Source organism: Mastigoproctus giganteus, chromosome 5 (genome assembly GCF_048544385.1).
Source record: "Mastigoproctus giganteus isolate SK-2022 chromosome 5, ASM4854438v1, whole genome shotgun sequence".
NCBI classification, from domain to species: domain Eukaryota; kingdom Metazoa; phylum Arthropoda; class Arachnida; order Uropygi; family Thelyphonidae; genus Mastigoproctus; species Mastigoproctus giganteus.
Genome location: NC_143579.1, coordinates 81,222,474 through 81,366,652, shown reverse-complemented (window position 1 = coordinate 81,366,652; position 144,179 = coordinate 81,222,474). Strand labels below are relative to the sequence as shown.

General features: G+C 38.2%; 1 protein-coding gene across 2 annotated transcripts; it reads left to right on the top strand.

Annotated features, from left to right (window-relative positions):
* Positions 1-34,342: 34,342 nt before the first annotated feature.
* LOC150085524 (arfaptin-2-like) lies at positions 34,343-133,452 on the top strand. 2 transcript variants are annotated; one of them, XM_090373314.1, is made up of 6 exons: positions 34,343-34,393; positions 51,858-52,072; positions 80,910-81,067; positions 104,355-104,698; positions 112,762-112,930; positions 132,681-133,452. In XM_090373314.1, the coding sequence occupies exons 2-6, from the start codon at positions 51,859-51,861 to the stop codon at positions 132,813-132,815; spliced, it is 1,020 nt and encodes a 339-aa protein (XP_090229440.1). In that variant the 5' UTR covers positions 34,343-34,393; position 51,858; the 3' UTR covers positions 132,816-133,452. The 2 variants fall into 2 exon arrangements, with proteins under 2 accessions (XP_090229440.1, XP_090229439.1); XM_090373313.1 differs by lacking the exon at positions 34,343-34,393 and adding an exon at positions 34,414-34,602.
* The last annotated feature ends 10,727 nt before the right edge of the window (positions 133,453-144,179 follow it).

Sequence of the window (144,179 nt, the reverse complement as noted above, 5' to 3'; positions counted from 1 at the left end):
AAAAAAATAATAATAAAAGAAATAAGTCAGTTAAAAAAAGAAAGAAAGTAAAATAAAATAAAATAAGATAAAAATTTATAGATAAGAGTACAAAAAAATAAAAAATAAATAAAACAGTATTTAAAGAAAAAGTGAAATAAGATAAAATAATAAAATATATATATATATATATAGGTACAAAGTTTAAAAAAATTAAATAATGATAATAATAAATAAATAAATAAAATGAAAGTAAAATAAAAAAATTATACATAAAATTAAGAAAAAAATAATAATAAAAAAAATAAATAATGATGGTAAATATAAAATAAAATGAAAAGGAAAATAAAATAAGGTAAAAAAGTCCAGTTTCCCAGACTTTCTTCTAAAGAAAATAGAAGAGAAAAAAAATAAATAAATGGAATAAAAATAAAATAAAAAATATATAAATAATCATCAGCATATAATTTAAAAATAATAATAATAATAATAAAAAGTATAAATATATACATATATAAATAAATTTAAAAAATAATATATAAATTAAAAAAATAAAAGTGAATTGTCTAAGATTGTACAAACCCACTGGAGCCAGTGCAATACCAGTAGGTGCCAGCAATCCTCACGGTGCCCAAGCCTGAGGGGATAGAAAAGAAAAAAAAAAAACTGGATCAATGTGATCTTCTAAATAATTCAAGGTCAATATTTTATCTTTGCAAGACACCGCTCACTGTTGAGACTGACGACATTATTAAAGGTGCTGGAGGTACCGTAGGAGGTGAAGCTAAAGTGGGATTGGCCAACGGAAGTTTTCTTCTTCTAGCAAATAAATCAGAAGCAAATTGTTGTAGGATTCCAAGGTGTGAGGCAAATTTTACTAGATGTTTTTCGTTGCTAAGTGAGAAGGTTTTTAGTAGTAGTAGGGATTTTTTAGTGGTAGTAGGGATTTCAGTCTTGTAGGAATTCCCATAGGTCAGCATAACGAGGGCAGTGATAGAGCAGGTGGTCGAAGTCTTCCAGTTGGAGACAAAGGCAAGAATCAGTATTGCTTATTCTGAACTGAAAGAGTTTGGAGTTAAAAGAGCCGTGACCGGTTATGATAAATTTGGTGAGTATGGGCTTAGCACCCAGGGTCCTGAGCTGGATATCATCATTCTTCTCTCTCTCTCTCTCTCTCTCTCTCTCTCTCTCTCTCTCTCTCTCTCTCTCTCTCTCTCTCTCTCTCTCTCTCTCTCTCTCTCTCAGGGTAATTAAAAAAAAATTTTGGCTGGTACAGCATAAGCCTCAGGCTTCCTTGCACCATATGGTTAATAATAATAATAATAATCATGTGTAGAGGTTTGGAGAGAATCATAGGGAATTTTTCTTGTTGGCAGTAAAGGAGACATCTGGTATAAATTTATATTTAGTTCTGCCTTTAGGGATTGTATCCCAACGATACTGCCAAATTTATATTAAAGCAGACCAAATCGGGTTTTTTCAGCTTTGGTGGCTGCAAGGACATCATTCTGTCTTCCATAGAATTCCATGGAGGTCTGATGTTTTTGAAAGTAGCAGAAGGCACGAGGTAAAATGTGCAAGTCCAGAGGTAATACTCCATCTATGACCTGCAGGGCAATAGTTGAGACAGTCCTGCAGGCACGGAGCATTGTAAAAATCACCGATCTTTGCAAGGAGAGTAGTTTTGATTTCAGTTTGTCGTTCTTAATTCTGTCATACCAAACCGGAGCATCATAGGTTGCAATGGGTATGAATACTGCCCTGTAATATAAGAGAAAAACTCTGCATCCAAGCCCCCAGTCAGTTCTTGCAATCCGAACAATAGCCATGGTAAATTTCTTGATTGTATCTATTAGGTGGTTTCTGTGGAGAGTAAAATTGAGTCTGTCATCAATGATCACACCAAGATGTTTTAAGTGCTTGACATATGGTATTTGCTTGTTAGCTATTTTAAAGATAGGAGGGCGATGGATATTTAGTTGACCTTTAAAGATCATGAGCCGGGTTTTGAATGGGGATATTTTAAGTTTGTTGGCAGTTGCCCATTTAATGAGATCCTTTAAGATTTGGGAAGCTCTTTCTTGAATTTGTTGCCTGGAGTTGCCTGAGAAAACAATAACAAGGTCATCAGCATATGCAAATGGATTAACAAAATCAAAATGTTTGGTTAGCCATGTATTTAGTGTAATGTTCCAGAAGAGCGGCCCCAGAACAGAGCCATGAGGACATCTTCTATTGACAGCTCGTGTTATGCTGCAGGTTTTTGAAGTAACCTATAGATCTATGATCAAAGCAGGCTCGGTTAGCTTGCTGCAACTGAGAGGAACATGAAATATTCCGAAGACTTGCGAGGGCGCTCCCCCAACAGAGGAAGTCAAAAGCACCCTCGAAGTCTATGAAGATGGCCATTTCATATTTTGATGTGGAATTCTGGATGTAAGTTTTTAACGCAAGAAGTGTATCTTCACATGACTTGCCCTTAACGAATCAATACTAGTGAAGTGAAAAGATGTCTTGAGCTTGGAAAACATCATACATTCTTGGGGCAAGTAGTCGTTCGAAGAGTTTCCCCAAATTCGGTAGGAGAGAAATGGGACAGAAGGCGCCGGGGTCTCATGGGGGCATGTTGGGTTTTCTTAGTAGTTCGACTAGTGCATTCTTCCAGAGACTGGGAAAAGTACCACAGAGCAGACATTTGTTGAAGAGATTTAACAGGATGTTAGGATAAGGTTCTCCGAACTTCTTAATGTCAGTATTCTCCAGCAAGTCAGGTCCTGGACATTGATTTTATTTAAAGTTGTTTGAAGCCCTTGTTCAGTAAACAGGTCAGTATCCATGCTGGAGGAGTATTGAAGATTCTTGTTATTCTTGTTAACAAGATTCTTGTTATGGATTGAGTGGGAGAGTCTGTTGACTGATCATCCTGAGGGAAATGTTTATCCAGAATCATTGTGACAGTAAATTTCCAGGTCGTGATTTTAGAGTCATTAGTCAGTATAGAGTGGTAAATATGATTGGTTGGCACTTTATCTCTGCTAAGGTTATAGAGTAGTCCCTAAGGGTTCGAGTTCTTAGTAGACGAAAGACTGCCGGTTAGCGATTTTTTGCTTTGAGATTTCAAGATTATACTGATGTTTTATGGTTCTATATTCATTTCTGAGTTTTTGTACTTCATTGGGAAGCGAAGAGCGTAGTCTTTGATAGTTTCCTTGCCCTCTGAACACGTCTTCTTAAAACCGTTAACTGCAGGTTCCACCAGGAAACAGATGATTTCTTTGGAGCTAATCTCTTAGTCGGGCATACAGTTGCTCGTAGTAAGGCAGGTTTGATACAGAGGGCTTGTTCTTTGGCATTAAGCTGATTAAATGAATCTAAAATTTCATCACCGGAGTCATGTTTAACTGATTCCAAGAACAGTGGCCATTTTATCCGCTTTATAGAAATCTTCTCAAGTCGTGAGGAGGTAACCTCCGATTTTCCAAATTTGTGGTTAGTTTAAATGGTCACTACATGCAAGATCTTCAATCAGAGCACAGTTTGATATTTTGTTAGCGACGCTTGCAGTTGTGAGAGTCAGGTCAATGTTAGATTCACCATTTATTGTGAAGAAGGTACTGGGTTGGTTGGATTTATTTAGGATGTTTAGGTTATGTGTCAATATGAAGTTCTCCAGTTGTCACCCTCTGTGGTCAGTGGAGGTACTAAACCATAATGGAGACTTGACATTGGAGTCTGTAGCTATTATGATTGGTGATGGGCATAGTTTTTCAAAGAGAGAATCTAGATAGTTCAGGGAGATTTGGATATCTTCAGTAGAGTGATACCAAATAGAAAGTACATGTATGAGAAAGTGGCAAAATTTGTACACATGTAACATTTGGTATACACTGGGAAGAAATAGGTGTTAGAAGTGAGGTATTAAATGCCACTATTGCAGATTTTGGACGTTCTGCAGCATGTATGATCCGGGCAGAGATTGGGAAACCCATTAATTTTGAGTTGTGTCCCTGGAGACTTCTGAAAAAATAGGGTTCTTGTAAGCAGAGTAAGTCATAGGAATTCTCAGCGAGGGCAACTTGGACTTCGTCTGTGACGATCCTGGAGTGATGAGCATTCAGTTGCAGTATGGCAATATCCTCATAGTTAAGGAAAGTTGCATTAAGGGCGGAGGTCTGGTCGATGTTACTCATTAATGGTTCTTGTTTTAGCCTGTTCCAGTGCTCTAATGTATTCTGGACACAAAGTGTCCTTTACAGAGTAATCGCAACCTTTATGACGCCTCTTGCAGTTGACGCATTTCGGTTTATCGTTTTTGAGGTCAGTCTGCATATACATGTCCTCCCATGGCACAATGACCACACGATAGTAATTTTTGATTACAGTTGTGGGATGAATTACCAAAAGCCAGACATCTAAACCATTTGCTCACTATTGTAAACCCACGATACTTATGGGCTTGATACCCAAGATTAAATCTGTCCTGTTCAAATATGCATTTTGGAAATTTTGCAGGGAAGCCAATGACCCAATTTGTTGAGCTGGTTTTAGATCCTGTGTTAAACCTGAGATTGATGGATCCTTTGACTTCGTCAAATTTAAAGCCAAAGTACGTGGGATCATTCACCTTCGGCTTGGCTGTAATGAGACCTTGTTTGATAATTGTCTCAAAAGATGCAATCTTGTCTAGATCATCAGAGCTAGTGGTTTCCAGAACAATGCCTTTATTCTTAATTGTACGTAAAGATCTTATTTTAACATTTCTGTCCTCTTCTCTTAGTATTTTTGCGACTGTATTTTTGATTTCATTACTTGATTCCATTTTGCAATTATTTGTGGCACGTATTATAGATACGTTTTGTTTTGGAATTGTCTGGGAAGTTTAATACTGTTCATATGATCTGGGTTGTCTTAGAATATAGTTTTCTTCTGCAGGTTGTGGTTAACCAACAGAGTTAGAGTAACTTTTGCACTTCCAAGTGTTCAATCCCTGTTGCAAAGTGGTGGCATATGGCTTCTTAGAGGAGCCCGACAGGACTTGAAAATGCATCCTTGGTAGAGAATTTATTTTCTGAGTTCTTCTGCTCTTACTTTTAATTTCTCATTTTCTGTGATGAGAGTTGTTGTTATGGCTTCCATTTCAGTCCATTTATTCATAATAAAGTATACGGCAGACATTGTTATGTTATTTGCCTCATGGATGACATAGGCCAACATGTCACGTTTGAGCTGTGATGTGGCTTCATTTATAGATCTTAGGGAGTCAGTTGTATCCTCTTTATTAATGTAAGCGTTATTTTTGTTTATTGTATCTTCTGCTTTGGTACTGCAGGTGTGCACCTGGCTGGAGTCATCATGAGCACACAGATGCTGCTCTGGCAGTTGGGATCATTCTTGTGTTTCATTTGCTGGTGGGGGATGGTTTGCCTCTCTTTCTTGATCAATAATTTCCCTCAGCTCTTCTAGTTCTGGGAATTCCTAATGGTCCAACCTGTCAAACTGCACCATCAGTCTTCCCTTATCTGACGTCGCACGGAGTGTGGGCCTATTGCAAGGAGCCCTGAACTTTGGGTGATCAACCTGCATGTGTGTAGACATGTAGACATGTAGCATTAGCATTAGCATTAGTAGAGGCATTTGATGCAAGAAAGCAAGCTTATGCAGCATCAGCCAAAAAAAAAAAAAAAAAAAAAAAAAAAAAAGTAACATAAATAAATAAAAATAACCACTTCCACTTCACCCCTCTGTTCGTTCGAAATACCTGTCCAGCTGAGCCTTAAACTTATTTAGGCTATCAACTTCCACGACAAGGGATGGAAGTCTGTTCCACCCACCAACCACCCGCTGGCTAAAGGCAAATTTCCGCACATCTATCCTACATCTGTCTTTCCTCAATTTGAATTTATGCCCTCTCAGGTGATTTTTCTGAGCTAGAGGAAGAATCCCATCAGCATTGAGCATGCTCAAACCATTCAAGGCTTTGTACACCTCTATCAGATCACCCCGCTGGTGCCTGGTTTCCAGACACTGTAATTTGCATAGTATATATAGTATAATGTATATTATACTATATATATAGTATATATATATAGTATAATATAGTATAATAGTAATAAGTATATATATAAATAGTAAATATATAGTAAATAAATAATAAATAGTATATATACATAGTATATATAGTATAATAGTAATAATGTATAGTATCTTATGTAGGACGGCACCTGAACGAAAGTTCAACTCCGTCTTTGTACACTGTGATGGTTACAGAGCACTGTAACAGGCCAGAAATGTGTGTAACGTTATGTTCGTGCAGTGTGTGTGTTGTTTAGTTGTTTCTGGCCGTTTTGTCACCAGGCAGGCGATCACCTGGAAAGCCTGCCCAGTGTCCGTCTACACCACGGGGAGGTAGGCCACAACTGCGCAAGAACCATGGCCAACCTCAACAGTCACGTACTGAATGTCCAAAGAGGGTTTGGAGCCATTCAAAAGAACCCCGGGCCAGCAAGCCGGCAACAGTGCACACACACACACACACATACATTCCCAGGAGACAGGACAGCAGAAGACGAAGAAATAAGGATGAGAATAGCATAAAGTAAAAAAAAAATAATAATAAATAAATAAATAAAAAAAAAAATAATAATAATAATAATAATAATAAAAAAAAAATATATATATATATATATAGATATATATAGAAAATATATGTATTAAAAAAAAAAAAAGTAAAATAAAATCTTTATCCATTTCTTGCCCACATCTTTATGCAGTGCTGCCCAAAGTGGTCCACAAAGAGAAAAGGTGTATTGTCAAACAGAAGTAGTAATGTCATTCAATCTTGATCGGCAGGAACAAATTCTAGATATAATTCTGAATTCTGTTAAACTGGAGTGGTGTCAGAAGTCTCTAGTAGATGACGGTATCACTGAGCAGAGGTTTAGTTGAAGAGAGTCTTGATAAAGGATGAGTCAGAGAAGTGCAGCATCTGTTAAAATCTTTGCGTGGTCTTGAAAGCCACAACAATTTTGTATATGACGTCATCAGGACGACAAGGCGGCACACAGTTGTATTATGATTTATGATACATTTTCAGTTTAATTTCTTGAATTAACATTGAGGTTGAGAGACTTCCTGCGATTAAAAGCAGCATTGCAGAAGGTTTGAAGGGCCTGGAAATTGTTGACAGAAATGAGTATCTTCTCACCTCCGGGACACAAGTTTGGTACTGTTGCCTTAAGAGCCGATCTTAGATCCTCGTAAATGGAGCATTCAAAAAGTACGTGAGAAGAGTCTTCCGGTAGCCCACATCTACAGGGGACTGTATTGGAAAGTCTGAATTGGTAGAGTTTTGCGTTAAGCGAACCATGCCCAGTTAGTATGTAGGAGGTAAACAGTGAGGGTGAAAACCATTTTCTGGTGGATGATGAGAGTAGTGCAGTTACGTCGGGAACGAAGTTTTTGGTGATAGCTCCTTTTTCGGTATAATTCCATCTATTCTGCCAGGTGTTCACTAACAAATTCCAGCAACTGGTTCGCTCAGTTTTGGGATCAGTCTGAGGGTTAACAATGATTCCCTGAAATTCCGCAGAAATGCCTTTGCGGATGTAAAAGCAAAGCCCTCTAAACACAACATGCAAGTCAAGTGGTATGGTGCCTGCAAGAGTCTGTAAAGCTGGAGTTGATACTGTTCGGCAAAGGTGAAGTAGGCTGAGGAGAAAGCAACGTTGAATAGTGGATAACTTGGTTTGTACTGTTTTGAGTGCAGTACGTCTAAACCAAAGGCTGGCAGCGTAGGTTGTAATTGGGATTATGGCAGCATTATAAAATAGATGTAGGGTTTTAGTGTTCAGTCCCCAGTCTTGTCTGGTAATTTGGAGCAGCATTGCGGTAAAACTCTTAACTTTGACGGACAGATGTTGAATATGCTCAGTAAAGGAAAAGCGGTCGTCGATGATGACTCCTAAAAATTTGATGCTTCGGACAAGTGGAAGTGATTTCTTGTCAAGTTTTACAACTGGTGGTCTGCGATAGTCTAATTTGTGTTTAAAAATCATGATCTTCGATTTTGTTGGGATAATTTTAATTTGTTCTTAGAGGACCAGGACGATAGTTCAAAGAGTACTTTATTGGCATAGAGTTCTAATTCAGATCTTGAGTTTCCATTCACTAAAATGATAATGTCATCTGCATACGCAAGTTGTTGCACATTTTGAAATTCAGTCGTCCTAAGCAGCCAATCATCGAGAACTAGGTTCCAAATCAAGGGACCCAAAATTGATCCTTGGGGGCAACCACGGGAGACAGATCTGTTAATCTTCGTGCTTTTAGTGATGACGGTGACGGTGCAATCAGCAAATCTGCATGGCTTGGATGGGAATTGATTTCTCAGAAGATGAAAATCGCAGGCATATCAACCTGACTGCATAACACCGACTGTAAAGTTCCCCGCAGACCAGATGGTCTGGGAATACACAACAAGCAAAGGGGTGGGGCGAATTAAGTTTATTAACGGAACAGTGAATGCAGAAACCTACAAACTATTAAACTATTATTTTTAGGCCACACGAATAATTAAATTCATCTCCCGTGCTGTGTGTCTTATGTCTGTTAATTTCGTGTGTTCTATGATGGGGTTGTCTGTTTTGCTGGACCAAAAACCCCAGATTCTGGGTGAAAAACCTTGCTATCTACGCCTGAAAATGACTAAATCGCCAGGGAATGAAAAAATTAAAGAAACCTACACTGCTATATTGGAGGAGTGCCTGAAACCCGTTATTAGGGATCACCGCACACACACGCCCAAAACTGCATTTTTCAACAACACTCAGGACCTTGCCACAGAGCAAAATTGGTATGTTTAATGCTATTTAGATTTAATAATGAGTTTGTCTTCTTGTCTCACAAGGCTTAAAACACACACATCAATGTTTTCCTTCGTTTTTCTCCTTTAAGGTGCAGTCATACCTCAGAAATGCTGGCATTACAGTGTTGGACTGGCCCGGCAACAGTACAGATTTGAACCCTATTGAAAATTGCTGGTACCTAATTTCGTCTAAGGTTGCTCAGAAGACGCCAATAAGTAAGATTGAGCTGCAGGAGAGCATTGTAAGGGTGTGGTACTACGAAATTGGGCAATCGTATATCCAGAAGTTGATTAACTCTATGCCAGATTGTTGCAAGACTAATTGGAACTCGGGGAGGAACAACAAAATATTGAGGACTTGTTTTGCTCATTTACAGAACTTAATATTACTACGTTAACTTGTCATCTCAGTGTGTACACTTAAATGGATTATTAAATGTGTTTGGTTGTCAGGATTGTCATTTGCATGATTTCTCATATTTCCATTAATTACGCATTTTACCCTTTGGGAAGATATTTATGGTGATTAGGTACATCAGGTCGGAAAAAAATTATGATGTTAGGGTTCCCTCTAGATGATTACATCTACCCATATATTTACTTTGTCTGTAAATTGCTTGTGTTCTCTGGTCGACTTTCCTGTTTGCTGGACGAAAAAAAAAACCTTGCCATCTAAGCCTGAGACCCATAACCTCATCCACGGAGTGAAAAATTCCAACTAGAGTTACAGGCGCCATCGACAGGATTCGAACGCTGGCCTCTTTCAAGCATTGTGGGAGGATGGTGATGATACCACTGGGCTACCCACGCAGATGGTATATCAAATGGAGTTCAGTTCTGTGTTCAGTGTCTTGAGGGTCAAATGGTACCAGGGTTTTCTCCCGTCACTGCGAGTGTACATTGTCGTGTGATACAGTACATTGTAAATGCCAGAGATTTAAAAGTGTATGGATATTGTACACTGTAGTGTTGTGTACCGTTGTTCATCTGGTCATTTAGCCGCTGAGCTCCTAATGGGACCCAAAGTTATGGAGTCTTGTTATTTGATTTCATTTACAGAGTTATATATATCCCATCTAACAAGTGCATTTCGTACATTTCTGCAATCCATAATGCTGCACCAAACACATTATTTGCAAAAATTACAAGTTATGCAGTTTTTTTGTCCGCCACTATAAGCTCATGCGGTTTCTTTCTTTTGTCATATGTCTCCTTTACTACTACTACATTATTTCCACCGGAGACAAAGAAGAATATGTGGTACCATCCCTTCAAAATCAAAGAATACAACACGTGCAGGGAGAGGAAGTGTTCTCATCTGGTCTGAACAATGATCAATGGCCGCACCCCACTTCATATTTTAATAAGGATACGGTAACTGCACAGAGGGACAGACAAAAGATGTTTGAAACCTATATGCAAATTTTTAGGGGTGCAGAGTGTAGGGTGTGTTTAGTGTCAAACGGCACCAGGGGTTCCCCCGATCTCCGCGTAGTATACATTGTGGGTGTGAAGCAGATCACTGTCAATGCCAGAGGTTTAAAGGTATATTATTTTTGTATAAGTGTAGTGTCATGTACCGATCATCCTCTGGTCATTTAGCCACTAGGTCCCTAATTGGTCCAACACTGCCCACACTCCGCCCCGTGGAGGCAGGTAGACCAGGTAGACCAGTATTATAGTTATTTACTCTGGCAGGTCCTACCACATAATTTCGGGAGATTTCAGTGGCTAGGACCTAAAAAAAAAAAAAAAACGCTATAAATAGGGGTCAAATTGTGATATTTAACTGACCCGAATAATTAAATTCATCTGCCATGCTGTGTCAAATGTCTGTTAATTGCGTGTGTTCTATGGTCAATTTGTCTGTTTGCTGGACGAAAACCCTCAGTTTTCTGGAGAAAAAACCTAGCTATCTACGCCTGAGACTGACTAACTAAACCACGGAGTGAAAAATGCCCATTAAATTACCTCGCGTGATCGATGGGATTCGAACCCGGGCCTTTTCCACCCGATGTGGAGAGGACGGTGACGATACCACTGTGCTACGTGCGCAGACATAAATAGGGGTTAGCCAAAATGAGTACTGGTTAAGCGATTTGACGTTGTTATTAAGTTTTTGGGTGTAGAGCTCAAGCAATTTAGAGATGATTCGGATGCTGGTTGTAGGTTAGAGAAGGGGAGGGAGATTGAAGGCTGGGGGGAAAGACAGAGATAAGGGATCCATGCAGAAGATAACCCCAGAATAGTGGAGCAAGCCCATGCCCCACCAGAGGGAAAAGAGGAGCGGCGATAGGAAGGAGACCGGGGATAACCTCCCCTCTAGGGATGGGGGAAAGAGGACCACACAAGGGAGCGTCGCAAGGAAAGATTAATGGCAGCAGATGAGCTGAGCTGGTAGAGTGTCATACCTGGGATGAAGGTCCCACCTGTCTTCTTTTTCAGAGTCTGGCGGGTCTGATATGTCAGTTCTTTTGGTCACAATTGGGTTTGTACATCATGTGCCCCATCCATGTATACTGGTCACTATGATTTCGGACCTTTCAGTTCTAGTCGTTAGGTGTGTGGTTATTACTGGACTCCGTCACTAGTAGGGGTCTCTCCTGGGATGTTTTCCCGTTCTGTAAACCAAAATTAAAGATGTTCGTTCGCTGTAGTCTGACTTGAGAGCGGTTTCTGGGCTCCTGCTCATTTAATTACTGGGTCAGCAGATCTGCATAATATCAGAGTTAGTGAAGAGTAAATCAGGAAATCCAAAACAGTTTTAAGTCATTCATGGGACAGAGGCCCATCCAAATATTGATGGTAGTCAGGTTGACCGTCTTGCATAAATTTAGGAAAAGACGAGTTAGTCAAGTGTATGTTGACGTTCCAGTGGTAAGGATCTTCTTGTTGTGAATAGATCCTGGCAGTATTGCGAGAAGACTCTGTGCACTCTGTTGCTGTCCGACAAGTAATGCTCATGGTGTTTTGGATTGAAGTTAATTCTAGTAATCAGAATGCAGCGAGGTCCTCATAAAAAGGCAGTACATTAGGTGACTTCAACTGTCCAGTGGCAGAGGGATCATCAATAATTCCAAGATCTGAGAGCTTGGCTCTGAAGAATCCGAGACCTGTTACCAGGAAATTTCCGTGCACGCCGCGGGAGAACCATGAAGGAGACTAGGCATATATCTTGTTCACATGTGGAATAAATTTCCTAGTGTATCCCTTTGTTGGAGTTAACCCATCTATCTTGCAGGTTTATTGTAAATGGAGGCTAAGGCACTTCTTTTCAGCCTTCAAGTTGCTAGTGGGATCAATGCGATGGTCCATTGAGGTCACTGATGTGCCTTTTGATATTTGGTAGAGTGTAGATTGTGTTTAGTGTCAAACGTCACCAGGGGTTTCCCCCATCTCCACGTAGTATACATTGTGGGTGTGGAACAGAACACTGTCAATGCCAGAGGTTTAAAAGTGTATGGGTTTTGTATATGTGTAGGGTCGTGTGCCGTTGTTCCTCTGGTCATTTAGCCACTGGGCCCCTAATGGGTTCCAACATTGTCCACACTCTGCCCCGTAGAGGCAGACCAGGTACACCAGTATTATAGTTATTTACTCTGGCAGGTCCTGCCACCTAATTTCCTGAGATTTCAGTGGCTAGGACCCGAAAAAAAAAAAAACGCTACAGATAGGGGTCAAACAAAAGGAATAATGATTATGCAACTGATGTTGTTATTAAGTTTCTAGGTGTACGGCTCAGGCAATTTAGAGATGGTTCAGACACTGGTTATAAGTTAGAGAAGGGGGAGGGAGACTGAAGGCTGGGAGGAAAAGACAGAGATAAGGGGTCCATAGAGAAGATGACCTCCAAATCAGTGGAGCAGGCCCATGCCCCACCAGAGGGGAAAAGAGGGATGGCGAGGGGGCAGGAGACTAGGGGTGACCTCTCCACTGCCTGGGTGGTGGAGAAAAAGAACAATGCAACGGAGCGTGGCAAAGAAAGCTTAATGGCAGCAGCTGAGCTGTTCTTGGAGTGTCATAGCTGGGACGATGGTCCCGTCCCATCTTGTCTTCTTTTCCCGAGTCTGGCAAGGCTGTCACACTTGGGACTGTACTTAATGTGTCCCACCCGATATATACTTGTCACTACGAGTTCGGAGCTTTCAGGTCTGGTCATCAGGTGTGTGGTCATCACTAGACTGTGTCACTAGTACGGGTCTCACAGCGGATTTGTCCCTTTTGTTAAGTCAAAATTAGAGATGTATGTTCACTGCAGTTTGACTTTGGGGCGGTTCCAGGGCTTCTGTCCATTTGGTCACTGGGTCAGCAGAGCTACATAATATCACAGTTTGTAAAGAGTCTAAATCAGGAAGGTCCAAAACAGTGTTGTCATTCATGGAACAGAGGTCCCATTTTAATTTGTAAAGAGTCTAAATCAGGAAGGTCCAAAACAGAGTTGTCATTCATGGAACAGAGGTCCCATCCCATTAACGATGGTAGTCATTGACATTCCAGCTTGAATTTGGGCAAGACGAGTTAATCAGGTGTACGTTCGTTCCAGCGGTAGGGATCTTCTTGTGAAGAGCTCTTGCCTGTATTGCGAAAAGGCTTTGTACTCTCTGTCGCTGTCCAATAAGTAATGCTCCAGAAGTTTTGGATTGAAGTTAATTCTGGTAATCAGAATGCAGCGAAGGTCCTAATACAAAAGGCAGTCATACATTAGGTGAGACCAACTCTCCAGCTCTCCACAATGGCAGAGGGGATCATCAATAATTCCAAGACTTGAGAGTTTGGCTGTGATGGATCCGTGACCTGTTAGCATGAAATTTGTGTACAGGCCGGGAGAGAACCATGAAGGAGACTTGGGATATACTTTGTTGATATGCGGGATAAATTTCCTAGTGCTATCTCCTTTAGTAGAATTAGCCCATCTGTCTTGCCATATCTGCTGTAAATAGAGGCTAAGTGCTTCCTTTCAGCAATCAAGTTATTAGTGGGATCAATGGTAAGTGTAAGTGTGTGTGTTGTTCTCTTACGGCACCAGGGGTTTCCCCCATCTCCGCGTTGCTTTCATTGTGGTGAACCAGTTCACTGGGAAATGCCAGAGATTTAAAAGTGTGTGGGAATTGTTCATGTGTTGTGTTCTGTACCGTTGTTCATCTGGTCATTTAGCCGTTGGACCCCTATTGAGGCCCAACGTTGTCCCACTTACGCCCCGTGGAGGCAGACCAGGAACCCAGCAGCTGTAGATTCACTCTGGCAGGTCCTGCCGCTTAATGTCCTGGAATTTCGGCGGCTAGGACCTTAAAAAAATAAAATAAATAAAATAAAATAAAATAAAATAAAAAAATATAAGTAAATAAAAAATCTGCGCTGGGGTAATGTCGCTTTGGTTTGCTAGGCCGAGTTTTGGGCGTAAGGTAATTTTATCATATTAAGTTTTTGATGTGTGGGGCTTTCGCTATGATGAAGGTAGAGAGGGGAGGGAGACCGAAGATTGGGGGAAAAAGACAGAAATATGGGGCCAATAGAGTAGATAGCCCCAGTTTTCAGTGGGGCATGCCCATGCCCCACCAGAGTAGAAGTTTGGGGGTGGAGGAGAAGGAACAAAAAATGTCCCCTCCCCCCAAGGAAGTGGGAATAATAGGTGAAGAGGGCGAGGGTGTCCTCTTCAGATCGCCATCAAGCTGTTTGCAACTGTGCTGCGTTTAGTCTGTTCTCTACTGTCTGTGCTGCATTCCCCCGTCCTTGCTTTTCTCTTCCGTGTGATCAGCACTCTTCTTGTCCAAGTACTGGTCCTCTGCAAGGTTTCAGTTTTTTTGTCACATTTGGCGCCGATTTTTGTCAATCTCTGTGTACGTTGCTGTAGATAGCTATTAGTGTTTTTCTCCTGGTGAATAAGTCTTGCGCATACTGGGAGAGTGCCCTATATTCATCCTCAGTGTCCAGGAAGTGGTGCTCCAGTCCTTTTGGGAAGTATCTTAACGTTGTTATTAGTAGCCCTCTGAGGTCTTCATAGTGTTGACAATCATAGACTATGTGGCTCCAGCTTTCACTTTCTCCACATATGCAGTTGGGGTCCTCAACGAGTCGGAAGCCAAACAGCTTCTCCTTGTAGGGTCCGTGTCCGGTTAATAGTGTTGTCATATGGTGCCCTGGGAAGTACCACGGTGGCTGCTTTGGGTATATTTTCTGGAGGTCTGGTAGAAATCTTTTTGTTACTTCGCCTTTTGTAGTCTCTATCCATCTTCTCTGCCAAAGATCTAGGAGGTGGGTCTGTAGCCTATTTTTTTCGGGATCAATGGTGTGGTCCATGAACATCACCGATGTGCCTTTTGATAGTTAGTAGAGGAGCCCGCAATGTATCATCTCCAGGTCCAAAGGAAGGGCGCCTGCCACCTGTAGGGCATGGGTGCTGACAGTACGCCAGGCCCTGGTAATGGTGAGGAGGAGGATAAATCTTTGAATAGTTTCGAGCTCCTTTCTGTTTACTGCTATTTTTGCTCACGGATACCATATCCCTGCAGCGTATGTAATTGCCGGTAGAAATACTGCTTTGTAGAACAGCGAGAGAGTGCGGCAGTTGAGGCCCCAGTCCCGCCAATGTGTAACTCTGGTGACCAAGGCAAAATAGTCCTTAACTTTGTCTACAGGTGTTTCAAATGTGGGAGGAATGTAAGTCCTGAGTCCAGGATTATTCCTAGATATTTCAGTGCGGTCAGGAATTTTGTGCGGTCAGCACAGACAGTACAGTAGACCTAGGCCCAGCTCCATGTTCATAAGGACGAGCATCAGATAGCAGTTATCCTAGGTGATGATTGCTCTCTGGCGACTAGATATCCTGTATAAGGATAATAAAATCAAATATATTAGTTGGATTTGGACAAATGTCTAGGGGCCATCAAAGACAATAATAATATAATAAAATAATAGATATTTCAGTTCAGTAGTGAAACATATTGGTCTCGTTTATCTTGATTTGTGGACATCTTCTGAGGGACCCTTTCAATAAGATGGAATTAGTTTTCATTAAAGAGATTTGAAGATTATGATCCCTTGCCCAGTTTTGTGATATCAAGAGAGCCTGATTTGCAGAATTTTCTGGCTGCGCTATGCAGTCTGCAGACACGGCCAGGTTCAGATCATCTGCATAGGCCTGGGAGATAACTTCATTCAGGTTAGTGTTGAGGAAGTCTTCAAGTACAACATTCCAAAGGAGCGGCCCCAGCACTGGGCCCTGGGGACAACTCCTGTAAACCTGGCGTTTGACTCTGCAGTATGGTGCATTGACAATTATTTCTCTGGTTGTGAGGTAACTTCTTATGGTGTTATAAAGGTTTCCGGGAAGACAGGCACGTCTTAGTCGGCTGAGGACGCTCGGCCACCAGAGTGAGTCGAACACCCCACCAAAGTCTATGGCAATAATCAGGAAATATTTTCTATTGGAGTTTGTAGCAGTTGTAAGGATATTCTGGAGTGCGTCCACTGTAGAGCATCCTTGTTTGAAACCATATTGGCTTATAGAGGATAAATTTGCTGCATTATAATGTACTGAAATTCAACTGTATAGTAGGTATATGAGAACCCCGCATCGTATCACTTCCAGCTCCAAAGGGAGGGCAACTGCCAGCACCTGAAGGGCATGGGTGCTAACAGTATGGCAGGCCCTGGTAATCGTAAGGAGGATAAATTCTTGAATAGTTTCGAGCTCCTTTCTGTTTACTGCTATTTTTGCTGTCGGATACCATATCCTTGTAGCGTATTGTGGTCTTGTCTATCTTAATTTGTGGACGTCTTCTGAAGAAGCCTTTCAGTAAGATGGAATTAGTCTTCATTAATACCATTGTGCTCCAATTTGTACAGTATTCTTACATGTACAACAGTGTCAAAAGCTTTTCATAAATCCAAGTGTATGATATTAAAATTATTTTTTGTATCCAGTTCCTCTGTAACCACATCACACATTGGTGTGCAAAACTTAAGGACCAGTCAGGTTTTCACCAATAGCTTTTCATAGAAGTGGCATGCATATGGGAAAAACATTCCAAAGGAAACTCGTGACGTACAGAAATGATGAAGGAAACAACACCGACCCAACAACGGAAACAGAACAGCACAAAGGGAACTTATTCAAAAATGGTGTGAAAAATATTTTCATTTTTTAGCCCTTTCGCTTGCTTTCAAGAAGTAGTTTTGCTTATACTGAGTGATACTTTTTTCCACGGTTTTGTTTAGGTCTGTGGAGACCAAGTTGTCGGATCAACCAGGGTAGGATTGTTGGATGTTAAAATTTACATAAAATTATCGTTGTTTGTTACTAGATGAATCAGTAGATTTTGGAAAGTATTGTATAAAAAACATTATTTTCTTTTTATCATAGTTATAGTTAAGAGTAATTCAATTTTGAAAAAGGAGACATGTCTGTGACTACATTTTTCCCACTGTAAGATTTCATGTTACTCGTATGTTTCAAAGAAACTTGAGAAATTTTGAGCTTGTGAAAATCTTTTTTCTCTGTGCTCAGGAATTTCTGCCCATAGGAGGGAAGAATGTGAAAAATATTTTCATTTTTTAGCCCTTTCGCTTGCTTTCAAGAAGTATTTTTGCTCATAGTGCCTGATACTTTTTTCCACGATCTGTACAACAAAGAAATAGCGTCACTTCGACTGAGCTTCCACTTTAACTTTCGTTTCCAATTGCCCCAGGGGTGCAGTCGCCGTAATACTACACTACAGTGACGTCACGCTGTTCTCCTGTGAGCGGACAAGAGCGTTGATCACGCAAGGTCCAAAGGAAGGTGACGATGGTTATAAGAGTAGAATTAGAGAACAAGACACAGCAAGTCTTGAGTAATCAGAACTCTATAACCACATTAATATAACATATCATTTTTAGGTGACAAATAGCACGAGTTGGCAGTCACGAGTGTAATGTTTTCCACACATTGTTGACGCTTGAGATCAGTAAAAGGTCATGAGAAATTTCAGTTAGGGGAAAGCAGAGATATGTATATATATTTAGGAAGGAGTAAGAGAAGACACATTAACTTTGGGTGAGGCATGACAGGAAGATGAGAGTCTTGGCCGATTTTTGTCATTGTGTGAAGAAGAAGTAAAATAATAATTACTAGAAAAATATGAGAAAAGAACCATAATGACGTCTGATACAGAACGTCTTCCCCCCACCGAGGCGGTGCAGAGTTTTTTCGGGTAAGTCAACCCTTATTGTTTATTAGCAAATTGTACTAAATTGCCCAAAGCCGAACCTACCATCTGCACACGTTTTAATGCATTTATAAGACATCTTTCCTCATATATATGTATACCCAGACAATTGTTGTGCCATTTTCTTACTACTTAGTTTTAACAGATAATGTGCCTTATCACCTAGTTGTCAAAAATACTAATTACACTATTAAGTTAATATAGTTCCCTATTCTAGTATTGAACAATTGTATGTTATGACAAACACCAATCATTTCGTACTTGCTGGAGAATTAGTGGAAAAGCCACATGAAGAACATTACAAAACTATAATATTGCTAACAGCAAGATAGTGCTTGATTCCGTTAATTTACCTAACAATCACATACCAATTAATCTAAACTATGTACCAGTTCTATTGTACTCATTTGTATACTTATATATTTAATAAACCTTGTTTTGCTTGTTTACTATTTTACGTCCTGACCATTCCATCTAGTTACAAACAATTCACTGAACAATTTTTTTTAAGGAACCATTATTTGCGGGGCTCAAAAGTCAACTTAACGAACCTTTGAGTTTAATCACAACGCCATCTTGATGCTGCGGACTCACTCTTATTTAAGTCCGAGTGGGCTTGAGGGTGCAAGATGTATTGTCTTAATTTAACTGCTAGAAGGTCATATTGAAACCCGGGTTTTTCTGGATACACATAGTGTCGTGCGGTCTTGATGGATGCTGAGTGATCCACGAGTACGTGGATAGGCAAGTGCAGAATACGACGGAAAACCCCTGTGGAACAATGGCAACATAGCACTGGCTGCCATGGTACAGATGCATCACTGCCAAAAATGGAACAAGGGAATAGGTGGTCCTCAGTAGAAGATATGGCCACCCCTAATGTCGATGCAGGCTTTGCACCACCTGTCCATACTTAGAACAATGTTTTTGATAAGTTCTTGCGATAACTTCGTCCATTCCTCTCTCAGCGGCATCTTCAGCTGTGAAAATTTAGCATTAGCATTAGCATTAGTAGAGGCATTTTATGCAAGAAAGCAAGTTTATGCAGCATCAGCCAAAAAAAAAAAAAAAAAAAACCCACTTCCACTTCACCCCTCTGTTCGTTCAAAATACCTGTCCAGCTGAGCCTTAAACTTATTTAGGCTATCAACCTCCACCACAAGGGATGGAAGTCTGTTCCACCAACCAACCACCCGCTGGCTAAAGGCAAATTTCCGCACGTCTATCCTACATCTGTCTTTCCTCAATTTGAATTTATGCCCTCTCAGGTGATTTTTCTGAGCTAGAGGAAGAATCCCATCAGCATTGAGCATGCTTAAACCATTCAAGGCTTTATACACCTCTATCAGATCACCTCGCTGGTGCCTAGTCTCCAGACACTGTAATTTGCAAAACTTAAGCCTTTCTTTGTAAGAGCACCCCTTTGTTCCATTCACTAATCTTGTTGCCCTTCTCTGTACTCGTTCCAGCAGCTCTACATCCTTCTTGAAATGAGGCCTCCAGACCTGTATACAGTACTCTAGGTGTGGCCTGACCATCGCCTTATACAATGGAATAATCACCTCCTTATCCCTGCTGGAAAAATTCCTGTATATCATTGACAATACTCCATGAGCTACTCTTGCAGCCCGTCTGCACTGCTCAGAGAACTTCATATCTGCCTGCACAACCACCCCCAAGTCCCTTTCATTCTCTACCACTGTCAGTGTTGTACCACAGAGTTGATACGTTGCTCTGGGGTTGCTGTTTCCCATGTGTAGTACTTTACATTTGTCAATGTTAAACTTCATTTGCCACCTCTCAGCCCATCTGCTCAACCTTTCCAGATCCTGTTGCAGCAGCATAGTGTCAGTAGTGTCCTTGACAACCCTGCCAACCTTTGTATCGTCTGCAAACTTGGACATTAAGCCCGATATACCATCATCAATATCATTTATAAATACAGAAAACAATAATGGACCCAACACTGAGCCCTGAGGGACTCCACTAATAACATTAGTCCACGATGAGCAGTGTCCATTGATTACCACTCTCTGTCTTCTCCCCCCTCAACCACCGCTTTATCCATAGCAGCAATTTGCCTCCAATGTCACACTGCTCCAATTTGTGTAGCAGTCTTCCATGTGCAACAGTATCAAAAGCCTTTCTAAGATCCAAGTATATGATATCAAAGTTATTCCCTGCATCCAGTTGTTTTGTGACTGCATCATAGTATCCAATCAAGTTGGTCAGGCAAGACTTCCCCTTAACAACACCATGCTGTGTCTGAGCTATAACTGAAGTCTTGTCTAAATCATCCTGCAGTGCTTCTTTAACCAGTGCCTCCATTAATTTTCCTGGAACAGAAGTTAAGCTCACAGGTCTATAATTACTTGTGTCAGCCTTTGATCCTCTTTGTGAATTGGGGTCACATTTGCACATCTCCAGTCTATGGGTACCTCCCCTGAGTCCAAGGAAGCTCTCATAATTATGGCTAAGGGTTTGCTTACTTCCTTTGCTGCCTCCTTTAATATAACTGGATCGATCCCATCGACCCCGGGTGCCTTTCTTGTGTTTATCTTCAACAGTTTCTCCTCCACTTTACTCTCAGTTATTTCAAGATTCTGTAGCTTACTGCTAGAGTTGAATACACCTCTGGCATTCCCCTCGCTGAATAACTCCTCATGTGTGAATGTCGATGCAAAATATTCATTTAGTTTGTTAGCTACCTGAGCAGGATCATCAACAGTTGACCCGTCGATATCAAGTGGACCAATCTGATTCATCCCTCTCCTTCTAGAGTTTACATAAGTAAAGAACTCTTTGCTGTTTTTCTTTGCATCCCTTGCCAAGGATTTCTCGTAATCTGCCTTCGCCTGCCTAACCTCCTTTGTAACTTGGTTGCATATCAACTTGTATCTATCATAGGCTTCTGTGTCATGTGTTAATTTGTATGTATCCCATGCATTTTTCTTCTCTGCCATATGCCTCATTAGTTCATCTGACATCCATTTTGGCCTAAACCTTGAACAATATTTCTTAGTTGTTATGTAAAGCCTAGTAGCTTCCAAGATAAGTTCTTTGAATGCTTCCCATTTTGAATTTGCTGTTGGTAACATCATCAGTTGGTCCCACTGTACAGAATTTAAATACTGTCTCAGTCCATCGTAGTCGCCTTTACGGAAGCAATAACCCTTCCCTTTACCCCTAATGGTAGTTACCTCTTTGAGTAAATCCCACTTCAGCACACTGTGATCACTGCCACCTAGTGTTTCATTTATCTGCAGATTCTTAATGCATGAAGAATCACTACTGATAATCAAATCAAGAGTATTACTCCCTCTAGTTGCCTCCCGAACATGCTGATGTAGAAAACAATCATCCAATAAATCCACAAAAGCCTTGCTACTGTGTGAGTGACCAGCCCCCAAATTCCAGTCAATATCTGGGAAATTAAAATCTCCCATTATAAGACACCTGATTTACTGGCCCACTCTATTTCCCTGTACAGTTCCTTATTATACTCATCAGAGTCATTAGGCCTATAGCACACTCCTACTCTCAATTTTGATCTCCCAATGTTTATGTCACACCAAACTGACTCCACACTGCACTTTCCAGCGATGTCGACTGGTTTCACTTCCTTGGTTTTTATGTGTTTCTTAACTAATAGCATAACTCCTCCCCCCTTCCTATCCTGTCTATCCTTTCTGTAGACGTTGTACTCCCCAACTTGCAGTTCTGAATCCCTTATATCTGTGTGACACCACGTCTCTGATATCCCAACAATATCTGCCTTCGATGTTTTGAGCAATACCTCAAATTCATCAAATTTATTTACTAAACTCCTAGCATTGGTGTACACTCAAGTATACCTGCACCTGTTTCTATTCTTAGCTGCCCTAACACAACCCATGTGTTTACTTGTACCGCAATGGCTACCAGCATTCTCTGAAATACCATGAATCTTGTTTTTCAGGCTTCTGCTCATTCTAATAGAAGCAGTGCAAGAATCTCTTTCACCTCTGCCAGTGGCTACTGTCAATCTATTGGTCTTTGTCTCCCCCCAAGCTAGCAGTTTTCCGACCCACCTAACACTGCCTTGATAGCATCAGCAAATATTCTTGCACCCTTTCTATTTAAGTGTATCCCATCCCTGTAGAAGCAATCTCTCCTGTTAACTAGTACAGTCCAGGCTGAAAAAAATTCTACCCCTTGAGCCTTGCACAATCTTTCCAGGGCCGAATTGATCGACAAGGCTCTCATCATATACTCCCTCCTATCGTGTCTGGGCAGAATTGCAGACACTTTCTAATTCAACCCTAATTCACGGCTTTTGTTCAACAGTGACCTGTACTTGTTAAGTAATTCTGCCGGTCTCCTACTCTTAATATTATTAGGGCCAACGTCTACAACTATATCACCTTTTGTGCCCTTAAAAGATGATATTCGCTCTACAACATCATCAACCTTTGCCCCTGGCAGACATACCCTGGTCCTGTTCCACCTATCTTTTTTACAAAGCATGTTCCCCGTTTCCCTGACAATAGAGTCACCAACAACTACTAGTTCCTTCGGGACCAGCGCATTCTGCCTTGGGGGTTGTCTCTGTGTCACGCGATGCCCATGTGCAAGCTCTGGCGTTGATGTGGGCAGCTGAGAGCTTGATGGGCCCCTCAATTTAGTTTCTTCGAGGGCATCCACCCTGTCCTTCAAGCTCTCATATAGGCCCAAAAGAACGCCGAGTTGTTGCCTGATATCGATACACTCCTTGCATCGCGCACACACAAAGACATCCCCCTTGGCAGTATCATGTCCCGTACCCGATTGCTCTGCAAACATCAAGCAAACAGTGCATTTTATAAGGCTGTGAGTCAGAGGACAACTTCCCCCCTCAGTTCTGCTCTGAGCCACAGCACTTCCATTAGCTTGAGCCTTTTGCTTTGCTGCTATGGTCTGAGTCATGATTCTATTAATTAATTAATTACTTATGTTATGTTATTAATTATATTACGTTTGTAATCCAAGTCGTTATATGTATTTATTTAAACGTACAATTTAACTGCTAACGAAGTTCAACTAACGCTATCTAGTACGGTATATAACCTACGGTATATCTAGTACGGTATCACAATGGCGGGAAAGTTACTAACGGTAGCGGTAGTTACGAACACGTGGAAACCCTTACCGATACTTTTACAAGGCCGAGTAAAGAATAAATACACCAATTTTCTGGTGGGTGTGGACGTGCTGTTAGACGTCTCCCTGGAGGGTCCCATATGTGTTCGATGGGATTTAGATCTAAAAAGAAACTGGCAGGTCAACCAATATGAACAATGTCCTCACTTTCCAAAAGCATATCAACAGCTACAGTGCCATGGGGTGTAACGTTATCACGAACTCGGGCCAATGGCAGCACCTCAGAACAGAGCACATGGGGAAGGATTACCTAAGGACACTGTAGCGTGCACCGGTCAAAGTACCGCCTTCCAGTATCTGGAGCTGTGTACGTCCATCCAAGATAACGCCTCGCCTGGCGAGAACACCTCGACCGCCATATTGATTTCTTTCAGTGATTTTGTGGGGTGATACAGAGTGCCAACCTCTCGCCAGATTTGCTGACGTCCAGAATCGCTGCTGAAACTGAATCTACACTCATAAATAAAGGGTACCTAACCCCATTGCGCTGCTATCCAGTCTTGTGTTCGATGCACCACTGTAAACATTGTCTCCGATGAGCAGGTGTTAAACGGACACAGCATTTTGGCCGTCGGGGAAAGAGTCCACCTTTGTGAATTCGCCTGGCCACAGAAAACTGCGATATCCTGCCTCCTGTACTCCTGTACATCTGGTATGCATTGGATCCTACTATCTGGTGTCGATCCATTTGGCCTGTAGGAGTATATAGCGATCATCACTGGGCGTTGTAACTGGATGCAAAAAATAATTTTGATATCATATATTTGGATTTCAGGAAAGCTTTTGACACTGTTGCGCATGAAAGACTATTGTACAAATTGGAGCTGAATGGTATTAAGGGTAAGTTGCTACAATTGATAAAAGGATGGTTAAGTGGTAGAAGACAGAGAGTGGTAATCAATGGGTGGTGCTCTTTGTGTATTAATGTTATTAGTGGAGTCCCACAGGGTTTGGTGTTGGGTCCACTGTTGTATTGTATATTTACCAATGATATTGATGAAGGTATATCAGGCTTAATGTCGAAGTTTGCAGATGATACAAAGGTTGGTAGAGTTGTTAATGACAGTAATGGCAGGGTGCTACTGCAACAGGATCTAGATAATTTGGGCAGATGGGCTGAGAACTGGCAACTGAAGTTTAACCTTGACAAATGAAAAGTGCTGCATATGGGTAGAAGTAACCCCAGAGAAACTTACCAACTGTGTGGTACTACACTTAAGGTGGTAGAAAATGAAAAAGACCTGGGAGTAATTGTGCAGTCAGATATGAAGTTTTCTGAGCAATGCAGACAGGCGGCCAGGGCAGGTCATGGGGTTTTGTCAATGATTTATAGGAATTTTGCTAGCAGGGAAAAGGAGGTGATTATCCCTCTGTATAAGGCAATGGTCAGGCCACGCCTTCAGTACTGCGTACAGGTCTGGAGGTCTCATTTTAGGAAAGATGTATATTTACTTGAGCGTGTACAGAGAAGGGCAACAAGATTGGTGAGGGGAATGAAGGGATCCTCTTACCAAGAGAGGCTTAAGTTCTGCAAATTGCAGTGGCTGTAGACTAGGCACCTGGGCGGTGATCTAATTGAGGAGTATAAGGCCTTGAATGGGTTGAGCATGTTGAATTCTGATGGGATCCTTCCACTTGTTCAGATTACGAACCTAAGGAGGCATAAATTCAAATTAAGAAAGGACAGATGTAGAATAGATGTGTGGAAATTTGCCTTTAGCCAGCGGGTGGTTAATTGCTGGAACAAATTTCCATCTGTCGTTGTGGGAGTTGATAATTTGAATAAATTTAAGAAGGAACTGGACAGGCATTTGAAGGGTATGGTGTGATTTTTAGCATTAGCATTAGCATTAGCATTAGCATTAGTAGAGGCATTTGATGCAAGAAAGCAAGCTTATGCAGCATCAGCCAAAAAAAAAAAAAAAAGTAACATAAATAAATAAAAATAACCACTTCCACTTCACCCCTCTGTTCGTTCGAAATACCTGTCCAGCTGAGCCTTAAACTTATTTAGGCTATCAACTTCCACGACAAGGGATGGAAGTCTGTTCCACCCACCAACCACCCGCTGGCTAAAGGCAAATTTCCGCACATCTATCCTACATCTGTCTTTCCTCAATTTGAATTTATGCCCTCTCAGGTGATTTTTCTGAGCTAGAGGAAGAATCCCATCAGCATTGAGCATGCTCAAACCATTCAAGGCTTTGTACACCTCTATCAGATCACCCCGCTGGTGCCTAGTTTCCAGACACTGTAATTTGCAAAACTTAAGCCTTTCTTCGTAAGAGAACCCCTTTGTCCCATTCACCAATCTAGTTGCCCTTCTCTGTACTCGTTCCAGCAGCTCTACATCCTTCCTGAAATGAGGCCTCCAGGCCTGTATACAGTACTCTAGGTGTGGCCTGACCATTGCCTTATACAAGGGAATAATCACCTCCTTATCCCTGCTAGAAAAATTTCTATATATCATTGACAATACACCATGAGCTACTCTTGCAGCTCGTCTGCACTGCTCAGAGAACTTCATATCTGCCTGCACCACCACCCCCAGGTCCCTTTCATTCTCTACCACTGTCAGTGTAGTACCACAGAGTTGATACGTTGCTCTGGGGTTGCTGTTTCCCATATGTAGTACTTTACATTTGTCAATGTTAAACTTCATTTGCCACCTCGAAGCCCATCTGCTCAACCTTTCCAAATCCTGTTGCAGCAGCATAGTGTCAGTAGTGTCCTTGACAACCCTGCCAACCTTTGTATCGTCTGCAAACTTGGACATTAAGCCTGATATACCATCATCAATATCATTTATAAATACAGAAAACAATAAAGGCCCCAATACTGAACCCTGAGGGACTCCACTAATAACATTAGTCCACGATGAGCAGTGTCCATTGATTACCACTCTCTGTCTTCTCCCCCTCAACCACCCCTTTATCCATAGCAGCAACTTGCCTCCAATGCCACACTGCTCCAATTTGTGCAGCAGTCTTCCATGTGCAACAGTATCAAAAGCCTTTCTAAGATCCAAGTATATAATATCAAAGTTATTCCCTGCATCCAGTTCTTTTGTGACTGCATCATAGTATCCAATCAAATTGGTCAGGCAAGACTTCCCCTTAACAAAACCATGCTGTGTCCTAGCTATAACTGAAGTCTTGTCTAGATGATCCTGCAGTGCTTCTTTCACCAGTGCCTCCATTAATTTTCCGGGAACAGAAGTTAAACTCACAGGTCTATAATTACTTGTGTCAGCCTTTGATCCCCCTTTGTGAATTGGGGTCACATTTGCACATCTCCAGTCAATGGGTACCTCCCCTGAGTCCAAGGAAGCTCTCATAATTATGGCTAAGGGTTTGCTTACCTCCTTTGCTGCCTCCTTTAATATAACTGGATAGATCCCATCCACCCCAGGTGCCTTTCTTGTGTTTATCTTCAACAATTTCTCCTCCACTTTGCTCTCAGTTATTACAAGATTCTCTAGCTTACTGCTAGAGTTGAATACACCTCTGGCATTCCCCTCGCTGAATAACTCCTCATGTGTGAATGTCGATGCAAAATATTCATTTAGTTTGTTAGCTACCCGAGCAGGGTCATCAACAGTTGACCCATCGATCTCAAGTGGACCAATCTGATTCATCCCCTTCCTTCTAGAGTTTACATAAGTAAAGAACTCTTTGCTGTTTTTCTTCGCATCCCTTGCCAAGGATCTCTCGTAATCTGCCTTCGCCTGCCTAACCTCCTTTGTAACTTGGTTACAGATCAACTTGTATCTATCATAGGCATCCGTGTCACGTGTTAATTTGTATGTATCCCATGCATTTTTCTTCTCTGCCATATGCCTCATTAGTTCATCTGACAACCATTTAGGCCTAAACCTTGAACAATATTTCTTAGTTGGTATGTAAAGCCTAGTAGCTTCCACGATAAGTTCTTTGAATGCTTCCCATTTTGAATTTGCTGTTGGCAATATCATCAGTTGATCCCACTGTATAGAATTTAAATACTGTCTCAGTCCATTGTAGTCGCCTTTACGAAAGCAATACCCCTTCCCTTTACCCCTAATGGTAGTTACCTCTTTAGTAGTTACTATTTTTTTTTTTTTTTTTTTTGGCTGATGCTGCATAAGCTCATACACATGCTTTCTTGCATCACATGCCACTACGACTACTACTACTACTACTACTACAATTTCTTGGACGACCACTAATGGTCTTTCGAACAGCTTTACCTGTTGTTCTGAAGGCCGACCACGCGCGGGAGACGATGGTATGAGCGATATCGAACTCTGCAGCCACACTCCTCGCATTTCAACCTTCCCCCATCTTTCCAATTATTCGACCCCGGGTAAAGTCATCCAGATGTTGTCTACTGGCCATTTCATTGTCTGTAGCACTGTATGAAACCAATCGAACGTCTCTAAGAATGGTGCTCACCATTCAGTAATTTGCACGTAACGGCTGAACTGCTCCATTGATTTGTTCATGTGAGCCCATTCATCACGATTCAAATTTTTGCATGTGCACCAGCTTTCTACTGAACGGCCACAGTTATGTAAATCGCTACAGGCTGTGTAGTTTGATTTTGTGGTTGTAACCTTTTGAAATAGTGTTGGTCCTTAAGTTTTGCACACCAGTGTAGTGTCCAATCATATTTTTCAGACAAGACTTACCCTTAACAAACTCATGTTCTGTCTGAAATATTGCTGCAACCTTGTCTAGATGAACTTGCAACGAATCTGTATCTAGTGACTGCATTATTTTACCCGGAACAGAAGTTAAACTAATTGGTCTGTAATTACTCGTGTCTCCTTCGATTCCTCATTGTGAATTGGGTATACAATTACACATTTCCAGACCGCGGGGACTTCCCCTAAGTCCAAGGATGCTCTCAAAATTATTATTATTAGCCTTAGCTATATGGTGCAAGGAAACCTGAGACTTATGCTCGAAAAGCCAAAAAAAATTCCCGAGTTACCCTGAAAGAGAGAGAGAGAGAGAGAGAGAGAGAGAGAGAGAGAGAGAGTCAAAAGTAGAAGGAAATCACCAAGAAAGAGAAGAATGGTGATATCCAGCTCAGGACCTGGGTGTGCCAAGCACAAGCACATACTCACCAGATGTGAACCCCTGGGGTTAAATATGGCTAAGGGTTTGCTTAGTACTTATGCCACCTCCTTTAATATAACTGGATAGATCAGATCCACCCCAGAAGCCTTTCTTATGTTTAACTTTAACAATTTCCCCTCCACTTTGCTCTCAGTAATTATCAAATCATTAAGCAGCCTGCTACAGTTTGTAAACTTCTGAGATTTTGCTCCCTGATTAACTCTGCATGTGCGAATGTAGATTGAAAATACTCATTCAGTTCGTTAGCGATCTGTGCAGGATTAACAAAAGTCGAACCGTCGAATGTCAAGTAGACCAATCTTATTCATCCCATTCTTTTTAGAGTTTATATAAGTAAAGAAGGCCTTGCTGTTTTTTTTAGCAAACTTTACCAAATATTTCTCGTAAATTGCCTTCACTTGCCTGATCTCCTTTGCGACTTGATTATTACAGACTAGCTTATATCTACCATAAGCGTCTGTGTCACCTGATAATTTATATGCATCCCATGCATTTTTAACTTCTCTGCCAAATGTCTCTTTAGTTCATTTGACAATCATTTAGGCCTAAAACTTGGACAATATTTCTTCATCGATATGAAAAGCCTAGTAGCTTCCACGATTAATTCCTTGAATGCTTCCCACTCAGAATTTGCTGCTGGTGACATTGTTGCCAAGGCAACCAGTCACCCCCCCCCTCCCAATCTCTTTCGTTCCAATATGTAGTTACTACAGCAGCTGTCTATTCATAAGCGCCATTATTTCTAAATTGTAAAGATATTCCCAAACTGTCAATGACTAAACAGATCCCACAAGAAGGGTCCCACCAGAGGTTGTTGATGTTATCTCCAGGCCATAATCCTTATTAGACGACAAGGTCGCCCCAGGAATTTAGTGTCCAATAGGAAGCTTCTTTATGTTGGCAAGGTCATGTAAAAAGGGAAGGCGCGAAACAGAAGGGAGAGAAGAATCCAGGTCATAAATGTTGACCAAAAGTGATCGTCTGAGGAACGGGAAACAGTACCCCCGTAGTTGTGCTATTGCGCCCTTCATACAGAGAACGGCACACCTCGAGCAACGAGGAAATACTTGAAAACACCTTGGAAAGTAACGAGGAATTACTTGAAAAAAGGAATTTCCAAAGATGACCTCCTTGAGGAAATATATGACAGGAACCTTGCTGATCATATCACTAGACATGAAATTGAAAGTGAATTGAAAGTCAAGTACTCCACCAAATCCAGTTAGGGTACTTGTTGCAACTGGGGAGTCGAACTCTTCCCGAAGATATGGAAAATATTATCCCAACAACAACGAATATTTATTGGCTGGAGCTCTTGCCTGATCAAGGAGCACATACCTACCATCAAGTGCTTTAAATGCCTCCGATTCGGACACACATCCCATATCTGTGTCCGACAAGACTTCACATGTGGCCACTGTGCCAAAGGCGGACACACCTACATCAATTTTCCAAACAAAAATCAAGCCCCTAACTGTGCCAATTGCAAAGCAGAAATAATGGATCCCAATCACTCCGTCCGGGAAGTCAAATGTCCAATCTATTTAAGGGTATTGAGAACCATCCAGAACAAAACGACTATGGCTGTACACCATAATCGCTATCCCACCAACGCCCTCAAGATTCTCCAACTGAATGCCCAAAGCAAAGTTACATACAATTCAATGCAATGTCCTACTCGCTGTGAGCAGAGCTTTCTGCACAGTCAGTAATCCTGCCTTGCAGGTCTAGCTAATGATCCAAAAAACGAAATGAAACAGATTTACTCTAAGCTCTTCCAGCATTGGCAAAGATCTAGTGAGCAAAAAGCCAAAGGTGAAACAACTAAAAGATTTCTTCCACAAGTTATGTTAACTGCACCAAAAGCTCCTCCGTGGTACTCACCAGTCCTTCACGTCTCGTTCTTCCTCACTGGTCATGGATCCTTTCGGGCCAAGCTGCATGCCCTGGGTCTCATCGATTCTCCTTTCTGCACATGCGGTGACAATGAAGACTGGATTCACGTCATGTATAATTGCCCTCTTTAGGATTTACCCAGAAGTCTCCTAATTACCGGAAACTGGAAATATACCCAGTGGGCAGGAACATCTCTACATAATTGATGAAACCAACTAGGGTTTGAAGAGGAGATTTGAAACCAGACTATATTTGAAATGCGTCAAATTCACCTACAGCAAACTGTTCAGCGCACCCCATCATATAATGAACCCAAAACTCAATTCACAGAACATCCTGAAGGGAATCAAAGAAAATACGAACAGGATATTGATCTTTAACCTGACATAACAGGAATCTCTCTCTCTCGACGTTCACAAAGGAAACTATCTTACAAACCCACCAACCCGAAAGGACTTTTCTACAATAGACACAAGAACTCCAAGCAGTCCTTGAGCTTCATGAATCCATGTGCCTCCTGTCATTCCCTAAGAGAAGATAATCCAAATCTACTACCCAGAGTGGGACACTGCTCATTGCCTACAAGTCACCATTGGCTGAAGAAGATTTTAATTGCTGACGCTGGGCCCTTGCCCAATGTGAAACTCACTCACTTGCTGGCACCTCTTCTCTTCGAGGTGTAGGACAATATTTGATTTTCCTACTTGATTAGGAACTCACATAAATACTCCTCAGGAAGTGGGACCGGCATTTGACTTGTCAAATGAAGGGTCATGCCATTAGGCAACCTGACTTTGTGGATCACTTGACCTCACAATCTTTTCTCTTTTTCCTGAGGTAGGGTGGGCTCCCCTTTCCCCTTTTTTGGGGGGGAGCCCACCCTACCTCGTCCTCTTCTTTCTGCTTATCTTCTTTCTTCTCCTCAATCTCTCACCCTTCAACTATTTCAAAAAAAAATTTTTTTTTTCTTTTTTTGCCCTCCCTGGGAAGCTCAGGCTATCCCCAGGGTTGGTCAGCCAGAGTTCTCTTCCCACTTACCTGGTCCGGCTCCCAGTGCCAGTGACGATAACTAGCGGCCTGTGGTACTCCACAGACTCTAGGCTAAGCGGCCAGATGAACAACATAACCCGCACTAAGCAAACATGGACATACACTAACATCTGGCCTTGACAGTATGTCTTACTTCACAAGAGATCCAAATGGAGAGTTGTGCGAAAGCACCGGTGCCGCCTGTCAAAAATTACTATGTCACTATGTTTCCCCACTCCACCAAAACCCGTTGCGCGGTCGCCGATTCCCCGGTGGACACGAGTCCTCAAATTTCGCACACAGAAATTCTCGGCGGTTTTCCCTAGAAACTGGTGAAGCTGAAGTCTACAAAGTAGGGCGAGGACAACTCCCCAAAATCCGTGAAGTTCATCGATAAGTGTTCCTCTCTGAAGTCTTTTGATTATTTAGGCACCCCGGACTCGTGACACACACACACACACACACACACACACACACACACACACACACACACACACACACACACACACACACACACACACACACACACACACACACACACACACACACACACACACACACACACACACACACACACACACACACATCTAACAGTCCCATTTATCCTCTTATTTAGAAAGCTCCCGAATCGGATTCTAAAATGCTAGGTTTAAAAGATCAATATAATCCGTGATATTGATCATTGAATCAAGTAAGTAAAAGTGAATATGTGTAACGTACCTCTACTCAGTTGTCTAAGGGCCCACTCCGAGGAGATAATTGTACAGTGTATGGCCAATAACACTATTGTCTTGACTCTTGCCCATAACCAACATGTAAGTAAAAGTTGTGTGGTTAATGTTTTGAATTCATAGTTGTGTTGTTAATGTCTTGAATTCATAGTTGTGTTGTTAATGTCTTGAATTCATAGTTGTGTTGTTAATGTCTTGAATTCCAGTGGTAACAATATCAAAAATCCAAGTTTGCATTAGCAAACTTGGATTTTTGATATTGTTACACCTGGAAGACTGCTGTACAAATTGGAGAGGTATGGTATTAAGGATAAGTTGCTACGACGGATAACGGGTTGTTTAGTAGGAAATGATAGAGAGTGGTAATAAATGGACACTGCTCTTCGTTGTCAAATGTTATTGGTGGAGTTACCCAGGGTTCGTTCCTTGCCCATTATCATTTTGTGTATACCTCAATGATATTGATTAAGTTATATCAGGATTAATGTCCAAGTTTGCATATGATACAAAGGTTGGCAGGGTTGTTAACGACAGTAAAGACAGTATGCTACTCCAACTGGATCTCAATAAGTTTGGCAAATGGACTGAGAATTGTCCACTGAAGTTTAACATTGATAAATGCAAAGTACTGCATATGGGGAGCAATAACCCAAGAGAAAAGTACCAACTGTGTGATACTACACTCAGGGAATTGGAAAGTGAAAATAACCTGGGGGTAATTGTGTAGTCAAATAGGAAGTTCTCTGAACAGTGCATACCTGCTGCCAGGGCAGGTCATGGAATCTTCTGAATGATATATGGTAACGTTGATAGCACGGACAGGGAGGTGATTATCGCGTTGTACAAGGAAATAGTCGGACCACACCTAGAATACTGTGTATAGGTCTGGAGGCCTCGTTTTAGGAAGTATGTAGAGTTTGTAGAGACAAGTACAAAGAAGAGCAACAAGATTAGTGAGGGGAACATAGGGGTGCCCTTACCAGGAAAGGCTTAAATTCTGAAAATTGCAGCGCCTGAACTGTGGGCACCTCTGAGGTGATCTGATTGAGCTGTGTACGGCCTTGAATTTTTTGACAAGCTGAATGCTATTGGGATTCTTCCTCTTGGTGTGATTAAGAACCTGAGGGGGCATAGATTGAAATTAAGGAAAGTCAGTTGTAGAATAGATGTGCGGATATTTGCTTTTAGCTAGCGGATGGTTGATGGTGGAACAGACTTTTTTTTTTGTGGAAGTTGATAGCCTAAATAAATTTAAGACTGAGCTGGACAGGCATTTGGAACGAATGGAGGGGTCAACTTGGAATGTTGTCATTTCATTTTATTTTATTTTTTTATTTTTTGGCCAATGCTGCATAAGCTTGCTTTCTTGCATGTGCTAATGCTAATGCTAACACACTCCTATTCTTATTTTTGCTTTCTCCAGTCACACCAAAGTGGATAAACATTCCACTGTCCATCTATGTCAACTGGATGCACTTCCTTATTTTTTATTTTTCTATATTTTTTTTTTATATTTTATATTTTATATTTTATATTTTTCTTAATTAACAGTATATCCCTTCCTCCCGTCCTACAAACTCTCTTGCACCCTTTATATTTAAGTGTGTCCCATCCCTGTAGAAGCAGTTTCTCCTTTTAACAATCAAAGACACTCTTGAAAATAACCTAATCCATGAGTCTTGCACAATCTCTCCAGGGCCGAATTGATTGTCAAGGTACTCATCATGTACTCCCTGCTATTGTGTCTGGGCAGAATTGCTGACACTTTCAAATTTAACCTTAACACACGACCTCTTTTCAACATTGACCTGTACTTGTTAAGTAAATCTACAGATCTACTCTTAATGTCAATGGTTCCAACGTGTACAACAATATCACCCTTTGTGCCCTTTAAAGATCATACTTCTCTACAACTTTAACCTGGATAAGGTCATCATTCGTAGGTAGTTGTTTTTGGGTTTTATAGGCAACAGCAAGTAAGGCTATATTACTCCGTATATATTTTCTGTAAATTGCGTGTATTATGTGGTCGATTTTCTGGCTTTGAAAACCCGAGTTTCCGTGAGGAAAAGCCATCTACTGTCGCCTAAGACCGGCTAACTCAGTCACATTGAAAAATTCCTGATGTCTTTGACGGGACTCGAACTTAGGTCTTTTCCATTCGGTGTGAGGATGGTGATTTTACCAGCTCTGCTACCGACGCGGGCTTCGTAGCTAGTAGGGTAATGTAGTTTATTACTCTTTTGCCTGGATTAATGTAAGCGAAGAATTTTTGCTACTTTTTTTTTTCTTTTCTATTTTCATTCTTAGCCAAGGATTTCTCAAAATCTGTCGTAGGTCAGAATAGGCGACACGCCAACTCCGGACAGAACTTTTATTTTACAACTAGTAGGTTGGAACAATCACCGGTTTAGTTACCTACAAATTAATAATTCCGAAGTAATCTGCGTAGTCACCATTTTGAGCCCTATACGCTACGAATGTTGGGATTTTGGGACACTATAATATAGGATTAATGTTTGTTGGTGGACGCGTTTTTAATTTGTTATTGATATAGTGTGTGCGTTTATTGTGTGGAGAATGTACTAGATCGTAATGTAAGCTTTTATTCTAGTTTCTTGTTATTGTACACGTGATATGCTTTGAAGTAGTTGGCTGATCAACTGCTCGATAAAATATAAATTAACTATGTACGAATTATTTCAGTCCGTCAATCAGATTTGTTGCGCTTTGGGTTGCGAGATGGCCCCCTTTTTTGGCTTCTACCGGCAGACCCAATTGGGCAACATACGTGGCCCGGTTCGATTTATTAAGATATATGTTTTTCAATAAAAGTTGTAAAATTCTTTATTTTTCAGTGTAAACACGACTCTGTTGGGGCTACTAATGATAGGTTTTTTCACAAACATTTTGTTCCTGAATTGAGCCTTTAGTGTAGTTGATCAATCGATTGCCAAATAAAATGATTATATACAAATTTAATATGGGTATATGTACTGTATATTAAAACTTCACTGTATTATTATTATCATCATTAGCCATATGGTGCAAGGAATCCTGAGGCTTTTGCCGCACCAGCCAAAAAAAACAAACAAAATTCTGAATTATCCTGAGTATGAGAGAGAGAGAGAGAGAGAGAGAGAGAGAGGGTGTGTTTGAGTCAGAAGCAGAAGGGAATCACCAAGAAAGAGAAGAATGATGATATCCACCTCAGAACCCTGGGTGTGCCAAGCCCATATTCACCAGATGTGAGTTCCTGGGGTGGGTACTGTTATAATGCTTGGAAAACCTTCCTAAGAATAGAGAACCAGTTCCATCCAGTGCTCACAATGTTAACTATTTGATATTCATATTTGAACTTCCAGAATTCACATCATATTCATTTCTAGTTCACCTATAAAAGAACGAACTCGTTAAGTTCCAGTTTATTTTAAAAGAAATTGAATAGTTGCTTATTAAAAATTGTTTTCGCATATCCATTGTTGTAGACGAAACACCATATTTGTTCAATATGGTGTTTTCTGTGTATTATCTGCATTAATTAAATATATTTTATGGCACCATATGAGGTCTCTTCAAAATGTAACTAGGTTATGGTTGTTGCTCAATGTTCAGAAAGTATAACATTATTATTGTTGCTCTTATATTATTTCTCCCTGATTGGGGGATTCCACTCCGTGACGGGTACTGTTATCAAGTACACAGGGTGGTTGTAATGTCTGGTGTTACTGTTGGTCAAGGAAATCTCTGACTATCCTACAGGTGTTCAGGATTGCGACTTTCTGGAGTTGTTCTCTGGGAGACCTTGTAGGTGTTCTCTGGGAGACCTATTGCTGCTGTGTAAAGTCTTTGGCACCATACCGGTGGTTGGCACAATTATTATTAGCCATATGGTGCAAGGAAGCCCGAGGCTTATGCTGCACCAGCCAAAAAAAAAAAATTCCTGAGTTAACCTGAGAGAGAGAGAGAGTCAGAAGTAGAAAGTAATCACCAAGAAAGAGAAGAATGATGATATCCAGCTCAGGACCCTGGGTGTGCCAAGCCCATACTCAACAGATGTGAACTTTTACAAATTTAAAAAAATTTAAAAAAATTTAAAATTGACTAAACATGTCATATTCTTACCTCCATGCAGTAAGCTCGTTACTCATTTACATTAGTCTGTTATTATTACCCAATAACAAACACTACCATAACTTCATTATCATTCAATAATGAAGGTTAGCCCAATATTGAAGACACCTGCAGCCTACACATTTTTTTTATATTTTATTTAAGATATACAGTGCTCTACTTAATTTCCATTGGGGCGCCTCCGTAGCCAGGTGAGCAGGAGCAGCAATGCATAGCACACGCTTCTTGATTAGACCGGGGTTCGAGCCCATGACCACCAAATACGGAGGGTGCAGAAAGGTCAGGGAATGACCACCGCATATCCCCGGAGTAATATGGCCTTAGTTGCTAATGCTCCTAAAAACCAAATAACAAAACAGTTTCCATTGGGCTTTGGTTTGGTTTTGTCTTTGTTTTCATTTGTTTAATGGCACCAACCATTGGAAGTTGGAAATAATTCTTTTAAATAAAATAAAAATGTAAAGATTGCAGTAAAAAAACTGAGGTTGTTGGTCTTTATTATCAGGTTAATCTACATTATCAAGGGATAACAAAGTTGGGTTACATGCACTGTTCATATACCACGTATATACACCATTCACCTTTTTTGGGATAAAAGCAAGAAGCAGTTTAAATGGGGCAGTTAACTTTATTGTGACACTAGTGGATAATATGAACAAATATCTTCAGTAACAGTTTTGTTATGCTAAAAAAGGAAGAGAAAGGAAAGGAAGAATGAAAGAAAAAACAAAAAAAAAATATATATATATATACACACAATTGTTTAATAAATACTGGTCAAGAGTATTAGCATTAGTAGTGGCATGTGATGCAAGAAAGCAAGCTTATACAGCAAAAAAAAACAGGGAAAAAACCCATATGCCATTAACCTCTCCCTCCATTCGCCCCAAAAGTTTGTCCAGTTCTTCCTTGAATTTATTTAAGCTATCAGCTTCCACAATGACAGATGGAAGCTTGTTCCAGCTATCAACCACTCACTGGCTAAAGGCAAATTTCCACAAATCTGTTCTGCAATTTTTTTTTTTTTTCAATTTGAATTTATGCCTTCTCAAGTGTGTAATCTAAGCAAGAGAAAGAATCCCATCAGCATTGCGCTTGCTCAAACCATTTAAAGCCTTAAACACTTCAATCAGATCACCTTGCAGGAGCACAGTCTCCAGATGCTGCAATTTGCAGAACTTAAGCCTTTCTTGTTAAGTGCACCCCCTTTGTTTCCCTCACCAGTCTTGTTGCCCTTTTCTGTACCCATTCCAGCAACTCTGCATCCTTCCTAAAATGAGGCCTCCAGACCTGTATGCAGTACTCAAGGTGTGGCCTGACCCTTATACAAAGGGATAATCACCTCCTTACCCCTGCTAGCAAAGTTCCTGTATATCATTAACAGGACCTCATGAGCTGCTCTGCACTGCTCCATAAACAATTACCTCCAGATCTTTTTCATTCTCTAGTACGCTACCCATATGCAGTACTTTGCATTTGTCAATGTTAAAGTTCAATTGCCACCTCTCAGCCCATCTGCCCAACTTTTCTATGTCCTGTTGCAAGTGCCTATCATCAGTACTGTCATTAACAACCCTGCCAACCTTTGTATTATCTGCAAACTTGGACATTAAGCCTGGTATACCTTCATCAATATCATTGATAAACATAGAAAACAACAATAGTTCCAACCCCGAACCCTGCCTGTCTGTATTAATAACATTAGTCCATGACAAGGAGTGTCCATTGATTACCACTCTGTGTTTTCCATCCCAACCATCCTCTTATCCATAGCAGCAACTTTGCCTTAATGCTATACTGCTCCAATTTGAACAGCAGCCTTCTACGTGCAACAGTATCAAAATCTTTCCTAAAATCCAAGTATGTGATATCAAAATAATTTTTTGCATTCAGTTCCTTTGTGATCACATTGTAATATCCAATCAGATTGGTCAGGCAAGATTTCCCCTTAACAAACCCATGCTTTGTCTGAACTATAACTGCAGTCTTGTCTAGAGGATCGTGCATTGCTTCTTTAACCAGTGAGTCCATTACTTTGCCCGGAAGAGAAGTTAAACTAACAGGTCTGTAATTACTTTTGTCATGCTTTGGTCTTCCTTTGTGAATTGGGGATACATTTGCACCTCTCCAATCTGTGGGGACCTCCCTAGATTCCATGGATGTTTTCATAATTATGGCTAAGGGTTTGCTTAATTTTAGTCAGTATACCAGTGATGGCACTGTTGCATCTAGTAGCATAATTAAAATATTGGTACATCAATATTTCCTAGTTTACTATCGCAAATCAGCAGGGGTGGCATCATCATTTTCCCTGCCTATGGAGTCATAAAGGACAATGCAGATATGAACATATGTGTGTCTGTACTATTTGATTGATAGACTTGAACAGTATTACCAACCAGAATACTACTAGTTCTTGTGAATTCTTAACATTTATTTTTTATATATATATTTTTTCTGGTTATTATGACTATAAAAAATAAATTAACATGGCCATATTTTATTGCATTTAAGTTTTTGAAATATAAATGTAATTGCCAAATGAAGTAACACTATTTGTAATTGAGCAGCACACAGATAATCTTTTCAAACAATAATGAAAAGAAAAATTTAGATGAATTTAATTTTAATTAATTATTAAATATTAGTATTACCAAGGCCAAATCATGTAAAGAAGCAGACTTTTTTTGTGTCAGCCAAAAAAATAAATAAATAAAATAAAAATAAACTAAATTATAAAATCAAACAAAAAATTCATAATGTTCCCATTCCCCACAAGTTAACCATTCAAATATGCTTTTAATTTAACCAGACTTACTGTCTCCAACACCTTAGGAGCAATTTATTCCATTATGAAGGAAGAGACTTCCTTCATTTTACTGAGGTTAGGTAAGATAATCTTTATTTCCTCAGCATATTCTGTGAAATTTTCCCAACAAAAGGATTTCCTCTTTGAAATCCATTCCATTTTTGCAAATACACTAAATGAATGAATGGTCCATTCTTGAATGTACTGAAGTGCAGTATCATAATAAAAATTTGCAGCATTTTTTTAATGATTCTTCAGTCATTACACCTTCTTTATGAAAACTTAAGTTCGGTTTTCACATCAATGTGTAAGAACGTTTCATTTTGTCGCATTATAGCTTTGTGATCAGGAAATCTATTTCTTAACATCAAAACCTGTTGCCTCTTCACATTCAATTTGCTGAATAGCATCAGAAAATATCTTTATCTGACTTCTCAGAAATAGAAGAAATACAAAAGATTTTCTGTTAAAAAATTCATATAAAATATTTGGACATTTATCCTGACTCAAGGAATAACTCTGTAGTCCATCATAAAGTTCAATAAAACGATTTAGAGCTTGTTCCAGTGACAACTATCATGTTTTGCTATGCCCTAGAACAGTTTTATACTCCGTTTTATATTTCCACAAAATCACAAAAAGATTTCAAATTTTCTACTCTGCCTGTGAAATGGTGAAAATACTGAAAACTTTTCCATAAAATCGCCTGAACATCTATAGGTAATACATCAACCGCAATTTGTACACTATTATGAATAATATTTGCTGCACAGCCTACACCTATTATTTTTCTGTTTAACTTTTCTGAATTTTCATAAAAACGTTTTTGCCTTTCTTTTTAATCCACCAAAGTTTGTATTGGTATTATCCACTGAAATACCTATTATTTTATCAACAATGTCATGTTTATTAGCAACTTTTAAAATGTAGTCAACAATAAGATCAGAGATTTCTCCAGGGAGACTGCAAAATTCTAATATTTCTGTTGCAATGCCTTTATCTGGAATAAAATATCTCACTATAATCGGTACAGCCTTTCAATCAGTATGGTTAGAAGCATCTACAGCTAAGCAGCAATATTTTGTATTCTTTAGGTCTTCCAGTATTTCATTTCTTGCAACTGGTGATAATACATTCACAGCAATAGCCCTACATTTTGTTTGAGCACAGGTAAATTTTTTTGTTTAGAAATGTTTTTAAAAGAGCTGAAGTACAGTCCATTGACTGGAAACTATGATTGTGTTTGATAGTATGATAAATAAATGTAGCATCTTTTGCAGCAAGATCTCTGGTGCCTCCGTAGCCAGGTGGGCAGGAGCAGCAGTGCATAGCACACGCTTCTTGATTAGACCGGGGTTCGAGCCTGTGATCACCAAATATGGAGGATGCAGAAAGGTCAGGGAATGACCACCGCATATCCCCAGAGCAATATGGCCTTAGTTGCTAATGCTCCTAAAAACCAAATAAACAAACAAACAAACAAACAAACAACAAGCAGCTAGATCTCTTTCATTGTCATTCAGTTTTTTTGCCTAGAAATAACATTGATTGACTGGACAGTTTTGCAGACTGTTGTTTTTTCGTGCTGACATGATGAAATATATCTGCCTTTCCTCCATGACCAATACTAAGCACAGCACAGGGAACATTCCACTTTTGAAGAATCACCCCCTAACATTACTTTCTTTTATAAATGGGAATTGTTCCTTTAAACTGTTAGTAAATGTGCATTTTCTCTTTGGCATTTTAAAGGAGGATTATTTTTTATATTTAAAATATAAAATCATTTATATATTCCAAATGTAAAAATAATGAAATGTTAAAAGTAGAACACTGAGAAATCGACATGAACACTGCAGTGCGGATAATGCAAACTGAGACGATGATTAACTGTAACTCAAATCATTAAAGGTATTTTGCAACAAAGTAACACAATGATGATATATCTTGTACTGATCATTCCATGTCACCGCTATAAGGTTAACTGTGGGCATGGGCTGCTTTGTTTTGAGATGCAGCCACTCCCCGACTTACATAAGGGTTATGTTCCATTGAACGCTACATAAGTTGGAATTTCCCTAAATGCTTATGCAGCACTCGCAAATTTAATTGAAGCAAAAAAGAAATGTTTGACGAACATGTAAATATAATTATTTATTCAATTTTTTTTTCTCGTGTGCAGGAAATATTACAAAAGTGTATAAAATTACAAAAAGAGAGAGGAGACAGGCATAATGTCAGCAAGTTTTACCTTTTGAGCATTGTTGCCAGAATTAACTCTCCAGCTGATAAGCATGCCACTGCAGAAGTTGAGGGCTGTGAAGATTTAGAAGTGTTTTTTCCAAACACATCACAAAATTTCTCTGCAGCTGCAGAATCAGCACTGGCAACTTCACCACACAAATGTTTTGAAAACCATCGTGATGTTTGAACCTATTAAACCTCCATTGCTTGCCACAAACTTGGCTTGAGTTTTGGCATATTTATCTGTAATATCTTCATAAATACTTCTTGCTTTTGCTTGAATGGCCATTGGACTCAGGGGCACTTGGTTCTGAATCTGATTTTCCATCCATATTATCGATAGCTTTTCCATCTTCGATATAGCACCTGAACGGTGTTTTGTAATCACTGTTGATCTTAAATGTGTTGATCCTTTAACATGTTCTTTTATACACACACTGTCCCTTAAAATAGTATTCACTGTTGAAGCAGCAAGACCTAATTCCGTGCAATAATGACAGACTTTGTCCCGTTTCATACTTCTTAATTAATCATCTTCATTTCTGAATCAGTTTTGTTTCATTTCCTAGCACTGCCAGCACTTGCACTTTCCCTTTTCCTTCACCATTGTAAAGGTTGGTCCCTTTCCCTTCACCATTGTAATAAGTAAATAGGAATGAAGAGAAGATTCTAAAAATTTATATTTTTATATGATTGAAGATTTCAGTGAAGGGGAACTCATTTCAACATAATACCATAATGTGAAAACCCACAGAATTCCAATTATCGGTATTATCATAAATGCAATAAGATTGAGTTTACTACCCATTTATAATAGCTTGCACTAACAGAAAAGCCCAATAAACTGGAAAGTGCAAATTGTGTTTATTGTTTTATGGTAGTGATCTACAGTAATGTGTTTTAGAAAAATATCACAAAATTGACTCTTATAATGGAACATATGATAACGATGAAGTGTAGCACAATTTCCATTATAAAAATGACCCTTTAGAGAGATAAATAGCTTAGTTATTTAGCGAAAATTCAACTTCCAAGGTCTTGGAACAAATTATTAACAAAAAAAAAAAAAAAAAAAAATGTGTTATTGGATTCATATTACAATATTTTCGTGATACCTCCATTTATTCTTACGGGATGCAAAATACGTTTCCACGATTTTTTTAAGTTTGCATCGGCTGGTAAAAACTTACGTAAAGTCGAATTTCCGTAAGTCGAGTATTATGTAAGCCGGGGAGTGGCTGTACTTGTATAATTGAGCTTGACTCAATAAATGCTAGGTGTCAGGTGAAAATGTTCAAACATCCCTGGTCGACTTTGTTGGGACAGAGGTATGTAAAATCTATAAATCCGGGAAAACTGGGACGTATGGGATCCCTGTCTAAACCATTTTTCCTATGTGCATTAATTAGGTTTCTCCTCTTTGAATCCTTTCCAGTATTTTTTTTTTTTTAAGGTTAGTCTCCAGACTTAACAACATCCTTCTTATTAGCAGTGGTCCAATAAATCATGGATAAGATGCTATGTGCCTTCCTAGCAGCCTATTTACAGTGCATGAAAAATTTCACTTCAGATTGAATAGAAATTAATTGATAGAAAATTTAGGTGATTAATAGAATGTCTTAAAGTACCGTATATGAATTAGACAAAATTTCAGCCCCACCTTATCTGAAATCTATTTAGCTACTATCGAGAACCAAGTACTTCAACCGTTTCCCACAAGTATTAAGCTCTACATGCGTTATGCCGATGATGTATTGTTAAGTGGAGACAGATCTTCCAATGACAATCTCTTTATTAAGTTCAATACCATACATAATAGACTAAAATACACCCTCGAAATAGAAAAAGAGAATAAAATCAATTTCCATAACCTTACAATATATAGGTACAAAATTAGGAACAAAAATTTATAGAAAAGATGCGAGCACAGGTAAATACCTATCGCACTGTTTCCAATCACACCATCCACTTAATATAAAAAAATTCGTCCTGTACAATCAGATTCATAACGCCATAAAATACAGTTCTTCACATGACGATTTAGTCACAGAACTTCAACATCTCACAAAGAAGTTTACTGCTAGACAATATCCCTTACGACTAATTTATCACATAATTTCCATTGTCGAATACAGAATTAACAATCCGCACAACCAAAAACCGACCGGGATAATAAACAAAATACATGTATCGTCCTCCCTTACCATTGTAGACTTGCTCAACAACTTCGTAAAGTATTTGACAACACCGACATAACCTTAACGTTTCGTATAATAAATTAGGGTCTATGTTCAATGCTTACAGAGAAACACCAAATTACCCTATATGCAACATTAATAATGTCGTTTATTTAATTAAGTGTCAACCAGGATGCAACACATGCTATATCGGAAGCACCACTCCAAAATACGGTACAATAAAAACCTCCAACACGTGCTTATTACCCTTTTAATAGTTTCAAAACTGATCATGCCAGCACTGAACATGTTCACTTCGATAACCACAACTTCAACACGTTCACTTCCATAACCATAACCCCCAAATTGATTCAGCTGTACCCGTTATTAATTTAAAATCCAGTTACAAAATTTTTCAATACGAGGCACTTGTTATAGAATGGTGTCGCCATAACACTGATTTTAATGTTTTGAATACAAAACTCGCAACAAACCTTTCACCGGTCTGGAACCTGACACACATGAGGTTCCCATGTGTTTTGAAATGAATCAAGGGAAATCAGTACTTTAAATACATAGTTCTCCTTTTACACACATAGGCATCTCCGTAACCAGGTGGGAAGAAGCAGCAGTTCATAGCACACGCTTCTTGATTAGACCGGGGTTCGAGCCAGTCACCACCAAATACGGAGGATGCGGAACGGTGTCAGGGAATGACCACTGCATATTCCTGGAGCAATATGGCCTTAGTTGCTAATGCTCCTAAAAAAAACCAAATAACAATAATAACAAACCTTTTACACATCATTGCCAACCAAAGACATTTATACAAAAGTCTCTCATTAACACCTTCCCATTTCATCCATCCATTTGCTCCAAATCTTTGTCTAGTTCTGCCTTGAATTTATTTAAGCTGTCCACTTCTACAACGACAGATGGAAATTTGTTGGAGCAATCAACTGCCCACTGGCTAAAGGCAAACTTCTGCACATCCATTCTACTACTGCCTTTCCTCAATTTTAATCTATGCCCCCTCAGGTTCTTAATCTGAGCAAGCGGAAGTATCCCATCAGCATTAAGCCTGCTCAAACCATTCAAGGCCTTATACACCTTGATCAGATCACCTCGCAGGTGCCTAGTCTTCAGACGCTGTAATTTGCAAAACCTTAATCCTTTCAGTTCATCTGCAACTTCATCTGGGGTACCTAATACTATCCCACATCCATTACATAAGGGTTCGATCTGGTTTGACTTGCTCTTTTTTGCATTTGTATATGTGAAGAATTTCACATACCCCTTCTTTGCTTTCTTTGCCAGCAATTTCTCATAATTGGCCTTTGCAAGCCTAACCTTTTCCACGGCATTGTTACAGATCAATTTGTAGCTGTTATAGGCTTCAGTACTTTTTATTGCTCTGTAACTTTTCCATGCTGTCTTTTTCTGCTCAAGTAATTTGGCAACTTCATTATTCATCCAACTAGGAATATTCCGCGTGGAGTATTTTTTTAATGGTATATAAGCATTCAAGGCTTCCGTGATTAATATTTTTAAGGTATACCATAATTCAATTGTATTCTCTCTCTGTGAGATATCTACCGAGTTAATAGAGGCCATGTAGTGTCTTAAGCCTTCGTAATTTCCTTTCCTGAAATTATTACTCATTCCTTTGCCTTTAATTACTGCTACCTGTCTCCTCATCATCCACCATAGAACTCTGTGATCACTTCCTGCTACTGGTTCCTGCACTGTCAGCCCTATTATGTCATCTGGTTCATGGGTGATGATGATGAGGTCTAGAGTATTCTTTTCTCTAGTACTTTCTCTCATATGTTGATACAAATAACAATCATCTAGTTGATTTAAAAATTGTCCCCCATGTGGAGTTTCCTTCCCATTTGTTCCAATCAATTAGAGGCAAATTAAAATCAACCATAATAAGAAATTCACACTTCCTTGCCCTTTCCATTTGCATGTAGAGGCTATCATCGTAATCTTCACAATCACCTGGCCTGTAGATTTCTCCAACTCTCATTATACCTTTACTTCCAACTATCTCACACTGATTTTGTGGGTGCCTCCTTGGCCAGGTGGGAAGGAGCAGCAGTGCGTAGCACATGCTTCTTGATTAGACCGGGGTTCAAGTCCGTCACCACCAAATACGGAGGATGCGGAAAGGTCAGGGAATGACCACCGCATATCCCGGAGCAATATGGCCTTAGTTGCTAATGATCCTAAAAACCAAATAACATAAACAACTGATTTTGTAATAACTGAGAGCAAAGTGGAGGAGAAGTTGAAGTTAAACATAAGGAAGGCACCTGTGGTGGATGGGATCTATCCAGTTATATTAAAGGAGGCAGCAAAGGAAGTAAGCAAACCCTTAGCAATAATTATGAAAGCTTAATTGGACTCAGGGGGTCTCCATGGACTGAAGGTGTGCAAAGGTATCACCAATTCACAAAGGGGGTTCAAAAGGTAACACCAGTAACAGTAGACCTGTTAGTTTAACTTGTGTTCTGGGGAAAATAATGGAGTCATTAGTTAAAGAAGCATTGCAGGATCATCTAGACAAGACTGCAGTAATAGTTAAGACACAGCTGGGTATCCAATACATCATAGTATCTAATCATATTGTCTGACCAATATGATTGGATACTATGATGTGGTCACAAAGGAACTGGATGCAAAAAATAATCTTGATATCATATACTTGGATTTCAGGAAATCTTTTGATAATTTTTTGCGCATGGAAGACTGCTGTACAAATTGGAGAGGTATGGCCTGAAGGGTAAGTTGCTGTAATGGATAAAGGGATGATTGAGTGGGAGACGAGAGAGACAGTGGTAATTAATGGACACTGCTCTTCATGGACGAATGTTATTTGTGGAGTTCCCCATTGTTGGTGTTGGGGCCATTGTTTTGTGTATTCATCAATGATATTGATGAAGGTATATCAGGTTTAATGTCTAAGTTTGCAGATGATACAAAGGTTGGCAGGGTTGTTAACAACAGTAAAGACAGTATGCTAGTCTACCTGGCGTTTTTTTTTTTTTTTTTTGATTTGGTAGTTGTTGGCGCATTGGCTTCTGTGGCCATATTGCACCTCCCAAGGTTTTTGCAGTACTTTGATCCAAGCCCGAGACGGGAATCGAACCCGCGACCTTTGGGTTGCCAGGCAGGTACTTTACCCACTCGGCTAGCCCGGTCGGCTAGTCTAACTGGATCTAGATAAGTTGGGCAAGTGGGCTGAGAGGTGGCAACTGAAGTTTAACCTTGACAAATGCAAAGTACTGCATTTGAGTAGCAGTAACCCAAGAGAAATGTACCAACTGTGTGGCTCTACACTCAGGGAAGTGGAATGTGAAAACACCCTCGGGTAATTGTGCAGTCAGATATGAAGTTTACTGAGTTGTGCAGACAGGCTGCCAGGCCGGTCATGGAGTCTTGTTAACGATATATAGAAATTTTGCTGGCAGGAACAGGGAGGTGATTATCCCATTGTACAAGGCAATGGTCAGGCCACACCTTGAGTACTGTGTAGAGGCCTGGAGGCCTCATTTTAGGAAGGATATACAATTGCTAGAACAAGTTCTAATTAGGGCAACAAGATTGGTGAGGGGAACAAAATGGTGCTCTTACCAAGAAAGGCTTAAGTTCAGTAAATTGCAGTGCCTGGAGAGTAGGCACATGCGAGGTGATCTGATTGAGGTGTATAAGGCCTTCAATGGGTTAAGCAAGCTGAATGCTGATGGGATTCTTCCTCTTGCTCAGATTAAGAACCTCAGGGGGCATAGATTCAGATTGAGGAGAGAAAGTTGTAGAATAGATGTGCGGAAATTTGCTTTTAGACAGTGGGTAGTTGATTGGTGGAACAAACTTCCATCTCTTATTGTGGAAGTTGATAGCCGGAATAAATTTAAGGCTAAGCTGGATGGCCATTTAGATGAAGGGGTTAAATGGTGAAAAAATTTTTTTTATTTTTGGCTGACACTGCATAAGCTTTCGTTCTTGCATCGTATGCCTCTACTAATGCTAATTTTTTTTTTTTTTTTATGTAAACCCCAAACACGAGAGGTATTAGAACCTATAGTACTTAGTACCGTGCTTAGGTTGGAGGTTGAGAAGACGAAAGAAGACATTGGGCTTGAACTTCTGTAGACTAATTTTCAGGAAATATGTATGAAGGAAGGTTGTTCCAGAAAACGGCAGTGAAATGAATAAACGAGGAAGATGAAAAGTTGGTTCTGTGAGTTTGAAGTTGGACAGTAAATATATGTTGGCTGGTGGCGGCACGTGTTGTGACTGTTTTGAAAGAGAGAGCGGGAATTATAGAAGCCAATTCAGAAGAACAGTGCCCATGGAAGTATATGTAGAAGAGGCATGCAGCGGAAACAGAATGTCTATGAGACATCAAGTGGAGAGACTGTTAGAGATGAATCATTAATTAAACTAACTGCCCTCTTCTGAATGGAATCGACAGTTTTAGGGGCACCACCCCAGATATGGGAACAGTATTCCATGGCAGGGCTGATTTGTGATTTATACAGAGTCAGCAGCTGTTTGGAAGAAAAGTAACGCTGAGAGCGAAAGAGAAAACCAAGTTTTTTAGATGCCGAGGAAGCAATATTTTTAATATGCTTGTGCCAAGAGAGATTAGAAGTCAGGGTAATCCCTAAAAGAGATATATCATTTTGCCTAGAAATTGGAGTGTCACTAAAGATAAGCATAGGAGCAGAAGAATGCTTTTTGCGAGATATAAGACAAGACTGAGTTTTAGAAGGGTTGAAATCAACTAAGTTGTCTTTGCCCCACTGGAGAATAACCTGAAGATCGGAATTTAAGGAATTGGTAGCAGATTTTCAAGAAGTCGAAGCTGATTGAGCAGGACAAGGTTTCTCAAAATGGAAAGTGGAATGCAATGTGCTATCATCAGCAAAACTATGGATAGGATTTCCAGTCAATGGAAGAAGGTCATTAATATACAAGAGGAAAAGAACTGAACCTTGGGGGACACCGGCATTAGTGGAGAAGTTAGAAGACAGAGAGCTATCTACCATCACCGTCAATTTGCGATCAGAGAGAAAACTGGATCACCAATTACTAAAAACAGTTGGCAAACCATAAGATGGAAGCTTGTGTAGAAGACCTTTATGCCAAACACGATCAAAAGCCTTTGAGATGTCAAGAGCAACTACTTGTGTTTCACTGAATCTTTCCATTGAATTAGTCCATAAATGGGTAACATAAGCCAGGATATCACCAGTGGATCGACACTGACGGAATCCATACTGGTGATCGCTGATCAGACGGAAGGTTTCTAGGTATCCTTTTTAGGAACTGGCTAGCAAATTTCCAAGCAGAAGGAAAAACACCTTTGGAATAAGATAAGAAAAGGATAAAAGGCAGCAAAGAATAGGAATAAGTTTAGGAGCACATATTTTGGGAACAAGTGAAGAAATACCATCCGGACCTGGAGCTTTCTTAGCATCAAGATTCGTCAAAATCCTTCTGACATCCTTTTGATGGAAGACCACAGGAGGCATTGAATGGAGCATGTTGGGAATGGTGGGAGGTGTTTTACCAAGATCATTAATACACGAGTTGGAAGAAAAATGGGATGCTAGCAGGTCAGCTTTATCCTTGGCTAAAGTGACAACAGAACCTCTGGTTTGGACAGAGGTGGGAGCAGAGATGGGCAAACGTTGCAGCCGATAGCTTTGGCAACAGACCAGAATGCTCGGCTACTACTAGGGCAAGAAGCAAGTTTTCTACTCTTAGCCTGTTCAAACTGTAGTTTGGACTGACTAATAACTGCTTTACAATTGTTGCGATCTTTGGTGTAGGCAGAAAATGAAACTGGAGAATTAAAAACTAGCCAATTACGATATGCAACATTCTTCTCTTGAACAGCCTTAGCACATTTATTGGAAAACCAAGGTTTAGATAAAGGATGAGATTTTAAAGTGGAGTGTGGGATAAAGGATTCCATTCCTGCAAGAATAATTTCACTGACACGATCTGAGCAAATGTTGACATCAGAAGTTTTGAAACAGTAATCCGACCGGAAGCCAGCTGGAGTTGTGAACATGAAAATCACCAAGGAAAATTACCTCACTGTTAGGAAAGTTGGACTGGAGAAAGTCAAGTTGCAAAGAGAGGAAGTCAAAGAGTTGCAAGTGATTAGTGGAGTTGGGAGAATGGTAGAGACAACAGATGAATTTTAAGCCAGAGAAGATCAAAGAGAGAAAATTCCAAATTGCCAAGTCTCTGACAGGGAATATCAGAACGGACATATGCACAAGTACCACCTTTGAGGCGAAAGGAATCATACAGCGAATAATTTGGGCATCTGAGATGAGCAGTAGTTGAATCAACCGATAACTGAGATTCTGTCAGAAAAAGTACATGGGGTTTGGCAGACTGCAAGTGGAAATGGACATCGTTAAGATTAGAATTGAGATCACGTATATTTGTGAAATGAATTAGGACGTGCTTGGGAGGTTTAGATCGTTTCGCAGATAAGCTTGCTCTATTAGTTTGACAATTCATGATGTATTCAGTAGTAAGAAAAGGAGGGTGGGACATGCTGTATGAAGTAATGAAATTTTTGGATATGGCGTACACATTGTAAGAATATACCCAGCTCCTTGACATAACATGGCCTCGACAATGCTCCCTGCATACACACTACTCAGACTCCCTCCAGTCACTATCTGGCAGAGTAGAGGTAGCAAGATTATACACTAGCTGATCCGGAAGCCTCCTGGAGAGTTACCAATAGGTTCGTTCCGGTGTACTGTGGCCTGCGAACACTGTTTTAGAGCTGTACCCTTGAAATGTAAGGAATATTGGATCTCACCACGATGTTCTTCATAACCTCAAAAGTCATCAATCATACTGCATGATGGAAGAGATAGGGAAGGGTTGACCAGAACTTAGCTCTAGAGACTAAACATGGGTTCCACCACTTCAAGCCTCCAATAAGCAAAGTGGTAGTATTGTACCGGTTGATGAGAGTCATCTACCACCTAGTAGTGCCTAGTAACATAGAGGAGCGGCGTTCCTCCATGTGGTGTGGGCGCCACACCTCGACCCCTGCTTACATGCACAAGTACATGGTGGTCACCATGTACTTGTGCATGGAGGTTATACCCAGGATTACTAACGGTCCCACCATCGTGAAGATGCAAGCAGAGGATTTGGCTGTCACAGACCATCTGGACTTAGCCAAAATTGGGTCCACTTGACTTGAGTGTCACCCAAATATCAGTTCCATCAGCGTTTTAGACTCCCAGGTAGCAAGTACAGCTTGTCTGGCATATCTGAGAGAATGTCAGTGATAACTTCAAGGACCCAGTGCATGTGAAATGTCTGAATCCAGGAAAGCTTTTGTCGCACTCAGGTTGCTTTTGATAAGAAGTATGACCCTACCACCCCTTCTATCTTCACTGGCGCCTCCATAGCCAGGTGGGCAGGAGCAACAGCGCGTAGCACACGCTTCTTGGTTAGACCGGGGTTCGAGCCCGTGACCACTAAATACGGAGGATGCGGAAAGGTCAGGGAATGACCACAGCATATCTCCGGAGCAATATGGCCTTAGTTGCTAATGTTCCTTAAAACCAAATAACAAACATATCTTCACTATCTTTCTTTATATACATTATACATACCATACTGAAACTCATCATCTCCTATCTCCAGGTGGAACCACGTTTTTGTAAGCCCTATTATGTCAGCGTTACTTGTCATAACCAGTAGTTCGAATTCACTCATTTTTTGATGACTCTTCTGACATTACTGTATAAAGAATTAAGACTTTAGTGTTCTTATATAGTTAACTACCCTGAGACATCCTTTAAAGTTATTTAAGCTAGCTTCCCTGGCATTAGCTACCTACTCATTTGAAATGTTTCTGCTCTCAGAACATCTTGCCAATATGTTCATAAATACCAGTGTGTTTTCCATACTGAGCCACATGCAGCTCCTCTCCCACTGGCTTATATGTGACTCCAGGATTTCTTTCCCTCAAATTCATAACCTTTTTAAATAAATAAGGGCTGACATAGCAGAGTGGTCAGGGACTGGTGTCTTTAACCAATTTCATAGCCAGTGCTGCTGCCTTGTGAGTTGGTAATTAAAACCCAGAGATTAATGCAATGCTGTATTACAACTGCAGGGGCTCACATCTGGTATGGGCTTGGCACACCCAGGGTCCTGAGCTCATTCTTCTCTCTTTTGGTGATTTTCTCTCTCTCAGGATACTCAATTTTTTTTTTTTTTGGCTGGTGCAGCATAAGCCTCAGGCGTCCTTGCACCATATGGCTGATAATAATAATAATAAGGTGCTCTGCATTATTATAGATAATATATGAGATAATATATTGGATAAATTAGGAATATTCATATTTTAAGTACTCTTGTTTTTATTTTTATGTATTATTAACTTATGCTTAATTTTTTTTTATTGTAATTTTTTTTTGTATTACAGCATGAAAAGTAATGATAATGGAAAAGCATTTTCTGCTGACAGTCCCTTTAAGAATCCTATTACAAATACCAAACGTTATTCACTTCCTGAAGATACATTGCAAGATGATTCTGAAAAAGAAGTAATATCTCGGATATCTTCAGAGAAATCACATTCTCTTCCAGGAAAGGTGACTGAACTTGATCATTCTGATTTACAGATTGAAGCATTGGAAGGTATTTTTGTATTTTCAGTTTGGGTATTTTTGTATTGCATTATAATATAATTGCATTAAGATAAGAAACTAATATTTGTGAATGACTGAAAAACCTTTTGGAATCAGGAGCAGAATAGTTGATTACATCAACCGGACTTTAGAATATATTTATTATACAAATACAGTAAACCCCCGCTATTCGCGGTCGCTGATTTAATATAAAATGAAACCTAAAAAAATGTGAATTTTAAAGCGCCGTGAACACTTTCTGCCATAAAAAAGCACGGGTGTGGCTAAAATTATCTTTCCTGGTCAAAACAGCGCTCAGTGGGTGGGGGGAGAGGGGTGACAAAATCGCGAGCGTGGATGTTTCTCGCTAATCCTTGTTCAGTATGTGTTATGCGCTTGTCATGGAAGGTTTCGTCGTTTGCTTTTAATTAATTCATATGCTTATAAATATATCAATTTATAAATTGATATGCTTACAGAAACGATAAATCTACTGTTTTCAGTGTAAAACAGACTTTTTCGAGTGCTTTTGTTAACGGAAGACAGTAACTTTATTGCGGACAAGTTCTTTCTAACCCATACAAAAATATGGCTACAAATAACAAGGGAAATGTGAAAAGATCAAAGAAGGTGATGACATTAGTGAATAAAATTTCTAATGGTGAAAGTGTCTCCTCAGTGGCAAAACATTATAAAATCAATGAGTCAACGGTACGATCAATCAAGAAATCGGAAGAAAAATCCGCCGTGGTGTCCGTGAAAACCCGCTAATTGCTTCAAAAATTTGCTCTGTAACTCATGATGTTAAATTAGAAAAAATGGAAAAAGCTTTAAATCTGTGGATAGAAGACCGAACTCAAAATAAAATTCTGTTAAATTCACTCATCATTCGTGAAAAGGCAAAACTCCTTTATCAACACTTTAGTGAAACTGGTGATAGCACTGACGGGATAAGTTTTTTAGCTAGCAAAGACGCTGGTTTGAAAGATTTGTTTGAAATTTCTAATAAATATTACATTTAATATTAAATTGTTTCTTATTTTCATTTCGATGCCATATGCTTGCATCTCACTATGTACATAGTCATATTATGAAGGTAAATATAATGCATACATAGACAAAATTTTAGACTAGTTTTTCTTATATATTTCATACTTTGGAACAGAACCCCTTTATTACTATGGGAGCCATAACTCAGTATTCGTGTTTTCGGTATTCGCGGCATTTCTCAGGAATGTAACCCCCGCGAATAGCGGGGGTTTACTATATATAGTTAAAATAACACTGATTAAAAGCATGCAATAAAAATATTGCAACGAAATATTTAAAATATACTAAGTCAAAAGCATAAAAATACAGTGCTTTTATGGTGCTTTTATAAACATTTATCAATATGATACCTAAATGATTTTGTCAAAAACATTGTTTCATTCCCACTTCCCAGGGGGATGAAACATTGTTTTTAACATATCTAAATAGATTTTCAATTTCTTGATATTTGTTATAGAGATTGAATGACCACGGTCTGCCCATCCTTGATGTAATGGTGAAAAGGATGGGCTGACACTTAACATCTTCAGTATATCATAAACCCATGTGCACAGCAAGTTGTAGAATTACAGATCATGTTATGCTTGCAACATAATAGCATTAGTTTCTTGGTAATGGATAGGGCATGATCACATTTTCAATCAGAAATAGAAAGATACAAGGACACAACCTACAGTAAGCATAACCTAGTCTACAGTCCTAGTCTCATTAGCTTGCCTAACCAAAGAGGTTAGACAAGCTAATGAGATGCTAAGAATGCAAAGAAAAGTAGAAAAAAAATTCTTTGCTCGAGTCAGTATTAGTATAGCCATATAGTGCAAGGAAGCCACAGGCTTTTCCTGTACCAGCTAGAAAAAAAGTAGATTAAAAAAAAAATACAAATTAGCAACTTCCCAACTCATGTAATTCCCACTATTGAAATTCTTCAACTGTCAGCCTTAACTACCTGTGAAAGCAACCTGTTCCAGTAATCAGTGACTTGCTGGCTAAAAGAAAACATCCTACAGTCTATTCTAAACTTCTTCACCTGTAATTTGAATTTATGGACCCTAGTTCTGGAATTCTTTATAACAGTGAAAATTCCACCTTCATTCATCTTAATAATCTCTCTCAGAGCCTTATAAACCTCAATCAGGTCCCCTCTAAGATGACTGGTTCCCAAGCTTTGACACTTTAAAGATGCTCCCTGTCTTTTTTTTACATGATGCAATGCTTGGGCACAGTATTCCAAGTGCTGACTCACAATTGCCTTATACAATAGGATTATCTCTACAAGCTATTGTTTGATAAATCATCAACAGGACACCATGGGATTTCCTGGCTGCCTGTTTATACTGCTCAGATAATTTCATATTTGCTGGCACGTTAACTCCCAGATCCCTTTTTTCCTTTACAGTTTTTAATTCAATCTCACCAAGTGTATAAGTTATTTCGGAGTTACTATTCTCCAAGTGCTGCATTAAAACTTAACTGCCACTTTTCTGACCCTTCTTAAAACCTGTTTGAATTATCCAGAAGGATTCACTTCATAGGAAACGAAGCAAACATAGAAAAACTTTTGATGTACCTAAAATATATTGACCTATACAGGAGAATATAATTTAACATCTATAGCTATATGCTGCCTATAAATAAACAGTGAACAGACACAATTTGGCCTCAGTAGCCCTTGTGTCATTAAGCCCTAAACAACAACATATCCTGAAGGAGTGCTACTTGACACTGATCATTAACGACTCTCCCATATTTTTACTTCATCTGCAAATTTTGACATCACGCCCTTTATCCCTTCATTGATGTTGTTTATGAAAATCAGAAACAACAGTGGTTGAAGAACTGATCCTTGGGGGACTTTACTTCTGACGTTACACCAATCTGAAGATTATCCATTGATCACAACCCACTGCCTCCTTCATTGCAGCCACCCTGCAATCCATCTTAGAATCTTTCCAGTAATTCTACCATGTTCCAGCTTATAGAGTAACCTCTCAAGAGAGACTGAGTCAAATGCTTTGCTAAAATCCAAATAAACTATGTCAAAATTGTTCCTTGCATTCAGCTCCTGAGTAACTGTGTCAAAAAAATAGTTTACTAGGTTGGTTATACATGATTTTTCCCAGTAACAAAACCATGCTGTGTGTCCTTCAGAAAGCCATTTCTTTCTAAAATGTCCCTGGATTGCCCTTCTAACCTTTACCTCTAAGAGCTTCCATGCTTCCCCCCCCCCATCTCTCTCTCTCTCTCATATATATATATATATATATATATATTTATATGAGTAAAATTATTACTGGCTATATGCCATCAACTTCAGGAGCCTTGTTTTTTGCTCAAAAGTTTTTCTAATAAACAGTCATTGGTAATTTCGAAATCACTAATTTCAGCCTCACCTGCCCAGCCTCTCTTCAGCATAAAGGGTCTCTCATTTGTAAAAACAGATGCAGAGCACCATCTGCATCTGTTCATTTTATTCAGTTCAACTGCAACATCAGCTAGGCTATCTAAGATTTTCTCACATCCAGTACAGAAGTGTCTTATCTGATTGAATTTTTCATATACAGCAGACTCTAGATTTAATGGGATCTGTTTAACCGGGACACTTCAAGACTCCAAAAAAAAAAAAAAAAAACCCAATCATAAAAATTCAAGTAAAAACTAGAAAAGGTATAAACAGATGTTTTGCGAGTCGTAAATAAGTGACAAGCAGGGTGTTATAAAGTCGTCATTGGGAGATTATTTTGCAACCCCCACTGTCTTCACACACGACCCAGACACTCAAAAAAAAAAAAAAAAAAAAAAAAAAAGAGAGAGAGAGAGAGAGAGCGAACAAATGTTTAGTTTGTTTTAGTGCATCACTTTGATTATTGTGTTTCGCTGCATTTTGTTTCATTGTTTATGTCAGGGATAACAAAAAAAATTTTTTTGTTTAGAAATCGCAAAAATGATGGTTAAACGCAAACAAGTTGCACTTTAGTTAAACAAAAACTTGAAATTATTCAGAAGTCTGAAAACAGTGCATCTGTTAAATCAGTGATGCTGAATTTGAATATAGGGAGTACAATTTTAACAGGAATTTCAGCAGAGGTGGAGGGGTTATGCTCTTAATTAAGAAGTATATTAAATCAAAGGCAGTACTTGCTGCCTTTAGAGACTAAACATGGATTCCAGTGCTTCTCGGAAGGAGTCTTTGCATGCAGAAAAACCATACACAGAACACTGCTGGCCTCTAGCTATGAGCCAAATGGAGCTTTTTTTTTTTTTTAACTTTATTAGTATTTTATTTTTTATTGTTTTGCACTGAATTGCTGCCAATTTTTTTTTTTTTTTTTCCTTCTTTTAATTTTATGTGGTTTTGCACAGAATAGCTGTCAGTGGTTGTATTAATAGGTTTTTTTTTTTTTCCTTCCCTCGCTTCCATTCTACTCTGTAGCTGTCAATTTTTTTTTCTGCATTTTAGTGTAGCGGCCAACAGTTTTTTTTTTTTTTTTTTCCTTCTTTTCCACATTCTACACAGCGTAGCTATTTTTTATTATTTTAATTTTTATATTTAATTTACTTTTTACTTTTGTTTATTATATATATATTTTTTAATTTTTATTTTACTTTTATTTTTCTGTTTCTTTCTCTTCACATTCTACACTGGGTAGCTGTCACATTGTTTTTTTATTTTTTTAATTTATACCACAGGATATATTTTTTTTTCCTTCTCTGGAGTGGGTCACCCCCCAGAGAAATCTGGCCCACCTTTCCGTGGTGTGGACGAGTACCCAGAATTATCTGTCCAGGTGACTGATGCTTCTGGGTTGCCAAGCAGCCAAGTTATCAAGCAACTCAGAAGCCTGTGGAAGATATAAGCAAGTCTGTAATCAGATCACAAAGGAAGTTAGGCAGGCAAAGGCAGATTACGAGAAATCCTTGTCAAAAGATGCTAAGAAAAACAGCAAGGATTTCTTTACTTATATAAACTCTAAAAGGAAGGGGACGAATCTGATTGGTCCACTTGATATCGATGGTTCCACTGTTGATGATCCTGCTCAGATAGCAAACAAACTGAATGAATATTTTGCATCTACATTCACACGTGAGGAATTATTAAGGTTTGAAAATGGCGGAAGGTTATCAAATTGTAGCAGGATGCTTAATGATTTTGTAATAACTGAGAGCAAAGTGGAGGAGAAATTGTTGAAGTTAAACATAAGAAAAGCACCTGGGGTGGATGGGATCTATCCAGTTATATTAAAGGAGGCGGCAAAGCAACCAAGCAAACCTTTAGCCATAATTATGAGAGCATCCGTCGACTAAGGGGAGGTTCCCACGGACTGGAGATGTGCAAATATATCCCCAATTCACAAAAGGGGATCGAAGGGTGACACGAGTAATTACAGACCAGTTAGTTTAACTTCTGTTCCGGGTAAAATAATGGAGTCACTGGTTAAAGATGCATTGCAGGATCATCTAGACAAGACTGCAGCAATAATTCAGACACAGCATGGGTTTGTTAAGGGAAAGTCTTGTCTGACAAATTTGATAGGATATTATGATATGGTTACAAAGGAACTGGATACAAAAAATAATTTTGATATCATATATTTGGATTTCAGAAAAGCTTTTGACACTGTTGCACATGAAAGACTATTGTACAAATTGGAGCAGAATGGTATTAAGGGTAAGTTGCTACAATGGATAAAAGGATGGTTAAGTGGGAGAAGACAGAGGGTGGTAATCAATGGGTGCTGCTCTTCGGGAATTAACGTTATTAGTGGAGTCCCACAGGGTTTGGTGTTGGGTCCACTGTTGTTTTGTATATTTATCAATGATATTGATGAAGGTATATCAGGCTTAATGTTAAAAGTTTGCAGATGATACAAAGGTTGGTAGAGTTGTTAATGACAGTAAGGGCAGTGTGCTACTGCAACAGGATATAGATAATTTGGGCTGATGGGCTAAGAAGTGGCAACTGAAGTTTAACCTTGACAAATGCAAAGTACTGCATATGGGTAGAAGTAACCCCAGAGAAACGTACCAACTGTGTGGTACTACACTTAAGGTGGTAGAAAATGAAAAAGACCTGGGAGTAATTGTGCAGTCAGATATGAAGTTTTCTGAGCAATGCAGACAGGCTGCCTGGGCAGGTCATGGGGTTTTGTCAATGATATATAGGAATTTTGCTAGCAGGGAAAGGCAGGTGATTATCCCTCTGTATAAGGCAATGGTCAGACCACGCCTTGAGTACTGCGTACAGGTCTGGAGGCCTCATTTTAGGAAGGATGTAGATTTACTTAAGTGTGTACAGAGAAGGGCAACAAGATTGGTGAAGGGATCCTCTTACCAAGAGGGGCTTAAGTTCTGCAAATTGCAGTGGCTGGAGACTAGTCACCTGCGCCGGGATCTGATTGAGGTGTATAAGGCCTTGAATGGGTTGAGCACGCTGAATTCTGATGGGATCCTTCCACTTGTCAGATTACGAACCTAAGGGGGCATAAATTCAAATTAAGAAAGGACAGATGTAGAATAGATGTGCGGAAATTGGGCTTTAGCCAGCGGGTGGTTAATTGCTGGAACAAACTTCCATCTGTTGTTGTGGAAGTTGATAGGTTCAATAAATTTTAGGAGGAACTGCACAGGCATTTGGAGGAAATGGTGTGTTTTTTTTTTTTTTTTTTTTTTGGCTGATGCTGCATAAGCTCATACACTTGCTTTCTTGCATCACATGCCACTACTACTACAATAGGGAGTTGTACCCTAGAGACTTAAACTTGTGGAGGCCGCCTGAGGTCAAGCTTATTTTTTAAGAGCATCATTTATATCTTGCTTGGATTTATCCGTAGTTTATTTAGTGCGGCTCAGGGAGAGAGAGGTCGTCAAGGACCCGATTAGTATTGTCTTCTATGGCTTTGTGAGAGCGGCCAGACACCATGATCATGAGGTTGTTTGCAAAAGCAACAATCTTGGTATTGGCAAAGGAGCTGGAAAGCCAGTCTTGTAGGATCATTTTCCACACGAGAGGTCCCAGGACTGAGGGCACCTCCAGGTGACTGGCCTGGAGACATGATGGTATTTTGACTTTAGAATTACTGTTCTATCTGAAAAGTAGCTTTGGAAAAGTTTATAGAAATGGTTGGAATAGGAGGCTGTCCAGAGGCACGCCAGAGTACTGCCCCATCAGACAGTGTCAAATGTGCCCTTGAAGTCAAGGAGATGGCAAGCTCAAATTTTGCTTCAGGGTTTTCTATGTGCAGAACTAGATAGATTGAAGAGAGCCTCCTCACAGGATCATCCTGGAATGAATCCATACTGGCAGGGGGATAGCAGATTCTGTCCTTGAAAGAGAGCTGTTGTCCTAAGTGCCATAGCCGCTCCACTGGAGTTCAACTGACGTTCTAGGAGCAGCCTCCTACAAAAACACATGTCTACTCTACTCATACTACTACTCTGTTATACCGGCCAACTCCATATTCATCCATTTTGACATCCTCCTCATGCTATATTTTCTTCATGGTATACATGCATTCATGGCTTTTGTGATCATTGCTTTAAAGGTATTCCATAATTCAAATGTATTAGCCCTTCCTCTGCAATCTGCCCATTAACAGATGCCAAACAATTAGTGCCTTAAACTATCATAGTATCCTCTTACGAAATTAAAACCCATGCCTTTACCTTTAACTTTTATTGCAACATCTTTCTTTATCTTCCAGCTAATGATCGTGTGATTACTACCTGCCAATGGCTCCTGTACTTTATGCCTAGGGCTTAAAGTACATTAAGTTAACACTAGAAAGAAATGGATGAACCGCATTGGGCTATTATATTTGAATGGCATAACTATTAATGATTCTGTTCGGGTTGCTGACAAACATCTAAATAAATATTTTGTATCTACATTCATGCATGAAGAAGTTTTTAGGGATGGGAATGCACTAACCAGAAATACACTAACTATGAGCTAAATGATTTTTTATAGCTGTAGCTGAAGAAAGTAAGAAAAATTGCTGGACTGAAGTTATAGTTGAAGAAAGTAAGAAAAATTGCTGGACTGAAGTTATAGTTGAAGAAAGTAAGAAAAATTGCTGAACCTAAAAGTAAATAAGACATCTGGGGTTAATGGGATTTATCCAGTTATATTGAAAGAAGCAGCAAAAGAGGCAAGCAAACCTGTAGCCATAATTATGTGAGTAACCTTAGATACAGAAGAGATTTCTATTGATTGGAGGTGTGCAAATGTGTCTACTATTTACAAAGTGGAATAAAATGGTGACACGAGCAATTATAGACATGTAAGTTTCATTTCTGTTCCAGGAAAAGTAATGGGGTCAGTGGTTGTATTAATAGGTTTTTTTTTTTCCTTCCCTTGCTTCCATTCTACTCTGTAGCTGTCAATTTTTTTTCTGCATTTTAGTGTAGCTGCCACAGTTTTTTTTTTCCTTCTTTTCCACATTCTACACAGTGTAGCTATTTTTTATTATTTTAATTTTTATATTTAATTTACACTACTTTCAATTAAATTTAATTAAAAATTTAATTTTTACTTTTGTTTATTATATATATATTTTTAAATTTTTATTTTACTTTTATTTTTCTGTTTCTTTCTCTTCACATTCCACACTGGGTGGCTGTCACATTTTTTTTTTTTTTTTTTTTTTTATTTATACCACAGGATATATATTTTTTTCCTTCTCTGGAGTGCCCCCCCCCCCAGAGAAATCTGGCCCACCTTTTGATATCATCGGTGGGTTTGGAGTCTCGAATTGAATGTAAGAAAAATTGCTGAACTGAAGTTATAGTTGAAGAAAGTAAGAAAAATTGCTGAACCTAAAAGTAAATAAGACATCTGGGGTTAATGGGATTTATCCAGTTATATTGAAAGAAGCAGCAAAAGAGGCAAGCAAACCTGTAGCCATAATTATGTGAGTAACCTTAGATATAGAAGAGATTTCTATTGATTGGAGGTGTGCAAATGTGTCTACTATTTACAAAGTGGAATAAAATGGTGACACGAGCAATTATAGACCTGTAAGTTTCATTTCTGTTCCAGGAAAAGTAATGGGGTCAGTGGCGAAGAAGTAGTGCAGGATCATCTTTGCAGGAATGCAATTACAGCAGACTCTCGATTTACTGGGATCAGTTTAATCGGGACACTTCAAGACTCCAAATAAAAAAAATAAATAAAAATAAAATATAATCAACCAGAAATCATAAAATTCAAGTAATAGCTAGAATAAGTATAAACAGGTGTTTTGTAAGTCGTAAATAAGCGACGAGCAGGGCATTATAAAGTCATCATTGGGAGATTATTATCTTGCAAACCCCCCCCCCACTGTCTTCACACCCGATTCTCAAAAAAAAAAAAAAAAAAAGAGAACAAATGTGTACAAAAGTAGTTTGATTTAGTGCGTCACTTCGATTGTTGTAATGATGGGTAAACGCAAATGAGTTGCACTTTCAATTAAACAAACACTTGAAATTATTCAAAAGTTTGAAAACGATGCATCCGTTAAATTAAATCTCTAAAGAACCATTATAATGTTGGCAACCAAATCATGCGCAAAATTGTAAAAAATTTTTGAATTTTTTGAAGAATTTTGAGCATTTTTGAATATACTGTAGTAAGTCCCCAACTGACGTAACTTCAAACTTGCATTAATTTTTTTCACTCAAATTTTTTTTTTCTTTTTTAGGATTGTAAAATTTAAAACAGAATAATAATAATAATAATCAATCAATAAAGACGATCACGGCACGCACAAATTGCACAAGCAGGATATGGAGTAACAAGCTTAAAAATAGGAATGAAGAGAAGATTCTTAAAGGTTTTTTTTATATGACTGAAGATTTCAGTGAAGGGGGACATATTTCACCATAATAATGTAAAATCCTACAGAATTCCAGATATTGGTATTATCGCAAATGCAATAAGATTGAATTTACTACCCATTTATAATTAGATGCACTAACAGAAAAGCCCAGTAACCCAGAAATTGCAAATTGTTTTTATTGTTTTATGGCAGTGACCTCCAGAAAGGTGTTTTAGTAAAGTGTGATAATAGTGGATTTTTGCCTTAACTCTGAGAAGTTCTTAACAGAAAATTTCATTTTCACCGTTATTATGGTGCCAACTAAGAATAAATGACAGTGGTACTAGTAAATCTATCAAGAAAAGGAAATCAATTGAGTTGGATTAGAAAATTAAAATAAGGGTGTTTGAAAATGGTCAAAAATAAACAAGTATCACGCAGAATTTAGATTTTTCAGTGTCAACAGTGAACACAATAATAAAGGAGAAAGACAGAATACGAGAAGCGGTGCAGGGATCGGCACCAATGAAGTCAACTATGATAGCCAAGGCTATGAAATACATATCAGTTTTTACTGTACAATTTCTTCCTTTAATGTTTTCTTTTGTTATGTACTACTCCAGCAACTTCACCGCTGTCCCCAGATAGTTTTTAATTGAACTAATTAAAAATATATATATATATGTATAAACTAATTGAAAATATATAACTATTTTTCTTCATTCTTCTGAGGATATTATGTGGTTTTTGTAATTTTGGCATATCACGGATATAGGAGCAAAATTTTATTAGTCATTCCTGAGTTACGTAAAACTCGACTTGCGTAAGAAGTCCTGGAACGTATATTGAAGACTTACTGTATTTTTGAATTATCCGGGATTTTTATTTTACCATCTATCCCGGAAAATCGAGAGTCTACTGTATATGGAAATCAGAGCATGGGTTTGTAAAAGGAGGGAGTTGGGATTCTGTTTGACCAATCTGATTAGCCACTGTGATGCCATAACTGGATGCAAACAATAATTTTGAACCTCATATATTTAGATTTCAGTAAATCTTTTGTGTAGAACACTGTTCCACACAAAAGACTGCTGTATGAATTGGATTAGTGTGGAATTAGGGGCACATTACTGCTATAGATAAAGGGATGATTAATTTGTAGTAGATAGAGGGGTTTAATGAGTATTGCTTTTCTAATAGTTCTCAGGATTCAGGGCAGAGTCCCCTTACTGTTTTCAGTATTTATTAATGACCTTCATGAAAGCACGTTAAGCTTATTTTCTAAGTTTGCAGATGATACAAAGGTTGGTAGGGTGGTTAATGCAGCAGTCAAGCCATACTACTGAAAAAAGACCTAGAAAAATTAGGCTGTGGGCCAAGAAGTGGCAGCTGAGGTTTAACAATGCTAAATGCAAAGCACTGCACATGGAAGCAGTAATCCCATAATAACATACCAAAGGGTGGTACCACATTCAAAGTAGTGAACAAAAACACCTAGGGGTGATTGTACAGTCTGACAAGTTCTCTGAATAGTGTATACAGGTTGCTAAGACAGCTCATGGGGCTCAGCCAATGATATACTGGAATTTTGCCAACAAGAACCAAGAGGTGTTTATACCATTGTGTAAGGCAGTGGTTAGGCCACGTCTTGAGTACTGCATAAAAGTTTGGAGGCCTCATTTTAGGAAAGATATAGATCTGTTGGAATGAGTGCAGGGAAGAGAAAAAAACTAGTCAGGCACATAAAAGAGTACTCTTACCAAGAAAGAGTTAAGATTCTGCAAATTGCAGCTCTTGAAATTTGTAGAAACCTGGTTGAAGTGAACTGGGTAGACCCAATTGAAGTGTTTAAGGCTTTAAATGGATTGAGTGAACTGAATACTGATGGCATCCTTAAACTTTCTCAGACAACACACTTAAGGGGACATAAATTTAAATTGAAAGAACATATTGAAAGTTAGATTATGAAAATTTGCTTTCAGCAAGTGAGTAATCCGTTATTGGAACAAATTCCAGATGGAATTTGTTCCAATAACGGATTACTCATTGGATTTAAGATTAAACAAATTTTTAAAGGGGATATACAGGTTTATTCAGCTAGCGTTTTTTTTTTTTTTTTTAATTGCCTGATGCTGGATAAGCTTGCTTCCTTGCATCACTTGCTAAATAAAAGATTCCAGAGTTACCCTCCAGCAATATGACTGGAAACTTTGTATTAAAAACAACTACAAGGAGCTGTTTTAACGCAAATGCCATTACTGTGTTTTTTCCGCTATCATACTTCATTGAATGGACTCAAACTGAGCACTCAGTATGGCTTATTCCTTTCTGCTCAAGGATATATCAAGGAATTGTTAAGATTTTGCACAGTTATAATATTAGCACTTTTCAAATTCTTGAAAAAAAAACTTCAATTACTGTATTCCCCCAATCAAAAAATTTGCAAAAAAAAGTGAGATGATTTATAATACACTGCATTTTATAACATAGTTTAATTTGATTTATGGTTGGGTGATTTATAGCATACTGCAATGCTAGCTATATTGGCAAGGCCATCTGTCATCTGGAAGATAGCTTAAATGATCATATTACTTCCATTGAGAATGTTTTCCTCCATTGAAATTAAGAGTGGTCAAGTAAATCAGAATGTCGTATAATGGGGAATTTTAACTTTCCAGATATTAACTGGAACTTGTGGATTGGTCACTTGCACACTAGCAAAATTTTTGTGGATTTAATGGATGACTGTTTTATACAGCAGCAAGTTCGAGAGGCAACCAGAGGGAACAATACTCTTGATCTGATTATCGACAGAGACTATTCATGCACTAAGAATCTGCAGTGATCACAGTGTAGTGATGTGGGATTTACTTAAAGATATAACTACCATCAAGGGTAAAGGGAAGGGTTATTATTTTGTAAAGGCAACTAAAGTGGTCTCAGATAGTTTTTAAATTGTATACAGTGGGATGAACTGATCATGTTACCATCAGCAAATTCTAAATATGAAGCACTCAAAGAATTAATCATGGAAGCTACTAGGCTTTTCATGTCAACTGAGAAATACTCTTCAAGATATAGGTATAAATGGATGTCAGATGAACTGATGAGACTCATGGCAGAGAAAAAAATGCATGGGATGCATTTTTTTTTTTTTTTTTTCATAATTTATATGCATCCCAGACATGGGATGCATATAAATTATTGGGTGCCACAGAAGCCTATGGTAGATATAAACTAGTCTATAATCAAGTGACAAAGGGGGTTAGGCAAGCAAAGGCAGATTATGAGAAATATTTGGCAAGGGATGCAAAGGAAAGCAGCAAAGACTTCTTTACTTAAGTAAACTCTAGAAGGAAGGGGATGAATCAGATCGGTCTACTTGATAATGATGGTTAGACTGTTGATGATCCTGCTCGGGTAGCTGACAAACTGAATGAGTATTTTGCATCTACATTCACACATGAGGAATTCAGTAGGGAAGTGTGGAGGTCACAACATTATCAAATTCTAACGAGAAGCTAAATGATATTGTATTAACTGAGAGCAAAGTGGAGGAGAAATTGTTGAAGTTAAACATAAGAAAGGCACCTGGGTTGGATTGGATCTATCCAGTTATATTAAAGGTGACAAAAGATGTAAGCAAACCCTTAGCCATAATTATGAGAGCATCTTGGACTCGGGGGAAGTCCCCACGGACTGAAGATATGCAAATATATCTCAACTTCACAAAGGGTGACAAGAGCATTACGGACCTGTTAGTTTGACTTCTGTTCTAGGGAAAATAATGAAGTCCAGTGTTCTTACCAGAAAATTTTGCCAGCCAGGTGGGGTATGTAATACTTTGCAATATTATAAAATTTTCTGTTACTTATAAATGTGACTTAAGCGATCTACAGCAAACATTAATTGCATAATTTAACATTATATGCATTTTTCTTCATTCCCCTCACCAATCTTGTTGCCCTTCTCTGTACACGCTCAAGTAAATCTACATCCTTCCAAAAATGAGGCCTCCAGACCTGTATGCAGTACTCAAGGCGTGGTCTGACCATTGCCTTATACAGAGGGATAATCACCTCCTTTTCCCTGCTAGCAAAATTCCTATGTATCATTGACAAAACCCCATGACCTGCCCTGGCAGCCTGTCTGCATTGCTTAGAAAACTTCATATCTGCCTGCACAATTACTCCCAGGTCTTTTTAATTTTCTACCACCTTAAGTGTAGTACCACACAGCTGGTAAGTTTCTCGGGGTTACTTCTACCCATATGCAGTACTTTGCATTTGTCAAGGTTAAACTTCAGTTGCCACTTCATAGCCCATCTGCCCAAATTATCTAGATCCTGTTGCAGTAGCACACTGACATTACTGTCATTAACAACCCTGCCAACCTTTGTATCATCTGCAAAGTTTGACATTAAGCCTGATATACCTTCATCAATATCATTGATAAATATACAAAACAACAGTGGACCCAACACCGAACCCTGTGGGACCCCACTAATAACATTAGTTCACGAAGAGCAGCACCCATTGATTACCACCCTCTGTCTTCTCTCACTTAACCATCCTTTTATCCATTGTAGCAACTTACCCTTAATACCATTCTGCTCCAATTTGTACAATAGTCTTTCATGCGCAGCAGTGTCAAAAGCTTTCCTGAAATCCAAATAGATGATATCAAAATTATTTTTTGCATCCAGTTCCTTTGTATTCACATCATAATATCCTATCAAATTTTTCAGACAAGACTTTCCCTTAACAAACCCATGCTGTGTCTGAATTATTGCTGCAGTCTTGTCTAGATGATCGTGCAATGCATCTTTAACCAGTGACTCCATTATTTTACCCTGAACAGAAGTTAAACTAACTGGTCTGTAATTACTCGTGTCACCCTTCAATCCCCCTTTGCGAATTGGGGATACATTTGCACATCTCCAGTCTGTGGGAACCTCCCCTGAGTCCAAGGATGCTCTCCTAATTATGGCTAAGGGTTTGCTTAGTTGCTTTGCTGCCTCCTTTAATATAACTGGATAGATCCCATCCATGCCAGGTGCTTTTCTTATGTTTAACTTCAACAATTTCTCCTCCACTTTGCTCTCAGTTATTACAAAATCATTAAGTATCCTGCCACAATTTGATAACCTTCTGCCATTTCCAAACCTTAATAACTCTTCGTGTGTGAATGTAGATGCAAAATACTCATTCAGTTTGTTTGCTATAAGTAAAGAAATCCTTGCTGTTTTTCTTAGCATCTCTTGGCAAGGATTTCTCGTAATCTGCCTTTGCCTGCCTAACCTCTTTTGTGACCTGATTACAGACTAGCTTATATCTGCCATAGGTTTCTGAGTCACTTGATAATTTATATGCATCCCATGCATTTTTCTTCTCTGTTATGAGTCTCATTAGTTCATTTGATAACCATTTAGGCCTAAATCTTGAACAATATTTATTAATATTTATGAAACTTTTAGTAGCATCCACGATTAATTCCTTGAATGCTTCCCACTAAGAATTTACTGTTGGTAACATCGTCAGTTTATCCCACTGTACAGAATTTAAAAACTTTCTGAGACCACTGTACTCACCTTTACGGAAGCAAAAACCCTTTCCTTTACCCCTGATGGTAATTATATCTTTAAGTAAATCCCACATCAGTACACTGTGATCACTGCCACCTAGTGGTTCCTTTATCTGCAAATTCTTAATGCACGAATGATCACTGCTGATAACCAGATCAAGAGTATTATTCTCTCTGGTTGCCTCTCGAACATGCTGCTGCAGAAAACAATCATCTAATAAATCCACAAAAGTCTGACTAGTGTGTGAATGACCAACCCACAAGTTCCTGTCAATATCTGGGAAGTTAAAATCCCCCATTATAAGACATTCTGATTTACTGGCCCACTCTATTTCTCTGTATAATTGTTCATTGTACTCATTTGAGTCATTAGGCCTATAACACACTCCTACTCTTATTTTTGCTTTCGCAGTGCTTATGTCACACCAAACTGACTCAACAGTGCACTGTTCATCTATATCAACTGGGTGCACTTCTTTTGATTTTTATGTTTTTCTTAATTAACAGCATGACACCTCCTCCCTTCCTATCCTTTCTGTACACATTGTACTCCCCAAATTCCAGTTCTGCATTCCTTATATCTGTGTGACATCACGTCTCTGCTATCCCAACAATATCTGCCTTTGATGTCTTGACCAACACTTCAAATTCATCAAATTTATTTACTATTTTTCTAGCATTGGTATACATGCAAGCATACATGCTCCTATTCCTAGTTACCCTAACACATCCCATATACCCACCTATTTCAGGATGACTGCCATCCATTCCTGAAACCCCCAGCACCCCTCGCTCCAGGTTGCTACTTATTCTAATAGAAGTTGTGCAAGAATCACCTTCACCTCTGCCTACGGCTACTGTTAAACTATTAGTCCCTGTATCCTCCCAAGCTAGCAGTTTTCCGACCCACCTAACACTGCCTCGATAGCATCAGCAAATATTCTTGCACCCTTTCTATTTAAGTGTATCCCATCCCTATAGAAGCAGTCTCTCCTGTTAACAAGTACAGACCAGTCTGAAAAAAATTCTATCCCTTGAGTCTTGCACAATCTTTCCAGGGCCGAATTGATCGACAAGGCTCTCATCATATACTCCCTCCTATCGTGTCTGGGCAGAATTGCAGACACTTTCAAATTCAACCCTAATTCTCAGTTTCTGTTCAACAGTGACCTGTACTTGTTAAGTAATTCTGCCAGTCTCCTACTCTTAATATCATTAGTGCCAACGTGTACAACTATATCACCTTTTGTGCCCTTAAAAGATGATATCCGCTCTACAACGTCATCAACATTTGCCCCTGGCAGACATACCCTGGTCCTGTTCCACCTATCCTTTTTACAAAGCATGTTACCCGTTTCCCTGACAATAGAGTCACCGACTACTAGTTCCTGTGGGACCAGCACATTCTGCCTTGTGGGTTGCTGCTGTGTTGCATGATGACCAAGTGCAAGCTCTGGCATTGATGTGGGCAGCTGAGAGCCTGATGGGCTCCTCAATTTAGATCTTTCGAGGGATTCCACCCTGTCCTTCAAACTCTCATATTGGCCCATAACAACGCTGAGTTGTCGCCTGATTTCCTTACATCGCGCGCACACACAAGGACATCCCCCATGGCAATATCATGTTCCGTTCCAGAGAGTTCAGCAAACATTTCACAAGTTGCACATTTCTTTAGGCAATGATGCGTTTGGAGAATCGTCCCCCCCCCCTCAGTTCTCCCCCGAGTCACAGCACTCCTGCCACTTTGTACCCGTTGCTTTGCTGCTCTAGTTTGGGGAATGCTATTTTAAATTCCCCTTATCTGATGTGATAAGGACTGGTAGTTGGTTAGTTAATTGAAAAAATAATTTAAAACAGGGAATCATAAAAAAATATATACATACATAACATAAGAATTTCGTTTTTACTTAAAACATATACGTGTACTTTCATTTACATAAAATCAGTAATTTTCCTTCTTTTAGGTGATGAAATGTCTTTCAGCATGGCGGCCCCTCCACTTTTTTTTTTTTTTTAATAAATGTAACATCATTGACTGTTGAATCACTCTGTTATTCAGTATAACCTAAAGCTATATGTAAAGTGTTTTTGGCAGCTGCATGAGAAATTTTTGACCCTGGATATGATTTCTGCATTGTCATAATTTCATTTTCTCACACATTGGTGGCTGTTTGTTAGAAAACATTGTTGAATCTGTTGTGTAAATCTTTTGAACTTTCAGTTTGCCTGAACTCAGTTAATAAACTGTTCTTCATTATCTTATTGTACTTCAGAACTTTCGTTAGTGTTGTTGACCTCGGACCAAAGTTTTCTCCAAGATTTATTAAATATTGAATTTAGAATTTTGTTCCATGCTAGTGCTATATTATAAACCAAGCTATGATGCTGATGACTTTTGATGATTCTATAAGACCTATATTGATGTCTGTTTTTCCTGAAATTGAACTGAAACTTTTGCTTATGTTATTCTTGATATTCTTTATCAAGGATGTTACATTGTGCTAAAAACATGGCTTTTATATTCCCTTCTTTGAAATCTTCATAATTGGGATATAAAGGAATGTTCAAATGGAGAATAGCATTTTCAGGTAAGTTTATTTTTTTCAAGTGCTTCTTTACAAATGATAGAAATAATGCAGACTCCATCCATGCTGATTTTTATGAATGGTGTAGAATATATCTATTTTTAAAAGCTTTAGGATTAGGTGATTTACCAACAAAAGCAAAAAGAAACAGTTTGTGAGTTTTAGTTGTTGTTTTTTGATACTGCCGGTGGCTACAATGATTCTATCTTTGGATCTTTTGTATCCTAGTTCCACAGGCTCCGATTTTTTTTGCCAATGATTTTGTAAACAACATCTTATAACTTAGAGCTGTTTTGTTCATATTGTAGAATTGTTCTCCACTCAGTTTTTTGCTTTTGATAAATACCTTAAATAATCTGTAAATGTTTGAGCAGCAAGCTGATCAGCAGCTAATCTCTTCCCTCTGATACTCAATACATTAATACTGTAGCATTTTTTCTAAAGTCTAAGCTATGGAACTTTCTATTATCAGTCTTTTGATGGTTGACAAAAACATTATTTTTTTTTTTTTATACTGCTTTTATGAGTCTGCTGATTGGAGTTTCATGTCTTTGTTGCTTAAATCACAACCATTATGCATGTCTTCTATTTCCAATTTTGGATTCTTTAAAGTGGAGTGAGAACTTAACAACCCTTTTGAAATGAACTAAGTGCAAAATCCTTTTATATTTTTTATGATTTTTTTCCTAGTCTTTTACATTTGTCTTACCCACACCTACTCACTAGTAATTTTTTTAGAGAATCACCTTTATCAATTCTTTCCAAAGCATTCAATTTAGTTTTCATATAAACAGTTCTTTCTTTTCTCACCTATATTTCATTAATTTATGTAATATTTAATTAAATTATTACTATAATTACAATAACAAATAATTTTGCTTGTGAAAACAACTATAGTACTAACTCCTGATATTTATCAGCACACATTCCCAAATATTTTTCAATACAATCAAATTTTTAAAAACATTTTATTGCCAAATTAAATATATAAGGGTAATATGAAGATCAAAAATAAGTTTAATGTCTACCTATTAATTTATTTAATTCATAAATTTCCTTCCGATGACATGCTTCTTTTTAATCATATCTCATTATCATCCTTGATGGGCAATAAGTCTCAGCAGTCTCATCAACAGAAATCACATCTTTTAGAATATTCAGTGTAAGAAAACAAATCACTTTAAGTAGACCAGCGTTTTCTTCAAATTCATAATCTTCTTTTCTTTGGTATTGGAAACCTGCACTGTGGGAGCACTTCACAATAGTGTCTCTTGAAATTTCCTCCGGCATTAAGTACCAGTACTGATTTGTAAAATTCCGATTTTTGTATTGCAGTTTTCTGCATTTGTTACAAGATATTTACTTTAAGCAGTTTATTTAATTAGTTATCATCTTAGCAACAACCCAATGTGTTTAAATGCCATTGTAAAAACCAAAAAAATCATCCATGAGTTGAGATTTTGTAGGCTGAAGAATACTAAATCAACTGTGTTACATCTTCGTGAGTTGAAGTTGGGCTAAATGTGAATATTTAGTGGAAGAACAAATCACTTCAGCTAGAACAGTTTCTTCCTTTCATTCATCATCCTCTACTTGATGTTAGAAACTTGCTTGTTGGAAGCACTTCACAGTTGTTTCTTTACTTATAATGGTACTTATAATGTTAAAGCAAATGTATTGCTTTACCATTGAACTATATTAAGTATTAACACATTTGTTAAATTCTGATTTTTGTATGGCAGTTTTCTGCATCTATTACTAGATGTTTGATTCAATCAGGGATTTTAGACCATATAATGAATGATGATTTTTTTTTTTTTTGGTAATAAATGTTTTAGAAAAATTGACTGTATTCAAAGATATTTGAGAATGTACTTTATAAATTTCAATTGTTAGTACTCTGATTACACACTTCTACAAACATATATGCAAAATAGTCATTTTACTTTACCCAGAGGTAAGCTGTATTCTGTGATCAGTTCATCTGTTCACATTTTAATACACCGTATAGCACTGATAATTGGTACCGAAACTGTTCTGTGTTATGTGAAACCGTGCTGATTGAGATATAATTATAATGAGTTTTAATTGAATGCGTGGCGCCTCCGTGGGCAGGAGCAGCAGTGCATAGCACACGCTTCTTGATTAGGCCGGGATTCGAGCCCGTGACCACCAAATACGGAGGATGCGGAAAGGTCAGAGAATGACCACCGCATATCCCCAGAGCAATATGGCCTTAGTTGTTAATGCTCCTAAAAAAACCAAATAACAGTAACAATTGAATGTGTACCATTGAAAGTCTATAAACAATTTGCACTTGATAGCCAATTAAAAGGATTTGAAATAAAAAAAAATATTGCAAAAATTTTATTAATGAAAAGGTAACATCATGAGAGATGAGAAAAAGCTTCATTGTTTATTTAGGTATTTCAATAATAAAGTCTGGTGAAGTCATGTCTTTTTCTCGTCATACAAGTCTTTGTAGCATCGAATTCCACCTTGTAAAATTTGCCATATCTTGATGCTATGTTCAACATCCAGATCTCAATTCATAATCACCTTGCGGGCCAAGTCAACCGAAAAACTTACTTCAATTCTTCTGTTGAAAATTCTTTTGGTGCCATTCAGTGTGGTCCACTTCAGAATTGTTTTCCTCTTCTTCATATGCAGTTTGCTTGTCAATTTCAAGGAGAGCTGCATCATCTAAGTCATTTGCATGGGAGTCAATGCAATCACATACATTGGCAGTGTCCAAAGTTTTGAATCCCAAGTCTTCCAATCTTCACAATGTCTTCAGCAATTGTCTGAATTTGCGATTCAAAACCAGTGAAATCATTTGCCAAATGGGGCAAAACATGCTGCCAAAAGAACGCATGTTGTTGGCAGTGATTTCTAGCCAAGATGCAAATATATTTTTGATCGTATTTAAAGGGGTAAAAATTAAATTATGAAATGAAAAGTTTGAAAAGCTATCATGTTGTCTCGTCAGGATGGAATTAAGAATACTGAAAACTATTGCACGTTGCCACTGACTGCCCACGGGGAGCTATTGGCACATGTGAGACAATAGAGTTGGCATCGCTGCATATATGCAGAGTACATGTCTAGGCTATTGAATGAGTTTTAACATGTGCAGTAAATTTTCAACTTAATTGAAAACCATGTTATAGTAAAACCTGTGCTGTTTGAAGCCGTGCTAAGCAAGGTATTGCTGTATTTGTAATTCAAAGATATGCAGAATACCTTGGAGATTTCATTATAAAGTCAAAAAGGCGGTTCCAGTTTAATGTTCAATGGTTAGTTTAAAAGCTTATGGATTACTTGAATTCTTCTTGGAGTATGCTGACGAGGCTACTAGTGACGGTCGTGTTCCAAGCCGCTAAGTGGATTTTTCTTATTTATTGATTTGAAATTATTATTTTTCTAAAACTTTTGATTTAAATTTAGTAGTATAACATTATTTTGTGATTTTTTGATTAATTTGGTGTATTTATTCTTTACTCGGCCTTGTAAAAGTATCGGTAAGGGTTTCCACGTGTTCGTAACTACCGCTACCGTTATTAACTTTCCCGCCATTGTGATACCGTACTAGATATACCGTAGGTTATATACCGTACTAGATAGCGTTAGTTGAACTTCGTTAGCAGTTAAATTGTACGTTTAAATAAATACATATAACGACTTAGATTACAAACGTAATATAATTAATAACATAACATAATTAATTAATAAATTAATAGAATCATGACTCAGACCAGAGCAGCAAAGCAAAAGGCTCAAGCTAATGGAAGTGCTGTGGCTCAGAGCAGAACTGAGGGGGGCAGTTGTCCTCTGACTCACAGCCTTATAAAATGCACTGTTTGCTTGATGTTTGCAGAGCAATCGGGTACGGGACATGATACTGCCAAGGGGGATGTCTTTGTGTGTGCGCGCGATGCAAGGAGTGTATCAATATCAGGCAACAACTCGGCGTTCTTTTGAGCCTATATGAGAGCTTGAAGGACAGGGTGGATGCCCTCGAAGAAACTAAATTGAGGGGCCCATCAAGCTCTCAGCTGCCCACATCAACGCCAGAGCTTGCACTTGGGCATCGCGTGACACAGAGACAACCCCCAAGGCAGAATGCGCTGGTCCCGAAGGAACTAGTAGTTGTTGTTGACTCTATTGTCAGGGAAACGGGGAACATGCTTTGTAAAAAAGATAGGAGGAACAGGACCAGGGTATGTCTGCCAGGGGCAAAGGTTGATGACGTTGTAGAGCGAATATCATCTTTTAAGGGCACAAAAGGTGATATAGTTGTACACGTTGGCACTAATAATATTAAGAGTAGGAGACCGGCAGAATTACTTAACAAGTACAGGTCACTGTTGAACAAAAGCCGAGAATTAGGGTTGAATTTGAAAGTGTCTGCAATTCTGCCCAGACACGATAGGAGGGAGTATATGATGAGAGCCTTGTCGATCAATTCGGCCCTGGAAAGATTGTGCAAGGCTCAAGGGGTAGAATTTTTTTCAGCCTGGACTGTACTTGTTAACAGGAGAGATTGCTTCTACAGGGATGGGATACACTTAAATAGAAAGGGTGCAAGAATATTTGCTGATGCTATCGAGGCAGTGTTAGGTGGGTCGGAAAACTGCTAGCTTGGGGGGAGACAAAGACCAATAGATTGACAGTAGCCACTGGCAGAGGTGAAAGAGATTCTTGCACTGCTTCTATTAGAATGAGCAGAAGCCTGAAAAACAAGATGCATGGTATTTCAGAGACTGCTGGGAGCCATTGTGGTACAAGTAAACACATGGGTTGTGTTAGGGTAGCTAAGAATAGAAACAGGTGCAGGTATACTTGCGTGTACACCAATGCTAGGAGTTTAGTAAATAAATTTGATGAATTTGAGGTATTGCTCAAAACATCGAAGGCAGATATTGTTGGGATATCAGAGACGTGGTGTCACACAGATATAAGGGATGCGGAACTGCAATTTGGGGAGTACAACGTCTACAGAAAGGATAGACAGGATAGGAAGGGGGGAGGTGTTATGCTATTAGTTAAGAAACACATAAAAACCAAGGAAGTGAAGCCAGTCGACATCGCTGGACAGTGCAGTGTGGAGTCAGTTTGGTGTGACATAAACATTGGGAGATCAAAATTGAGAGTAGGAGTGTGCTATAGGCCTAATGACTCTGATGAGTATAATAAGGAACTGTACAGGGAAATAGAATGGGCCAGTAAATCAGAGTGTCTTATAATGGGAGATTTTAATTTCCCAGATATTGACTGGAATTTGGGGGCTGGATACTCACACACTAGCAGGGCTTTTGTGGATTTATTGGATGATTGTTTTCTACATCAGCATGTTCGGGAGGCAACTAGAGGGAGCAATACTCTTGATTTGATTATCAGCAGTGATTCTTCATGCATTAAGAATCTGCAGATAAATGAACCACTAGGTGGCAGTGATCACAGTGTGCTGAAGTGGGATTTACTCAAAGAGGTAACTACCATTAGGGGGTAAAGGGAAGGGTTATTGCTTCCGTAAAGGCGACTACGATGGACTGAGACAGTATTTAAATTCTATACAGTGGGACCAACTGATGATGTTACCAACAGCAAATTCAAAATGGGAAGCATTCAAAGAACTTATCTTGGAAGCTACTAGGCTTTACATACCAACTAAGAAATATTGTTCAAGGTTTAGGCCAAAATGGATGTCAGATGAACTAATGAGGCATATGGCAGAGAAGAAAAATGCATGGGATACTTACAAATTAACACATGACACAGAAGCCTATGATAGATACAAGTTGATATGCAACCAAGTTACAAAGGAGGTTAGGCAGGCGAAGGCAGATTACGAGAAATCCTTGGCAAGGGATGCAAAGAAAAACAGCAAAGAGTTCTTTACTTATGTAAACTCTAGAAGGAGAGGGATGAATCAGATTGGTCCTCTTGATATTGATGGGTCAAGTGTTGATGATCCTGCTCAGGTAGCTAACAAACTAAATGAATATTTTGCATCGACATTCACACATGAGGAGTTATTCAGCGAGGGGAATGCCAGAGGTGTATTCAACTCTAGCAGTAAGTTACAGAATCTTGAAATAACTGGGAGTAAAGTGGAGGAGAAACTGTTGAAGATAAACACAAGAAAGGCACCCGGGGTGGATGGGATCTATCCAGTTATATTAAAGGAGGCAGCAAAGGAAGTAAGCAAACCCTTAGCCATAATTATGAGAGCTTCCTTGGACTCAGGGGAGGTACCCATAGACTGGAAATGTGCAAATGTGACCCCAATTCACAAAGGAGGATCAAAGGCTGACACAAGTAATTATAGACCTGTGAGCTTAACTTCTGTTCCAGGAAAATTAATGGAGGCACTGGTTAAAGAAGCACTGCAGGATCATTTAGACAAGACTTCAGTTATAGCTCAGACACAGCATGGTTTTGTTAAGGGGAAGTCTTGCCTGACCAACTTGATTGGATACTATGATGCAGTCACAAAAGAACTGGATGCAGGGAATAACTTTGATATTATATACTTGGATCTTAGAAAGGCTTTTGATACTGTTGCACATGGAAGACTGCTACACAAATTGGAGCAGTGTGACATTGGAGGCAAATTACTGCTATGGATAAAGGGGTGGTTGAGGGGGAGAAGACAGAGAGTGGTAATCAATGGACACTGCTCATCGTGGACTGATGTTATTAGTGGAGTCCCTCAGGGCTCAGTGTTGGGTCCATTATTGTTTTCTGTATTTATAAATGATATTGATGATGGTATATCGGGATTAATGTCCAAGTTTGCAGACGATACAAAGGTTGGCAGGGTTGTCAAGGACACTACTGACACTATGCTGCTGCAACAGGATCTGGAAAGGTTGAGCAGATGGGCTGAGAGGTGGCAAATGAAGTTTAACATTGACAAATGTAAAGTACTACACATGGGAAACAGCAACCCCAGAGCAACGTATCAACTCTGTGGTACAACACTGACAGTGGTAGAGAATGAAAGGGACTTGGGGGTGGTTGTGCAGGCAGATATGAAGTTCTCTGAGCAGTGCAGACGGGCTGCAAGAGTAGCTCATGGAGTATTGTCAATGATATACAGGAATTTTTCCAGCAGGGATAAGGAGGTGATTATTCCATTGTATAAGGCGATAGTCGGGCCACACCTAGAGTACTGTATACAGGTCTGGAGGCCTTATTTCAAGAAGGATGTAGAGCTGCTGGAACGAGTACAGAGAAGGGCAACAAGATTAGTGAATGGAACAAAGGGGTGCTCTTACGAAGAAAGGCTTAAGTTTTGCAAATTACAGTGTCTGGAGACTAGGCACCAGCGAGGTGATCTGATAGAGGTGTATAAAGCCTTGAATGGTTTAAGCATGCTCAATGCTGATGGGATTCTTCCTCTAGCTCAGAATAATCACCTGAGAGGGCATAAATTCAAATTGAGGAAAGACAGATGTAGGATAGACGTGCGGAAATTTGCCTTTAGCCAGCGGGTGGTTGGTTGGTGGAACAGACTTCCATCCCTTGTGGTGGAGGTTGATAGCCTAAATAAGTTTAAGGCTCATCTGGACAGGTATTTTGAACGAACGGAGGGGTGAAGTGGAAGTGGTTTTTTTTTTTTTTTTTTTTTGGCTGATGCTGCATAAGCTTGCTTTCTTGCATCAAATGCCTCTACTAATGCTAATGCTATGCCAGTATTTCATTCTTTCGTAATGGATTGCAATACTTGTATGCATTGTTATTGTTTTTAATAAAAAGAAATTGAATATTTAAAACGAAAATGCTGATTTAATATTGATTTACAATGCCATTTAAAGTTCATCTCATCTAATTCAGTTAATAATATCCAATGTTCAATCGTTAGTTTTCCAATGGCATTATCTGGCTAAGGCCTCCTGGAATTATAGCTAACTGTTTAATTTGGCAACCATACTTTTTATTGCCTCCATTGCATGTACAATTGATGCCCCCTCATCTGATATGATATGGACTGGTAGTTGGTTAGTTAATTGAATAAAGCTATGACAAAAATTTTGTGGTACCTTCCCTTACCAATACATTTACGAGTTTTGTGGTAAATAGTTTAATTAATAATGATGAAAAATAACAAGGGTTTTCCTTTCAATGAAACACTACCACTTGCCTTCACCATTGTAACTTTTACTGTTTGACGAAGAAGAAGATCTTATCTCAGTCGTCAAATCAGGATCTTTTCTTGTAACAATTTCATTTTAAAATAAAATATAGATGATATAATCAACCAAGTTTTCTTTGAAACAATTTTGTGCAGTGTTATACACAAAATATACAAAATTGAAACTGTGCTGTCATTTTCATGTCAATTGCCCACAATTCCCATAATAATGCAGAAATAATTTTTGTGGAAGGAGCATCAAAAGTTTTCTGAGATGGACTATAATCATTTGTGCAAGTGTGTTTATTACTGAATTTCGTAATTAAAAATATCTCACTTAATTCTGGTTGTTACTTCTGAAATTATGTACAATTTATCTATGTAGATACAAAACTCGAGGCAGCCAATATTGTGAATAAACATATATTATGTAAAAGTTTTGATAATATATAATAGATTGAAAATAATAAAATTTCAACTACTTATAAAAATTTTTTTTATGATACCTAACTAGCCAAAAAGGCTGAACAATGCTGATTTTGAGCATTTTATGTGAAATTATACAGATAGTGACTAACCAACAAAGTTCACCCTCTCTATAAATTACTGATTACCCACTTCGGTAGTCACTGATTTTAACCTCCCTTGTTATCATCTTAACAGCAACCTGCTGTGTTTGAATGCTGTTGTGAAGACCAATAAAGATCATCCACAAGTTGAGGCTGATATGTTGAAGAGTACTTAATCAACTGTGTTATGTCTTTGCAAGTTGAAGTTTGGCTAATGTGATTTAGAAGAACTAGTAGAATAATTACCAACTCCTTTCTGTATAATGGGAAATATAAATGGGCATCACCCTTTATGGGGAACACCTCAGTGATTTCTGTAGGAGAAATAATTCTTATGTCATGACCTTCAGTTCCTGTATTTCAGATAAAACATTACATTATATGAGAGAAAATTATACAGAAAAATTATTTACAATTCAGCAAAACCCATTTGTTAGTTTCAATATGAATAATTTAAAATGTTTAGATGAGATTATTCAAGTATAAGATTCTGAAATGAGAAAGAGATCTCTGAAATATGTTTCGGCTTCTTTTTTTAAAGTTATTGTTATTAGCAAATAAATTTAATATGATATATCGAAATTTCTAATCACTCTTGAAAAATTTAAAGAATAAATAGTTAATCCTTCTGAAACGCCGACCGGGCTAGCCGAGTGGGTAAAGTACCTGCCCAGCAACCCAAAGGTCGCGGGTTCGATTCCAGCCTCGGGCTTGGATCAAAGTACTGCAAAAACCTTGGGAGGTGCAATATGGCCACAGAAGCCGATGCGCCAACAACTACCAAATCAAAAAAAAAAAAAAAATCCTTCTGAAACTGAGAAGAACAGATGGATAAATTCCATCAGGATCTAGAGACTTCAGTGCATCAAGATTATTTGAAATTCCTTAACTTTTCCTGCTGGCAAACTTAGTAAGGATATGTTCAGTATATGGTTGGAAGAGATTTTTCAAAATCAGTACAAGAATAAGAAGAAAACTAAACTGCTAGTAAGTCAGTTCACTTGCTCTCTCTCTCTCGCTCTTCAGGTGAAGAATCTAAAAACGTGATTGCCATTTGAACAAAAGACAAATTTATTTTCCATAGACTTCTCAAAATTGGACTTTCATTTATAATAACTAGTTAACAACTGTTGTTCTTCAGTTTAGGCAGAAATTGGAGCTGCAGATATAAATATGAACCCATTTCAGTATGACTTATTTTTATCTTGAACAACCAAATTTAATGAAAAACTAAGGTTTATTTAAATGATATTGTATGGTTGATTGAAAAATTAAGTGGTTTTATTTCCATAAGAATGATTTTGATGATATAATATGAGCAAGCTTTAATATCAGGATCAAGAAATTTAAAACAATGGTCAAACCTAAGAATAGAAAATGCACAGACCATCCCATTTGATATTATAAAAGTGACAAGCAATACAAAGCTGAAAATAGGAGAGAGGCTGTATTGGAGATTAAGTCATTATCAAGTTGTTATCTGAAATACCTAGAGGATTGCATTTGCTGCTTACTTTGAGGAGTTGTTAGTGAAGAGGTGATCAAGGGTTACTGTGCACATAGTTTGGCTCCTCTAATATTCAACTAGCTAAACAACAAGATGTGTAATGTTCTTGTTTATACTCCGGCACGATCACCAAGTCAGTGGAGTTTACAATAAATCAATCAATACGAATGTTAATCGTATTTAGTAGTCACGGGCTTCAACCCTGGTCCACTCAAAGAGCATGTGCCACTGCACTCGTGCTCATGACTCGTCTATGTCAAGCCTAAAAATGTTCTTGTTTATACTCCGGCACGACCACCAGGTCAGTGGAGTTTACAATAAATCAATCAATGCAAATGTTAATCATATTTAGTAGTCATAGGCTTCAACCCCGGTCCACTCAAAGAGCGTGTGCCACTGCACTCACGCTCCTGACCACTCGTCTACATCAGGCCTATTAGAAAGCACTAAATTATACATTAATAGTTATTAATTAAATGTTACTAAATATATTCATATTTAGTTTATTTATTTGTTTTTGTTGATAGTTCATTTTAAATTTTAAACCAAGACTTTATTAAGTTATTGCATATTAGTCAGAGATCTACTGAGTTCATTTCTTTGTTCTTTTCTTTTCAGAACCATCCCAAGAAATTAGTCAAGCAAGCTTATTTCCAGTAAATGTGAATGAGCATCATGTGGGCAAAGCCTCACCACTGAAACTTGATCTGTTAAAGCAGTGGAGTGTTACTGCCTATAAGTGTACTCGACAGAGCATTTTTGAAAAAATTGGAAGAGTGAGTTTTGTAATCAAGAAGTTTTCATTCTAAAAGATTATTCATTAATTTATACATTTTTATAACATTAGGTTGTTTATTTGTTTGTTTGTTATTTGGTTTTTAGGAGCATTAGCAACTAAGGCCATATTGCTCCAGGGATATGCGGTGGTCATTCCCTGACCTTTCCACATCTGTATTTGGTAGTCACGGGCTGTTGTTGAGGAAGCTTCCATCCTGCAGTGGGTTGATAATGGCTGCAGTTTACCAGTTTTTTAGAGGAGTTTTCTGTTGAATGCTGATTGTTCTACTAAGTCTTTCTAATTGTTCTACACAATTGTAGTATCAGACTAACTTTTAATGTTTAGTACTTTACTAATAAAGCATATTGCATCATCTTCATTTTCTTTATCATTGCTTTTTCCTTCAACTTTCAGTGCTTTTAAATTCCTTAAATCTATTGCTTCATCCCCTGTTATTAAATTGTCAATTTTTATATATTCTTCTTCCAAAGTATTGGAGTCATAGTGCTTTATTAAGTTGGCAACAGTTTTGACTGTTCCTTCCTCCGGAACAGCTTTGCAATTTATACAGTTGCCACTAGCATTAATAAATCCAGTGTTTGTGAAACAGTTTGCAAAACGGTGTGTTTTTTTATGTATTTCGTGGCAGAACATATCCAAAAATTTGCACCTAATGTCAATAGAGTCTGTTAAATTATTCACAGAATCTGACATGTTGAATCTGTTTTTGCTAATATGTGCATTAAAACACATAGTCAGAGTTATGGATGGTCATCATCAGTCATTTTCAATCCACTGCAGGATGAAGGCCTCTCCAGCAACTTTCCAGTTCCTTCTGTTTTGTGCAATGGCCATCCATTTACTACCCACAAACTCATGAATTTCATCTGTCCATCTCCGTTGCCTTCCAGGTTTTCTTCTAGCTCCTCTTGGGTACCATTCTGTTATTTTCTTAGTCCATCTGTCATCATGTCTTCGAGCTATGTGTCCTGCCCAAAACCATTTTAGTTCTTTAGTTTTGATAGGAATGTCCTTTACTTGAGTTTGCTGCCTAATCCACATATTTCTCTTCTTATCTAACACTCTGATTCCCAATATAATTCATTCCATTCTTCGCTGTGTAGTTCTCAGCTTCTCTTCCATTCTTTTGGTGAGTGCCCAAGTTTCATTTCCATAAGTCATGGTGAAGAGTATACATTGGTTCATTATTTTACGATTCAGACAAATTGTGATATTGCTCCTCAGTATGTGACTATATTTCCTGAATGCTATCCATCCAAAATCAATTCTTCTCTTGACTTCCAGCCATTTATCATTATTACAGCAGATGACTTGTCCCAGATAGTATATGACTCCACTTTTTCAATTACTGCTCCTTCAATTATTATATCCCTTTCTGTGGCATACTTGTTCATCATTACTTTTGTTTTAGCCATATTCATCTTTAGTCCAAAATCCTTACTAACTGTGCAACTGATTTAAGATTTTCCTCTAATTCTTTGGGATCGTGGCTTATGACTACAATGTCATCTGCAAATTGTAAATGGTTTAGGTACTCTCCATTCACATTGACTCCTTTCTGCAACCAGTCTAATCTTCTGAAAGCTTCCTCAAGGGCAGCAGTAAACAACTTCGGAGATATTGTCTCCTTGTCGAACTCCTTTCTCAATTTTCAATTTACTACTGTCTTTGTCTAGTCTAATAAAGGAGGTAATGTGCTCATATATTTTCTTCAAAATTATAATATATGGGGTAACTATGCCTTGTCTTTCCAGTGCCCAAAACATTGCCTTATGCCGTATGGAGTCAAATGCCATTTCATAATCCACAAATGCCAGGCATAATGGTATTTATATTCATTTGCTTTCTCCATTAGCTGTGATATTATGTGAAGGTGAACCGTAGTTGAGAATCCTGTCCTAAAGCCAACTTGCTCTTTCGGTTGATTCTCATCAAGAATTCTCTCTAATCTGTTAGTAATGACCCTTGTGAACAACTTGTAGATGTGGGATAACAAGCAAATTGGTCTATAATTTCCAATTTCTAATTTATCTCCTTTCTTATGCAGCAAAACTATGGTTGCATTATTCCACTCCTTAGGCATTACACCTTTTCTAATGCATTTTGTGAAGAGTCTTGCCAGTTTTTGTGTCATGTCTCTTCCTCCCAATTTTAATAACTTTACAGTAACTTCATCTTCCCCCGGGGCTTTCTGATTCTTCATTTTCTTCAATTCATGTTCTACCTCATCAGGAAGGATATCAGGTATGTCGTATGTGTTGCTAATTTGCAATTCAACTTCCCCACTGCTTGCATCATTCCCTCGCTCCTTGTATGGATGATACCTTAGTCCAGTGGTTCCCAACCATTTTTGACTCGCAAACCCCTTTCGATGTAATATTATTTTTTATCGCAAACCACTTTCAACATAATATTTTTAATGCAAGAACTACTAAGGCTATATTCTCTGAAATCATATATTTCTGAATTTTTATTATAAAATATTTCCAGTACTACGTTTTTATAAGACATTGCATAATAATAAAAATTATTATTAAGTATTATTTATACATTTTAAAGCAGTTATTAAACAGTCCAAACTAGATTTCGAACAGGATAAGAGTAGAAAACTTGCTTTTAGTCCAAATGATAGTAGCCGAGCATGGTCTCTTTCCAAAGCTTTGGCCGCAATTTTTGCCCATCTCTGTTCCCACCTCTGACAAAACCAGATGGTTCTGTTGCCACATCAGCCAAAGATAAAGCTGACCTGCTAGCATCCTATTTTTCTTCCAACTCATGTATTGATTATCTTGATAAATCACCTCAAACCATTTCCAGTACACTCCATTCAATGCCTCCTGTGGGCTTCCATCAAAAGGATATCAGAAGGATGAATCTGATGCTAAGAAAACTGCAGGTCCTGATGGTATTTCTCCACTCGTTCTCTAAACCTGTGCTCCTGAGCTTTCTCCTGTTTTGTGTCATCTTTTTTCATTTACTTATTCCAAAGGTATTTTTTCTTCTGCTTGGTAATTTGCTCACATCCAGCCAGTTCCTAAAAAGGGTGACAAAATCCTTCCATCCAATTATCGGTACCATTGCGATTACTTCTACTCTTTCCAAAGTAATAGAGAAATTAATTAACCGCCACCTCTTAAATTATCCGGAAATCTTTCATCTGATCAACGATCGCCAGTATGGATTCCATCAGTGTTGTTCCACTGGTGATATTCTTATGTTATCCATCTATATACAAATTCAATGGAAACGTTTGGTGAAACTCAAGCCATTTCTCTTGACATTTCAAAGGCTTTTGGTCGTGTTTGGCCTAAAGGTCTTCTAAATAAGCTTCCATCCTATGATTTTCCAGCTGTTCTTTGTAACGGGGTATTCAGTTTTCTCTCTAACCGCTCACTGCAGGTGTTAGCAGACAGCTCTCTGTCTTTTAACTTGTCCACTACTGTTGATGTTCCCCAAGGTTCAGTTCTTTCTCCCACTCTTTTCCTCTTGTATATTAATGACCTTCTTCCATTGACCGGAAATCCTATCCATAGTTTTGCTGATGATAGCACATTGCATTCCACTTTCCAGTTTGAGAAACCTTTCCCTGCTCAATCAGCTTCAACTTCTCGAGTATCCACTGCCAAATCCTTAAATGCTGATCTCAAGATAATTCTCTAGTGGGGCAAAGATAACTTAATTTCAATCCTTCTAAAACTCATTCCTGTGTTATATCTCCAAAAAGGATTCTTCTGCTCTTATGTTTATCTTCGATGATGCTCCAATTTCTAGGCAAGATCATGGGGATTACCCTGACTTCTAATCTCTCTTGGAATAAAGCACATTACACAATTTGTAATGTGCTTTATGCTGAGCAAAAGAGAAAACCCAGTTTATTAGATGTAGAGGAAGGAATATTTAATATTGCTTCCTCTACATCTAATAAACTGGGTTTTCTCTTTTGCTGTTGGCATTACTTTTCTTCCAAACAGTTGTTGACTCTGTAGAAATTGCAAATCCACCCTACCATGGAATATTGTTCCCACATCTGGGGTGGTGCCCCCAAAACCTCTCTCAGGCTTCTAGATTTCATTCAAAAGAAGGCAGTTACGCTAATCGATGTCTCATCTCTAACAGTCTTTCCACTCTGTGTCTCATAGACTTTCTGTTTCTGTTGGATGCCTTTTCTATAGATATTTGTATTGCACTGTTCTCCTGAATTAGCTTCTATAATTCTTGCTCTCTCTTTCAAAGCAGTCCGAACACATGTCGCAACCAGTCAACGTCATTTTGCTGTCCAAGTTCGAACTCACAGAACCAACTTTTCTTCTTCCTCATTTATTCATTCAACTTCTGTTTTCTGGAAGCACCTTCCTTCATATGTATTTCCTGAAAATTACAATCTACAGAAGTTCATGTTTAATGTCAACAAATATTTTCTTTCAACTTTTCAACCCATTCACGTTACTAAGTACTATAGGTTCTTAAAAAAAAAAAAAAAAAAAAAAAGTACTTATACATAACAAGGATTTTTGAGAATGAAAAAAATTTAGTATGGAAAGCATTTATTTAACATGATATACTGTAAGATAGTAAACTAATTATCAGAAATAATGGGAGATGTGGTTTCTTTCTTTGGTAATTTTTACTTTTTATTTTACTTGTTTATTATTAGTTATATTTTGTAGTTTACAATAATATACCTATGTAAATCTAAGCAGATGTCATTACAGAATTTTTATTGCTACCCCCCCCCCCCCCGAAACACTTTCATGAACCCCCAGTTGGGAACCGCTGCCTTAGTCTAACATACTGAAGTTGTATTTGGGAGTAAGAAAACAAGATTAACATTCTTGAGGCTGAGATTGGGATGTGATGTTGTTCTACCAAGAAATAAAATAGCATTCCTGTTTGATCTTCTGATTTTTTTATCAAATTTCAGAAACTGCTCTGGAGGCACTGGTTAAAGAAGCATTGCAGGATCATCTGGACAAGACTTCAGTTATAGCTCTGACACAGCATGGTTTTGTTAAGGGAAGTCTTGCCTGACCAATTTGATTGGATACTATGATGCAGTCACAAAAGAACTGGATGCAGGGAATAACTTTGATATTATATATTTGGATCTTAGAAAGGCTTTTGATACCGTTGCACATGGAAGACTGCTGCACAAATTGGAGCAGTGTGGCATTGGAGGCAAATTGCTGCTATGGTTAAAGGGATGGTTGAGGGGGAGAAGACAGAGTGGTAATCAATGGACACTGCTCATCGTGGACTAATGTTATTAGTGGAGTTCCTCGGGGTTCAGTGTTGGATCCATTGTTGTTTTCTGTATTTATAAATGATATTGATGATGGTATATCAAGCTTAATGTCCAAGTTTGCAGATGATACAAAGGTTGGCAGGATTGTTAAGGACACTACTGACGTTATGCTGCTGCAACAGGATCTGGAAAGGATGAGCAGATAGGCTGAGAGGTGGCAAATGAAGTTTAACATTGACAAATGTAAAGCACTACATATGGGAAACAGTAATCCCAGAGCAACGTATCAACTCTGTGGTACTACACTGACAGTGGTAGAGAATGAAAAGGACCTGGGGGTAATTGTGCAGGCAGATATGAAGTTTTCTGAGCAGTGCAGATGGGCTGCAAGAGTAGCTCATGGTGTCTTGTCAATGATATACAGGAATTTTTCTAGCAGGGATAAGGAGGTGATTATTCCCTTGTATAAGGCAATGGTCAGGCCACACCTTGAGTACTGCATACAGGTCTGGAGGCCTCATTTCAAGAAGGATGTAGAGCTGCTGGAACGATTACAGAGAAGGACAAGAAGATTAGTGAATGAAACAAAGGGGTGCTCTTACGTAGAAAGTCTTAAGTTTTGCAAATTACAGTGTCTGGAGACTAGGCACCGGCGAGGTGATCTGATAGAGGTGTATAAAGCCTTGAATGGTTTGAACATGCTCAATGCTGATGGGATTCTTCCTCTTGCTCAGAATAATCAATTGAGAGAGCATAAATTCAAATTGAGGAAAGAGATGTAGGATAGATGTGCAGAAATTTTCCTTTAGCCTGCATGTAGTTGGTTGGTGGAACAGACTTCCATCCCTTGTTGTGGAAGTTGATAGCCTTAATAAATTTAAGGCTCAGCTGGACAGGTATTTCGAATGAAGGGAGGGGTGAAATTGGAGTGGGTTTTTTTTTTTTTTTTTTTTTTGGCTGATGCTGCATAAGCTTGCTTTCTTGCATCATATGCCTCTAATAATGCTAATACTTAAATCTACACTTTTGAACAATGAGGTTTATTAGCCTTATCTATAAACAGGATTGTTTTGAATTCTCCTTACATGTTCTCAAACCACATGATAATTAGCCGTTCTTTTGAGATTTTCCCTCCCTTGAAACTTGTCATTTTGTCAGGAATCATTCTGAGAAATAGTCTCATTTGATTGCATTTAAAAATAACTTTTTTGTTTTGTGATGCATAGATGCCAACCAATTTCTGATGCCACTCTTAACTCATTTACTGTCAACAATTTTTTTTTTTTTTTTTTTGCCGTTTATGACTTTAAATGAAATGTTAATCCATGTTTTAAGTTTTTAAGCCATCCATTGAAAGCTTTGAAGAAGTTTATTTTCAGTTCTCTGCTGGCCTTCAGTGCCTTCTGATGAATTAATGATCTGCTCACTGTGATGTTTTCAGTTGAACACAGCATTTCCATTTAAATTTCATGTCCTATAAATCGTGTCCTGATTTCTAATTAAATCTATAAATTTGCTTAACTTAAACTAAACCTTTTGACAAGCACATGAGCACTTAATTTACCATTTTCTAATTCAGTAAGTGCTCTCTTTTCTGTAAGAGTTAATCTCCTCCTTTCGGTATCCATTAAATAAAATGGACACTAAATAGCAAAGAAATTTAACAGAACGACCTGAAAATGCAACTGTAGAATTTAAAAATGAGTTTGATGAGGCCAACTGAAACGAGTTTAACATCACAGCCCATGTTATATGTGCAATTTTCATATAGAAACTCAGATTCCAAATTAAATTCAGTGTTTCATTTTAGTGTTCAGGGGAAATTTTTCCACATAATAATTTATGCTTGTTTTTGTACCCAGTTATGTATTAGTATTAGCAATGGCCACATGGTGTAAGGAAGCTTATGGCTTGTGCTGCATCAGCCAAAAAAAAATAATAAAAAGAAAATTTTTAAAAATAAATAATTAATAAGAGAAAAGGAAATAGCCAACCTATGCATTTCCCTCCTCCCGTACATAATTTTCCAGCTGACCTTTGAATTTCCCCAAACTGTCAGCCTCTAGCACCCATATAGGTAACTTATTCCAGTAATTTATAACTCGCTGGCTAAAATAAAATTTCCTGCAGTCCAGTCTAAACATCTCCCCACATTACTTGAAATTATGGCTCTTAGTTCTAGAACAATTTATAACTGTGAAAATTTCATCATTATTCATTTTGCTTATGCCTCTCAGAGCCTTAAATACTTTAATCAAGTCTCCTATAAGGTGCCTAGTTTCCAAGCTCTGCAATACACATATTTGAAGTCTTTCCTCGTGTGGACACCCCTTTGCCAATCTCACCAGGCGAATTATTCGTCTTTGGACCCTTTCAAGAAGCACAATGCCTTTTTTTAGGTTTCCATACTTGAACACAGTATTCCAAGTGTGGTCTAACAATAGCATTATATAATGAGATTATGACATCCTTATCTCTACTAGCAATTGTTCAATAAATCATCAATAGGACACCATGGGCCTTCCTTGCAACCTGTCTACAATGCTCGGAGAGCTTCATGTCTGACCTTATCGTAATACCCAAATCCCTTTCCTCTACTACTGCCATTAGTTCAACTCCACCAAGTGTATAAGTTATTTTGGGGTTACTGTTCCCCATGTGTAATATCTTAAGCTTTGCTGGATTAAAGCATAGCTGCCATTTTTTTTTTACCATCACCAAAGTCTCTTCACTCTGAAGAAGCTTTGCTTAGCAGGGTTTTTTTTTTTTTTTTTTTTTTTTTTTGTTAGTTGTTGGCGCATCGGCTTCTGTGGCCATAATGCACCTCCCAAAGTTTTTGCGTTTTACTCTGATCCAAGCCCGAGGTGGGATTCGAACTTGCAACCTTTGGTTTGTCAGTCAGGCACTTTACCCACCTGGCTAGCCCGGTCAGCTGCTTAGCAGTGATCATTAACTACTCTGCCAATCTTTACATCATCTGCAAATTTAAACATCACGCCCTCTATCCCTTCATCGATGTCATTTATGAAAATCCAAAACAACTGTAGTCCTAATACTAATCCTTGGAGAACCCCAAGGATCAGTATTAGGACCTCTGCCTCCTGCCCTGAAGCCATCCAGCTATCCATCTAAGGATTTTCCACTGTGATTCCAACCTGTTCCAACTTATAAAGTAACTTCTCCTGTCGGACTAAGTCAAATCCTTTGCTGAAATCCAAATAAACTATGTCGAAATTATTACCTAAGTCCAGCTCTTGTGTGACCCTGTAAAAATAGCTAACCAAACATGATTTTCCCTTTACAGAACCATGCTCAGTATCCTTCAGAATTCCATTTCTATCTAAATGATCCTGAATTTCGCCCTTGGTCATTGTCTCCATGATTTTCCCTACTTCTGAAGTAAGACTGACCAGGTGGTAATTTCCCACTTCACTCTTAGAACTGACCTTATGCATTGGGGATACATTGTCATTATGAGAGCATCACTCTCAAGTCCAGTGATACTCCTTATTAGCCTCCGTTTTTCAGTTCATTCACTTGGTGCCTTCCTTAAGATTATAGGATATATGCCATCAACCCTAGGAGCCTTAATGGCCTGTAGGTTCAAATGTTTTTTCATTAAATAAACATGTGAAATTTCAACATCATTAATTACATTTTTTTCAATTTCACTCCCATAATATATCATTGACACAAAGGGGTTTCTTCTGTAAATATCGATGCAAAGTAACTGTTGAGTTCATCTGCAACTTCAGTTGGAGTATCTAATACTATCCCACATCCATTACATAAGGGTCCGATCTGATTTATCCTTCTATTTTTTGCATTTATATATGTGAAGAATTCTTTATCTTATCCCTGCTCTTTACTTTCTTTGCCAGCGATTTCTCATAATCTGCCTTTGCCAACCTAACCTTTTCTGTGGCACTATTACAGATCACTTTGTAGGTATTATAGGCTTCAGTACTTTTTATTGCTCTGTAACTTTTCCATGCTGTCTTTTTCTGCTCATATAATCTGGCAATTTCATTATTCATCCAACTCTGAATCTTCCTTGTGGAGTTTTTTTTTTTTTAATGGTATATAAGCATTCAAGGCTTCTGTGATTAATGTTTTAAAGGTATACAGCTACTCCCCAACTTTAGGATTGCGTTCTATGGAACTCTACATCAGTCTGAATTTCCCTAAATGCTTATGCAGCACTCGCAAATTTGATTTAAGCAAAAAAGTAATGTTCGACGAACGTGTAAATAGAATTTATTCAATTTTTTTATTTCATGCAGGAAAAATACAAAAGTTTATAAAATTACAAAAATTTCAAAATTATAAAATTACAAAAAGAGAGAGAGAGGAGACAAGCATAACGTCAGCAAGTTTTACCTTTCGGGCATCATTGCAGAATTAACTCTCCAACTGATAAGCACGCCACTGTGGAAGTTGAGGGTTTTGGAGATTTAGAAGGGGTTTTTTTCCAACAGATCAAAAAATTTCTCAGCAGCTGCACTGGCGACTTCACCACATACTTTAATGTTTTGGAAACCAGCGCAATGCTTGAACCAATTAAACCACCCATTGCTTGCCACAAACTTGGCTTGGGTTTCGCTGTACTTATCCTTAATATCACCATAAATACTTCTTGCTTTTGCTTGAATGGCCATTGGACTCAGGGGCGCTTGCTTCTGAATATGATTTTCCATCCATATTAATACATTTTCCATCTTTGATATAGAACCTGAACGCTGTTTTGTGATTGCTGTTGACCTTAAATGCATTGATCCTTTAGCGTGTTCTTTTATATGTGCACTCTCCCTTAAAATGGTATTCACTGTTGAAGCAGCGAGACCTAATTTCGTGCAATAGATGACAAATTTTGTCCTGCTTCTTAATTAATCATCTTCATTTCTAAATCAATTTTGTTAATTTCCTATCACTGCCAGCACTTGCGCTTTCCGTTGGTCCCTTTCCCTTCACTATTGTAATAAGTAAATAGGAATGAAGAGAAGATTCTGAAAATTTGTTTTTTATATGAATGAAAATTTCAGGGAAGGGGAACTTATTTCACCATAATACCATAAAGTGTGTTACTGTCATACGGCACCAGGAGTTTCCCCCATCTCCGTGTTGCTTTCATTGTGGGTGTACCAGTTTGCTGGGAAATGCCAGAGATTTAAAAGTGTTCGGGAGTTGTCCGTGTGTAGTGTCATTTAGCCGCTAGACTCCTACTGAGGCTCAACGTTGCCCCACTTATGCCCCATGGAGGCAGACCAGGAACCCAGTAGACTCAGTTTTACTCTGGCAGGTCCTGCTGCTTACTTTCCAGAGATTTTGGCGGCTAGGACCTTAAAAAAAAAAAAAAAAAAAATCCGTTAGGTTAGGTTAGTGATGATGATGCACACACACATATATATACACATGTACAATTGCATACACATATGCGTTGGCGTGAGGGTATGATAGCTAAGGTGGTTATGCTGAATTATGGGTGCAAAGGATTTTTGGCACATTGAATTTTGTTGTGTGGGGCTGTCATTAGCGTAAAGATAGAGGTGGGGGGGGAGACAGAAAAATGGGACCAATAGGGTAGGTAGCCCCAGTTTTCAGTGAAGCATGCCCATGCTCCATCAGAGTAGAAAATGTAGGCTGGTGAGGAGGGGGAGGGAATGAAGGTCGTTCCCCCCCTCCCCAAGGATGTGGGAATAAAAGGTGAAGGGGCTAGGGTGCCCTCTTCAGGTCGCCGTCAGTCTGTTGGCAGTTAAGCTGTTTTAGTCTCTTCTCAGTTTTTGGTGTCACTCATGGGGGAAATCCACATCCTGGTGTCTCTTCTCTGTTTTCAATGTCACTCATGGGGTAATCCCCGTCCTAACGTCTCTTCCAGTTGCCAGCGTTCCACTTGGTCGAGTCTGGTGTCCCGTGAATTTCGATTTTCTGTTTCATCTGGTAGCATTTCTTGTCAATCTCTCTGTTGATTGCTGTAGATTGCAATTAGCATTTTCCTCCTGGTGAATAGATCCTGTGCGAAGAGGGAGAGCGCCCTGTATTCTTCCTCTGAGTCCAGGAAGTGGGACTCCAATCCCTTCGGAAGATATCTGATTCTTGTTATGAGAATCCCTCTGAGGTCCTCATATTGTGGGCATTCATAAGCTGTGTGTCTCCAGCTTTCGCTCTCCCCGCATGTACAGCTGGGATCGTTGGTGAGGCCCAGCCTGAAAAGCTTTTCATTGTAGGGGCCATGTCCTGTTAACAGCGTTGTCATGTTGTACCCTGGGAAGTACCACACCGGTTGTTTTGGATATATCTTGCGGATGTCCGGTAGGAATTTTTTTGTCACTTCTCCCTTGGTGGTCTCAGTTCACCTTCTCCTCCAAAGGTTTAGGAGGTGGGTCTGTAACCTGATGTTTTCATTCTTTAGGCTGTTTGACGGATCAGTCATGTAGCCCTGGTGGGTGGCAGCCACTCCCCTGGAAAGCAGGAACAGCAACCCTGCCCGGATAACCTCCAGATCCATGGGGAGCACTCTGGCAAGCATCTGCAGTGCTGGGGTGCTTACTGTGCTGCAAGCTCATGTTGTTGTGAGTAATATGGTCCTTTGGATTGTTTCAAGTGTTCTGTTCACAGCCAGTGCTGCTTTGGGAAACCACACTGCTGCTGCTGCATAGGTGATTGCTGGTAGGAAAGTTTTGTAGTATATTGACAGGGTTCTCTTTTTGAGACCCCAGTCCTTCTTTGTGGTCCTGGCTACCATCCGAGTAGCCCTTGATTTTTCTCCAGATGTATTTCAGGTGCTGCTGGAAAGACAAGTTATTATCCAGGATTACGCCTAAGTACTTTAGCTCCTCACGAAATTTATGGTGACATTTTCAATTTTGATTTGCAGGACCCGCTGCAATTGTAGTTTCCTTTGAGGATCATTGATGAAGTCTTTTCTGGTGAAATTCTTAATTGGTTTTTGGAAGCCCTTTGTTGTAGCCGCTGTAGTGCCTGGTTTGCCAACACCTCCAGTTGGGGGCCCCCTGGAGTCCGCCTCCACTGTCAAGATAAGGTCATCTGTGAATGCATGCGTTCTCACAGGTCCCAGGTCCATTTCCAGGAACTCATCAAGGACCATGTTCCTCAGAAGTGGCCCCAGAACCAACCCCTACGGACATACTGTATGCGCCTCTCTTGTAAGTTTCTAGTAATGCACGTTTATCTCCACTCTTGTTTGGGTTAGATAACTTTTGATGATTTTATACAAGTTGATCGGCCCTCGGGCCTCCCTCAGCCTTGCCAGGACGCTTGGCCACCAAAGTGAGTCAAATGCCCCTTCAAAATCAACGGAGATGAGCAGCAAGTACGTTTGTCTGCAGTCCTGCACTATCTTGAGCAGGTTCCCCAGTGCATGCACAGTTGAGGTCCCCAGTCTGAAGCCATACTGGTTTGTGGCTTGAAGGCCTGCTGTTTCATAGTGATTTATTATTCTTTTATGGAGCAATCTTTACTGTGCTGCAAGCGCAGTAAAGATTGCTCCATAAAAGCTTGCTGGCCACTGGGAGCAATGCAGTCGGTTGACAGGCCTCGTGGGTTTTCTGGACTCTTTGTAGGATTTTTTAGTATTAATTTTAAGTTAGCCATTTTCCATGTAGTTGGGAATAGACCAGTTTCTAAGCATCTATTATATAATGTGAGGAGTAATTTTGGCTGAAATTCCACTGTTTTCTTCAGTATTTCGGGCTCGATGAGATCAAGGCCTGGGCATTTCTTGTTTCTGATTCGACATGCAGCCTCCCCAAGTTCATCCATGGTAAAGGGGGTAGTTCTATCTCTTGGTTGTTATAGTTGTTGTTTTCGCATATATGTTGCTGTGCTGGTAAGATTGGCATTTCTAGTTTTAGGAATATTGCATCTAGGATGTTATTTTTTATCGACTGCTCCCAAGTGGTGGTAAGATTTCCATGCTGGGTCCTGGTGGTAGCAGTCACTTCCCCCCCCCCCCGGGAAACTTACCTTATAGACTACTCCCCAGGGGTCAGTGTTTCCGGTTGTGGAGACTAGAAGCTCCCAAGATTGTCTTTTGCTTTGCTTTTCTTGATGGCTTCGGTATATTGGTTTCTGGCTTGTTTATATCTCTGTCTCAGTGCTTCGACTTCATTTTCTGGCCATGTTCTTCGGGCTCTTTGAAAGCCTTTTCTTTCTTTCGTCATTCGCCGCCGGAGTGCTACACTCTCTCGGGTCCACCAAGGGGCCGCTCCCATTTGGGGGTGTTTTTTCCTGATGGTTTGATTGCTTATGTCAATTATCAGTTCTGTAGTTGCCTTCTGCAGGTCATGTGGGTTGTTTCGTGGATCCAGGGACAGTGGTTTGTTAAGAATCGCTGTTGTTAAAAGCTCCTTGTATTTCGGCCAGTCTGCCTTGACGACTGAGTATCTGTGGTGTATTTGCTTTACTATTATTTCCTTTGTCAGTATTCTGGTTATTTTGCAGGCAATGACTCGGTGGTCCGAGGTGGTCCACACTTCCTCCACCCACGAGTTGGCCACATGGTTTGCCAGGGTAATATCTATAGTGGCCTCCCAGAGGGTGTTGCAGTATGTTGGTAGCTGGTGCGACTGGTTCAATACTGTGAACTGCGAACCCGATGTGAATCCTCGAGCTGTTGCCCATTTGCAGTTCCCCTTCAGGAACTGTAAAGGGGCAACAGCTCGAGGATTATGCCAAAGCGGGGAGCGACAGTTGACATCGGCTCCTATAATTATTTTTTTGTTTGGTAGGGTGTTCTGGAGGTGACGTAAGTAGCTAATTGTGGTTTCCATTTCCTGTCCCAGCCTGCTGTAGAGGACAACGTAAAGGGAGCCCAGTGCTGTGATAATTTGGGCACAAGCAGCCCAGGCTGTACCGAATTGGGTTATTTTGGTTGCGGTTATGTTTGCATTTCTGATTAGAACCGCTGCCCATGGGGTGTCCTCTTCCATGTGGATTATCTTATATCAGAGTGGGTACCTCGCTACCTGTCCTGGAGAGCGAGGACAACTATAAAGCCTTAACGCAGTTTGCGCAGGATCTTTTTACTAGAAGAAGAACATACCCACAACCTTAGCTGGAATTTTCCCACAAATTAACCACTCGTCATCCACAATAAAGATCCTTAGATGTGTCAACCAAACAAAAACCTAACAGCTACAATCTGAAAAACTAATCATTAACTTAAACTGGAGTCATTATCTGGACTTGACCACTCACACGGACGGGACAACATGTCCCAGGAATGGCATACGAAGACCTGACAAAGACATTGTGCAGTTTGCTGCCGAAACATCATTAGGCGATCTGAACCGGGTACCCTCACTTGGTTCACTTTCTTTCCCTTCCCTTGGCAGGGAATGGTTACTCTGTAGCCCCCCCTGCCATCCCCTATCTTCACCTGGTGAGGCATGGGCCTGCCCCGCCGACTTTTGGGGTTATCTTCACTATTGACCCCATATTTCTGTCTTTCACCCCCAGTCTTCAGTCTCCCTTCCCTCTCTAGCTATCTTGCGACTAGCGTTTGACCCTTGCCAAAACTACACAAGCCCCACACTAAAATTAAAAAAAAAAAAAAAAAGAACTCTAACCCGTATAACTTATATCTTGGCCTGACCCAATTTCTAGCGTTTATCCCCCCCCTCCATTTTTTTTTTTATTTTTATTTCTTTATTTATTTTTATTTTATTTTATTTTTTTTTTTTAGGTCCTAGCCACTGAAATATCAGGAAATTAGGTGGCAGGACCTGCCAGAGTAAATAGTAAATTTCTAAAATACTGGTGTACCTGGTCTGCCTCCACGAGGTATAGTGTGGGCAACGGTGGGCCTCATTTGAGACCCAACGGCTAAAAGACCAGATGAACAACGGTACAAAACATTACATGCCACAATATCCACACACTTTTAAACCTCTGGCCTCTACAGTGTTCTGTATAACACCACAATGTATATTACGCGAGATGGGGGAAACCCCTGGTGCCGTTAGACCCTAAACACACTATACACTATACCTGTCCTGCGTGGACATATGGCTCTTGCAGAATAATTACATCTATATTTTCCTCGTCTGCATTGAGCCTGATTTGGTCTGCCACTGCTTTGGCTCACTGTGCATTTGTTTGCATTATTTTGATCATTGTTTTATTATATTCTTTAGTTCTTGTCCCCATAGTTGATTCAATTTTGGTAGATGCTCTTGGCTTTGAGGTAGGTTGGGCAATTGGGGTCCCTGATTGAGTGGGCATGATCCAGCTTCATGGACTTGCAGTTTGTGCAGGAAGCTTCTTTGTATTTGTGCGGACAATCCTTAAATCCATGTCCCTTCTCGGTGCAATGTCTGCATGTTGGGACCATTTGGGAGCATACGTTGGAGGAGTGGCCGAACTTGCAGCATCTAAAGCATTTGGGAACTGCCACCATAATACTGTAACATAAAAACCCACAGAATTCCAATTATCGGTATTATTGCAAATGCAATAAGATCAAGTTTATTACCCGTTTATAACAGATTGCACTAACAGAAAAGCCCAATAAACCAAAAAGTGCAAATTGTTTTTATTGTTTTATGGTAGTGACCTACAGTAATGTGTTTTAGAGAACTATCACAAAGGTGTTCAAAATTGATTCTTATAACGGAACATTATGATAACGATGAAAGTGTAGTGCCATTTCCATTATAAAAATGACCTTTTAGAGAGATAAATAGCTTAGTTATATAGCAAAAAATTCAACTTCCGAAGTCTTGGAACAAATTGCCAAAAAAAAAAAAAAAAAAAAAAAAAAACAGTCTTATTGTGTTCACATTACAATATTTTCTCGATACCTCTGTTTATTCCTACAGGATGCAAAATATGTTTCCACGATTTTTTTTAAGTTTACACCAGCCAGAAAAAACTTACATAAAGTCAAATTTCCGTAAGTTGAGTATTACGTAAGCCAGTCAGTGGCTGTATCATAATCCATTTGTATTCGCTCTCTGTGAGATATCTATCCAGTTATTAGGGGCCATGTTAGAATACCATTCAGAATATCAATAACTTAGCATGTGGCAGGAAGACGATATCAAGAAGTAATGAAAACATTGAAGTTGTAAGAAATGCAATCTTGTGCACTCCAAGAAAATCAACAATATGGTGCTTGCAAGAGCTAGGTATAAACCATACAAGTGTTTTTAGAATGATGAAGGAATTAATGATCACACACAGCTGTGCACAATTATCTTGACAATGAATTTCATGATCAATGGATAGGTCATCAAGAGAGTTCTTTTGAATATCCTCCAAGGTCGCCAGATCTCACCACTTTAGATTTTTTTGCTTAGAGGTATTTGAAAAATCTAGTTTACAGTCACAAACTGCAAACATTGGAGGAATTTTGGAAGAAAATTCAACAAGCAGAAAATATTTCACCTGATTTGTGTATTTCAGTATGTAGATTTGTTGAATATAGATGCCTCTCATGCATTAATGCTGATGGAGGACATTTTGAACAATTAAAGTTTTATTGTAAAAAAAAAAAAACTTGTTTTTTTGTCTTCAAAGTACCAAAAAAATTTACATTTGTGTATATTATTCAATAAATATAAATTTTTAAATGTGTATACATAATTTTGAAACACCCTGTAGATGTAAACATAGGACCAAACCCTATGGGACTGGGGAAAATAAGTTTGGCCATTGTTGAGAGGTGTCTGTATTACTATGATGAAATGATAAAGTATAGTTTAGCACTATTGACAAAAATGCAAAGACGGGGGATTTCTCTAACAGTGCTGTAGTGTGGACAGCACTTAGATACACTCAAAACAAACAAACAAACAAAAAAAAAAAACTGAAACAAGTATTCATTAAAAGTTATACAAAATGCCAAATTATTTTGATAGTATTTTATTCACGTTAACACATTTTGCGAGCTCAAAAAATTTAAAACATTAATTCATAGATTTGTGATAATCAGTATCGCTGGTTTTTAGAATGATTGTAAGGGATAAATATGTATGCTACATATTTATCAAAATATGGAAATTTTTCATAAGAATTTCTTATATCAGGTTGTCTACACAGGTTTTTATTTTGTCATTAACACTTTTGCTGCTGTCTTTTTCCTTCCTTTTTTTTGACCCTGGATTTAAAACCACTGGATTGAATGGGGAAGACAGACAGAGACATTTTTGGGCTTTCTTCTCAATTAGCCAGAGGCTGATTGAACTAGTCAGCTTCTGGCAAAGGTTGATTGACAGAAATAACTGGTTTTTCTTCTTTACAATTGGAATAAAAAGTTCTAAAAGGTAGATGTTTTTCCCTCCAAGTAGATTAAAAATCTGATGCTACATATTTATCATGGTGCAGTGAGTGTGTTAAATTATTTGCCAATGTACAATATTATATTGTATAACTTCTTGTAAAAATGAAAATTGCTCGTAGACATTATGATGAATAAACAAATCTATCATCAGTAAAAATAATACTTAGTGTAAGAGTCTATTCATCAGCATGATTGTGGAACAGAACTGAGGCTGCAGAGTGTTACTATCGGCCAGTTTGAGAACATAAAACTAATTTGATGGACATCAAATTAAATAATAATATTTAAATATTTATAGATAGTACAGATAGTAAATTCATATCTAGGTTAAAATTGGAATGGATATTTCATAAAACTGGATATTTTACAGTTGGATATGTTAAACTTAATATGAAGTAAATCAGTAAGCCAGAAAACAAGTTAACTTTGCCAAAGCATGTGTTTTCTTCTACCACTCTACAGCAATTCAGACAGAAATATGTAGCATATAGATTGCAGAATGGATGGTCCAATCTGTACCCCCTTTTATCACCTTTCAAGCATCTAGTAGACCAAACAGAAAGACTGAACACAGTTTCATCTTACAACCCCCCCCTCCAGTTAATCAGGTGCCAAAGAAATGGCAGATCTTATATTAAGGTGAGACAGCTACACTATGGTTAGCGTAGACATAGATAATATAAACAGCCAAGATAAACTACTTATAATCCAGATGAGAATATGGAAACTGGATATACTATGCTATGCTATATCATGATACCGGTTAGCAGAAAAGGTTCTGGATCTTCCCCCCCCCACACACTTTTTCTGGTTGTTGTTATTGAATATTTAATGGCACAAGGACTGCTGTGGCCATATTGTGCCTTTCAAGGTTTCATATTGTTCCTTTCAAGATTCTCAAAAGTAAACCATTTAATAAGAATCTCTTGCAAGTTATAGAGAAATTTATAATGAAAATAAAAATCAGGCCGTTCAGATAAAATTGGACATGTTCTTAAATAAAACCTAGCACATCTGCCTCTTTTGCTGATAAACTTCAAGATGAGCCAATGTCTTTTTAAAGCAAAAACATGGATGATGAAGCTGATTGCCTTTTACAGTTATTTTAATTTATGTGTCCATTCATTTGTATATGGAACTTTAAAAGAAATGAAGTCCATTAACATTTAGGTTATTTATATTTATTATTTTTCTTTATTTGTAATTGTATGCCCTTAATATTTTTGTATGAAATTTGACTTATGACCAAATGTGGTGAAACAACATCTTCATAAGTTGAGGGATACCTGTAGTCTGTATTTGAAAAATTTGGTGTTCTGACAATGTCAGAATTTTAATGCTGCTGGCATTTTGAACTGTTGACATTTGAGATGTCTGTGTTTTGAACTGTCAGCATTTGAAAGCACTGGCAGCTTGGCCCATTTGGCATTTTGATTGTCAGTAATTATGACTAAACCAGTAACCTGGTTTTCATACTTACCTCCTTACAGATGTTTGCCACTACTGCATTTATTCCACACTACAGAATTTAGGTATTTTTTGTTTTGCAATTTAATTTATTATATAAAATGGTTTCTTGTCTTAATTGTTATTTACTTCACAAAACATTAATATGTGCACAAACATAATTTTGAATTTTTGTATGCTTAATGGTTTTATAAACTTAAAAATGGAAGTGAGTAATTAGTTTCACACATAATGTTTTCTTTTATTTTCAACAAAAGTAATAAAAAACTTTTGTGTCATTGAAAATAACATGTAAATTACTCAATAACTATTACAGTCTATTAGAAAAAAGGTTTAGCATTGGTATGCCAACATGCAGAATTCAAAAAAAACCAAACTATTTTTCTAGAATAAAAAAGAAAATTTTGGGGTCTGTCAGGTTACACCCTACTGTAGTTGTAACAGTTTATAGCGCCTTGCTGCTGTCAGTAAGTGAGCTAAATACTGGTTTTAATACTTACCTCCTTACAATCCGCTTGCATCATCTACTCATGTAATCTACTCACACAACTTTGTGCTGCATTAAAATAGAAAAATGATTTTCGGAATCACAAATGTGCATGTTGCTTACTGAGACTAGCAAGGAGATTATCATTGTGTCCTTTGTAGCATGTGCTAACTAAAGTAGGAGTGATCCAATATTGTGAATGAAGTAGTGAAATGAAAGGCTAATTAGTAATGAATTAGTAATGACTGATCTTAAAAGCTTTCCAGTAACCAATGAAACATACACTAAACATGTGATATTGACTGAACTTTTTCTTAAGTAATGTCTGTATATTTGATAAAGACTTCTGTTATAAGTTAGCTAATATATGCAGTGCATCACATTTCAGGTGCATTCTATTTTTTCTTAAAATTAACTGAAATTTTTTTTTGATTAACTGAAGTGAAAAGTAAATATAATTATCTTCTTATAAATTAATTATAACTGTATAGAATACAATAAAACTCTGTAGCTTTGTGTTCTCAAAACTTAGCCATTTGGCATAATTAAAACTATACAGGGTGTCTCAAAAATATTGGTACAAACGTTTAGGGGAGGTAGGTAACATCTAAAGGAATGTGAATCGCATAGGAACCCATAACCGGAAACGTCACTGTAATTTGTAGGCTGCGCTGTTCATCAGTTTGTAAGAGGAGAGGGGAAATTTCTGGTTTACTCATTCAAGCAGTAGTCGCCGCACGAAGAGCATGCATCGATATACGAACTGTGAGCTGGCAGACATGCACCTAGTGTATGATTAACAGAGGGCAATGGACGAGCCGCTCAATGAATTTATGGAGAATGCTTCCCAGACAGACATGTACCGGACCACCATTTGTTTGCGCGTGTGCATCAAAATTTGTGCGATTATGGGTCATTTAGAGGTAACAGGAGTAGTGTGGGCAGACCACGTTCAACGCGAACTCCCGCCATGGAAAAAAGTGTGATGAATGCCATCCAGAATAATCCTACTACCAGCACACGTGCCATTGCCTCTGCTTTAGTAGTGTCTCGTTGCAGTGTACAGTGTGTCTGGCACGACGATTCCTTACACCCCTTTCATCTCCAAAGGGTTCAGTTACCGCTCCCCCAAGATCATACTGCACGTGTGGCTTTTGCGCAGTGGTTTCTCCAAGAAAGTGTTCAAGACTTGAATTTTCCAGCCTATGTTTTGTTCACAGATGAGGCTTATTCAATCAACACAATGCTCATGTGTGGGCTCATGACAACCCACACAGTGTGCGTCCCCATGCCGCACAACATCGCTTTGCAATAAATGTGTGGGCAGATATGGTCGGTGACTGCTTAGTCGGCCCATACCTGTTACCATCCCACATTAACTCCACTAAATATAGGATCTTTCTTGAACAAGTTCTACCAGGGTTACTTGACGATGTTCCAGCAAATGTGAGATGCAACATTTGGTTTCAACATGATGGGGCACCTGCCCATTATGGAAGGTGTGTTCGTGACCATGTGAACAGGCGTTTTGGGCGTCGATGGATTGGCCGTTGTGGACCTGTTGCCTGGCCCCCCACGCTCACCTGATTTATCGAGCCTTGATTTTTTCTTTGGGGGGCCTTCAAATCTGTTGTGTATGAATCGCTTGTGAAAACGTAATGGATCTCGTAGCGAGACTCGTCTGCGCTGCTGCTACTGTCAGGCGCCTCCGTAGCCAGGTGGGAAGGAGCAGCAGTGCATACACACGCTTCTTGATTAGACCGGGGTTCGAGCCCGTCGCCACCAAATATGGAGGATGCGGAAAGGTCAGGGAATGACCACCGCATATCCCGGAGCAATATGGCCTTAGTTGCTAATGCTTCTAAAAACCAAACAACAACAACTGCTACTGTCAAAGAAACTCCAGGTGTGTTTGACTGTGTCCGCCAATCCAAGCTGCATCGGTGTCATGCATGCATCGCGTCTCATGGTGGAACCTTCGAGCATCTGTTGTAACATCATAAAATGCATCCATCTCGTACTCCATTGTTAATATTATGTCAAATAAATGTTTGCCACTAATTACTGTCTTGTGTTATTTCTGCTTCTTGTGCCTCTCTACTATTTCCCGCGACGTTTCCGGTTATGGGTTCCTACGTGATTCACATTCCTTTAGATGTTACCTATCTCCCCCAAACATTTGTACCAATATTTTTGAGACATCCTGTATAATATTTATTACTATCCTATCATATACTTTTTTTTTTTTTTTTTATTTTGTAAATTTAGATCATATGATACTGACAATACCTTTGCTAAATGCTCCAGAAATGAGATGTCATCAGTGACACCATTTGTCCTCATTCTCCGTTCCACCAGAGAGCAAGCATTTAGAAACGTTGGCAGGATCCCCCAAAATCTATGAAAAGGATACATTCTGGAGATCAAATTCCTAAAATCCACCTCAACTTGGGGGGGGGGGATATCTGTCAATACCACATAGCCTCTAAATTCCATTGCGGTAGGCTGCTTAAACTGTCCAATATGGATTTACGTTCCAAACACATTGAGGTGTTTTAAGTGACAAATGTATGGCCACTCACAAACAGTCTGTCATTGCATCCTTGCCTGTGCTTGATGTGGTGATAAAGACCAAGTGAGCAAGGAATGTTCAGCTTCAAAGCCACTTTTTACAAATTGCCAGGGAGAGCACCCTGCATATAAGTTGTATTCTTTAGCATGCCAATGGTGGAAGGAATAGAAAAAAATTCAAACATGTTAGGGTACAGAGATGACCATACCACCATAAGTCATTTACTTCTCTTTCCCACCATTCACTGAGTTCAAAAAAGAAACAATCATTTACCACACCTTATATCAATACTTTCTGCTGCACCAGCTCTACCAAAAGTGAGTGGGCAAAGAAAAGCAGTCAAAGCTATCCCCATCTCAACTGCAAAACAAGTGGATGTAGAAGTGAAGCAGGCAACAGAAGAAAGGCTCAGTCTTAGGACATTTTTCTGAGGAAAAAATGGATACCAGAAAATGTGTGTTGTACTTCAAAAAAGATAAACCCAAACAAAGCTCTTAGCCCTTTGAAAGACCACAGACAGATCGAGCAAATCTAAGTAATGGTCACATTCAAATTCTTACAGTAGAAATACTATGGATTTCACTGAAATAGTAGTGACGTCTAGACACTCTTACATAAGCAGGTCCAGGTGGGCAGGAGCAGCAGTGCGTATCACATGCTTCTTGATTAGACCGGGGTTTGAACCCATGACCACCAAATATGGAGGATGTGGAAAGGTCAGGGAATGACCACCGCATATCCCCGGAGCAATATGGCCTTAGTTGCTAATGCTCCTAAAAACCAAATAACAACGAACATAAGCAGGAGCCAACTTGCTTTTGCTTAGAGGAGACATTTAAAGGCAAATATGAACCTTTCCTTGCAAATTTTGAAAATTATAAAATTTTTGTTATGTGTAATCAGTGGTTATCTGCTTTTGTTCATTAAGAATCCTGTAATAGTATTTTGTGTATATAACAATATTTTGAATTCTTTATTTTGTCCATCCCCCCCCTCCCCCCCAAATATCCAGAATCAAAAAAGATTTTTAACATTTGAACTTCATGATTTACTTTGATGGGGCTCTTCTTGAAAGTCTTCCTTCTTCTTTTTTTTTTTTTTTCTGAATAAAATTTTTTTATATTTTTAATTTTATAGCATGATTATTAGATGCTAATTTTCATTACATAAATTTTTATTTTCAATACTTTTGCAGAGCTCAAAAACTGTAGATGCTACCCTGGAAGCAGAAATTGAGCAAGTTCGTGACACTCACAAAAGATATCTTAATCTCATGAAATTGGTGCATAACTTCACAACACAATTTAGTTCTTTGCTTGAAAGCCAAAGCGATTTGGGACTGGCATTTTCTGATTTATCCCATAGGACACCTGCTTTAGAAAAAGAATTTTCATATAATGCTGTCTCACAAAGTCGATTAATTAAAAATGGACAATTGCTGTTAGAGGCCTTAAATTTTTTTCTCAATGGATTAAACACCTTATGTAATAAAACAATGGAAGATACATTGCTTACTATAAATCATCTAGAATCAGTCAGGTAAGTTACCCACCTCTCTGTATCTATGTAAAACATCTAATTTTATGTTATTAGTATTAGACAACGTACAAGTTAGTGCAAATGCATCATATTAGTATGCAGCAAACTCTAAATTAGCAAAAACGGTATTGTTTTAGTTAAATCTCATATTGTGAACATCTTCACAACAAGTTGCCATGATATTGTACTACTTCGAATAAGTAATGCTTCACCAAAGGACAAGACCATTGTTACTTGTTCTCAGCGGATACCCCACCACCACCCAGATGGCACCGTTTTGAGGCTATTTGGCCCTTTTTCAGTGGATGGGTAGGTACTCTGGTGATGCAATGATGACAAAACAGTTGAGTATACTAGATTAGAGATGCCTGATGGTGTATAAAGTGAAATTAGACTGAAATACTTTAAGGGCAGCCTGAGGCTTAAGCCCTTAAAGTAATTTCACTTTATACACCATCAGGCATCTCTCATATTGTGGAGTTATACTTACAACTGTTTTGTCATCATTGCATCACCAGGATACCTACCCACCCACCGAAAAAGGGCCAAATAGCCCCCAAAACGGTACCGTCTGGGTGGTGGTATCTGCTTACAATAAGTAACAATAGTCTTCTCCTTTGGTGAAGCGTTACTTATTCGAAGTAGTGCAATATCATGGCAACGCATTGCGAAGGTGTTTACAATATGAGATTTAACTGAAACGATGTCGGTTTTGCTAATTCAAAGTTTGCTGCATACTAATATGATGTGTTTGCACTAACTTGTATGTTGTCTAATTCTCCCACAGCCTGAGGCTTAAGCCCTTAAAGAATTTCAGTTATTAGTATTAGTAGTGGCAAATGATGTAAGAAAGCAAACTTATAAAGTATCATCATAAAAACCATCACCTGTGAAAAAAGGGTGGTGTGTTTTTTTGTTTTTGTTTTTTGCCTAGTCTGCAGACACTGCATTTGCAGAACTGAAGCCATTCTTGGTAAGGCCATTCCTTTATTCCGCTCACCAATCCAGAGCTGTACACAGTACTTGAGATGCAGCATGACCATCCCCCCCCCGTACAATATGATAAACACCTTATACCTGCTAGCAAAGTTCCTGTATATCATTGACAAAACACCATGAGCTCTCCTGGCAGCCTGTCTGCACTGCTCAGAGAATGTCATATCTGACTGTACAATTACCTCCAGGGTTTTTAATTTTCCACTAACCTGGGTGTAGTACCACACAGTTAGTACATTAATCTGGGATAACTGCTACTCATATGCAGTGCCTTGCATTTGTCAATGTTAAACTTCAGTTGTTATTTCTCACCCATCTGCTACCTAATTTTTCTAGATTTGGTTGAATAGTGTACCTTGATTATTGTCATTAACCACTCTGCCTACCTTTGTATCATCTGAAAACTTAGACATTAAGGCTGATATACCTTCATCAATATCAGTAAATATAGAAAACAACCATGTGCTCAGCACTAAACAATGGAGGACTACACTAATAACATTAGTCCAAAAGAGCAGCCACTGTCTGTCTCCTCCTACTCAACCATCCCTTTATCCCTAGCAGCAACTTTTCCTTGATGTCACACTGCTCCAATGTGTACTACAGTCTTTCACAGCAGTTTGTTTTCTTTAGTAGCCTGTCTTCAGTCATGTTAATCCTTTGCAGATAGATGTTGATATATAGGATGGGATGTGGGTCAAGAGGCAGATACAATTGCCAATTTGTATTTAGTCTGTTATGGTAATCAACTTACAAAAGGAAGTGGAATATTTAACAATTGAACAATTTAACATATAAAGGAGTAATGAACTCAATAATTGGATGTGGAGCATGTTTTTAATAACTGTCTGGATTTTTCACACATTGACAACTTTTAAAAGGCAAACAAAATGCTTTATATGCTTTTTTCACTATCAAAGAGGGCATCAGTAATGAATTATCTTTACTTACTGATAGGTTTTAAAATATAGATTATCCCAATAAGAAAATTTCTAATCCCAATCTTTTTCACAATAAATCTCCCATTAAACATACCTAAAACCATTTATTTCTCAATGGTTTTACTTTCCAACACATTTTAATAAAAATGACTTCATAGTCATGTCCTTGGTATGCAAGCTATCAAATATCTTACATTGAAACATCTCCATAATTTTAACAGTTACAACAATGTTTTTTGTTTAATTTCTTGCTATCTCTAAGACTGTCTATTGGTTTTATGCTAAATATAATTTAATTTTGTCTGTAACAACATGTCACACAGCTTTATGCTGAAATATAGTTCCAGTCAACTTTCAGACACTGCCATCTTTAAGGAACACTGAGAGATAGCATGCCTGGAAGTTCACTGTAGTTAGGTTTCAAGGTTTTACTGACACAGGTAAGTATATAATGATGCTATAATATCTTATGAAGTAATTTTGCAATTATTGCTTGCTAATATTTACAAAAGACATCCCTGACTTCATTGTAATATCAAACTTTTTGTGTGAACACAGTTATAAAGATTGTTTTTTGGCTGTACTTTTCCAATTAAAAAAATTACTGTCCACCAAAAACATTACACTGGTCCTCAGGAGCAAAAGTTGAAGTCTCTAAAGGAAATTGATCTGCTTATTCCAAAATTCATGTTTCTACCATGTCTCCATTGAAAGATATACTGAAATTTGTAGTAACTTAATGAACAACCAGTTTCAAATATACAGTAATGCATAAGCTATCTTAAAAATGAGTCTTATTCATTTTAAAATATTTTAATCAAACATAATGTACTACTACATATATTCTATTCCCTTATAAATGTTTACTCTGACAGTTTTTTTCTTATTGTCCATTTTGCTTAAGGAACCAGCGTAATCTCCCATCATAACAAGATCCCTGTGACCATAGCACCATTTTACCATCATGGATATGTCCTAATGAAAGTGTTCCTCTTGCTCTTCACTTAAATCTCCCAAATTTTAAGGGGAAAACTAAGATAGGAATAAAATTAATTTTCAAAGACATTCAGCAGTTTGTCTTTATAATGTTGCAGTAAAGTTGACAGCAGAGATTCGTAATTATATTCTTTCCTTCTTCCAAGAAATCCATGCACAGCTGCTTTAAAAGAGTTGTGCATGGATTTCTTGAAACAACTGTTTCTAATATATCATCTTTGAGGAGGTTCTTTATTTGAGACCAAGTGAAAATTCCTTCTTCCAGTTTTGCATCTCTTAAATTGGGAAGAACTTTCAGTAGGTAGGTAGCAGAATCCATTCCTTTATGTCTTTATGTGTCGCCTTAACAGAATTCCTTGTAGACCAGTGAGTAATCTAATTACCTTAAGATTACCACAGACATTCAAAGCAGAGTTATGCTGCTTTATTACACTCAGGACCTTGGATGCACTTTCATATATTTCTTTCAAACTAACTCCATGAAGTAGAGGAACTGATGGGAATCATTTCCATTGAGCAGCAAAATTGCTTTTAAACTTAATTTTGAGCACTAATATTCGTCATTCATTAGGATTGTACAGCAATACCTCACTTAGCACAGCTTCACGGGTTTCACTATAACACGATTTTCAATTAAGTTTAAGTCGAAAATTTACTGTACATATTAAAACTCATTCAATAGCCTAGGTATGTGTACGTATATGCTACAGTGCCAACTCTATTGTCTCACATGCACATGTGCCAGTAGCTTCCCTCAGCCAGTGAGCAGCAATGTGAACAGTGTTCAGTATTCTTAATTCTATCCTGACGAGACAAACGTGATAGCTTTTTGAACATTTCATTTCGCAATTTATTTTTTTTTTACCCCTTTAAATACAATCGAATATATATCTGCATCTTGACTAGAAATCGCTGCCAACAACATGTGTTCTGTTTGGCAGCATGTTTTGCCCCATTTGGAAAATGATTTCATTGGTTTTGAAATGCAAGCTCAGACAATTGCTGAAGACACTGTAAAGATCTGAAAAGACTTTGGATTTGAAACTTTGGACACTGCCAGTTTATGTGACTGCATTGACTCACATGCAAATGACTTAGATGATGCAACTCTCCTTGAAATTGATGAGCAAACTGCGAGGCAATTATGAAAGGAGATCCGAATGTTGAACATAGCATCAAGATAAGGCTAATTTTTCAAGATGGGATTCGATGCTACGAAGACTTGTACACCAAGAAAAAGAAGAGATGACTTCACCAGACTTCTTTACTGAAATACCTAAATAAACAATAAAGCTTTTTTGCTCATCTCTCATGATGTTACCTTTTCATTAATAAAATTTTTGCAATATTTTTTTATTTCAGATCCTTTTAATTGGCTATCAAGTGTAAATTCTTTATAGATGTATAGACTTAGATTTGTATATAGACTGTTTGTCTGGTATGCATTCAATTAAAACCCATTATAATTACACCTCAATCAGCACGGTTTCACATAACATGGAGCAGTTTCGGTACCAATTATCAGTGCTATGCAAGGTATTGCTGTATTTAATGTTCTGTTCATTCAGAAGACCACTGATATCTTTACAGAAATATTAAACATTAAAACATACTAACTTCCATAAGGAAATATTTTGAAATGCTTTATTATGTTTTCATTGAATTGTAATTTTAGTTCTTGCTTCAAGTAATTCCACTGTTTTAACCTAGAACCATGGAGTTCTGCTTGCTATTTACTATTAGTAGTGGAAAATGATGCGAGAAAGCAAGCTTATAGAGCATTAGCCAAAAAAAAAAAAAAAAAAAAAATCACATGTCCATCCTTTCTAATAGTTTGTTTAGTTCTTCCTTGAATTAATTTAAACTACCACTTTCTATAACACCATATGGAAGTTAGTTTCAGCAATCAACTGCCTACTGGCTGAAGCCAGATTTCCACACATCTGTCTTGCAACCATCCATCCTCAATTTAATTTTTGCCCACCTTGTACATATAGTCTGAACATTAGGAATGATGTCATCAGCATTGAGCTTATTCAACCTATTCAAATCCTTAAACACCTCAATCAAATGTTTTCAGATGCTGCATCTTGCAGAACTGAAGCTTTCCTGGTAAGAGCACCATTTGTCACCTTTGCTACTCTCATTGCTCCTCTCTGCGCCCTTTCCATCAGATACATCTTTCCGAAAATAAATGAAGCTTCCAGACCTGTAGATGTGGCCTAACCATTTCCTTCTACAATGGGAATAATATCTTATCCCAGCTGCGAAAAGTTGTCAGTTCTCAGCCCACGTGCATAATTTTTCTACATATTGTTGCTGTAGCATACCCTGGCAGGGTGTCACCCTGCCAACCTTCTTATTATCTGCAAACTTAGATACCAAGCCCAATATAATCCTTTATCATTAATATATATAGAAAACAACAATGGCCCATCACTGATCCTTGGGGGGGGGGCTTTACTAATAACATTAGTCCAAGAAGAGCAGTGCTCATTTAAAAGCACTCTATCTTCTCCCATTCAACTGTTGCTTTATTTACAGCAGTAACTTGCCCTTAATGTCACACTACTCCAATTAGCATAGCAGTCTTATTGTGCAGTAATATCCAAAGCTTTTTTGAAATCAAATATATGATGTCAAAATTATCCAATCAGATTGGTTAGACAAGACTTCCTCATAACAAGTCTATGCTGACTGTGAACAAATTTGTTCTATGCCCCATGCCTGCAAAGATGCCAGCAAACAACACTCAACAGAAGAAACACACCACTCCACACCCACACTTGCTACTGCCAGCATTGCCACATACCTCATACAAATGCTACAGTGGCTAATGGGGAAAATCCTGGAGACTGCCATAATACATAAACACATTTTGTTTTGTATTCACTGAACCATAAATTTATTTCTGGCTTTCTAAGAATTTTGGAAACGGGACTTCTAAGAACTTTGTATGCAGATCATGTTACAATCGTTTTAAAGTAAAATCAGTTAGAAATGAACCCTTCCTTCAGAAACGTGTCTACTAACAATAGAAAGTGTCTCTCGATTCGCGAAAAAGTCTAAATTATTTGAGTTAGAATGTGGTGCAAAAAATGTAGTGTGTAAAAAGTTTTCTTTGTCCTCTTCAACAGTATCGACATTGTGGAAGAATAAACATGTTTAAATATCAGCACTGGAAGAGAACAACGAAAAAAAATTTTTTTAGAAAGTGCGAGGTTACAGATGTCGATGAAGCATTGCTTCAATGGTTCACTACACAAAGAAGTGCTGGATTTTCAATGGATGGTCCGATCTTGAAGGCTCAAGCAGAAAAAATTGCTGAACAATTTGGATGTGACGATTCTGTATGTAACAATGGTTGGCTGGATCGATTTAAAAACCAACATAACATTGTTTATAAAAAAATTAATAGAGAATCTCGATCTGCAGGTACAATAATGGCAAATGAATGGTTGACCATGTTTGGGTATAAATCAGAAAAGATTTCAATGATGAAGACATCTACAATGCCGATGCAGAACTTTTTTTATAATTTGACACCTGACAATACATTTAAATTCAAAGGGGGAAAATGTGTTGGTGGAAAAAAATCAAAGACTCGCTTGACAGTGCTTGCATGTACAAATATGACAGGAACTGCTAAAAAAAAACCTGTTTGTTATCGGAAAATCATCAAAACCTCAGTGTTTCAAAAGCTTAAGGAAACTTCCTGTGGATTACACTGTGAACAAGAAAGCTTGGATGACTTCAGATATTTTTCGGCAATAAGTAAATGATTGGAATAAGGAGCTATTCAAAAAGAAGAAAAAAAATATTTTGTTGTCAATTGATAACTGTCCAACTGTCCTGCACATCCCCAGATTCAAAATTTGTCCAACATTAAGCTAGTGTTTCTGCTTCCCAGTGCAACATCAATTTTTATAGCCAATGGACATAGGTGTAATCAAGAGTTTGAAAAGATTTTATAAAAGATTTCTAGTTCTACATCTGGTCAGTCAAAGAGAACAGAAACTTAACAAGTCTATATCGATATTGGATGCTATAAATTTATTGAATAATGTGTGGAACAATGTTACTTCGACAACCATGTCGAATTGCTTCAAGAAATCGAAATTAAATTTAAATGAAATTTCAATTGTAGATAAGACGATGGAAACGAAGAAAACAACTTACCATTCGGTTTTAATACAGATAACATCAATGAATTTGTATGAGTCAATGACAACTTGTTAACTAGTGGCCTTCCTACAGAGAGTGACTATAGATGCTGTGCTCAACAAAGATGATAAAGACTGATTGCAATGATGACAAGTGAAAGTGAGCCAAAATCAGTGCTGACAATCTCCCGAGCTCAAGGTGCGATGGACGCATTAGTCAATTTTTTTGAAGGAAATAATGAGACTTTTAACGTATTGAATGTTTGAAGGAGAAACCTGAGAAATATCAAAGTGAAATCTTTAAAATAAACATCAATTTTAAGGTTCATAAATAAAAAAAATAATTGAAATTGTGTTTAAATAATTTTATTATTAATTAGTATTGTTTTTAATTAGGAGAAATAAATTGTGTTTAGTATTAAGTGTATGGTTTTAAAATTACAGACAAATAAATTGTGTTTAATATTACATGTATTGTAGTTTATATTTCTTTTGTTTTTTGAATCTATCTTTTTATCAAATTATTGAGAATTAAAAAAAATAGGAGGTAGATTTAATTTGTCACTGATATAGTGAGTAATTGTTATAACGAGGAAATTTTGTCGGTTCCTTGATGCTTGTTATAACCAAGTTCAACTGTATATTAAAAAGTTTGGATTTCTTAAAAATTACTATAACAGTGCTATGGGACTAAATTTGAAAAGCAAGGTGTAAACCCTTAGCACTGCAGTTTTCATAGATAAACTTTCATGATTAATCATCCAAGCACTGCTTTCATCTGTAGCTCTGATTCCATTCCATTCATAAAATGTTCCCTATATATTGTTATATTTTCATTGTGTTTTATCTTTAAGAGTGAATAACACAAGAATGTATAACATAATGCTCAAAAATATAGATATAAAAAAAATAACAAATGTCAGGACTTGTATTTGTTTACTCTACTTTTTTTTTGCAAATGTTTTAGATTAGAATATGATGCATATAGAAACGATTTGGAAGACATCAGAAATTCAAATAAAGGTGATCCTACTAAACTGGAAGCTGCCCAGAAACAGTTTGATTTATATAAGAAAAAGTATGAGGATCTGTGTTCTGATATTCATATAAAGACAAAACTTTTGGAAGAAAATAAGGTAGGCTACATATCATTTATAAGGCTTAAAAACTGTTTCAAAATACTTTTTTTGGAAAAATATTTCAAATCTGTTATTCATTATCAAAACCATTCTTTATTATATGTAGTCCATATTCTTACACTGAAGTTTGGCAATTCCAAAGATAAGGTAGGCTTTCAGAATAACAGCACCTTCGGGGATTCAAAGTGCCGTTATTTTGAATTTTCTGTTGTGTAGAAAGTTTTATTTTTAATATATTTAATGCAGAAAATATGAGGTTATATGAGAAATAGAGAGATAAAGAATGCAAGTTTATTAACTGCACATGAAAAACATAAACATGTTGACGATATAATGTTATATTCTGCCATTAATACATTCCTGCTTATTCCCTGTTCATCTATGTTTCATTGCACTATTCATCTATGTCAACTGGATGCACTTCCTTAGATTTTATGTGTTTCTTAACTAACAGCATAACCCCTCCTCCCTTCCTATCCTTTCTGTACACATTGTACTCCCCAATTTCCAATTCTGCGCTGCTTATAACAGTGTGACGCCATGTCTCTGATATCCCAACAATAACCGCCTTTCATGTCTTGACCAGTACTTCAAATTCATCAAATTTATTTACTGTACTCTTAGCATTGGTGTACATGCAAATATACATGCACCTGTTCTTACTCGTAGTTACCCTAACACAGCCCATGTATTTATTTTTTCCATGATGACTCCCAGCAATCTCCAGCACCCCACCCTCCAAGCCACTGCTCGTTCTAATAGAAGCAGTACGAGAATCACTTTCACCTCTGCCTGCAGCTACTGTTAATCTTTTAGTCTATGAATCACCTCCCCAAGCTAGCAGTTTTCCAACCCATCTAACACTGCCTGAATAAACACTCTTGCACACACTGCCTGGGTAAACACACTGCCTGGGTAAACACTCTTGCACCCCTTCTATTTAAGTGTATCCCAATTCCCTGTAAAAGCATTCTCTCCTGTTAACAAGCACAGACCACGCTGAGAAAAATTCCACCCCATGAGCCTTGCACAATCTCTTGATATCCAAATTTATTGACAAGACTCATGTACTCCTTCCAATCATGTCTGGGCAGAATTGCAGACATTTTCAAATTTAACCCTGACTGACTCTATTTCTTTCAACATTGACCTGTACTTAGCATTAGTAGAGGCATATGATGCAAGAAAGCAAGCTTATTCAGCATCAGCCAAAAAAAAAAAAAAAAAAAAAACACACACCACTCCCATTTCACCCCTCCGTTCGTTCGAAATACCTGTCCAGTTGAGCTTTAAATTTGTTTAGCCTATCAACTTCAACAACAAGTGATGGAAGTCGGTTCCACCAACCAACCACCCGCTGGCCAAAGGCAAATTTCCGCACATCTATCCGACATCCGTCCTTCCTCAATTTGAATTTATGCCCTCTGAGGTGATTATTCTGAGCAAGATGAAGAATCCCATTGGCATTGAGCATGCTCAAACCATTCAAAGCCTTATACACCTCTATCAGATCACCTCGCCGGTGCCTAGTCTCCAGACTCTGTAATTTGCAAAACTTAAGCCTTTCTTCTAAGAGCAACCCTTTGTTCCATTCACTAATCTTGTTGCCATTCTCTGTACCCGTTCCAGCAGCTCTACATCCTTCTTGAAATGAGGCCTCCAGACCTGTATACAGTACTCAAGATGTGGCCTAACCATTGCCTTATACAATGGAATAATCACCTCCTTATCCCTGCTAGAAAAATTCCTGTATATCATTGACAAGACACCATGAGCTACTCTTGCAGCTCGTCTGCACTGCTCTGAGAACTTCATATCTGCCTGCACAATTACCCCCAGGTCCTTTTCATTCTCCACCACTGTCAGTGTAGTACCGCAGAGTTGATACGTTGCTCTGGGGTTACTGTTTCCCATATGTAGTACTTTACATTTGTCAATGTTAAACTTCATTTGCCACCTCTCAGCCCATCTGTTCAACCTTTCCAGATCCTGTTGCAGCAGCATAACGTCAGTAGTGTCCTTAACAACCCTGCCAACCTTTGTATCATCTGCAAACTTGGACATTAAACTTGATATCCCATCATCAATATCATTCATAAACACCGAAAACAACAACGGACCCAACACTGAACCCTGAGGAACTCCACTAATAACATTAGTCCACGTTGAGCAGTGTCCATTGATTACCACTCTCTGTCTTCTGCCACTCAACCATCCCCTTATCCATAGCAGCAATTTTCCTCCAATGCCACACTGCTCCAATTTGTGCAGCAGTCTTCCATGTGCAACAGTATCAAAAGCCTTTCTAAGATCCAAATATATAATATCAAAGTTATTCCCTGCATCCAGTTCTTTTGTGACTACATCATAGTATCCAATCAAATTGGTCAGGCAAGACCTGCCCTTAACAAAACCATGCTGCGTCTGAGCTATAACTGAATTCTTGTCTAGATGATCCTGCAGTGCTTCTTTAACCAGTGCCTCCATTAATTTACCTGGAACAGAAGTTAAACTAACAGGTCTATAATTACTTGTGTCAGCCTTTGATCCTCCTTTGTGAATTGGGGTTACATTTGCACATCTCCAGTCTATGGGTACCTCCCCTGAGTCCAAAGAAGCTCTCATAATTATGGCTAGGGGTTTGCTTACTTCCTTTGCTGCCTCCTTTAATATAACTGGATAGATCCCATCCACCCCAGGTGCCTTTTTTATGTTTATCCTCAACAATCTCTCCTCCACTTTCCTCTCAGTTATTACAAAATCATCCAGCTCACTGCCAATGTTTACTTTACCTACATCATTCTCCTTCCTGAATAACTACTCATGCGTGAATGTAGATGCAAAATACTCGTTTAGATTGTTAGCCACCTGAGCAGGATCCTCAACTGTTGAACCATCAATATCCAGTGGACCAATCTGATTCATCCCTTTCCTTCTTGAGTTTAAATATGTAAAGAACTCTTTTCTGTTTTTCTTTGCATCCTTTGCCAAGGATTTTTTGTAGTCTGCCTTTGCCTGCCTAATCTCCTTTGTGACTTGGTTACAGACCAACTTATATCTATCATAGGCTTCCATGTCACCCATTAATTTGTATGTATCCCATGCATTTTTCTTCTCTGCCACATGTCTCATTAGTTCATCTGACAACCATTTAGGCCTAAACCTTGAACAATATTTCTTAGTTGGTATGTAAAGCCTGGTAGCCTCCAAAATTAGTTCCTTGAATGCTTCCCATTTTGAGTTTGCCGTTGGTAACATCATCAGTTGGTCCCACTGTATAGAATTTAAATACTGTCTCAGACCATCATAGTCGCCTTTACGAAAACAAAAACCCTTCCCTTTACCTCTGATGGTAGTTACCTCCTTGAGTAAATCCCACTTCAACACACTGTGATCACTGCCACCTAGTGGTTCATTTATCTGCAGATTCTTAATACATGAAGAATCACTACTGATAATCAGATCAAGAGTATTGCTCCCTCTTGTTGCCTCATGAACATGCTGATGTAGAAAACAATCATCCAATAAATCCACAAAAGCCTTGCTAGTGTGCGAGTGACCAACCCACAAATTCCAGTCAATATCTGGGAAATTAAAATCCCCCATTATAAGACTCTAATTTACTGGCCCACTCTATTTCCCTGTACAATATCTTATTATACTCATTAGAGTCTGATCTGCAGATTTACTTGTTAAGTAAATCTGCAGATCTCATACTCTTAATGTCATTAGTAACAACGTTCACAACAGTATCACCCTTTGTGTCCTTAAATGATGATATCTGCTCTACAAAGACTTATTACTTTTGATTACTGACTTCAATTTTAATTATTTTGTTACAACCCCAGTAACCACAATGCTTCAGATTCTAAAAAGAAATGCAGAAAATATTCATTAGAATATTTGAAACTTGGGTTTATTGCTTCATTAACAAATGAAACAAGGCCTATGTGTCTTCTTTGTGAAAAAACTTTTAGTAACGATGCAATGAAACCAGCAAAAATGAAAGATCATCTTCAAAGACTCCATCCTGATAAGAAAGATAAAGATCTTGACTTTTTTAAATAACTGAAAGAGAAATACACACACATCGACCATCTATAAAATCATTTATGAAAGCACCTGCCGAAGCTGACAATAAACAAGGATTAACAGTGTCCTACAATATTTCTTTTAATATAGCAAAAAAGGAAAACCATATACACTTGCAGGGGACATTGTTATACCCGCAATCAAAGAAGTAATTGAAACCATAATGAAAAAAGATTCTGACCCTGTTTTAAAATGCTTACCATTGAGTGCGAATACCGTGAAAAGGCGTATTGGGGAAATGGCTGAAGATGTAGAAAAAACTGTAGTATCAGAACTCAAAAATAGTAAGTTCTCCATCCAACTTGATGAATCTACATTCGATAGTAGTTCTATTCTTATGGTTTATGTAAGATATTATAGTAAAACCAAACATTAAATTATTGACGAATTTTTATTTGCAAAATATCTTGGAATGGGGTTGACAATTTTTCAGCGATTGGAGGAATATTTAAATAAGTATGATGTTCCATTTACTAATATAACAGCAGTAGCCACAGATGATGCACCTGCAATGGTGGGCTGTTATCGACGTTTCGCTGCCTTTCTGAAAGAAAAAGTTCAAAGTGTACGTACTATTCACTGTGTTTTGTACCGAAACCATTTGGTGGTAAGAATTCTCAGTGACGAACTGCACGATACTCTAAGAGTGCGTATTAAATCTGTTAATCAAATTAGAGCTCATGCTCTTAAATCACGATTGTTTGCCAAACTTTGTGAAAAAAAATTATGAAGTATCAAACCAATTACTCTTGCATACTGAAGCAAGATGGTTGTCTAGAGGTGCAAGTCTACAAAGATTTGTTGAGTTGTTCGACTCAACCCTAGAGTTTCTTACAGATGTTAATTTGTTTTTGAGTGATGAACTGAAGAGAAATAAGAATCATATTTTCTACTTGGCGGACTTATTTTCAAATTTTAATGACGTACAGACCCGTCTACAAGGTAAAGATGTCACGATTATCCAAGCTAAATTAGCCTTATTTAAATCATCATTGTTATGAAAAGATTTTCAGTACTTTTTGAATCTACGGCAATTGGAAGTAAAAGATGACTTAGAAATATACACAAAACATCTTCAAAATTTGAGCGATGATTTTAAATTGCACTTTGCAGATTTTGAAAACATGCACATTCCAGATTGGATTATCATGCCATTTTCTGCAGATATCGAAAATATCGAATGTAACTTGCAAGATGAACTTATTGAATTGTCAGCTGATCTTGAAGCTAAGACGCTTTTTAAAAATATGACTTTAAGTTACTTCTGGACGAATATAAATGTAGAAAAATATCCAAAACTTTCTGAAGTGGTACTCCCCTTTTTGCTTGCATTTCCAAGCTCGTACATAGTTGAAGCTGGTTTCAGCAATGTTAATTCCATTTTTAAAAAAAACAAAGAAATAAGCTAGATATAGAATTCTGTGGCGATTTAAGGCTGAAACTTACTAATTTTGAACCCAACATTGCTAATCTTGTCAAGAGTAACGAAGCACACCCTTCACATTGACAACGTTAGTAAATTGTATACTAAGTTAATAAGTCTTATTTTCATATATATAAGGAAGATTGTATTATTATTATTTTGTTATCTAAATTAAATTTTATATTTTATATATTATTTATCCCTCCTGTCAAATATGTAACGTTAAGAAGCACGTCAAAAACAAAAACATATCCCTTTGACGTTAAGCCAATATAATAATATATACTGTATTATACATACAGTAAACACTGTAACTATAAAATAAACAATCTAAAAACTCACATAAGCATCTTTTTTGCTTGTCCTATTATAATTATGTAATAGTAAAATAGAGGGTGTCGATAAATAGTCAAACTCTTGAAGGGGTCGACGGTCAAAGAAGTTTGCTGACCCCTGGTCTAGGTATAAGTCAGTGTAAGCAGAGTTGTGCTATCATACCACATGGAGGAATGGTGAAACTTCTGTGGCATTCGGCAGTACTAGGTGATAGATGACTCTTATATCACCACTACCATCAATTTTCTTAATCACAAGCTAGAATTAGTGAAAACAATGTTTGGTTTCTATAGAAAAGCTCCAACATTTTCCTTTCTCTTCTGTGTTACAGAAGTATTTTCCTTTTTATTTTATATTCCAGAATAAAAAGGAAAATGCTGCCACTTTGCTCTGAATGTCAAGCCTTTTCAGGTTATGATTGGCATCATGTTGCTACCCATTATTCTTTATATTTTTTAAGTTAAAGTTTTAAAATGGTTTCTTGGGGTGGCCATTCAATAGTTAACCTGATTGAACATAATGGCAGTGTTCTAGGAGGCATGCATCCAGATCAACTAGTGTATAATCTTGCTACCTGTACTCTATCATCTGAGACTGAAAGGATCCAGTAGTGGGACTGGGGATGGAGTACTGCCCAGATCACATTATGACATTATGCTAAGGATAAGGAGTTGAGTACATCTTGCCATGTATACATTGTATTTGAAATTCTCAAGAAATTTCTACATTTCCTCTGCTCCGAACTTATATTTCATCATGGATTTGTGAGTATCAAACCAGTGCAACAAACTTACCTACAGAATGATCTAAAACTCCTAACTACTTCTTAATTCATTTCAAAAATATAAGGTCCTAAGACTATTTATTACAAAAGAAGGTAGAGAGCCAAGGTGATGAGTAAAAGGAATGCTGGAGTCACCACATCACTGGTTTGAGTTACTTCCCACTCTTTCAAACATTAGTTTGAGAAGACAAGCATCCATCTTCCATTACCTACAGTGAGTGGTCAGAGAAAACTGACACCCAATCGCAAAACACAGAAAACAGTCCACAGCATGGAATCTTCTTTAGAAGACCTTGATGCTGAGCATGATTGAAAGCCTTAAAAATGTCCAGAGTAACTGTTTGAGTTTCTCTGAATTTTACGATCAAATCTATCCAAAGATAAGTAACATAATCCAAAATATCACTGGTGAATTGACACTAGCAGAATCCATATTGACAGTCATTAATCAGGTTGAAAGTTTTAAGGTAGTGTAATAGTGTGGTGAATTTTTCCAATACTTCAGAAAGATATGGGGTTAATGTAATGGGACAAAAAAGGGACGGTTTAGTCACTCTTTTTGATGGCAGATTTTCTCACAAAAGGAAAACCTCCAGTGGAATGAAAGTGTAAAAGGATGACATAGAATCAGGGGCGGATTTACACATAAGCTAAACAAGCTACAGCTTAGGGCCTCACATTACAAGGGGCATTGCTCCATCTTAAAAAAATCCTTTTTTTAATATTGTCACAGGTGAAGTGTAAGAGAGAAGGGCCTCATACATGTTATAGTTTAGGGCCACAACAAGTTGAAATCTCGCCCTGCATAGAATGGGAGTAAACTGTTGTGCACAGGTTTTGGAAACAACTTGGCGAGATGCCATCAGAAACTTCAGCAATAACTGTTTGGAATTCTTCTGATATCCTTCTGTCAGAAGACCAAAGGAAGTATTGAATGAAATATGTTCAATATGGTTATAGGAGATTTACTATGATCAATGATGGAAGAATTAAAGGAAAAGTAGGATGGTATAGAACCATCAGGTAACAGAGGTGGAAGTATAGATGGTCAGGAGTTATCAGGGGACCAAAAGGCTCAACTACTGTTCAGTCTCAGAATAGAGTTTGGATTTATTGATAATTTGTTTAGAACGGCTCCAAGTTTAGTGTAGACAAAAAATGAAGCTGAATCCAAATGGAAATTTGGATACAAGTCCATGCCTGCCAACTCAGTGAGTCACTATGATATTATAAGTGCTCTAATGCAGTTTGAGCACATGGGAAAGTTTTTTTGGAAATTTTTACCTTCTTTTTTATTAATTAATACTAGGGGCTTTTCCCCCTGTTCTCTGCACTCACGTTTGATAAAATAAAATACTTACAGAAGCTTTCAACTTTCTGTGTGTCTCTTCCTCAACTATGAATACATAAATACTTTACTATATCTATATAATGTCGGTGTAAATAGACAACTCTTAAAGAAAAACTACGATCATAGTGTGAAAGGCATCATTTCATCTGTATCTCATGTTGTGCTCATCCTTCACAATGAGTTACCATGTATTGTACTACCTCGAATAAGTAATGCTTCACTAATAGAGACGACTATTGTTACCTATTCTCAGTGGGCACCACCACCCATATGGTACCGTTTCAAAGCTAGTTGGCTTTTCATCGGTGGGTGCTTTTCACACTACGATCATAATTTTTCTTTAAGAGTTGTCTGTGGTGTATCTACATCGATATTATATAGATATAGAATCTTAAACTCTTAAAGTATGCCTTGTTGCATTTAGTTTATTTAAATAAATACGTTACGTATGAAAATCAAGAATGATACCATGTGGTAAGGTTAGATAAACATAGCACGTGACCACGCTTAAACAGAAGCGTGTTTTACCACAATAAAACAAGCTACTGTTACGTATTTTTTTATTTGTTATGTATTACCATGTAACCCACATCTCTCTTCTCCCATTGGCTGAATAAATATCACTGAGAAAAATTATTTTAATGTATAGAAAAATATTAAATTGTGTTTTACAAATAGTTTAAATAGCCTTAGTCGTGTTCTTAGCATATTTTTAAATTTAGCTAGTGATTTTGTAAGTTATGACTTTCTATTCATACTGCTGTTGCATCAGTGTTTTGGCACAAATATTGTAGCACATAACGAGTAGTGCAGTAGAATAGTAGGGGTTTTAATTGTGATAAATAAGTAGCTTGAAAGTTCTAATCACTTGTTGGGCATATATCTTTTGGTGTTTATCTGAGGAATTTTACTTTTTAGTAAGGATAAAGTGATATAACTAATTTAGCACTGCAATTATAACAGTATAGCATAATGCATATCTGGAATTTGATAGCATAAGGTATAACATAAAACTTGATAGCATAATACGTATCAACACATTTAGGAATCTATTAGCTTAGTGTAGTTTTGTCACTTAATCAATTAAATTTATTAATTTTCATTGTCAGTCAGTTAAATTTATTTAAATGGAAATGATGCTCCAGACTACAGCAAAGCAATGAGCGCAAAGTAGCGGGAGTGCTGCAGCTTGGGGAAGAACCGAAGGGAGCAATTCTCCAACATTTCACAGCTTAACAAAATGTGCAACTTGTAAAATGTATACAGATTTTTCTGGAACAGGACATGATCCAACCGGGTGTGTGTGCTGTATGCAGGAAGTGTGAAGAAATTAGATACCAACTCGGTGAAGAGTACTGTAGATGCTCTTGAAAGAATTAAAATGGGAGCCCATCAAGCTCTCAGCTGCCCAACTCAATGTTAGAGCTCATGCTTGTGCATCAGACAATATGGTAACAATCTCCAGGACAGAAAATACACTGGTCCCACAGGAGGTAGTTATTATCAGTGGCTCTACTGTCAGGGGAAACGAGAAATATGTTGTGCAAAAAGGATAGATGCAATAGGATGAGGGTATATTTGCCAGGGACAAAAGTAGATGATATTGTAGAGCAGATATCTTTTAAGGGAACAAAAGGTGATATTGTTGTACACTTTGGCACTAATGACATTAAGAATGAGACCTGAGGACTTATTTAACAAGTTCAGAGCAATGTTAGGAAAAGGTTGCAAGTTAGGATTGAATATGAAAGTGTGCAATTCTTCCCAGACACGATAGCAAGAAGTATATATTGAGAGCATTGTCAATCAATTCTGTCCTGAAGAGAATGTGCAAGGCTCATGGGGCAGAATTTTTCCTCAATGTGCACTGTTAATGGCAGAGACTGTTTTTACAGTGATGGGTTACACTAGAATAGAAGGGGTGCAAGAATATTTTCTGATGCTATCAAGGCAGTGATAGGTGGGTCAAAAAACTGCTAGTTTTTTGGGGGGGGACACAGTCTAATAGCTTAATTACAACCACAGGCAGAGGTGAAAGTGATTCTTGTACTGCTACTATTGGTACCCGCAGCCTGGAAAGCAAGGTATCTGGGACTTCAGGCTGACTAAGAGTAAAAACATGTGTAGGTATACTTGCATGTACACTAATGTTAGAAGCATTGTAAATAAATTTGATGAATTTGAAGTATTGATTAAGTCATCAAATGCAGACATTGTAGAAACAGTGGAAACATGATGTCACTGAGACCTAAGTGATGCTGAATTTGAATATGAGGAGTACAGTGTATCAGAGGACAGACAGGAAAGATGGAGGAGTTATGCTCTTAGTTAAGAAGAATATTAAATCTAAGGCAGTACATCCAGTTGACATGGGTGACAAGTGCAACATTGAGTCAGTTTCGTGTAATATTAGCACTTGAAAACAAAATTGAGAGTAGGAGTGAGTTATAGGCCTAATGACTGTAATGAGTATACCAAACAGCTGTACAGAGAAATAGTGGGCCAGTAAATCAGAAAGTCTTTTTGTAGGAGATTTTAACTTTCCAGATGTTGACTCGAATATGTGGGTTGGTCACACACATACTAGCAAGACTTTTATTGATTTCTTGGAAGACTGTTTTCTACAGCAACATTTTAGAGCGGTAACAATACTCTTGATCTGGTTATCAGCAGTGATTTTTCATCCATCAAGAATCTGCAGGTAAAAGACTCACTGGGTGGCAGCAATCCCAGTGTACTAATGTGGAATTAATTAAAGACATAACTAATGTCAATATTAAAGGGAAATGTTTTGCTTTCATAAAGGATGACTACAGTGGTCTCACACAGTTTTTGAATTCTGTGCAGTGGGACAAACTGGTGACATTACCAACAGCAAATTCTAAATGGGAAATTAGCATTACCATTAGTACAGGCATGTGATGCAAGAAAGCAAGCTTATGGCACCTCCGTAGCCAGGTGGAAAGGAGCAGCAGTGCGTAGCACGCTTCTTGATTAGACCGGGGTTCAAGCCTGTCACCACCAAATACGGAGGATGCGGAAAGGTCAAGGGAATGACCACCGCATATTCCCGGAGCAATATGGCCTTAGTTGCTAATGCTCCTAAAAACCAAACAACAACAACAAAGCAAGCTTATGCAGCATCAGCCAAAAAAAAACACGCTCCCATTTCACCCCTCCGTTCATTCCAAGTAGCTGTCCAGCTCAGCCTTCAATTTATTTAGGCTATCAACTTCCACAGCAAAGGATGGAAGTCCACCAACCAAACAGCCGCTGGCTAAAAGCAAACTTCCACACATCAGTCCTGCATCTATCTTTCCTCAATTTGAATTTATGCCGTCTCAAGCGATTATTCTGAGCAAGAGGAAGAATTCCATCAGCATTGAGCATGCTCAAGCCATTCAAGGCTTTATACACCTCAATCAGATCACCTCGCAGGTGCCTAGTCTCCAGACACTGTAATTTGCAAAATTTAAGCCTTTCTTCATAAGAGCAAGAGCGCCTCCATAGCCAGGTGGGAAGGAGCAGCAGTGCGTATCACACGCTTCTTGATTAGACCGGGGTTCGGGCCTGTCACCACCAAATATGGAGGATGCGGAAAGGTCAGGGAATGACTACCGCATATATCCCCGAGCAATATAGCCTTAGTTGCTAATGCTCCTAAAAACCAAAATAACAAATAAGAGCAACCCCTTGTTCCATTCACTAATCTTGTTGCCCTTCTCTGTACTCGTTCCAACAGCTCTACATCTTTCTTAAAATGAGGCCTCCAGACCTGTACACAGTACTCAAGGTGTGGCCTGACCATTGCCTTATATAAGGGGATAATCACCTCCTTATCCCTGCTAGAAAAATTCCTGTATATCATTGACAAGACACCATGAGCTACTCTTGCAGACCGTCTGCACTGCTCAGAAAACTTCATATCTGCCTGCACAATTACCCCCAGGTCCTTTTCGTTCTCTACCACTGTCAGTGTAGTACCACAGAGTTGCAACATCACTCTGGGGTTGCTGCTTCCCATATGTAGTAATTTACATTTGTCAATGTTAAACTTCATTTGCCACCTCTCAGCCCATCTGCTCAACTTTTCTAGATCCTGTTGCAGCAGCGTACTGTCATTAGTGTCGTTAACAACCCTGCCAACCTTGTACCTTAAGTCTGCAAACTTGGACCTTAAGCTTGATATATCATCATCAATATCATTTATAAATACAGAAAACAAAAATGGACCCAATACTGACCCTGAGGGACTCCACTAATAACATTAGTCCACGATGAGCAGTGTCCATTGATTACCACTCTCTGTCTTCTCCCACTCAACCATCCCTTTATCCGTAGCAGCAATTTGCCTCCAATGCCACACTGCTCCAATTTGTGAAGCAGTCTTCCATGTTAAACAGTATCAAAAGCCTTTCTAAGCCTGTACAAATATATGATATCAAAGTTATTCCCTGCATCCAGTTCCTTTGTGACCACATCATAGTATCCAATCAAATTAGTCAGGCAAGACTTTCCCTTAACAAAACCATGCTGTGTCCGAGCTATAACTGAAGTCTTGTCTAGATGATCCTGCAGTGCTCCTTTAACCAGTGCCTCCATTAATTTTCCTGGAGCAGATGTTAAACTAACAGGTCTATAATTACTTGTGTTGCCCTTTGATCCTCCTTTGTGAATTGGGGTCACATTTGCACATCTCCGCTCCATGGGTACCTACCTCCCTTGAGTCCAAAGAAGCTCTCATAATTATGGCTAAGGGTTTGCTTACTTCCTTTGCTGCCTCCTTTAATATAACTGGGTAGATCCAGTCCTCCCCGGGTGCCTTTTTTATGTTTATCTTCAACAATTTCTCCTCCACTTTCCTCTCAGTTATTACAAAATCATCCAGCTCATTGCCAAAGTTTAACTCACCTCTGGCATTCCCTTTCCTGAATAACTCCTCATGGGTAAATGTAGATGCAAAATACTCATTTAGTTTTTTAGCCACCGGAGCAGGATCATCAACAGTTGAACCATCAGTATCCAGTGAACCAATTTGATTCATCCCTTTCCTTCTAGAGTTTACATAGTAAAAGAACTCTGTGTTGTTTTTCTTTGCATCCTTTGCCAAGGATTTCTCATAATCTGCCTTTGCCTGCCTAATCTCCTTTGTGACTTGGTTACAGACCAGCTTATATCTATCATAGGCTTCCATGTCACCCATTAATTTATATGTATCCCATCCATTTTTTTTCTCTGCCACATGTTTCATTAGTTCATCTGACATCCATTTAGGCCTAAACCTTGAACAATATTTCTTAGTTGGTACGTAGAGCCTAGTAGCTTCCAAGATTAATTCTTTGAATGCTTCCCATTTTGAATTTGCTATTGGCAACATCATCAGTTGGTCCCACCATACAGAATTTAAATACTGTCTCAGGCCACCGTAGTCACCTTTACGAAAGCAAAAACCCTTCCCTTTACCCCTGATGGTAGTTACCTCTTTGAGTAAATCCCACTTCAGCATACTCTGATCGCTGCCACCTAGTGGTTCCTTTATCTGCAGATTCTTAATGCATGAAGAATCACTACTGATAATCAGATCAAGAGTATTACTCCCTCTAGTTGCCTCCCGAACATGCTGATGTAGAAAACAATCATCCAATAAATCCACAAAAGCCTTGCTAGTGTGTGAGTGACCAACCCACAAATTACAGTCAATATCTGGGAGATTAAAATCCCCCATTATAAGACTCTCTGATTTACTGGCCCACTCTATTTCCCTGTGCAGTTTTGGGCCTCTCATATAGTCCCATAACAAGTGCTGATCCTTGGATTCAGGGGAGGGCCCTATGGACTGGAGATAGGCAAATGTATCCCCAATTTATAAAGGGGGATCAAAAAGTGAAACGAGTAATTACAGACCTGTTAGCTTAGCATTTGTTCCAGGGAAAACAATGGAATCACTGGTTATTGAAATAATGCAGGACCACCTGGACAGGCATGCAATCACATGCATGATACTGCAATCACAGCGTGAATTTGTTAAGGGTTATTTGGTTAACCAATCTGATAGGTTACTCTGATGAAGTGATCAAGAAACTGGATGCAAATAATAATTTTGACATCGTATACTTGGATTTTAGGCTCTTGATATTGTTGCACATAAAAGACTGCTGTACAAACTGGAGCAATGTGGTGTTAAGGGCAGCTATGGATAAAGGGGTGGTTAAATGGAAGAGGACAGAGTGGTTATCATTGGGTATTGCTCTCCATGGACTAATATTATTAGTGAAGTTTCCTAGGATTCAGTGCTGGGTTCATTGCCGTTTTCAATTTTTATCAATGATAAAGAACAGATAAAGAACAAAAGTTTAGGGTGACATGAAGAATAAAGGACTTCGTCCCTATAAGAATAACTTCACTGACATGATTTGAGCAAATATTAGCATTAAAAAACTTAGACTAGTAGTCCAATGAAGGAAAAGAGAACTAGAAATCATCCAGATCATCCAAGTTTACACTCTTTCAATGCAGACAGTTTAATGCTATTGCATCATATTTATACGTAGTGAACTACCGAAGTAGATAAATTGGCATCATTTTAATTATATCTCATATTGTGAAAACCTTTGCAACAAGTTGCCATGATATTGCACTAAGTTTTCACAATATGAGGTATAATTAAAACGATGCCAATTTATCTACTTCGGTAGTTCACTACATACAAATACGATGCAATAGCACTAACCTGTCCGCTAGTGAAACTTACACATAGTTTGAAGCTTTGGCCAAAAAATTGCATTAGTCTACAGGGTGTCTCAAAAATATTGGTACAGATGTTTAGGGAAGGTAGGTAACATCTAAAGGAATGTGAATTGCATAGGAACCCATAACCGGAAACGTCACCGTAAGTCGGTACACGGTGCTGTTCATCAGTTCGCGAGAGGGAAAATTTCTGGTTTACTTATTCAAGCAGTAGTCGCCGCACAAAGAGCATGGCACCTCTGTAGCCAGGTGGGCAGGAGCAGCAGTGCGTAGCACACGCTTCTTGATTAGACCAGGGTTCAAGCCCGTGAGCCACCAAATATGGAAGATGCGGAAAGGTCAGGGAATGACCACCGCATATCCCTGGAGCAATATGGCCCTAGTTGCTAATGCTCCTAAAAAAAAAAAAAAAAAAAAAAAAAAAACCCAAATAATGAAGAGCATGCATCGATATACGAACTGTGAGCTGGCAGACATGCACCTGGTGTATGGTAGCAGAGGGCAATGGACGAGCTGCTCAACGAATTTATGGAGAACACTTAAGGGTAAATTGCTACAATGGATAAAAGGATGGTTAAATGGGAGAGGACGAAGGGTGGTAATCAATGGTTGCTGCTCTTCATGGACTAATGTTATTAGTGGAGTCCCACAGGGTTTGGTGTTGGGGCCACTGTTGTTTTGTATATTTATCAATGATATTGATGAAGGTATATCAGGCTTAATGTCGAAGTTTGCAGATGATACAAAGGTTGGCAGGGTTGTTAATGACAGTAATGGCAGTGTGCTGCTGCAACAGGATCTAGATAATTTGGGCAGATGGGCTAAGAAGTGGCAACTGAAGTTTAACCTTGACAAATGCAAAGTACTGCATATGGGTAGAACCCCAGAGAAACGTACCAACTGTGTGGTACTACACTTAATGTGGTAGTAAATGAAAAAGACCTGGGAGTAATTGTGCAGGCAGATATGAAGTTTTCTGAGCAATGCAGATAGGCTGCCAGGGCAGGTCATGGGGTTTTTGTCAATGATATATAAGAATTTTGCTAGCAGGGAAAAGGAGGTGATTATCCCTCTGTATAAGGGAATGGTCAGGCCACGGCTTGAGTACTGCGTACAGGTCTGGAGGCCTCATTTTAGGAAGGATGTAGATTTACTTGAGCGTGTACAGAGAAGGGCAACAAGATTGGTGAGGGGAATGAAGGGATCCTCTTACCAAGAGAGGCTTAAGTTCTGCAAATTGCAGTGGCTGGAGACTAGGCACCTGTGCGGTGATCTGATTGAGGTGTATAAGGCCTTGAATGGGTTTAGCACGCTGAATTCTGATGGGATCCTTCCATTTGTTCAGATTACGAATCTAAGGGAGCATAAATTCAAATTAAGAAAAGACAGATGTAGAATAGATGTGCAGAAATTTGCCTTTAGCCAGCGGGTGGTTAATTGCTGGAACAGACTTCCATCTGTCATTGTGGAAGTTTATAGGTTGAATAAATTTAAGGAGGAACTGGACAGGCATTTGGAGGGAATGGTGTGTTTTTTTTTTTTTTTTTTTTTTGGTTGATGCTGCATAAGCTCATACACATGCTTTCTTGCATCACATGCCACTGCGCTACTACTACTTTCCAGACAGACATGTACTGGACCACCGTTTGTTTGCATGTGTGCATCAAAATTTGTGCGATTATGGGTCAATTAGAGGTAACAGGAGTAGTGCTGGCAGACCACGTTCGACGCAAACTCCCACCATGGAAGAAAGTGTGTTGAATGCAGTCCAGAATAATCCTACTACCAGCACACGTACCGTTGCCTCTGCCTTAGGAGTGTCTCGTTGCATTGTACAGCGTGTCTGGCATGACGATTCCTTATACCCCTTTAATCTCCAAAGGGTTCAGTTACTGCTCCCCCTAGATCATCCTGCACGTGTGGCTTTTGCACAGTGGTTTCTCCAAGAAAGTGTTCAAGACTTATTTTCCAGCCTATGTTTTGTTCACGGATGAGGCTTATTTCACTCGGCAATGCTTATTCAATCAGCACAATGCTCATGTGTGGGCTCACAGCAACCCACACAGTGTGCACCCCCTTGCGGCACAACATCGCTTCGCAATAAATGTGTGGGCAGGTATGGTCGGTGACTGCTTAGTCGGCCCATACCTGTTACCATCCCGCATGAACTTCGCTAAATATCGGATCTTTCTTGAACAAGTTCTACCAGGGTTACTTGACGATGTTCCAGCAAATGTGAGATGCAACATTTGGTTTCAACATGACGGGGCACCTGCCCGTTATGGAAGGTGTGTTCATGACCATTTGAACAGGCGTTTTGGGCGTCGATGAATTGGCCGTGGTGGACCCGTTGCCTGGCCCCCACGCTCACCTGATTTTTCAAGCCTTGATTTCTTTCTGTGGGGGGCCCTCAAATCTATCGTGTATGAATTGCCTGTGGAGACGGAAATGGATCTCGTGGTGAGACTCGTCTGCGCTGCTGCTATTGTCAAAGAAACTCCGGCACCTCCGTAGCCAGGTGAGAAGGAGCAGCAGTGCGCAGCACATGCTCCTTGATTAGACCGGGGTTCGAGCCCGTCACCACCAAATACGGAGGATGTGGAAAGGTCAGGGAATGACCACCGCATATCCCGGAGCAATATGGCCTTAGTTGCTAATGCTCCTAAAAACCAAAATAACAATAACATAACAAAGAAACTCCAGGTGTGTTCGACCGTGTCCACCAATCCGTGCTACGTCAGTGTCACACATGCATCACGTCTCATGGTGGAACCTTCGAGCATCTGTTGTAATGAAATAGATGCATCGTGAAATGCATCCATCTCGTACTCCATTGTTAATATTATGTCCAATAAATGTTTGCCACTAATTACTGTCTTGTGTCATTTCTGCTTCTTGTGCCTCTGCTACTACTCTCCCGTGACGTTTCCGGTTATGGGTTCCTATGCGATTCACATTCCTTTAGATGTTACCTATCTCCCCTAAACGTTTGTACCAATATTTTTGAGACACCCTGTATACTCTTGTAATGCCGAATGACATGAGGCTGAAAATGGTCATAGGACAGAGACTCCACTCCCTTAGAGAAGAGACCATATCCAACTTTTGTTTGTTTGTTATTTGGTTTTTAGGAGCATTAGCAAGTAAGGCATATTGCTCCAGGAATATGCGGTGGTCATTCCCTGACCTTTCCGCATCCTCCGTATTTGGTGGTGACGGGCTCAAACCCCGGTCTAGTCAAGAAGCGTGTGCTACAAACTGCTGCTCCTTCCCACCTGGCTACGGAGGTGCCCTATCCAACTTTTGATCTGAGGTACCTAGAGAACAACTAACATTAACTGTGTACTTCATTGAGGAAAGGACCAAGAGTGTTAAGTGTGTGATTAGAATTTTCTAATAGGTAAGTGAACAAGTTCTGTAAGTCTTTAGTCATGTCACAAGCTTCATCATGTCTACTTGCTGGGTTTGTACATCTAGAAAACTGAATCCAGCTGGAGTTATGAACATTAAAATTACCAAAGCAAATTACCTTACTGTTAGGAAAGTTTCATTGGAGAAAGCAGAGTTTCAAAGAAAGGAAGTCTGAAAAGTTCTGAATAATGTTTAGAATTAAGAGAATGATGAAGCCAACAAATGAAGTTAATAGAATGAAATAAAGAACTTTTAAATAAATAACTTTTCATGCAGAGCAGTTCACAGTATTGAAAGAATACAAAAACAACACTATATTTAGCAGCCATAAGATCTTAAATCGCAATCACTGAAACGTGTACTTCTGCGTCTTTAAAAGAGGAATTACAGATTATTAATTCTTTCTTAAGGAATATCAGAGTGGACATGTACAACTATCAATTGTAAAGCCCGACGAATCACAGAGTGAATAATTAAGATAAATGAGATGGGTAGTGGTTGAGGAAAACAATATAATTGAAATTCTGTCCAAAAAAATAAGTGTGGCATGTTGTGAAATGAATTAGGAGGTTTAGATCTTTTCACAGATTAAGTTTGTTCCATTATTTTATCTGTTCATGGTACATTAATTTTTAGATGAGTTCAAAGTTGTTGGGGGGAGAGAACGTATAAATTTGATGGAATTTTTAGATGTGGCATACAAACAGTCAGAATGTATTGAGTTCATTGATTTGACTGTAGCCTTTCCATGGTTGTCTGTCTTCCACCAACCCATCCATTGATGACACTACTGCCTGTCTAATGAGCATATTCCATCTAATGTTGTACATATTGTGGAGGACATGAGAAATGATGTATCATTTGACTCTGCTAGTCAAATGATACATCATTTTACTAATCATCATGGAAAGATTAATGAGTTCCCTCTTGCTTCAAATGGCATAGGCCAGCTAATTGGTGTCCAGAGATAGAGTGAAAATTACTCTCAAAGTTGGCAGTATCTTGTATATGATTTCACATGACTGCCAGTTAACTAGTTGTGCCCATCAAGGGTAATCATTACAAGCACTGCAGCTAACACATTAAAGGTATTAAATTCAAGGTTAGAAAATAGAAAAATTTTGCATTTAGAGAATCTCATGACCTCTGAATACAAAATTGTTAATTATAAAACAAATTAAAAAATAACAGAAATATAAAAATTTGGCAGGAATCGTAAAGATAAAATACTGTCACATTAGGAGAACATGCATTTCAAATGTGATTTTTTATCAAAACTAAAGTAAGTTAAATGAATGAAAACTATATTTTTCTTTGTTCTTTTATAATTAACCATATTTTTGAAGACTCTCGGTCAGGAAATCTTAGACACAATTAAATATGTTTTAAGATTTTCTGTTTTCTAATCTATAAGGCATATAGAACAAAATATTCCCACTGATTTCAGATTTTAACTTAATTACTGGATATTAAATACAAAAGTGTTTTTACCAACTGATTTCATTTAAAACTGTTATTAGATTAATTCTATTTTTGTTTTTCAGCATTATAAAATTATTAGCATTTTTCCTAGTTTTTAAAATATAACTTTTCTGTATTTCAGGTAAAAGTAATGCAGAAGTTGCTACTTTTGCTTAATAATGCAATATCATCATACTTTTCTGGGAAGCAGACTGTTTTGGAAAGTACCCTAAAACAGTTTTGTGTTAGATTAAGCAACTCAACTCATACAGCATAATTGAACAGGAGCTGCTGTGAAATGTTTTTGCAGTGAAAATTATAGTTCAGAACTTAAGTGCCTTCACTTATTACTTATGTAGTAAAATTTTCATAATTTGAATACCATATCTGTACCCTTTTTGTTGTTGTTGTTTTCTTACTTCTTTAACCATAGTAGATGTTTGGTTGAAGGAAAAGGACTAGTCTGTGTATACTCATATTTACTATCATCGTATATACTGATTTTCTGTATAGCATATATAAAATATATTTTTATGTTATGCAATCACCTTTATAATCCAAATATATTAGAAAAAACTGATCGTCATGTTCCATGCATGCTGTAATAGAACTGGAAGAACTACAGATTAGGGTAATTTATATTATGAATGATTAGAATTTAATTTACTTAGACAAAAGAACTTCAGTTCTACTTACACCCTGATCTCACTTACCAGGGTATTCTTATCTCTTTACTTGAAGAGCACAGTAATTACCAATGTTTGGTTTCAGCGTGCTTGCCAACTGCTGCCCGTACTAACAGCTGCTCACGTTAAGGAACCATGGCTCAGTAAATTGCATTATCACTACTGAATCTTAATTGTCAGTGGTTTCTAATCTGTTAAGATAAAGGTTGCCATTTAACCATTTATAGAATGTATGGATTTAAACAAATTAAATTAAACAAATATAAGTTAATAGCTTGTTACAGTTAATTTTTTCCACATACTGTTATAAGAGATTGTTGTCCATTTTCTATTGAATTATGATATCTTATTGAATTGTCAATTTGTACTGCTTAACATATGTTATAATTTTTACATTTAAATATTATGGTATAAAATTTTCATACTGCTCTTTATAATTATTCCTTTTTGCAAATTTCATTATAGTTTAAAATTTTGGTATATAAGCATAGTTCAAAGTTAGCTTCTTTTTTTTTTTTTTTTTTGGGATAAAGAGAAGTTGAATGTAGCATGCTGCATAGGGATTTTTTAGATTATTTCTTAATATTGGCAGTTATTTAGATTAAACTGGAACTGTTTCTAAATTTTTCTGGGATGTATGGGGAAAAAAATAATAGTAAGTTTTTGTATAAGTGTGTTTACATGGAGAGCCACAAGAGAAGTAAGAAGTAGCCTGGTTAGTAGGAGGTAAGGCTACAACATCAAAAGGGATTTTGCACAGAAATTTACAACCTGCAACTATTTTTTAAGGTTTTCAGGCAGTGTAATTTTTAAGCAGTATAATATATTCGATAATGTGCAGTGAAATCTTGATAATATAAAATCTAATTTATTTGACTGGTTGCAGTTTGTAAATATTAATCGATAACCCTAGCAGTAATTGATAATTGAAACAGTAGGTGAAAATTGTGTATATAATGTTTTTTCTCCCCTCACTAAGGAGGCAGTTATAGAGCAACAATTTTTTTTTACATATAGTGGCAGACAAAAAAACCACATCACTTGTGAATTTTGCAAATAATGTGTTTTGCACTGAAAAGACATGTTCGAAATACATTTTTAGATGGGATATATATCTCTGTGAATGAAATCCAATAAAAAGACTCCATATGATATACTTAATTGCCATAAATATCTTCCCAAAGGGTAAAATGCATAATTAATGCAAATATGAGAAATCATGCAAATGGCAATCATGACAACCAAACATACATTTTATTGCATTTACGTGTACCAACTGAAATGACAAGTTAATGTAATAGTATTATGCACTGTTAAGCAGTAAAATAAGTCTTCACTATTTTGTTCCTCTTCGAGCTGCAATTACAGCTTTGCAATGATTTGGCATAGAGTTAATCAACTTCTGGATATAGGTTGCCCAATTTCATGGTACCACACCCTTACATTGCTTCCCTGTAGCTGAATCTTATTTGTTGGCTTCTTCTGGGCAATTTTAGACGACATTATGTACCAGCAATTTTCAAAAGGGTTCAAATCTGTACTGTTGCCGGGCCAGTCCAACACTGTAATGCCAGAATTTCTGAGGTATGACTACACCTTAAGGGAGAAAAACGAGGGAAAACATTGGTTTAAGTATGTTTTAAGCCTTGTGAGACAAGAAGACAAACTCATCATTAAAACTAAATAGCATAAAACTTACCAATTTTTCTGTGTGGCAAGGTGCTGAGTCCTGCTGAAAAATGCAGTTTTGGACGTATGTGTGGTGATGCCTAATAATGGGTTTCAAGCACTCCTTCAAGATAGCAGTGTAGGTTTCTGCATTCACTGTTCCGTTAATAAACTTAATTCGTCCCACCCCTTTGTTACGGCCTCATCCAGGTCTTCTCTTCACATCACCTGTTTCACACTTTAATTTCAGCACCCGAGATACTGTTGACTGGTGGCAGCCTTTTTTTATTAGCAATAGCAGACGTAGAAAGCCCTTCCAGGGACAGCAACAACTACTTTTTTTTTTCCCTTGGTATCAGTTGAACATATGAAGCCATGCTTAGACCTCCGCAAAACAGGATACTAATGAGCGCGTATACCCTTCCAATGCCGTATTTATAGAAACGGCTGATTCAATACCTTGCAGTTATTGTGATGCAACAGAAACATTATCTGATGCAATATCTTTGCTTTGCGATAAACAAAATGACTGTAATCAAACAATATCTTATACGTTTCACCACAAATGTTACTTTTTTTAAGGTGATGCAGTTATTTTGTTCGCCACTGTACATATGGAAAATTGCAAATAAAAGGGAGTAGGGTAGTTTTAAGAGCAATGTCAGTTGAAGACTTAATTAAGATAATCATCAACTTGTCCAACTACTACTTCTCATTAGTAAATAGATTTTAATCACAGAACTGCAGTGTGTGTGTGTGTGTGTGTGTGTGTGTGTGTGTGTGTGTGTGTGTGTGTGTGTGTGTGTGTGTGTGTGTGTGTGTGTGTGTGTGTGTGTGTGTGTAAAAGATATGCTGCCTTTTGTAGATATATCAATGCAAGGTATATCAGATATTACTACTATTTTTATATCAACAAAATTATCTTTTTATAGAAAATACTGTGCAGTGAAAAAAATGTAAGTACATTAATTATTTTTGCATACTATAAGTTTTATTAATAATCCCTTTCCAGTTGAAAACCCAATCCAAGTATCATAAAAATATATGTTTCTAAAACCTTGAGCTGAACTTATTTATCATAATCATACTTTCAGTATTTGGATTTCAAATAAATTTCTAACTAAAAAAAAATACTATGATAATAAGATATGCCAAAATTGCTTTCTATAATAGCAGTTATTCTGTTATTTTTCTCTGTTACTCTACCTTGTAGAATCACAGTCTAAAAGTTGGTAAGCATAACGCATACGCCAACAAGCAAAGACTTGTAAGCACATGCCATTAGATTAGGCTGGTTTTGCATATTAACTTTCATGCATTGTACTCTTTAATAATTAATTATCTTCACTTTGATTCTTGAGTAACTTACAGTAATCTCCCCTAATGTTTAATATGATTAGGATAAATTAAGCAACTGTGATTTACTTAATATATCTTGTGAATTGTTAAGTAATGTACAGTATGGTAACCTCTTATGTTTTACGCTGAGTAGGCCACCTTAAAAAAAAAATAATAATAATATTTCATATATAACAGTTAACAGATAGCATGGGCTTATGCCATACAACTTGCTAATGAAATATCATGTTAAAGGGAAACCAGTCAGAATTAGGTGGCATAGTCAGCCTTAATTGTAAGTGATTGGACTTAATTATTCTGATGACTGATAATATTTACTTATATTCAGTACTTCAGATTAAGATGTAATATCTTCAGAGCAAATTTAATGTTATTGTTTATGCATTCTTAATAGCCCTGGATTTTTGTTCAATCAATTAATCAAAATATCAATTCATTGTCTTCACAGAATGAAATGAAATATATTAGAACAAATGTAATTGCTTTAAATATTTGAACTATTTTTTCACTTATTGCTGTATAAAGCAGTGTTTTGTTTTTGAACCATATACTTATGTAATTTAATTTGAATTAAATTACATTAAAATATAGACAATACTGAATGGTTAATTTGGTGGCAGTGAAAAATAAAAATCACAATGTGATTTTTATTAAGTTACACATGATGAAAATAAAATGCAATTCATTTGTTAAACCTTTTGTTATTCAGTTTGCTGTTTTTCGGCTGAATAAATTAAAAGCAGCACAGATGTGAAACATTACTAGTCATATAAAGTCCTGGATTGAAAGGATTTATTTATAATCTTTGTCTTGAATGCTGTTTTATATTTTATATATCTTGAGTAGTAATAAAATAACTGAATAGTTATAATAGTTTAGATTCATCTTTTTTGTCTTATTGAAATATCATCAGTATTAGACACATTTACATTACTTTACATTTAATCAAAGTTATACTATCAGTAAGAAAAGACAATTGTTATTATTTTAATTGTTATTAATTTTAATTCTTAACTCTGTGTGCATGTATAAACTGTAGATTTTCATGAGATATCCTTCCTTTTGAAGAATTATGACCTATTAGAATTATGATTTAACTTTATTGGGTACATCAGGCTGATATCTGAAAATGTTTTGTGATTAACCAAAGAGTAGATTATTCAAGATTGGAAGAAACTGAAAAGAAGAAATTTTATGTGAACTTGACAATATCAGTACAAACATTTTGGTTTAATGAAAATTGTTACATGATTATTCATGAGAAATAATTTTATTCATTTAAAATAGTTTAAATAAACTTTCAAATGATTATTGTAAGATAATAAAAGATGTTTTTTTTTTTTTTAACTCTAGTAAAAATTAGTAAAGTGAAATAATGCAGACTGCCGCTAATACAAGAGGTATTTTTATTATTTCCGTAGTGCACCCAATCAACTTATAAAATATATCACACATTGTATTTTTCCAGTAGTGAAAAAGGTATTGTAGGTGTTTTAATTGATAATTTTGTTGTTATTATTAATGTAATATATTGTTTTCATACAAAGTTTTGTTGTTGGTGTGTCCACGATCCAATCCTAATTTCTTTTGCTACATCTGTGGAAATTTTACACCATAAAATCATAGACAGAAATACACGGACTTGGACAAGAAAATATATCATGCTTATTTTGGTTTTATAATTAGTGACCAAAACAAAACATCCTCACATCTGCCATCTATGTTTTGAAAATTATTAGACAGTAGGTTGATGAAAGATGAAAATCCCCTCCAGTTGTTGTACCTTTGGTGTAAACCCACATATCAGATTGTTATTTTTGCTTGTACAGTTTTTTTTTTTTTTGGTAGTTGTTGGCGCATCGGCTTCTGTGGCCATAATGCACCTCCCAAAGTTTTTGCAGTGCTTTGATCCAAGCTCGAGACGGGATTCAAACCCATGACATTTGGGTTGCCAGGCAGGCACTTTACCCACCCAGCTAGCCCAGTTGGCACTTGTACAGTATTACAGGATATAACATCAACAATAAATCTGCAATACAATACCTAAATCTGATTCTAGCTAGTTTCCTGTTCCACCACTGAAGACATACCAGTTCCATCTGAATCTGAGAACTTGGATACTTCCAGCAGTCTGGTTCTTGTTCTGATGCCATATGATTATGATTGTTTCCAAAATAAACACAGTGAATTTAAAGCCATGTTAAAGATGACAAGAATTTATGCAAGCTGAACTGAATATTCTGGTTTGCATCTACTGAAGAATTCAGCACTGCTTTTAGATTCCATGTGAGTGAGAAGAATCTGTTGGCACTTCGTTTTCTTGGTATACTTAAGTGAAAAAAGAATTCATTCCTTTCTACTCTGAAAAGAGACCTCTTGGTTTTTCGTGCTGATATACAGTGGATTCCAGTTATTTGAAACACAGAGTAGCGCATTTTGGCCTGATTAAGTGGCTGCCCCAATTATACAAAGTGTCACGTAAATGGTTAAAAATACGGTATCAATCATAATGATTGATTCTCTGTACAATCAAATAACATTATGATGGACTCGTAGTAAAGTACAGTTCACTATACAATATGTAAGTGCCAATCATTGTGATCAGGTTTGTGAATTGAATTTTATTTCTGTATAATTCTATAAAAGTAAAGATATGCACAAATTTACGCTTTATTACCTTACCAATTAAAAAATTAAATGATACATTAAAATCGGAAGAACATTTTCCACAAGGTAGAGTTTTAATATAACAGTTTGCACCAGAAGAAATGCAGTCTTTTCACATTCGAGACATGCTATGAATGTGTCAATATCTGCGAATCTAGTTGATAAAAGTTCAAGTTCCGAAAAATGTAAACTTAAATTTACCTCAGGTCCCAGAGTACTGCGTAACCAATACATGTCAGCAGTGTCTTGTTCAGTGCAGATTCCGAGTCTATGCAGCTGCATCTCCTCTTCTGCTCTCGCTTTTACAAAAAACAAGATATCTGGCAATTTCACCTTGAATTCAGTCCATTGCCTTTTCGATAATTGTATGTATGCATTCGCTGTTTCGAAAGTCACATATGGCTAGAACTCATAATAAGAAATTTGCACTGTTGAACTATTGCCCAACCATCCATTGAAAATAACATTCTGTTTTCTTTCTAAGATCGGCAAACTTTGTAGCCACTGACATTTTGACGACTGCACAGAGAAAGTTTCAAGCAGCAACTGAATTCAAAGTCCGAAATGCTCCTAGCGTACATGCGCAGAAGTTAACATCGTGTGGTTACCGCTTCTCCCTCAGTGCATCTCAGAACCAACGCCCCCACGCCGAGGGGGGCAATAAAACTATGCGACTGAAGCAGTGTTTTATGATATTCAGGTGTTAAACTTTTTGCCTCTGAAAAATACAATACTAATGTTACTAACTCCAACTGTAATAAAACAAAGGTGTGAGTTTAACTTCAAAAGATTACTGCAAACTTTTATGGTCGTAGGTGCATCACTAGAATTCAGCAGTGATGTAATGAAAGTTATTTTCTTAATAAAATTCTATAGAGAAATTTATTTGCATTTACTACAACATTTGCTTAAATTCGTTTCAATCCTTTAGAAAGGTAAAAAATTAGAATCACAGCAAACAAGTATCTTTTTTTTTTCCCACACAGTGTTCAAAAGTCGCACTTCAAAGGGAAATATTCCAAAAAGCATTAGACCTTTCAACTTTTGAGTTTAAATGAAAATATATATACTTTTAATTCGAAATCAAACTGTATTCATCTTTAATAAAAAAAATCCACAAGAATAGAGAAAGCTGAGTCGTATTAAGACAAAAAACTCATTTATTGGCAAATTTGATTACAGTTCTGTGCTACCTCTACTCAAAAACACAAAACAGTCTTTACGATAAAAATCGCTATTTTAAATTCGCTGTTGAATGTTCGTTTTAGTCTGTGATTCGTATGCAATGTCAAGGTAAGCATATCCTTAACCTCTGATAACTGCATTCTTAACAAAATTAACTTTTAGTCCGGAAATGACAACTTTGCTTTTTTTTAGTGATAGTTTTAAAAGATAATGAAAAGATATTTTTCTGTTGCCTATTTGAATGTTTAAACGTATTTTCAGAGCAAAAAAAAAAAAATCAGATTGTCAAGCCCATGGTTTTTTTTTCCTACCCCCTATAAAGTGGTGTTATTACGTCAGTTACTATTCTTAGCAAGGCAGTCACACGATTTTTGTATTCTTTTAAAAAAAAATCTTATTGGTCCTTTTGAAGCAGAAATTCGATTCTTCCTATTGGTCCCTTTGAACAGCCATCTCAAAGCTTCCTATTGGCTCCAACAGGGGACCCCTTGATTCTAAGCTCCAATTGGTCAATCAACTCCCATTTCAACCCATGACTTTGCTTTAAAAGCTCGTTATGGTGGCATACTCGTTTTTTTTCTGAGCTTTAGTGCCACATCTGAACAATTAGAGCTATTCAGCACTTTGGAAGAAGAGGTCATTGTGCTTGCTGACCGGCTCAAGTGTGAATATGAGGAGGCCAAACAGATAGAGTCTGAGATGGAGTACTTCAAAGTATTTTGTACGTTACTGGCGGTGTCCAGGGTTTCCCCTATGTCCGCCGTTATTTAAGCGATTTTTTATAAGCCAGCTGCGATTGAATAGTACTCTGGAAAAAAAAAAAAAGACTCGGTTGGATTCAGTCAACTCAGTTGCCAGTTGACTTTTGTTATAACTTCCGTATACTATAATAATAAAATACATATATATTTAAAAAAAAAAAACGCGTTACCTGGTTGTTTATTTATGAGTTAAAATTAAGTTATTACTCTGTTTTAGTGTGTGTGTGTGTGGTGTGTTGTTCGTGTTGTGTGTAGCTGGCACTGGCATTTAGCAGCAGGGGGCCGGGACAATTACATCCCGACCCCCCCACTCCCGTCCCTAGCCACGAGGAGGCAGCCAGGTTCTACTATCTTTAATCTGGCCGGAGGGCCCATATAATATCTGTATGTAAAAAAAAAAAAAAAAAAAAAAAAAACAGTTATCTGTATATGGTCATGTGCCCAGTTCCCGCAGGGCCCAATCCTGATCAGAGCGTGAGTGCACGGCATATTTATATATATATAAATAAAAATAAAAATTTAAAAAATGTAGATATTAAGAGGCATAGAGAATATATTATTTACAGTATGTTTTACAACTAATTCCAGAATGCAGTCCACCCACTGCATCTAGAAGCTAGGTTTGTATTCTAGAATTCATTATTCGTAACCTGCGAGAGAATACTTTCTCTGCGAAGGTAGAGAGAGAGCAGTAAAGGACTCAAATGATTCAACTAGTAATGGTAAGTCATTAGGTGTATATACATTTGTCACAACTTGTAAATGCATTCTTAGATCTGCATATTGTATGCAGTCAAAGAGAATATGCTGGACAGTCTCCAAAGAGCCACAGTTACAGTTTGGAGACGCAGTCAAATTGAAGGAAAACAGCCTAGAATTTAAACTGCCGTGTCCGGAGAGAATAAACATTGAATATAAGTTTGGACAAAGCCAGGGTTTACAGAGTTTGTTGAATTCTTCAACTTAAGGGAAGAAGAGGAAGGTGGTTCTTCCTGTAGTGGAGACAGTCCATTCTTCCTGCCAGTCTTCCAGGTACAGGCGTCTGAGGCGAGTATTGTCTTCCTTTGTTGAGAGGTTGAGGTCAATGTTGTATTGTTCTATTTCTTTTGGTATTCCCAGTCTTCTTTTGTATTGCAAATATGAGTTTATTCATATTTGACTGGAAGTTTTCCACATATAACACCCAGAGCTGCTGATGAAATAGTGCAGCAGGCTCTAGATGTGGCCAGGAGAAAGAATCGCTGAGCAAGAGTATTTTATTTACTTGGTTTTTACAGACACTAGGGGCCCAAGCACCAGCAGCATAACATATAGTTGGCAGAAAAAGAGTTTTATAGTATAAGAGTAAGGTTGATGGTTTCATTTTCCATGTTCTTGTTACCTTGAGTAATTTTCTGGTTATAATTTTAGTTTTATTTAGAAGGTATTTGGCGTGGGACAGAAAGTTAAGCTTATTGTCTAATATTACCCCCAGATATTTATGGGAATCAACCAGTTTAATGCTTTGATTCAGCAGTTTAATTTTAGGGGTCTACGTGGGTCAAGATGTCCCTTGAAAAGAATTTGACAGGTTTTTTCAACTGAGATATTTAATTTGTGGAGATTGCACCAGAGGTTTGGGTGTTCGAGGACATAGGTTGCCAGAGTTTCAAGCTCCAATCTGGAGTTGCTATTAATGACCAAGACCAAATCGTCTGCATAAGCTATTTTTGTAATTTGTGGGTGAGGAGTGGAGAGCAACCCATCAAGGACCACATTCCAGCACACAGGGCCAAAAACAGATCCTTGAGGGCAGCCCCGAGTAACCAGTCTGGACACAGAATGAGTTCCGCTTGAGACCACAAGGCTACAGTCAGAAAAATAGTCAGTAATAACTCAATAGATTGGAATAGAAACCTCAGCCTCCCGGAACCTCGCCAAGACACTCTGCCACCATACGGTGTCAAAGGCCCTTTTGAAGTCCACAAAGAGACAGAGGAAGAAATAGAATTAAGGACAGGGTTTATGGTGTCGACAGAGGATCTGCCGGAGGTGAAGCCAAATTGGGAAGCAGAGGAAAGACCTTTGGAGTTGTAATAGTTCCGGAATCTGCTTACGATTAGTTTTTCCAGGACTGGAAGAAGGGCAATAGGTCGATAAGAGGTTGGTAAGTTTGGAGGTTTATCTGGGTTCTTCAATAGAAGTTTTAAATTTGTTTCTTTCCAAGCCACGGAATTTTCCATGGGTTAAACAAGAGTTATATAGCTTGATTAGGATGTTCGGGCAAAGAGACCATATACGTTTAACGATTGACACCTCCATGAGGTCTAGACCCCAGACAATTACCATCATTTAAGGAGCCAATAGCAGTGTCTATGTCCTGGTGAGAGAAACTTTCTTCAAAGCCAATTGCTGCATATGAAAGGTGGTCTAGGTGAAGGGAAGTTTGGGATGGGCTCTCAGGTGATGGCAGATCCTGTTTTATGATTCCATCCAGAAGAGAGTTGATGGAACCTTCCCATGGCAGTGATTCAGTGCCATTTGGATCCTTGATGGAAGAAGAAATTTCCCCAGGATGGAGAAATTTCCTTGTAGATTTTGTTGAAATATTGTTTGTGTGAATTAGAATAGGTTTCTTGAAGTCTGCGCATTTCAGTTTCACCCAGTTGGATCCTTCTGGCACGTTGTAGTTGTTTACGTGCTATCTTGAGTGTAGAGCGCAGGGCATTGAGTTCTCGAGTCCACCAAGGAACATGGTTTGGTCTGGAGTGCTTTTTTAGGGAAGAGTCACAAATAGTGGAACAATGTCGCATGAACTCAGACAGGAAAAGCTCAGGAGGAAGAGGATTGAGTGAGTCAGCAAGATCTGTAGTGAAAGAATTTTTAATAAGATTGTCAAATTTAGTCCAGTTAACGTTTTTTGTCTGGTATCTAGGGAGGTTAAAGGATGTCCATCTGAGGGGGGAAGTGTCCTGAGGGGTCAAGGAGAAAGTAATGACAGCATGATCGCTGGATGACCAGGAAGGATGAAGTTGCCAGTTCATAACAGAATTATTAAGAGAGGATGAAGACAGTGTTACATCTATGTGGGAGGTGCCAGAAACTGATGAGAAAGTTGGGGCGTGTCCTGGAACATTGCAGATCATTAGATTTCTGGAAAGGATCAGTTCTTCAAGGAGTTCACCTCTGAGATCTGTGGTAGGGCTATTCCATAAGGTGGACGACGCATTTGCGTCCGCCATGATGATATTTTTTCCTGCAAGAGTATTTAGAACAAAATCAAGGAAGTTAACAAAAGGAGCGATGTCTTGATGGACTCTAGAGCATCTCATATAT

What these genes read in the sequence shown, in the direction of transcription:
- LOC150085524 (XM_090373314.1), top strand. Translation starts at nt 51,859, where the DNA reads ATGAAAAGTAATGATAATGGAAAAGCATTTTCTGCTGACAGTCCCTTT. An exon ending in ACAGATTGAAGCATTGGAAG is followed by an intron (nt 52,073 to 80,909) that starts GTATTTTTGTAT and finishes TTTTCTTTTCAG; the next exon opens with AACCATCCCAAGAAATTAGT. An exon ending in TTTTTGAAAAAATTGGAAGA is followed by an intron (nt 81,068 to 104,354) that starts GTGAGTTTTGTA and finishes ATACTTTTGCAG; the next exon opens with AGCTCAAAAACTGTAGATGC.